The sequence below is a fragment of the Mustelus asterias genome, chromosome 11 (assembly GCF_964213995.1).
Source record: "Mustelus asterias chromosome 11, sMusAst1.hap1.1, whole genome shotgun sequence".
Classification (NCBI taxonomy): domain Eukaryota; kingdom Metazoa; phylum Chordata; class Chondrichthyes; order Carcharhiniformes; family Triakidae; genus Mustelus; species Mustelus asterias.
Genome location: NC_135811.1, coordinates 47,304,302 through 47,448,480, shown reverse-complemented (window position 1 = coordinate 47,448,480; position 144,179 = coordinate 47,304,302). Strand labels below are relative to the sequence as shown.

The 144,179-nt window shown below is 42.1% G+C and overlaps 1 protein-coding gene across 6 annotated transcripts; it reads left to right on the top strand.

Moving 5' to 3' along the window:
- The first annotated feature begins 30,334 nt into the window (after window positions 1–30,334).
- LOC144500511 (poly [ADP-ribose] polymerase tankyrase-2) lies at window positions 30,335–105,665 on the top strand. 6 transcript variants are annotated; one of them, XM_078223552.1, is made up of 27 exons: window positions 30,335–30,704; window positions 43,792–44,016; window positions 48,855–48,950; window positions 49,365–49,401; window positions 55,008–55,083; window positions 55,812–55,906; window positions 58,530–58,596; window positions 59,762–59,948; window positions 65,409–65,530; window positions 66,689–66,780; window positions 66,888–66,966; window positions 67,149–67,320; window positions 69,799–69,878; window positions 70,671–70,816; window positions 71,358–71,523; window positions 74,289–74,508; window positions 80,819–80,928; window positions 87,527–87,715; window positions 88,434–88,692; window positions 94,470–94,552; window positions 95,072–95,192; window positions 96,072–96,169; window positions 96,269–96,343; window positions 96,437–96,542; window positions 101,428–101,614; window positions 102,635–102,791; window positions 104,071–105,665. In XM_078223552.1, exons 1-27 carry the CDS (start codon window positions 30,470–30,472, stop codon window positions 104,128–104,130), a joined length of 3,540 nt encoding a protein of 1,179 aa, XP_078079678.1. In that variant the 5' UTR covers window positions 30,335–30,469; the 3' UTR covers window positions 104,131–105,665. The 6 variants fall into 6 exon arrangements, 4 of the variants coding, with proteins under 4 accessions (XP_078079678.1, XP_078079677.1, XP_078079680.1 ...); XM_078223551.1 differs by having other exon boundaries at window positions 102,635–102,783; window positions 104,071–105,276; XR_013498985.1 differs by lacking the exon at window positions 96,437–96,542 and having other exon boundaries at window positions 104,071–105,276.
- The last annotated feature ends 38,514 nt before the right edge of the window (window positions 105,666–144,179 follow it).

The window sequence follows — 144,179 nt, the reverse complement described above, 5'->3', positions numbered from 1 at the left end:
GTTAGAGGGGTAAATATGTGGGGTTTTGGGGTAAGCCTTGGTAAGAGTCAGTGCAGATTTGATGGGCCAAATGGCCTCCTTCTGCAATGTAGGGATTGCATGATTCTAAAGGTGGTTGGAATGGTTGGAAAGAGAAGGAACAGTGACATGAGGAAAAGCCTTTTTACTCAGTGAGTGATTAAGATCGGGAATGTACTGCCTGAGCATGTGGTGGAGGTACATTCAATCAAAACCTTCGAAAGAGAATTGAAGATTTGCAGGGCTACGGGGAAAAGGCAGGGGTGTGGGACTTGTAAAAGGTGCTCTTACGAAAAGCCGGCACTGGCATGATGGGCCAAAGGACCTCTTTCTGTGCTGTAACCATTATATGATTTGTGGGTTACTCATTTCGAGTTATCTCCACAAGAAAGATCAATCTGAAGACAAGGCAACCCACAATGCTCATTCCTAGAGCCAGTTGCAAAGTGACTGCAGTCTGGTTGTCTGCATGCTTGGGTGGGGTGAATGATGTAGGTTGCAAGGAGGTCAAAAGTAAAGGAGAATGTAAGTTGCAAGAATGAGGAATAATGTAAATACATGACGGATCAATTCAGCTTTAAAATCTAACAAAGTATTTCAGTGTTGCTGCGTTGATGGATCTGTGTTCATGTTTGCACATGCAATTATCAACACACGTCTGTTGTCACTTGAAATTTGAACTTTTGATGACAACCAAATGAGGTTTCATTTAATTGTGGAAGTAACAAATCCGTGTATAAATAGTCAAATGGACAGAGGATTAGACAAGGAATTGTTCAGCATAAATGCCTTGCCTTCTAGTATTAACAAATTAAAGGTGGAATAGGGTTTTGTATTTGTCTGGGATAGATTGAATAGTGGCTGGTTAATAATGTACCATTTTGAAACATGTTAATGTTTTACCTGTTGTGCCTCTTTGAACCACAATGCTTAAAGTGTCACGGAGGAAAATATTTATGTACTCATTTGTAAATATTAGTCTACATCATGTATTCAATATATGGAAAACAATTTGAAGAGTTAAAGTTCCAATAGTATATATTTTCTGAAAATATCCAGACCAGGCAGTCACAGGCAGTTATTTCAAGTAATTGCCTGTAATTCCGGTCCACCGTTGTGTGATTAAGTATTCCTGCTTCCTTGAACTGACAAAGCTTTCTTGAATTGGTGCCAAATAATTGGTCTCCTCACGTACTCCACTGCTTTCATTCCACCCTCTGGGCCTTGCCAGGGATTTCAAAGAGGCGCTGTCATCACGGAAATGAGTTTTGCCATTTTTCATCTATTTATCTATTTACAGAAGAGAAAAAAAACCAAGAAAGCCGCACTTTTGAAATGTGAACCTCAAGCATATATTTTGACGCCTTTTAAGGGAAAGTCTCTTGGAGCTTCGACCATGCATTCCGTGGCATGTAGCTCATTGTAGCAGCATACAATCCAACTTTATTACTTTTACTCTGCTTTCCAGCCATTGCCTTACATTTTCTTCTTAGATCTGTTCGGGAAACACATGAAAATATGCTGAGAATGCAAAATCGTGGATGAAAATGCCACTGTTGATAAAACAGATTTATTAGCATATTCAAATGCTATTTTGTTAAAATATTCTGATGAGGGTCAGATATTAAAGTGGCTTGAATACATAATAGGAGTAGCAGTGTATGCACAGTACTCAGCAGAACAGCATGCCAAAGTTATTCCAACGTATTGGTGCAATTTTCCACTTTTATGCACTCGTGTGCTTCTGCACGTTAGGCATGGGGATTGTTTTTCATTAATTAATGAGACGTGGACACCGATAGCAGGGCCAGTATTTATCACCTATCCCCTAATTACCCTAAATCTGAGGCCATTTCGGAGGGCAGTTGAGAGTCAACCACATTGTTGTGAGTTTGAAGTCACATGCAGGCCAGACCAGGTAAGGATGGCAGATTTCCTTCCCTAAAGGGCATCAGTGAAGCAGGTGGGTTTTTTACAATAATCCAGTGGTTTCATGGTCACCATTATCGATAATGGTGACCATGACACCACTGGATTATTGTAAAAACTCACCCGCTTTTTAATTCCAGATTTATTTAATTAATTTAAATTGCCCAACTGGGGCAGCATTTGAGCATGGCCAAAAGGATTGTCTCTCCTGGTGAGGGAATGTTGAACCCGGAGGCACCATCTCAGGACAGCGGAGAAAGGTGTTGCAGCTGCTCCTGGTGCAGTTGTCGATGTGGCTCCTGGGTGCTGCCGGTGTTGGTGTAGTTGCTCCCCTAGTTCCTCAAAAGGGTCCATGCTGCAGCTGCAGAAGCTGTTCCCATGCCACATAATGATTGAAAGCAGGGAAAGGCAGATCAAGGTGAGTTGGAAAGAACCTGTGAAACAGTGAAATGAGACTCTCTGAACCAGCGCTGTGAGCCTTTCACATAGACTCTCCAGTAGAGATGCAGTTTCACTCTTTAAAGGCTTTTAGTACTTTCAGATTCAATGAGCTCTCTGATGTTCTCTCATTTTGTTGAGCCTGATGAGTTCAACATGACTCAGGAACCTCGCACATTGACTGTCAAAGCCAGGTTGTTGGGCTAAACCTGCATTAATTGAGGATTTAAGTATTTTAATCACCTATATGACAGCTCCATGGGGGTTTCCCACTTGCCTGCAATTGATTACATTATGCAGCTAGACTTAAGGTAATTATGGCCTTGGAAGATTTCAGCATGCTCAAGGTTTAGCGTCATAGGACCCCTACAAATCAGAAGGAGCCTGCACCGACAACAATCCCACCCAGGCCCCTACCCCATACATTTGCTCTTGCTAATTCCCCTGACACGAAGGGGCAATTTAGCACGGGCCAATCAATCTAACCTGCACATCTTTGGACTGTGGGAGGAAACCGGAGCACCCGGAGGAAACCCACGCAGACACGGAGAGAATGTGCAAACTCCACACAGTCACCCAAGGCCAGAATTGAACGCAGGTCCTTGGTGCTGTGAGGCAGCAGTGTTAACCACTGTGCCACCCGTTTCTTGTACCTTTCATCTTTAAGTTATTGTACCTGGTTACTATCAGGATACTGCAGTTCTCTGGGGAGAATGCCCTGAAGAGACAAAGAGAATGACCATCCTCATGTAACCTCATGTCTATTTGGTCATTTAGAGGGTCAGGTACTGTACGCACTGTCGTTTGCTCATGGCAATGTTATGAACCCAGCTGACATTACTATTGGACAAGTCAGATCCCAGGGTGGAACCTGCCTTGATGGATCCTAATTTAATTATTTGTTTAGAGATGTGGTTGAACAGAGAATAAAACATTTATTAAACAAGAAAAGGTTAATTATGATAGGCTACTCTTTCGCCCTAGTTATGCCTTTACAGATTTATGCAGATTTGTAAGAATAACACAAAATCTATCTAATGTTCTAATATTTTCAGTAAGTACACAGTCCATGTAGACCAACAGGTGAAACGTGGTCAGACACAACACATTCTGAAACCAAGTGACAGATGCCACACAATACAACTCCAGTGGATTTCTAATCAAATCCCTTCAGGTGCTTGTTACACTGTGAGCCAACTGGTCTCACTGTAACTCCGGCTTCCACATGAATGTTTCCAAACTCCGCTCTCAAAGAAAATACATGGAATCTTCTCCCAAACAATGTTTTCTCTTGGATGCCTTCAACAAGCATCCACATCCAGTGTTTCAGCTCTCCTTTTGATATCTCTCTGCCCTGGATTGCCACATATCCAAGCTTCCACATAATCTCTTAGGTACCCAATCATGCCAACAGAACATCACTGATTCAGAGACTGTATTAAGGTGTCACTAACCTTAGGATCACCACGGATGACTAGCTTCTCACGAGCTGACTTTAAAACTGCTTTGTTCGGCTTTCTTTTTAATTCAGAGCCATTTCTCTGCTCTTTGCTTTAACTTCATTGAACAGGACCTTGTCTAGATTCCTATTCTTTGTTCCTTTGATTCAACTATCTGTCTGGTTTGTGAGACTTGCTCCTTCAGTTTCTGGAACTTGCTTTCTGTCCCTTTGTATTATCGTACCTTCATTGACAATGCCTGTGGAATGCTTCAGGCTTACCTGGATCCAAACTGAAATCTCTAGTGCTTCTACTTTTTAGTGTGAGCCTCTAGTTGCTAAGCAACAGTTTATTTTTTTTACGCTGTAATTGCTTTTACATCATAAAATCTTAATTACAATGCAGCAAAGTTTAAATGAAACCAAAACCTACAGACATGCAGGCAACTTTGTTTAACATGAAGCTAACTGAAGTTTCAACTCTTTCTTAGCACACACAAATGCAGAGACACAAATTAAATTTACTTAAACTATTACCTTATTACGAATTCCCAAAAACAAATATAAACTGTTTAAACAAGTTCAATTTCCTAACAATTTATTTTGACAAGGTCCCACGTGGCAGACGTGTTAGAAAAGTAAAATCCAGTGAGATGCAGGGAAATGTGTTAAGTTGGATCAAAAATTGCCTCAGCAGCAGGAATCAAAGGATAATGGTTGAGGGATGTTTGTGTGAATGGAAAGTGGTTTCCAGTAGTGTTCCACTGGGCTCAGTGTAGGGTCTCTTGCTCTTTGTGGTATATGTTAATTATTTGAACTTAAATGTAGGAACAATACAGGCAAAGTTTAAAGAGAACCTAAAACTCATAGGTGTGCAGACACCTTTGTTTAACATGGAGCTAATCTTAAGTTCTTAACCCTCTCTTACCATACAAATACAGAAACACAATTAAAACTTAAATTTATGCATTTCCTTATATATAAATATAAATTACTTAAACTATCTCTATTTCCGAACAGCATTTAGTTAATACCCAAATTAACACTCGAGGTGTCAACCTCGTGAAGCTACCAAACAGCATACACAGCAAGTGATAGACAAGCTAAGCGATCCCACAACCATTGGATCAGATCTAAGCTCTGCAGTCTTACCACATCCAGCCATGAATGGTGGTGGACAATTAAACATCTCACTGGAGGAGGAGGCTCCACAAATATTCTCATCCTCAATGATGGAGGAGCCCAGCACATCAGTGCAAAAGATAAAGCTGAAGCATTTGCAGCAATCTTCAACCAGAAGTGCCAAGTGGATGATTCATCTCGGCCTCCTCCAGTGGTCTGCAGCATCGCAAATGCCAGTCTTCAGTCAATTCGATTCACTCCACGTGATATCAAGAAATGGTTGGAGGCACTGGATATTGCAAAGGCAATGGTAACATTCCGGCAATAGTACTGATGACTTGTGCTCCAGAATTTGCTGCTTCCCTAGCCAAGCTCTTCCAGTACAGATACAACACTGGCACCTACCTGACAATATAGAAAATTGCGCAGGTATGTCCAGTACAAAAAAAGCAGGAAGAATCCAACCTGGCCAACAACCGCCCAATCAGCCTATTCAGTCTAATCAGTCTATTCTTGATCATCAATAAAGGGGACATCAACAGTGCTATCAAGCAGCACCTGCTCAGCAATAACATGCTCAGTGACGCCCAGTTTGGGTTTCACCAGGGTCACTCAGCTCCTGACATCATTTTGTTGCGCTGTGCTGCATAATGCTTTCTTGCTATGCTGATGAAATAGGCAGCTACATTGGATTTGACATTTAAAGCAAATATTAAAGGCATCATATTTACTATTAGCGTTTGAAACCCTCTTTATCAGACATAAAGAGACAACTACCTAATTAAGAAGTCTAGATTGTAAACGATAAAATTTATTTATCACTGTCACAAGTAGGCTTACATTAACACTGCAATGGAGTTACTGTGAAAATCCCCTAGTCGCCACACTCCAGCACCTGTTCGGGTACACCGAGGGAGCATTTAGCATGGCCAATGCACCTAACCAGCACATCTTTCGGACTGTGGGAGGAAACTGGAGCAACCGGAGGAAACCCGCGCAGACACGGGGAGAACATGCAGACTCCGCACAGACAAAGGCACAAGCCAGGAATCGAACCCAGGTCCCTGGCGCTGTGAGGCAGCAGTGCCAACCACTGTGCCACCGTGCCACCTTATAACATATATTTAATATATTTCACTGGGTTAAAGATAAGGTCAGCGCAACCCAAAAATCAATGTAATCTAAATTCTGTGTATTTCTCTAATAAAATCTGTTCTTTAAAAATTATGCTAATTCTTTGAGTATAATATGGTTGGAAGAAATGTTTATTAAAACTAAAAAACATGTAACGATTTGCATTAATGTAACACTTTGTTACATTTCTCTAAAACATGCCAAAAAAACTTCACACAGAGACAATGAATTATTTTGAAATGGAACAGCCATTGTTATGCAGGGCAACATGATGGTCAACCTGCATACAGCAAGATCCCATAGTCAGCAATTGGATGAATAGCCAGTTAATCAGTTTTTAACAGTATGAAAAAAAATTGGCGCAGAGAACAGCAGAACTCCCCATCTTCACATTGGGCCATGCAATCTCTAACATCCATGTGAACCATAGAAACCAGCAGGCAGCACCTCAGTTACCAATCATATTCAAACCATGGCACCTTCAACAATGTAGCACTGCTGCAGTCCTGCACTGGACACTATCAACTAACATATGATATCAGTAAAATTACGTAACAAAATTAATTAATTGCATTTGCCTGCTGCACATTTTGTGATGGTTGTCTCGGTGTTCTATCATGTGGTACTGCTTCTGATTGGGAGTCTTGCACACCAGAAGTGCATAATGAAAATTTTAGCATGTACAAAAAACAACATGCTAACTGTTCATTTTAGCCACTCGAAAATCAGGTGCAGCCACATCAAATTTGTGTGGCTTTCTTGAGTTTCTTAAGTTTCACAACTTAAAGTCAGTCAAGAACTCCTAAAGAGGTTGAACACAAAGAAATAAAGTTTAATCAGCTGAAGAAAGCTTCAACTCAAAGAATGTTTTCTGGAAATAAGAATTAATAATGCCACACAACATTTAAGCAAATCAAATTTGCTTAGTTATATACTGGCCGGAATTCTCTGATCTTGCACGCCCACCACTACTGCAGCAAGCAAGAATGGAAAATGTGGCGCTCAGCCAAATCTCCATTCACCGCAGCGGGACTGGAGAATCACAGCCACTGGCATGATCGGAGAATTCTGGCCACAATTTCTAATTTGAATAAAGCAAATATACAGTACATAACTGCACCCAAGTGGTCAACAAGAAGACTGCAAGTTTTTTTTCTGGTTGATAGTCTAAAGGCAGACAGTTGGAATTTTGACCCTATATTTAATCCCAGAGTAAGAAAATTCTTGTTGGGAATACCTTCATTGGCAAAAATGATAATCATTAATATACCTCATTGGCAAAAAAAGGACAATCATTAATTTTGAATGTAAACTAACAAGGTTTATTGAACAGCAAGGATTAATACATAACAGTCCACTAGTGGAGGCATGGCATGATACACATGTCACTCTGACTTCCTGTGGATCCTGGGACTTCTGGGGTCTTCCCTTCTTTTTGATTCCCTCACCTGGTCTCTTGGTTTATGACGTTCTTCGAGATTTTAATATAGTCAACTTAACTCTAACATACATGCAAAGTCCCTCTGAAGCTTTAAGACTTCACCTTTAATTTCCCAATCTATCTCAGCTGCTGCAGCTGCATGTTTCACACCTGTGGCTCTCTCTCTCTCAAGCTGAAAGTAGCATCCTAGCAAAAACTGTTCACCTTTCCTTCAAGCCAATTACTTTAACTCTAATCCCAGATTCTAACACTGATCTGAATTTCTTCCAGCAAACCCCAAACCTCGGTGATAATTAAATTGGTCACTTTTAGATTGTTATTGCCATCCTTAGGGGGTGATCTTACTGTTGCACCCCGCTGGCCAATGGGCAGGGTGAGCTGATAAGATCGCACGAGAGCCGAAAAATCAGGTTCTCACCCGATTTCTCGCCTATCACAATCTTACCGGCACTGGATATCTGGTGCGACCAGCCTCGTGCCCATTTCTGGCGCAAGGCTGAATAATTTATTTATATAATATGGAAATCTTATTTTGCGTGGATTTAATGAGCCCGCGCAATGTTATTGTCTGGGCTCACTTGCCTCTGTTGCCTTGCCAAGAGAGGTTCTCTCACGATAGGCCGCAGGCCCCCATGGTATCTGGGGGTGTGCTTTGTGGAGGCCATGGAGGCTGGCTGATAGCAGCAGTGGCTAAATGACAGGCCTCTGCTGCTGAAGACCTGCACATGCATAATGGTGCCCTCTGCTGCTTTCAGCCAGCGTTTGGGGTGATTTAAGCCCCTCCCCCTATAGGCGTAAATCTGTTTCTGAGGATTTTTTTCACTCAAGGTGCCTAAGATAGTAGATTTGCACTCACTCAAGTAAAAGGATTAGAAACTCTCTCATTTTCACAGCTATCCTGAACTTAGAATTTTTTCATAAGATTGCCCCACTTCTGCATCCTTACAACAATCTCTAGCCCATGACAATTACCTGTCGACTGGTAATGTATTATGTAAATACTGACTTCCTACAATGTGCCCTACTATTAATTTTTAACTTTCTCCCCGGTAAGAGCCCCTTTAGCAAATGTCCTGAGATGAATGTTATCCCCTGGCAAGTGCAAAGACCCTTGGTAAGGTCTTCAAGGAGTGGACAGGGCCTTAGATGGGAAGACTGCCCATGTAGCTTTAAGGCCCACTAGTGGCTACTTGATGGTTACTTCATGGCCTTTTCCCACCTTGCCTCATATTCAGGTTGGTAGTGTGGTGAACCACTGTAACACAGTCTGTGTGTGGGATGTGCCCGGGCACGCCCCTGCTGCCTTGGTCCGGGGCTCCGCCCTCCTCGGGGTATAAAAGTGGCTGCTCTCCGCCCCTTTGCCTCAGTTCGGGTTAGCCATCGGTTTGGGAGTGCTTCTGTTCTTGTTAATAAAAGCCTGTTGTTCCGCAACCTCTAGTCTTTGCGTGTATCGATGGTGCATCAATTTTATTAACAACATTTTTGAAATGGAGCAACTCCTGAAACCTGACAAATTGGATCTCGATCCGCAGGCAGTTGGCGCCTCTAATTCTTTTGATCACTGGCTGCACTGTTTTGAGACCTTCATCGCCTCCTCCTCCTCTGTTGTCGTAACAGACATAGACAAACTGCATGTGCTGGAACTTCCCCTCCCCACCACCCTCAAAGCGCTGAGGAGATGCCTAGGCTTCTTCTCATACTACGCCCAGTGGGTCCCCAATTATGCGGACAAATCCCACCGCTCATCAAATCCACATCTTTTCCCCTAGTGGCGGAGGCCCGGCTGGCCTTTGATCGCATCAAAGCGGATATCGCGAAGGCCACGATGCACGCCGTAGACGAATCCACCCCAATCCAGGTGGAGAGCGATGTGTCTGATTTTGCCCTAGCCGCCACTCTTAACCAGGCGAGCAGTCCTGTGGCCTTCTTCTCGCGCATCCTCCAGGGCCCTGAAATTCGACACTCCTCTGTCGAAAAAGAGGCACAAGCCATCGTGGGGGCAGTGCGGCACTGGCGCCACTACTTAGCTGGCAAATGGTTCACCCTGCTCACGGACCAACGGTCTGTTGCCTTTATGTTCAGCAACGCGCAGCAGGGCAAAATCAAGAACAATAAGATTTTGAGGTGGAGGATCGAGCTCTCCACCTACAATCACGACATTTTATACCGGCCTGGGAAGCTCAATAGGCCCCAAGACGCCCTGTCCCGGGGGACCTGTGCCAGCGCGAACCTAGACCGGTTACAGACTCTCCACGATGACCTCTGCCACCCGGGGGTTACCAGGTTCTTTCATTTCATCAAGGCCCGGAACCTGCCCTATTCCATTGAGGAAATCAGGTCTGTAACCAGGCACTGCCAAGTCTGCGCGGAGTGCAAGCCGCACTTCTACCGACCAGACAGAGCGCACCTCATCAAAGCCACCCGCCCTTTCGAACGCCTGAGCGTTGACTTCAAAGGCCCCCTCCCCTCCTCTAACTGCAATGTCTACTTCCTCAACATCGTTGATGAATATTCGCGGTTCCCCTTTGCTATCCCCTGCCCGGATATGACCTCGGCTACGGTCGTCAGGGTCCTGCACAGCCTCTTCACCCTGTTTGGTTTCCCCACCTATATTCATAGCGACCAGGGGTCCTCTTTTATGAGTGATGAGCTGCGCCAGTACCTACTCTCCAAAGGCATAGCCTCGAGTAGGACCACCAGCTACAAACCCAGGGGGAACGGCAGGTGGAGAGGGAGAATGCGACAGTCTGGAAGGCCGTTTTATTAGCTCTCCGGTCTAAAGGTCTTCCAGTCTCCCGCTGGCAAGAGGTCCTCCCTGATGCGCTACACTCAGTTAGGTCACTACTGTGCACGGCTACCAATGCCACCCATCATAAACGAATGTTTGTTTTCCCCAGGAAGTCCTCCTCGGGGACCTCACTACCGACGTGGCTGACGTCCCCTGGCCCTGTCCTGCTCTGGAAGCATGTGCGGACCCATAAATCGGACCCCCTGGTCAAAACGGTCCGGCTCCTCCACGCCAATCCCCAATACGCCTATGTGGCGTATCATGACGGGCAGGAGGACACGGTCTCCATTCGCGATCTGGCCCCTGCAGGTAATACGTTCCATGGCCCCTCACCCCAGCTCCAAACGTTGTCCATGGTGCACCAGAGTCGCAGCATGCTCATTTAGCCCCCGTGTACGGCACGCCTGAGCCCCAGGAGCAGCATCCACTCACCCGGCAGTCTGAAGGCGCTACGGACGGCACCACCGGTTATGGATTGGTGCCTGACTCATCGCCGCGGCCTCCTGAACCGGCGCCACGGCGGACACTGCGGCGGTCGCAGCGGCAGATCAAGCCCCCGGAGAGACTGAACTTGTAATTTGAATCAATGACTGGTGACTGTCGTTTCCACCACCTCACCCCCGCCGAACTCTTTTTAAACAGGGGGTGAATGTGGTGAACCACTGTAACACTGTCTGTGTGTGGGATGTGCCTGGGCACGCCCCTGCTGCCTTGGTCCGGGGCTCCGCCCTCCTCGGGGTATAAAGATGGCTGCTCTCCGCCCCTTTGCCTCAGTTCGAGTTGGCCGTCGGTTTGGGAGTGCTTCTGTTCTTGTTAATAAAAGCCTGTTGTTCCGCAACCTCTAGTCTTTGCATGTATCAATGGTGCATCAGGTAGGCGCTCAATAACTAAGGGTGGGAAACAGAAAAGGTTCTCACCCTTGATCTCAGGCAGGAAGAAAGGCCCATTCAGACTGGGGTTTGCATCCACCCCTCACAGACTGGAGACCTCTGGTTCTCCCTCCCCCTACACGGTTTATCCCTCGACAGTGGATTGCCCACCTTACGATCCCTCCTAGACATCCCCTACCTTCCCCTCCTGGGACCCCAACTTACCATCACTGCAGTTCCCAGGACTTAGGGCAGAATTCTCCATTTGGCGGCCAGTGGGAGAGGAGAATCTAACGGGAGGCAGGAAGTCAGAAACCTGCTGGCATAAAATCACATTGCAATTCTCCCAGTGGTGGGCTAATCGCGGGTCAATCTTCCCGCTGGTAAATGGTGTAAATGCCATTTGCATTCATTCGCATTTCCTGCCTGAGATCGAGGGTGAGATCCTTTTCTGTTTACCGCCCTCAGTTATTGAGTGCCTGCTAACCTGAATATGAGGCAGAGTGGGAAAAGGCCCTTAAGCAGCCACTTAAGGTTCTTAAAGCTGCATGGACGCTCCCTTTTAAGGCCCTGTCCACTCCTTCAAGACCCTACCAAGGATCTTTGCACCTGCCAGGGGATAACATTCATCTCAATTAAAACAGCTGGAATCCTGTCAGGCCTTTCAATCTTGTGCCATGCCAGAGTAAAATTACACTGGTCTGAAACCTGATTCATAAAAGCTGGTCTGCACAAGGCAGATCTCATTTTGCCAGAGACTTTGAGGTGAGTGCCACAAAGTCTATCTACCATAATGCCGCGCTGCTCTTAATGCGCTGTACACAACTCTGCACCAGCTCTTACCCTCTATCTCCTTGCCATGCTGGTCTTTATGGATAGCACCGTGCTGCTGGATCCATGCACCCTCCTGTGTAACTGATTCAGATTAGAGTCATAGAGGTTTCCAGCATGGAAACAGGCCCTTCGGCCCAACTTGTCCATGCCGCCCTTTTTTTTAAGCCCCTAAACTAATCCCAATTGCCCGCATTTGGCCCATATACCACTATATGCATCGTACCCATGTAACTATCTAAATGCCTTTTAAAAGACAAAATTGTACCCGCCTCTACTACCACCTCTGGCAGCTTGTTCCAGACACTCACCACCCTCTGTGTGAAAAAGTTGCCCCTCTGAACACTTTTGTATCTCTCCCCTCTCATCTTAAACCTATGCCATCTAGTTTTAGACTCCCCTACCTTTGGGAAAAGATATTGACTATCTAGCTGATCTGTGCCCCTCATTATTTTATAGACCTCTATAAGATCACCCCTCAGCCTCCTACGCTCCAGAGAAAAAAGTCCCAGTCTATTCAGCCTCTCCTTATAACTTAATCCATCAAGTCCCGGTAGCATCCGAGTAAATCTTTTCTGCACTCTTTCTAGTTTAATAATATCCTTTCTATAATAGGGTGACCAGAATTGCACACAGTATTCCAAGTGTGGCCTTATCAATGTCTTGTACAACTTCAACAAGACGTCCCAACTCCTGTATTCAATGTTCTGACCGATGAAACCAAGCATGCCAAATGCCTTCTTCACCACTCTGTCCACCTGTGACTCCACTTTCAAGGAGCTATGAATATGTACCCCTAGATTTCTTTGTTCTGTAACTCTCCCCATGCCCTATCATTAACTGAGTAAGTCCTGCCCTGGTTCAATCTACCAAAATGCATCACCTCGCATTTGTCGAAATTAAACTCCATCTGCCATTCGTCAGCCCACTGGCCCAATTGATCAAGATCCCGTTGCAATTGGAGATAATCTTCTTCACTGTCCACTATGCCACCAATCTTAGTGTCATCTGCAAACTTACTAACCATGCTCCCTATATTCTCATCCAAATCATTAATATAAATGACAAATAGCAGTGGACCCATCACTGATCCCTGAGGCACACCGCTGGTCACAGGCCTCCAGTTTGAAAAACAACTCTCTACAACCACCCTCTGGCTTCTGTCAAGAAGCCAATTATGTATCCATTAGTTTAGTTACAGATTAGTTCTGTAACTGGAGCTGGAGTGAGCCTGGGGCATCATGGTGGTTTCACAAAGACAAGAAGGGCATTGTCAAAGGATGGCTTTGCAAGGACCGTGGTGGGGGGATGGCAAATATCAGGGGGCACTGTGAAAGGAAGGCTGTGCAAAGAGGAGAATGGGGGAAAGGCAATCACTAGAGGGGCAAAGTGAAAGGAAGGCAGTGCAAGGATGGGGGGAAGGCCAAGGGTTCACAATAGCAGGTAGAGTGACAAGGAGGTGGACAAACAATGGAAGGCAGAGAGAAGACCGAAGGGAGGGAAGCTGGACCTCAACAAGGTATCATGAAATACAGACAATCAATGGCTTCTAATGGATTGCACATGTATTACTGGAAGTGGAGACTGCAGATTATGGGGAGGGTGCCTGTTAGTGCAGCACATTGAGAATGCATGATTTGCAAGAGCTCCAAGCAGGTCAGGCCTGCATACTTTTGTGAAGGATACTGTAGCCCTATTTGGAAACATGAACCATGTCAAGGCTCTCATTTAAGTTCAGGGGCTGGCAGACAGGAATCAGAGAGTACAGACATCGCTGCTGCAAAATGCAGAGGAGTCATGGCATGAATTATTAACCTGTGACTCCCTTTCACTGATGGGACAGCAGAGTTGATACAGCTGTGCTCCCTTCACTATAGCCTTCACTCTCTAAGGCTGCATTCCTGTCATCTACTTTGTAGCTTTTCAAAAATGGACTCGTGGCTATTGGTTTGTGCCGATCCCTTTATAAAGCACAAAATTAGAGATCTGGCTTGGTCTTGTTTTCTGAGTAATGGGATGGAGGTTCTGTGTATTTGACCTGGACCCTGTCCACTGTAGCAGCACCAGCAAGTGAGTATGCATTCCAAGAAGGAGCCCCAGAGCCCAGAAAAGATGACAGGCAGTCCAGAGACTGTGTGGATATCACAGTCTGAAGTCAGAGACAGGAGACGGTGCAGAGGAGCAGCAGCCATGCAGGCAGGAGCAATCATTGGAATCATGGTGTACCCCAGCTGCAGGGAGGGGCAAGGGTTGGGTGCTCCACAAGAAAAATGCACAGCTTGGTGCGCAGAGCTGCCTTATAGTTAAAGCCTCTGGGTGTGGCGGGCCAGCTCTGTACTGGGCTGCTGAGGGTAGTGATGGTCACGGGGAGGACGGCTGAGCTGGGCTCTGGTGCTCCTTTTTGGAAGGCTCCTTCTTGCTCTGAAATTGTTGAACTCAATTCATTTGCCTGTTCACTTTGCCAAAGGAAAATACGACAATACATATACTTATATATTATATATTAATTTTAAGTTGCAGTCTCTGCACTACAAGATGACTCCACCAACTTTTTGATTAGGGATTTTATGCATGAAGAAATGTTCATTATCTTAGTTCCTCTTGTTCTCTTCGGATTGGTTAGAAATCTGAACCGCAGCTGTGTCTCTGAGGGCCCGATTTTACCACGGGTGCGAAAACGTGGTAAAGTCGAGTGTGAGGCCATTAACGCGATCCACGCCCGCGTCCACGCAGATGGCCACTTTACCGAGGCCTGGGAAGGGCTGCGATCTGATTCGCGCCCGAAACGGGCGCAACGGCAGTTTAAATGCATTTGCATACATTTAAATTGAATTAATGAACTGCCCGCCCAACTTTATCAGCATTTCCCCCTTTACCACCACGTTCGCCAATCCAGAATCGGGCCGAAATGGACATGCTAAATAAAAGTCTGTTTCGGGTGCTCCAGCTGCTGAAGAGGTAACTTCAGAGCTTCCAACGGCTCTCTGACTCAGATCAGTGGTGGGGCATGAGGTGGGGGGAGGAGGGCCAGATCATTCTCTGGGTGGGCGGGGTGGGAGGGAGGAGGGAGCCCCGATCTTGTCTGGTGGGTTGGGGGGGGAGGCGGGTGAAGGAGTGGGGAGGGAGGAGGACACGGGTCAGATGTACCTCTGGGGGGGAGGTGGAGGGGAGGGAGGCCAGATCATTCTTGGGGGGGGCGGTGAGGCCAGATCATTCTCTGGTTTGGGGGGGGTGGAGGGGGGGAGAAGGGAGGCGGGTAAGAAGTATCTCTGGAGGGGGGGAGGGAAGGGAGGCCAGATCATTCTCTGGCGGGGGTGTGAGTGAGGCCAGATCGTTCTCTGGTTTGGGGGGTGAGGAGGGAGGTGGGTAAGATGTATCTCTGGGGGTGGGGGGCCAGATGGATCTCTAGTGGGGGGGCGGGGGGTCCACTGCCACTCTGCGGGCGATCGGTGGGGAGGAAAGGGGGCAGAGGGGTGCGATCGGTCTGGGTAACATTGGGGGGGGTGGGTGGATAAGGGGGAAAGTTATGTTGTTGGGATGGGAGTGATGTCTGTGGGGGCCATCGCTCCTGGGCTACTTTATCTGCTTTTTGCGGTCCGGGAGCGATCTGACAGGGGCGTGCTTTTTCAAATTTTTTCCTCACTACGCATGCGCAGTTCGGAGCTCCGATCGTTTCGGGCACACTAAGCCCCGCCCACAGCGTGATTCAGACCCGTGATTTTTTTTTCAGGCTAAGTGCTAACGGGGGCGCCTGAAAGCAGATTTCCAAGTCGGATCTGAATTGCACCCAGATTCAGCACTTAGAATGAAAATGATAAAATCGGGCCCTGAGTGTCAGGATAAATGTTCCTGTATTAAAGTGCGATTTACACAGTTTCCTTTGTTACACAAGCAATTAATAGGGGATTTTACTCATGGGAAAGGCATATTCTTCATAAAAATAAACCTGAATGTACACATGCTGATTTTACTCATTTTTCTTAACCACTCTAAAAATCCTAAAATAGCTCCCTTTTATTTATTTTATAATGCTATTTAAATCATTTATATTATATCAAATAAACCATAGATTTGGCGTATAAGTTGCACTTTTAAGTTATTTTTTATATAGTCTCTAATTATTGCATGTAATTATTTTTTAAATGAGATTGCGCGTTACATTTGGCAATATTCAAAAACTATCAGAAACTTACAGAGTAAAAGGAGGGCATTTGGCCCATTGTGCCTGTGCTGACCAATGAGTTCAACAATTCAGAGCATGAACTCACTCCTCCATCTCCACTCCATTTCCATTTATTTTATTTCATTTCTTCTTTTCATCTCATTAATCCATTTTTATTATTTTATATTCTTACTTTTATTTTTCTACTTCTGTAATCTCACTTTCCATCTTGTTTCACTGTCCCCCCCCCCTCCTCCCCACCCCATCAAGGCCATCAGTCACATTCCTACACTCTGCACCTTTGTTCTGCCATTCACTCATTCTGATCTTTTAATGGGCGCTCTTAGCACCATTCCGAGCCTTTATCATCACCATTTATATTCCCTTTGTCTTTTCATCTATGCTATCCCTATCAATTGCAGCTCCCCCCCCCCCCCCCCATCAGCCCCCCATCCCCACCCTCACAGTATAAATCTTGTCCTATTTTCCTTGTCTTCAGCTCTGACAAAGGATCATCCTGACTCGAAATGTTGTCTCTATTCTCTCTCCACAGATGTTGTCAAACCTGTTAAGATTTTCCAGCATTTTCTGTTTTTGGACCTTTTATCCATGTTGGATGTCTCTAATGAGCTAAAATTTCTTTTAGTTCTCAATTCGTTCCTTAAGGAATCATAAGGAGTCTGCACAGGGATACTAATAGGTTAAGTAAGTGTGCAAAAAATTTATCATATGAGGAAATGTTGAACAGGCTGGGCTTTTATCCATTGGAATTCAGAAGAATCATCTTATTGAAACATATGAGATCCTGTAAGCTGGCCTAGAATTTATATTTTATTTTAATAGGATTAGCATGCTTGGTTAACTCGGCCATTTTGACTAACATGTGTACAGGAAAAGAAGACATGTTGATATTGCTAACCTTTTACAACAAGCTAATTTAATATAGTACCCCATGAAGTATCAACTAGCAAGATACAATTTTATTAGATGGACCTCAATTACTCTGTACTTGAAGGATAAAGTCACCATAGTCCCAGATGACCATAGGTGGCAGACATTTTTGAGGGAACATAGGAACAGGACTAGGCCATTCAGTCCCTCAAGCCTGGTCCGCCATTCAATGAGATCATAGCTGATCTGTGGTCTAACTCCATATACGTGCCTTTGGCCCATATTCTTTAATACCTTTGCTTACCAAAATGTATCTATCTCAGATTTAAAATTAGCAACTGATCTAGCATCAACTGCTATTTGTACAGGAGAGCTCCAAACCTCTACCACCCTTTGTGTGGAGAAGTGCTTCCTAATACTCTCCTGAACAGACAGGACCTCAGCTTTAAACTATAAGGGGGGGGAGCTGACTGGTGGTGATTTAACCTGGGGATTAGCACACCTCAGGTGAGGGGCAAGGTTGAGAAGACCATAAGACCATAAGACATAGGAGCGGAAGTAAGGCCATTCGGCCCATCGAGTCCACTCCACCATTCAATCATGGTTGATTTCAACTCCATTTACCCGCTCTCTCCCCATAGCCCTTAATTCCTCGAGAAATCAAGAATTTATCAATTTCTGTCTTGAAGACGCTCAACGTCTCGGCCTCCACAGCCCTCTGTGGCAATGAATTCCACAGACCCACCACTCTCTGGCTGAAGAAATTTCTCCTCATCTCTGTTCTAAAGTGACTCCCTTTTATTCTAAGGCTGTGCCCCCGCGTCCTAGTCTCCCCTGTTAATGGAAACAACTTCCCTACGTCCATCCTATCTAAGCCGTTCATTATCTTGTAAGTTTCTATCAGATCTCCCCTCAACCTCCTAAACTCCAATGAATATAATCCCACGATCCTCAGACGTTCATCGTATGTCAGGCCTACCATTCCTGGGATCATCCGTGTGAATCTCCGCTGGACCCGCTCCAGTGCCAGTATGTCCTTCCTGAGGTGTGGGGCCCAAAATTGCTCACAGTACTCCAAATGGGGCCTAACCAGTGCTTTATAAAGCCTCAGAAGTACATCCCTGCTTTTGTATTCCAAGCCTCTTGAGATAAATGACAACATTACATTTGCTTTCTTAATTACGGACTCAACCTGCAAGTTTACCTTTAGAGAATCCTGGACTAGGACTCCCAAGTCCCTTTGCACTTTAGCATTATGAATTTTGTCACCGTTTAGAAAATAGTCCATGCCTCTATTCTTTTTTCCAAAGTGTACAACCTCGCACTTGCCCACGTTGAATTTCATCAGCCACTTCTTGGACCACTCTCCTAAACTGTCTAAATCTTTCTGCAGCCTCCCCACCTCCTCAATACTACCTGCCCCTCCACCTATCTTTGTATCATCGGCAAACTTGGCCAGAATGCTCCCAGTCCCGTCATCTAGATCGTTAATATATAAAGAGAACAGCTGTGGCCCCAACACTGAACCCTGCGGGACACCACTTGTCACCGGTTGCCATTCTGAGAAAGAACCTTTTATCCCAACTCTCTGCCTTCTGTCTGACAGCCAATCGTCAATCCATGTTAGTACCTTGCCTCGAATACCATGGGCCCTTATTTTACTCAGCAGTCTCCCGTGAGGCACCTTGTCAAAGGCCTTTTGGAAGTCAAGATAGATAACATCCATTGGCTCTCCTTGGTCTAACCTATTTGTTATCTCTTCAAAGAACTCTAACAGGTTTGTCAGGCACGACCTCCCCTTACTAAATCCATGCTGACTTGTCTTAATCCGACCCTGCACTTCCAAGAATTTAGAAATCTCATCCTTAACGATGGATTCTAGAATTTTGCCAACAACTGAGGTTAGGCTAATTGGCCTATAATTTTCCATCTTTTTTCTTGTTCCCTTCTTGAACAGTGGGGTTACAACAGCGATTTTCCAATCCTCTGGGACTTTCCCTGACTCCAGTGACTTTTGAAAGATCATAACTAACGCCTCCACTATTTCTTCAGCTATCTCCTTTAGAACTCTAGGATGTAGCCCATCTGGGCCCGGAGATTTATCAATTTTCAGACCTTTTAGTTTCTCTAGCACTTTCTCCTTTGTGATGGCAACCATATTCAACTCTGCCCCCTGACTTTCCTGAATTGTTGGGATATTACTCATGTCTTCTACGGGGCCTTCGTGAATAACCTCAGCCAGTGTGGGAATTGAATCCATACTGTTGGTGTCACTCTGCATCATGAAGCAGCTGTCCAGCCAACTGAGCTAAACTGACACCTGCAATTGAAGTAATTAATAATCAAATGAGTCTGATTTCCGTATTTCAGTATTTTTCCTGAATATCCTTATATATGGATTAAAAGTACAGTTACAGAAACTGGGAAAGGAAGAGTTTGTACTATCTCACATATCAAGAACACACTGGCCTTGAATTAACCATAGAATCATTCAGCACAGAAGAGGCCCTTCGGCCCATCGAGTCTGCACTGACACATTAGAAACACTTGAACTCCCACCTAATCCCATCTGCCAGAACAAAGAACAAAGACAATTACAGAATAGGAACAGGCCTTTCAGCCCTCCAAACCTGCACTGACCATGCTGCCCGACTGAACTAAAACCCCTTACCTTTCCGGTGACCATATCCCTCCATTCCCATCCTATTCATGTATTGTCAAGCCGCCCCTTAAAAGTCACTATCGTATCTGCTTCCACTACCTCCCCCGACAGTGGATTCCAGGCACCCACCACCCTCTGTGTAAAAAACTTGCCTCATACATCTTCTTTAAACCTTGCCCCTCGCACCTTAAACCTATGCCCCCTAGTAATTGACTCTTCCACCCTGGGAAAAAACTTCGGACTATCCACTCTGTTCATGCCTCTCATAATCTTGTAGCACATAGCCCTGAATGTTAAGATGTGCTAAGTGTTGATCCAGATACTTTTTAAAGAACGTGAGGCAACTTGCCTCTACCACCCTCCCAGGCAGTGCATTCCAGACTACCACCACCCTCTGGGTAAAAAGATTTTTCCTCACATCCCCCTAAACCTCCTGCCCCTCACCTTGAACCTATGTCTTCTTGTGACTGACCCTTCAACTAAGGGGGACAGCAGCTCCTTATCCACTCTGTCCATGTCTCTCATTATCTTATACACCTCAATTAGGTCGCCCCCTCAGTCTTCTCTACTCCAACGAAAACAACCCAAGCCTACCCAACCTCTCTTCATAACTTAAATTTTCCATCCCAGGCAGCATTCTGGTGAACCTCTTCTGTACCCCCTCCAGTGCAATCACATCTTTCCTATAATGTGACAACCAGAACTGCACACAGTAATCCAGCTGTGGCCTCACCAAAGTTCTTTACAACTCCAACATGACTTCCCTGTCTTTGTAATCTATGCTTCAATTGATAAAGGCAAGTGTCCCATATGCCTTTATCACCACCCTACTAACATGCCCTTCCGCCTTCAGCGATCTGTGGACAAACACACCAAGGTCCCTTTGTTCCACAGAACTTCTTAGTGTCCTACAATTCATTAAGTACTTATTTGTCAAATTACTCCTTCCAAAGTGTATCACCTCCTACTTTTCAGGGTTAAATTCCATCTGCCACTTATCTGCCCATTTGATTATTCCATCTGTCTCTTCTTATAACCCAAGACACTCCACCTCACTGTTAACCACCCAGCCAATCTTTGTGGCATCTGCAAACTTACTAATCCTACAACCCACATGGTCATCAATGTCATTTATATAAATGACGAATAATAGGGGGCCCAACACAGATCCCTGTGGTACGCCGTTGGACACTGGCTTCCAGTCACTAAAGCAGCCTTCCGTCATCACCCTCTGACTCCTACAACTGAGCCAATTTTGAATCTACTTCATCAAATTACCCTGTATCCCATGTGAATTTATCTTCTTTACAAGTCTCCCATGTGGGACCTTGTCAAAGGCTTTGCTGAAATCCATATAAACTACATTGACTGCACTACCCTCATCTACACACCTGGTCACCTCCTCAAACAATCAAATTTGTTAGGCATGACAAGGTAGGCTAGCCAGTAACATTAGGAATGATAGTAAAAGTTTCTTTAAATACATTAAAAACAAACGGGAGGCAAAAGTAGACATTGGGCCGCTCCAAAATGACGCTGGTAATCTAGTGATGGGAGACAAGGAAATAGCTGAGGAACTTAATGAGTACTTTGCGTCAGTCTTCACAGTAGAAGACATGAGTAATATCCCAACAATTCAGGAAAGTCAGGGGGCAGAGTTGGATATGGTTGCCATCACAAAGGAGAAAGCGCTAGAGAAACTAAAAGGTCTGAAAATTGATAAATCTCCGGGCCCAGATGGGCTACATCCTAGAGTTCTAAAGGAGATAGCTGAAGAAATAGTGGAGGTGTTAGTTATGATCTTTCAAAAGTCACTGGAGTCAGGGAAAGTCCCAGAGGATTGGAAAATCGCTGTTGTAACCCCACTGTTCAAGAAGGGAACAAGAAAAAAGATGGAAAATTATAGGCCAATTAGCCTAACCTCAGTTGTTGGCAAAATTCTAGAATCCATCGTTAAGGATGAGATTTCTAAATTCTTGGAAGTGCAGGGTCGGATTAGGACAAGTCAGCATGGATTTAGTAAGGGGAGGTCGTGCCTGACAAACCTGTTAGAGTTCTTTGAAGAGATAACAAATAGGTTAGACCAAGGAGAGCCAATGGATGTTATCTATCTTGACTTCCAAAAGGCCTTTGACAAGGTGCCTCACGGGAGACTGCTGAGTAAAATAAGGGCCCACGGTATTCGAGGCAAGGTACTAACATGGATTGACGATTGGCTGTCAGACAGAAGGCAGAGAGTTGGGATAAAAGGTTCTTTCTCAGAATGGCAACCGGTGACAAGTGGTGTCCCGCAGGGTTCAGTGTTGGGGCCAGCTGTTCTCTTTATATATTAACGATCTAGATGACGGGACTGGGGGCATTCTGGCCAAGTTTGCCGATGATACAAAGATAGGTGGAGGGGCAGGTAGTATTGAGGAGGTGGGGAGGCTGCAGAAAGATTTAGACAGTTTAGGAGAGTGGTCCAAGAAGTGGCTGATGAAATTCAACGTGGGCAAGTGCGAGGTCGTGCACTTTGGAAAAAAGAATAGAGGCATGGACTATTTTCTAAACGGTGACAAAATTCATAATGCTAAAGTGCAAAGGGACTTGGGAGTCCTAGTCCAGGATTCTCTAAAGGTAAACTTGCAGGTTGAGTCCGTAATTAAGAAAGCAAATGTAATGTTGTCATTTATCTCAAGAGGCTTGGAATACAAAAGCAGGGATGTACTTCTGAGGCTTTATAAAGCACTGGTTAGGCCCCATTTGGAGTACTGTGAGCAATTTTTGGCCCCACACCTCAGGAAGGACATACTGGCACTGGAACGGGTCCAGCGGAGATTCACACGGATGATCCCAGGAATGGTAGGCCTGACATACGATGAACGTCTGAGGATCGTGGGATTATATTCATTGGAGTTTAGGAGGTTGAGGGGAGATCTGACAGAAACTTACAAGATAATGAACGGCTTAGATAGGATGGACGTAGGGAAGTTGTTTCCATTAACAGGGGAGACTAGGACGCGGGGGCACAGCCTTAGAATAAAAGGGAGTCACTTTAGAACAGAGATGAGGAGGAATTTCTTCAGCCAGAGAGTGGTGGGTCTGTGGAGGCCGAGACGTTGCGCGTCTTCACGACAGAAATTGATAAATTCTTGATTTCTCGAGGAATTAAGGGCTATGGGGAGAGAGCGGGTAAATGGAGTTGAAATCAACCATGATTGAATGGTGGAGTGGACTCGATGGGCCGAATGGCCTTACTTCCGCTCCTATGTCTTATGGTCTTATGGACCTCCCTCTGACAAAGCCATGCTGACTATCCCTGATGAAGCTTTGCCTCTCCAAGTGGAGACAGATGCTCTCCTTCACAAGTTTCTCCAATAGTTTCCCTACCACTGATGTGAGACTCACTGGTCTGCAGTTCCCTGGTTTATCTCTACAACCCTTCTTAAATAGTGGAACCACATCAGTTGTTCTCCAGTCATCTGGCATCTCCCCCAGTGGCCAGAGAGGAATTGAAAATTGGGTCAGAGCCCCCATAATCTCCTCCCATGCCTCCCACAGCAGCCTAGGGTACAATTCATCTGGACCTGAAGATTTATCCACTTTTAAGGCTGCCAACACCTCCAATACCTTGTCTTTCCCTTTGTCAATTTGTTCAAGAACTTCACAGTCTCTCTCCCTGAATTCCATACCATCGTCCTCATTCTCTTGGGTGAAGACAGAGGTGAAGTATTCATTCAGCACTCTACCAATGTCCTCTAGCTCCACCCACAGATTGCCCTCTTGGTCCCGAATGGGCCCCACTCTTTCCCTGGTTATCCTTTTCCCATTGATATACTTACAGAATATCTTGGGATTTTCCCAGAGCCAGAGCTTTCTCATGTGGTCTATATGGACTTCAGCAAGGCGTTCGATAAGGTCCCCCATGCAAGACTTCTTGAGAAAGTGAGAGGGCATGGGATCCAAGGGGCTGTTGCCTTGTGGATCCAGAACTGGCTTGCCTGCAGAAGGCAGAGAGTGGCTGTGGAGGGGTCTTTCTCTGCATGGAGGTCAGTGACCAGTGGAGTGCCCCAGGGATCTGTTCTGGGACCCTTGCTGTTTGTCATTTTCATAAATGACCTGGATGAGGAAGTGGAGGGATGGGTTGGTAAGTTTGCTGACGACACCAAGGTAGGTGGCGTTGTGGATAGTTTGGAGGGATGTCAGAAGTTGCAGCGAGACATAGATAGAATGCAAGACTGGGCGGAGAAGTGGCAGATGGACTTCAACCCGGATAAGTGTGTGGTGATCCATTTTGGCAGATCCAATGGGATGAAGCAGTAGTATAATATGAAGGGTACCATTCTTAGCAGTGTAGAGGATCAGAAGGACCTTGGGGTCCGGGTCCATAGGACTCTTAAATCGGCCTCGCAGGTGGAGGATGCGGTCAAGAAGGCGTACGGCGTACTGGCCTTCATTAATCGAGGGATTGAGTTTAGGAGTCGGGAGATAATGCTGCAGCTTTATAGGACCCTGGTTAGACCCCACTTGGAGTACTGCGCGCAGTTCTGGTCACCTCATTACAGGAAAGATGTTGAAGCCATTGAAAGGGTGCAGAGGAGATTTACAAGGATGTTGCCTGGATTGGGGGGCATGCCTTATGAGGATAGGTTGAGGGAGCTTGGTCTCTTCTCCCTGGAGAGACGAAGGATGAGAGGTGACCTGATAGAGGTTTACAAAATGTTGAGAGGTCTGGATAGGGTAGACTCTCAGAGGCTATTTCCAAGGGCTGAAATGGTTGCTACGAGAGGACACAGGTTTAAGGTGCTGGGGGGTAGGTACAGAGGAGATGTCAGGGGTAAGTTTTTCACTCAGAGGGTGGTGGGTGAGTGGAATCGGCTGACGTTGGTGCTGGTGGAGGCAAACTCGTTGGGGTCTTTTAAGAGACTTCTGGATGAGTACATGGGATTTAATGGGATTGAGGGCTATAGATAGGCCTAGAGGTGGGGATGTGATCGGCACAACTTGTGGGCCGAAGGGCCTGTTTGTGCTGTGGCTTTCTATGTTCTATGTTTCTATATCCCCTCTTTGCTTTCCTAATTGCTTTCTTAAGCTCCACCCTGCACTTTCTATACCTCACTAATGCCTCCACTGATTTGCTGCCCTTGTACTTTTTAAAAGTCTTTCTTTCCTTCTTGTTGTATGCACCCTCCCCATTTCCTTTTGAATGCCCCCCACTGCTCGTCTGTAAATGGTGCCAATACTAGCTGTTCCCAGTCTACCTTGGCCAGATCCTGTCTTATTTTACTAAAATCCGCTCTCCCCCAATCCAAAACTTTTTTTGCAACTTGTCTATTTCCTTGTCAATAACAAGCTTAAATTGTGCCGTGTTGTGATCGCTGTCACTAAAATGCTCCCCCACCACCGTCTCAACCACTTGTTCGGCTTCATTCCCCAGAATTAGGTCCAGCACAGCTCCTTCCCTTGTTGGACCCTCCACATATTGATTAAAAGGTTCTCCTGTACACATTTCAAGAAATCTACTCCATCCAAGCCTTTAACACTATGTATATCCAGTTAATGTTGGGAAAGTTGAAATCACCTAATATAACCCTATTGTTATTGTTTTTACACAACTCCACAAACTGAGCACATATTTGCTCCTCAATATTTCTCTGGCTATCTAGGGGTCTATAATAAATACCTAACAATGTGGCTGCCCCTTTTTTATTCCTAAGCTCTACCCACAAAGCTTCATTTGATGCCCCCTCCAAGATATCATCTCTCCTTCCTGCAGTTACTGACCCTTAACTAATAATGCCATGCCTTCTCCTTTTACCTCCTCCCCTGTCTCGCCTGAAGATTCTATATCACAGAATGTTGAGTTGCCAATCGTGTCCTTTCTTCAACCATGTCTCTGTGATGGCTACTATGTCACACTTCCATGTGTCAATCATTTCCCGCAACTCATCCATTTTGCCTGCAATACTATTGGCATTAAAGTAGAGGCCATCCAGTCTGGCCTTACTCCCTTGAAACTTAATACAGCTGCACTCCCTCTGACTTGTTTGTGTTGTTGTATGATTTATTGTATGATACCATGCCCTTATTCTGATAATAGTCTGTGTCCCCCTCCCCCTGCCAAATTAGTTTAAACTCCTCCCAGCAGCACGAGCAAAACGGTCCTACTAATGGGAAAATCTACAGAATGGTTCAGTCTTAGTTTGATGAATGGGCATCCTGTAAGTCATTACGATAAGGGATACATCTTGAAATAGCCATTGTCTTAAGTTTAAGGTAATTTGCACAATTAGCTAGAACCAATTAAATTAACCCTCGCTACACTATAGAACAATTAGCCATTTCCAGTGACATGAGCTAAAATGGAATGACTGCACCTTTTGAGGTATAAAAGACCGTGAGAGAAAGTATTTTGTTGTGTACAGCAGGTAAAGCGAAGCCAGATTAGATCTTTGGAGACAGAGATGAGAATTCTTGTCAGCGTGGATTTTCTGATTGTAGTACTGGGCTGGAGCAGAGGAGAATTCTTGTCAGTGTGGATCCCAGGAAGATGCAGTGTTCTTCTGAGACAGATGTGAATACCTGTCAGCTTGAAGGGCTGAGGTTGTTGTCCACTTCTTCTGGATTGACCATCCATTTCATAGAAATCATCATAGAAACCCTACAGTACAGAAAGAGGCCATTCGGCCCATCGAGTCTGCACCGACCACAATCCCACCCAGGCCCTACCCCACATTTGAAAGTGTGAATTCTGTGGGGATTTGTTGATTATACTTTACCTTTAGTTTCTTTTATTCATTAGTTGATAGGTTTATTGAGTGGGTTTATTGATATGTCTTTTATTGACTAGTCTTTAGTTAATTGATAAAGTGTATTATTGCTTTATTTTGCTTCTAATCAATAAACTTTGGTACTATTTGCTGATTCAATGTCTGGGTATTTGCCTAATGGTTCTACCTCTGTCAAAATAAATCAGAATACAGGGGTTATTTGGGTTCTAGTAATTAAGCTGCAACTAAATTAAATGAAATCTAAATATATAAAATATACTTTTATTAGGTCTACAATTTCTGAGGGGACTTGACAGGGTGGATGCTGAAAGAATGTCTCCCTCTAAGGGCTCTCCCATTTAAGGCAGGGAAAAGGAGATTTATTTTCTCTCAGAAGGTCATTAATCTGTGGAACAGGATCATTGAATATTTTACGGCTGAGTTAGGCAGATTCTTGATACACAAGGGAGTCTAAGGGTACAGCGGTAGACAGGAAAGTAGAGTTGAGGCCACAATCAGATCATCCATGATCTTATCAAATGTAGGAGCAAGCTTGAGAGGCAGAGTGGCCTAATCCTGTTTGTGTTTGTGTGTATGTAATTACAGGTTCCAGTAATTTCCCCATAACATATGCTACACCATCAAGCCTATAATTTGCTGAGCTATATTGGAGCCTCAAATTAACTCACTTTTTTTTGTACTCTTGTGCTAAGTATATAAAAGTTTCATCGAGGGGTCCTAACTTGTCCTTTGCTCTGATGCTGACTTTCTCACATCATTAAATTTACTTTCAGAAAGCTTTTGACAAAGTCCCACACAAGACTAGGGCGGCACGGTAACACAGTGGTTAGCACTGCTGCTTCACAGCTCCAGGGACCTGGGTTCGATTCCCGGCTTGGGTCACTGTCTGTGTGGAGTTTGCACATTCTCCTCGTGTCTGCGTGGGTTTCCTCCGGGTGCTCCGGTTCCTCCCACAGTCCAAAGATGTGCGGGTTAGGTTGATTGGCCATGCTAAAATTGCCCCTTAGTGTCCTGGGATGCGTAGATTAGAGGGATTAGCGGGTAAAATATGTAGGGATATGGGGGTAGGGCCTGGGTGGGATTGTGGTCGGTGCATACTCGATGGGCCGAATGGCCTCTTTCTGTCCTGTAGGGTTTCTATGATTTCTATGATTCTATGAAAAGTGATTATCGTGCAAAATTAAAGCGCATGGGATTGGAGGATGGGCATTGAGATGGATAGAAAACTGGCTGGCAGAGAGGAAACAAAGATAGGAATTAATAGGTCCTTTTCAAATTGGCAAGCAGTAACTAATGGGGTGCCAGAGAGATCAGTGCTGAGACCCCAGCTATTCACAATATATATTAATGATTTGGATGAGGGAACAAAATGTAACATCTCAAAGTTTGCAGATGATACCAAGTTGGGTGGGAGAGTGAACTGTGACGAGGATGCAGAGATCCTTCAGAATGATCTGGACAGATTGGGTGAGTGGGCTAATCAATGGCAGATGCAGTATAATTTGGATGAGTGTGAGGTTATTCACTTTGGAAGCAAAAACAAGGAAGCAGATTACTACCTGAATGGTTGTAAATTGGGAGAGGGGAGTGTGCAGCGGGGCCTGGGTGTCCTTGTGCACCAGTCACTGAAGGTAGTGATGCAGGTGCAGCAGGCGGTGAAGATGGCAAATGGCATGTTGGCCTTCACTGCGAGAGGTTTTGAGTACAGGAGCAGGGATGTGTTGTTGCAACTATACAGGGCCTTGGTGAGGCCACACCTAGAGTATTGTGTGCAGTTTTGGTCTCCTTTTCTGAGGAAGGATATTCTTGCTCTCGAGGGAGTGCAGCGAAGGTTTACCAGGCTGATTCCGGGGATGGCGGGATTGATGCATGAGGCACATTTGACTAGGTTAGGATTGTTTTCGCTGGAGTTCAGACGAATGAGGGGTGATCTCATAGAGACTTATAAAATTCTAACAGGTCTAGACAGGATAGATGCAGGGAGGATGTTCCCAATGGTGGGGGAGTCCAGAACCAGCGGTCACAGTCTGAGGATTCATGGTAGGCCATTTAGGATGGAGGTGAGGAGACATTTCTTCACCCAAAGAGTGGTGAGCCTGTGGAATTCATTACCACAGGAAGTAGTTGATGTCAAAATATTGAATGCATTCAAGAGGTGGCTGCATGTAGCATTTGGGACAAATGGGATCAAAGGTTATGGAGAAAAAGCAGGATTAGGCTATTGAGTTGGATGATCAGCCATGATCTTAATGAATGGTGGAGCAGGCTCGAAGGGCCAAATGGCCTCCTCTCGCTTATATCTTCTATGTTTCTATGTTATGTTTCTAATGTGTTCCTTACCTGTCACTCTTGTTGGAACTACTTTAGTTATTTTAGTATTCCCTTCAACTGGAGTATCCATATCACTGTTTGTGCATTGAGATGGGTTGGTTAGCTTGGATGGCTGGTTTGTGATGCAAAGCAACATCAACAACGTGAGTTCAATTCTCATACCAGCAAAGGTTATCCATGAAGGCCCTGTCTTCTCAGCCTTGCCCTTTGCTTGAGGTGAGTGACCATCAGATTTAATCACCACCAGTCAGTGTTTTCTCTCTCAAAAAGGGGGAGAGCAGCTTATGGGATTTTGGCGACTTTTATTGTGCCCTGAATCACTTTTAATATTGTTTCTCACTGAGCCTTTCCTTCATTTACTGCTCTGAAGTTCTTCTTACCATCCTCGATATCCCTTGCTAGAACATTGATCCCATACAGTTTATTCCTGTTCCAGTGCAGGTGCCAGTATCCCATGAAATTGAAGTCCTCCTTACACCACCATTCTTTTAGACAGCAGTTTATCTTCCTGATTTGTTTATCCGTTTATCAATTGGCTTGGGTAATAATTGAGATTATCATCCTGAAGTTTTGTTTTTAATTTATTTACTGACTCCCAATACTCCCTCAGCAAAAGCTCCTCTCTTTGCCTATGTCATTAGTCCTGACAACTAGATTTTCCCCTGCTTTTCCAAATTACTTTTTTGAATTTTTTTTCCAAATATTTTTAGCAAGACTTGCCTATCATCCATCATAGAATCCCTATAGTGCAGTAAGAGGCCATTCGGCCCATCAAGCTATCACCTATTTTGAAATATATACATTGAACATAGCCAATTAATCTAACCTTTGGACTGAGAGGAAACCAGAGCACCCAGAGGTAACCCAAGCATGCAAACTCCACACAGTCACCCAAGGCCAGAATTGAACTTGGGTCCCTGGCAATGTGAAGCAGCAGTGCTAACCACTGTGCCACCATTCCATCCTTGGAAAGATTAAAGCAAAATACTGCAGTTGCTGGAATCTGAAACAAAATTTGTCAATGCCATCCCTGTCAATTACAGCCCACCCTCAACAGTATAAATCTTGATCTATTTTTCTTGTCTTCAGCTCTGAGGAAGGGTCATCCTGACTCAAAACATTGGCTCTATTCTTTCGCCACAGATGCTGTCAGACCTGCTGAGATTTTCCAGCATGCTCTGTTTCAAATTCAATAGGAAAGGCTACCTAGAGGACTGAGTTACAATTTCTACTTTTGAAGGGGGAACACCTGTCTGAAGTCAACGTCCAAACTTGCTCTCCGGGTCTTTGAGGGAGTGGTAACGATGCCGCGCATGCGCTTCTTCCCGCTGGTGGCTGCGGCTGGGTAGTGGGGCGCGCATGCGCCTCGCCCTGACAGAGGCAGTGGCCCGAGAGGTGGGGCGCGCATGCGCCTCTCCCTGTCGGCGGCAGTGGCCGGGAGATGGGGCGCGCATGCGCCTCCCTGTCGGCGGCAGTGGCCAGGAGATAGGGCGCGCATGCGTCTCTCCCTGCCGGCAAGCTGCGGACACGTACCGGCCGCGGCCAGGAGGTGGGGGCGGCGCTCGAGGGGCGTCTGTTGGCCGGGCCGCGGCTTCGAGTGGCGTAGAAGCAGGGGGGTGGGGGTGCGATTAGGTTAGGCACGGCAATGGCATCCCGTCGGTGCTCGGGCGGCGCCTCCACAGGCACCATCACCTCGTCCTCTGGCGGCTCGGGGGAGCAGTCGGCGAGCCCGGTGCTTGCTCATCAGGAGCCGGCCAGGGAGCTGTTCGAGGGCTGCAGGAACGGGGATGTGGCCCGGGTGAGGAGGCTGCTGAGGGCGGACAATGTGAACGCCAGGGACACGGCTGGACGCAAATCCACCCCTTTGCATTTTGCTGCAGGTAAAATAAAACCGGGCTTTCCTCTCTTCCTCCCCCCCCCCCCCCCCAGGGCAGAGCCACCCAGGTGGGGCTGCATTGCTCAGCTTTGCTGCTCGGATACATTTTCCACCCCAGATGTGAAATTGCCATTTTCCTTTGTTTATGTTTTAAACTGCCTTCTCGTTTTGGCGTCGAGCAGAAGCTGTCTGTTTCGAACCCTAACCCTCCCCCGACAGCGGGAGTTACTGTCTGCAGAAGTTTTGAAATATATACAAAAGTAGTGTTTGTGGATGCTGCAATTTCTAAGCTGCAGCTGTTCATTGTTTTGCCATTCACGCCTCCTCTAGACGCATCTTTTCTTTCTTTATTCTTGTGCCATTGCCACTTCCTTTAGCCCTGAGCCTCAAACACTTACTATTTGATCCCTGCTCTCTTCCAGACGATTGCCTTTTGTTGTTTGTTTTTCTCACCCATCCCCCTCTCCAGTTGCTTATAACTATTTTTAACTTTCCCAATTTTGCTTAAAAATCAGAGACCTGAAATGTTAACTATATTTTTCTCTCTCTGCCTGACCTGACTGGTTTTAGTTTAGAGTATATTGATTGGTTTGGTATGTACTGTTGGATTCCATATCATTTATTTAGAGATTTTGTTCCCTCAGTTGTTAATATTTTCAAGAAGGGGAAAAAGTCCCCATGATGCAAACTGTTTATTTTTGCAAATATCCTTACATTTTGGATACATGGACCACAGTGGTTCAGTAAGGCAATTGGGATGGGCAATGAATGTTGACCTCAGAATATTGAGGGTGGCGGTAACATAGTGGCATTGTCACTGGACTAGTAATCCAGAGACCCGCAGTAATGGAGGTTTGGGTTCAAATCCCACCAAAATCTGAAATTAAGTCTAAAGATGACCATTGTTTGTCGTAAAAACTCATCTGCTTCACTAATAATGTCCTTCGGGGAAGGAAATCTGCCAACCCTATCTAGTGTGGCCTACATGTGACTCCAGATCCAAAGCAACGTGGTTGACGCCAGCAGTTCAAGGGCAACAAATGCTGACCCAGCTAGTAATGCCCACATCGAATGTGTAGAATAGAAAAAAGCCAGTGAGAGAGACATCCCATGAAGAAAATTAAAAGATTTTCAAATAGCCCTGCATTTTGATCAGAGGACGTGTGAATGCTGTATACAAGACAAGAAAACTTTAATCTGGTGTTGTTAAAACTCTTACTACAAGAAATAGAAACAGGAGTGGTCAGCATGCCCTTCAAACATGTCCCTCCATTCGATACGATCATGGCTGATATGGCGGCATCAATTCCTTTTTTGTTACATTTCCCCACAGCCCTCTACTCCATCTATCAAATATTTATCTACCTCCACTTTAAACTCTTCTAATGATCCAGCATCCACACCGTTTAGGGCGGAGAATTCCAGAGATTCACCACCCTCTGCAAGGAGCAATTTCTACGCACCTCAATTTTAAATGATCAGCTCTTTATCTTGTAGCTATGTCCCCTTGTTCAAGACTCTCCCACTAATGAAAACATCTCAACATCTACCCTGTGAAGCCCCCTCAGGACCTTGTATATTCATTCTTCTAAACTCCAAGGAATACAGACCCAAACTATTTAGTCTCTCTTGATAAGACAACCCTCTCATCCCAGGAATTAACCTAGTGAATCTCCTTTGCACTGCCTCCAATGATACTATATCCTTTTTAAGGTAAGTATTCCAAGTGAGGCCTCACCAACCCCTACACAAATGCAACAAAATCTCCCTATTTTTAAAATCTGACCCCTTTGCAATAAAGGTTAAAATGCTGTTTGCCGCCTTAACTACAAGTTGGACCTGCTTGCTAACTTTTTGTGATTTGTGCAATAGAACACCCAAGTCCCTCTGTACTTCACTCACCTGCAGTCTCTCTCCATTTAGATAATCTGTCTTTTGAATCCTCCTGCCAATGTGCATGACCTCACTTCCCCGCATCTATCTATATCCCATTGCAGAATCACAATATCCTGATCACAACCTGCCGTTCCACCTATCTTCGTATCATCGGCAAATTTGGAAACCTTACATTCTGTTCCTTCCTTCAGGTCATTAATGTAAATGACCAGTTGTGGGCCAAGAACTGATCCCTGCGGTACTCCACTGGTTGCATCTTTCCAGTCTAAAAAGAACCCATTTATTCCAATTCTCGGTTTTCAATCTGACAGCCAGGTTTTCAATCCATGCTGTCTCTCATCCTCCAATTTCATGGGTTTTTACTTTATGCACCAGCCTCTTTTGTGGCACCTTGTCAAATGGCTTTTGGAAATCTAAATGCCCTACAACACAGGTTCCCCTCTATCCATTCTTTCTGTTAAATCCTCAAAGAATTTGTTCAAATTTGTCAAACATAATTTACCTTTCATAAAACCATATTGACCAGGTTTAATTATATTCAGCTTTCCTAAATGATTAGCTATTTCTTCTTTGATTATTCTCTCCAGCATCTTGCCAATAATAGATATTAAAGTGACTGGCTATAGTCCCCTGCCTTCTGCCTTTCTCCGTTTTTGAACAAGGGCATCACATTGGCTGTTTTCCAATCTTCTGGTATTTTCCCAGAATTTAGCGAGTTATGAAAAATTTCGATCAACGGGTCCACTATCTCTGCAGCCACTTCCATTGAAACCCTAGCATGTAGTTCATCGGGTCCTGGTAACTTGTCTGTCTTTAGCCCCTTGAGTTTCTCTCATACTCTATGGAGTGTTGACATAAGGGCTTTTTGACGGCAGTACTTCGGTTCTCTCAATGTAAATCTCTTTGGAGTTTGGTGGATGATTGGACAGTCTAGTGAGCTTACTATATTGCCTGGGGAAAATTGCAGGTGGGTGGGGATCCAACTAATGTAGCAGGTGGGCTATTTGAGAAATGATGGAGGGGGAAGAAAATGCAAAACAGGAGATGTGGAAAGTGCAGCACCTCACATCACAAGTACTTCGCTGACATTGCAAGAGATATGCGAAAATACGCATCAGACCATTGGCCGATCTGTATCTGGTTCCACAGTGACTTGAGGCTTCAGTCTATACTTGGCACAGCCTTAGAATTGTAATTGACCACAGCCCTCGGTTTTATGCATTTAGATCCTTCCAGATATCTACAGGATGTGGTGAAGGGGCCAGTGAGGGCCTTTATTCAGCAAGCAACTGATCACATTTTTCATGTGACTTGAGAAATGGACCAGATTTGAAATATGGAGGAAAGGAAGGACATTAATGATCCACCCTCCACACCCTTTGGGGAAGAGAATCCTGCTTCTACAGGATTTTTGGATTCCACCGAATTCGGGGGGGGGCCATCAGTGAAACAATTTCCTTAACCCACAAAACTACACAAACAGAAAGGGCTGCCACTCCCTCAATGTTCAGGTGGTCTGCAATGGCTGGCTGTCCATCCTGTGCATGAAATCATAGATTCCCTACAATGCGGAAGGAGGCCTTTGGCCCACTGAACCTGCACCGACAACAATCCTACCCAGGCCCTATCCCCTACCCCACGTATTTACCCTGATAATCCCCTGACACACCAAGGGTCAATTTAGCATGGCCAATCAACCTAACCTGCACGTCTTTGGACTGAGAGGGGAAATCGGAGCGTCCGGAGGAAACCCACGCAGACATGGGGAGAATGTGCAAACTCTACACAGGCAGTCACCTGAGGCCGGAATTGAACCCGGGTCCCTGGCACTGTGAGGCAGCAGTGCCAGCCATTGTGCAGCCCGAAACTGTGCGACTTTCCTTATCTCAGATCCAAGGAGATTGAAGCCCAGTGAAAGGATGGATAATTGATAATGGATACCAGAAAAGAGTCAGTTGGATGTGTCTACTAATGTGTTTAACAGGATCATCTGATGTCGAGTCATTTTCAAATACCTGGACCAGTCTGGGATGTTTTCCAGTGCTCCCTGGAGAGCATACTGAGGATAGTTGTCCAGAGTACAACACATGGAGACAATGCTGTGATAGGTAAAGTAGCACATGAAGTTATATCGTGACAGATGAAGTGACCAGCTAGAGCCAAGAGATGACTAATATATATGTGAGGTGTTGCATAAAGAGGGTGGGGTCAACATAGCTTGTCATGCAAGCATTTAACCAGTGCACCCTACTGCAAAGTTTGTAACAAGAAGAAAGTGTCTCAATACTCTCCAATTTGAATGATAGGTTCTGAACCTTTCTTTAAAATAAAGTGCATATTTTTAGAAATTTGAACAGGAATAGATCTTCATTGAATATTAATCAAAGCTTGCAACAGTTCCTGGCACAGTTCAGCTAATGTAAATTGTAGCAATTGTCTAATTTTAATACCATTTTTTAGCTGCTTTTACGTTTTCTTTGGCAACAAAAAAACTTCAGAATCAAAGTATTCATGTAACCATCCACTTTCCGCTTATTCAATCTTCCAGCCAGGCTACCTTCCCATTTTTCTAACAAAGAAGTTGGTAGAGATCAGAATTAGGTTCAGCCATTCAGCATTCTCACTTGCCACGAGTGCCTGGTTGAGCACCTATGCCAACTGCTCCTGCGCCATCTTCCAGTAAAAGCAGAGCTGGAAAGATGGCCAACCTGATGAGTCATAGACCAGTAATTGATCTGTGCTGCTGACAGCATTATATTACTGGATGTGGGGGGGGGGGGGAAGAAACGAGAGGGGGGGAATGCAGAATTGCCTCATACAGCCTGACCTATATAGGTGGCGCTGAGTGTGCTATTGGTGCTGTAGCCAAAGTGGTGGTGATAGCATACATTTGGCCATGTCAAGAAGAAAGCCATCAGATCCTGCAAAGTCTGAGACTGGAAATCAAGTTATTCTTTACATATGGTCACTTAGCCTTAAACAGAATTCACTAATGTGCTCTCATTAATTTCTGCTATGGCAACCTACTACATGTTTCAATGCAGCAGTGATCACTTGGATTAGTTTCCCCCAATTCTGATATTGATTTGAGAATTACAGAAGCATTGGAAGGCGTGCCCACAAAAAACTCTGTCATTGCTGATGGATCTTGAGTCTTTCTACCCCTCTAATGTTCCATAAAAAGTCATAATTATGAAGGACTACAGCTATTAACTCATGGTGGCTGCTTTCAAGCTCTTCTTCCAAAGATGGCTTCCTTTGCCTAGAGTCTCCCCATTCCCCTAATTTATGATGCTGAAGAGGTCACCTGGCATAGGGGCACTCTCTTACCTTAGTGCATTGTGCCTTCGATGGCAGATGTATCACAGAAAGAGTGAAAGTAAGTTGCTTTGATTTTCCATTGGTTCTTCATCTAGCAGCTTTATATGGATAAGTTGCAAGAGGACAGAGCTTGCATTCCTGAGTCCGTTGGTTGTTTTCTTTCTCCTTCCATTGCAGATTATAACGAAACACCTTTGCATAATGGGTGAAATAAGGCTTGGGCCCGATCCGGAGATAACAGATGTACAGATCTCACTGGCTGTAGGTTCTTTTCTCCTTAGCTCTTAGCATCCACTAGCAGTTCCACCCCTTCTTGTAGGAGATGTAAGCTGAGGTTTGGGAGATGTGCAACTCTTGCACCCATCCCCCTCACTGTGTTGCTTGCCCCTCTCCTGGACATTGTGCACCACATTACCATATAAACACAAAAATAGAGAAAAGGCTTGCAAATTGGTCTTGGGAAGTGGGCTAACTGAAAATACTCCTGGTCTACATCTTCGGGACAGTTGGCATTTGCTGTAAATTTACTGATTGGTTAGTTCTTAAGGTGGAAATTACAAACTATGGAGTCGAGACTAAATCCTATTAGTTGGCAGGGATCTGAGATAATTTAAGGATATGGTTACTTGAATGTAATCAGGAATGTTCTCAGGTGGTTAAGCAAACATGCTGATCATATGTAACCTAAAACACAACTAATCAGGATGACAACGGTCGAGGCGCTGCAGGCTGTAAGGGGGAAGAAAGAGTAGGGCTGGATGCCAGAGAAGGAGGAAGTTATACCTTGTAAGAAGCAAGTGGAGATTGAGAGTGGGGGTGTGGTTTCGTGTGAAGAAGACAATAGAAAAATGCTGACGCATAGAGGAATCACGTGTTGGTGTAAACAGTAAAAAGGGTACTATATTGTAAACCCAGTCAGTGCAAAGGTTGGAGGGGAGAGGTTCTTGATTGTGCTTTAGTGTCTCTTGTCCTGCAGGGTTTTTCATGATAATTAAATAATTGTGCTGTCCGGCTACTACAGAGCAGCTAAGTCTGCTGTGCGTTCATCTCTTTCCCCCTTCCAATTCATTAGATAAGTACAACATCAATGTTCTACAATAGGTTATCCCAGAACATCACTTCCTTTGAGAATATTGATTTTTCTATTAAAGTCTCCCACTTGTGCCTTTTCTCCTGACCTCTATGTCTTCGGCATACCTGACAGTGTGGGGAGCAGAAACTTATAAATCGTCCCCACCACTTGTTCCTGGATATTTCTTTACCTTTGTGCTCATCTCTCAGCAAATGATTGGCTATCCTGATCTTTATTCACTTTCTTTGTCCACCAGCATCTGATTCCCCACCCCTTATTCTGCTGTGCTCAGGAGATCATTTATGATCGTAATGTTTGTCTAGTTACTTGAGAGATTTGCAATCCAGATCAAATAACCATTTTCTTGAATCGTCTGTCTGTTTTCACATCTAATGCAAAAGCAAATTACTGCAGGTGTTAGAATCTAAAACCAAAATAGAAAATGCTGGAAAATCTCAGCAGTTCTGGCAGCATCTGTAAGGAGAGAAAAGAGCTGATGTTTTGAGTCCAGATGACCCTCTGTCAAAGCAAGCTTCGAGAACAGCAAGGCAAAGCTATGACAAAGGGTCATCTGGACTCGAAACATCAGCTCTTTTCTCTCACAGATGCTGCCAGAACTGCTGAGATTTTCCAGCATTTTCTCTTTTGGTTTCTGTTTTCACATCTGTTTCATAACATTGAGTACATTGCATTTTTGTGCTCTGATCAAAGCCTTCAGATGTTCTAATTCAGTAACTATTTTCCTATATGTACAGCCTGAAAATTTCCATTCTTTGTGTGTTCAATCATGTGTCAAAAGTTGCACATTTTATGCAATCATGGTTCATGTCTGTTAATGTGACATGAGAAAATTTTGAGTACTTTCTCCTTAGTAAAGTTACCAAATTGCTGGCTTGTATGCTTTTGCCCCACTTGATGACAAGCCAGCAGTTCAAAAGCCACATAAAGCAAGCAATTTGGTACATTAAACACCTTTTGCAGCAATCAAGTTTTATTTTGCAGCTACTGTACATAAAGGCACAGTACCACAACAGATCAATGTACAAGATCTTCTCATGACCAGCATCTGAGGTCCCTCTAAATCATTGGTCTTGGAAAAAGATGTATAAACAGAAGCGTCAGACTCCATTTGCCATGTAAGATTTAACATCGCCTGATCAGTACTGCATCTTCAGTAGTTGTTTACCTGGACCTCTGCCTCATCTTTCGCCTTTTATGCTTCGGCCTGCGCATACGCTTCATCTGCCACTTTGCTCTCATGTCGGCAAGGATCTCAAAAACCCCAGAGCCAAAAGAGCAGCAATCTAATTGATGCACCTTTGCACAAATGAGCAGACAGAACTGCAAATCTTCCTAAGGCTTCTTTACTCTCTCAGCTGTTGATAATGTCTATATCAGGGAAAAGACTGAAGTGCCAACTGCAAGCCACACTTGTTAACATTTTCCTATTTGTTGTTGGGATGTGTGTGGTGATAAGGCCAATATTCGTTACCCATCCTAAATTGCCCTTGAGAAGTTACTGAGTTGGCTTCTTGAACTGCTGCTGTCCAGCAGGTGCAGGTACACCTGCACTGCTATTGGGGAGGGGTTTCCAGGGATTTGATCCAGTGATGGTGAAGGAATGGTGATTTATAGTTTCAAGTCAAGATGGTGAGAGACTTGGAAGGGGAGCTTGCAGTTGATGTTTTCATACATCTCCTGTCCTTGTCCTTGGTTTTAGAGGTTGCAGGTTTGGAAGGTACTATGGAACCATGGCAAGTGCTGCAGTGCATCTTGTAGATGGTACATAGGAATTAGGAGCAGAAGTAGGCAAATTCAGCCCTTCGAGCCTGCTCCACCTTTCCCTGGTCTCAAATCCACCTCTCCACTTGTTCCCTATATCCCTCTTTCCTTTTTTTAAAGAAATATGTCTATCTCCCTCTTGAAATCCTTCAATGATTCAGACTTCACTGCGCTATATTCACCACCCTCCTGTGAGAAGTAGTTCCTCCACATTGCTGTTGTTGATTAATTGAATATTTAATTTGAATAGGGTGCTGATCATGTAGGTTACTTCATTCTGGATGGTGTCAAACATAGAAACCCTACAGTGCAGAAGGAGGCCATTCGGCCCATCGAGTCTGCACCGACCACAATCCCACCCAGGCCCTCCTCCCACATATTTTACCCGCTAATCCCTCTAACCTATGCATCCCAGGACTCTAAGGGACAATTTTTAACCTGGCCAATCAACCTAACCCGCACATCTTTGGACTGTGGGAGGAAACCGGAGCACCCGGAGGAAACCCACGCAGACACGAGGAGAATGTGCAAACTCCACACAGACAGTGACCCGAGCCGGGAATCGAACCCGGGACCCTGGAGCTGTGAAGCAGCAGTGCTAACCACTGTGCTACCGTGCCGCCAACGTTTTATGTTGTTGGGCTGCACTCATCCAGGCAATCATATTCCTAACTTCTGCATTGTAGATGTTGGACAGGCTTTGGAGTCAGCAGGTGAGCTATTCACTGCAGAATTCCAAGCCTTTGACCTGGCCTTGTAGCCCCAGTATTTATGTGGCTGATCCAATTAAATTTCTGGTCAATGGTAACCCCTAGGATGTTAATGGTGGAGGATTTTGTGATGGTAATGACTTTGAATGTCAAGAGGAAATGGTTAGGTTCTCTCTGGTTGGAGAAAGTCTTGCCTGGCACTTAAGTGGCAAGGAATATTTGCCACGTTTCGGTCTAAGCCTGAATGTTGACCCAGTCTTGCTGCCTGTGGACACAGGCTACTTCATTATCTGAGGAGGCAAATATCAGTAGTGAACATATTGGAAAATTAAAGTTACGATTTTGTTGATTCTCTTGGATAAATCTGAGAAACCTATGCTCCAGAACTGGTGCAAAGTGAAACCATGGCATGTTTTTGGTCAGACCTTTAGGAGATAGCAGCAGAGGCATGGTTTTTCCAGCTTTGTGAGGAATTGGCGACCATTTTCAGTTAATGCATTCTTGAGTGAAATTCAGGCTGCATGTGACCTCAAACAAAAATGCATTTTGTAAAAGAAAGGTTCTACGGGAGATGCTTTACATTGTTAGCACAATGTAATTTGCGAGAGAGGGACAATTGCTACTGGAATCACTTGAATACAATTCTGTATTTTTCAGTTAATTATTTTTTAAATTGTAAGATTCTTCCTCATTATTAAGCACCAGAGTGACATTGAAATAGAGTTAAAAGTAGGTATTTTATGCCACAGGTATTCACTAGAAAGATAGTCAAGACCATTGGGATATTGGAAAACTTTAGTCAGGTCGCAGGTAGAATTTAAGTACTTACAGATTTATTGCGGATTTTTTCAAAAAGGTATCTTTTTGTATGTAAAATGCAAAAATGATTATAAAACATCAGACCCATAGTGGTCTGCTACGTCTGATCTAACTAAGGCTAGATATACATTGAATGTACCTTTCCGACCTTCCTTATGCACGGCATCATTCATTATCTTCTGATGTGGCAATCCATGTTTTAGCTTTTGGTAACAAATGATCTTGATAATTATATTTTCTCTTTACATTATAGTTATCCCTTGTTTAGCATTATAGCGTGTTCCTGAAAAACAGTGTGCTAACAGAAATTGTTTTCCCGTAAGAAACCATATAAGGGTGGGGTTCTGTTCTTGACCTGTAGTTTTTGCAGTAAAAATGGCCTTGAACTTTAACTTGGCCCAAAAATCATCTTACCAACTTCTGATGACTTGCTCTTTCTGAGTGACTTCCTGCTCGCCGCAAACCCCTCATCCCCCTCACTTGTTGCCTCCCTCCAGCATGCTGTCTGCTTCCGTTGTAAGCCATCACGAGGAATGGGGCGCTTGGATGATGAGCAGTGAGAGGGTGGAAGGAAGCGAGAGTAGCTGGGAATGGGAGGATCAAGGAGGGAAGTTCGGTACAGGAAGGTTGGCAGCTGGGCTGCAGGAAAGACAAATGTGGGCCACAATGACCCCGCGACCATCTAGTGAATGTTGGTGTATGCTGTGGACATATTCTACTAAGGACTTTATGTCCAGAATGAGACTGATTTTTGCGAATGTACCAACCATTTCAATATAAAGATCCTAGAAATGAAGGTTGACATCAGAGTTGATGATAAAGCTAAGTTTGATTTTTAGAAAATGTACTAGAGTTAGCCTGAGCTACAGTTCGTTGAACATCACCCTACTTACAAATTGAGCTAAATGCAGACACTCATTAAGTTGAGGCAACAGTCATCAGCAACAAAAAATGCTGGAAAATCTCAGCAGGTCTGACAGCATCTGTGGAGAGAAAATAGCTAATGTTTTGAGTCTGGATGACTCTTAGCAATTTATTTTTCAGAGTCTGCAATGGATGCCTTTTGCATCCTTCACAAAACTGGAGTTTCTATTACTGATGGTGAATTTGCCAAAGTATGCCTGCACAGTGTTTTCAGCACCTCACATTTTGAGGGTGGTAGTAACACTGATCACATAAATGTGGGTATAGGAACGAAACAAATGCTTACAATGAGACAGAAGACTCTGCACGTTCTTTTGAAGAAATTTCTACTTGTGAATTTGTCCTTTGAGCTTAAGCCTATATTTAAGAACATAAAGATTTGAATACAAGCAATGGACATGTATCCATGTAGGTTCTCTGCAAGAGGAACTCAACTACTCGTATTCATTATAAAACTCTGCAAATGTTTTCTGTCTGGTGCTTATCCAGTTCCCCTTTGAAAGTTACAATTGAATCTGCTTCAATCACACCTTCCGACAGCGTACTCTAGATTCTAACTACTTGCCTTTGAAGAGAAAAGTTTTGCCTCGAATTGCTAAATCACCTTAAATTGGTGACCTCTGGTCCTCAACCCTTCCAACAATGGAACAGTTTCTATCTCTGCTCTATCAAATCCCAGCCTTCTCTGATGAGAACCCAACTTCTCCAATCTCTCCACATAGCTGAAGTCCATCATCCTGGGAACATTTCTCGAATTTTTTCTGTATCCTGTTTAAAGTCTTCACATCATTCTTAAAGTGATCCTAAATACCTTTTTAACCACTCTCCTCAACTTTCCTGTCAGCTTTAAGCATTTGTGCTCTCAAACCCCCAGGTCTGTGTGTTCTGCACCACCCTTAGAATTTAACCCTTTATATTGTTTCTACTGCTTTACCCTACCAGAGTGTGTGCCTATAAGAGACTTTTGTATTCCTTTTATGCGTAATGAGCGGCAGACATCTTTCCTCTTTCAATTTTTTTTTCAAAACATGCAAATATTTGAAAGCTGATAAAACCTTTAACGTGAGTGACAAATTAAGGAAACCAATGGACAATTAAAGCCTCATCAACTTCCCTTGAGAAAGGGTGTGGATGCTATGTTAAAGGCAGAGTGAGTGATGTGAAGAGAGGATGACATTTTCCACCAGTAGTTCAGAGATTGGGATAGTGATTTGAGTTGAGGAGTAATAGAAAAGATTTGAGGGACATTAGGGCAAGGGGCTATGGAAAAGTGCGTTTGTTAGGGAGGGATAACATTGGCATATTCCAGAAGCCTCCACCAAAACGTGCAGCTTGCACATTTAGAGAGAGGAAAAAGAGCAACGTGACAGCAGAGAAACTATATTTGCATTGCACAGCTTATCTACATGTTAATAAAATCATCTACTCTGTCATACCTTCCATTTTCCTATGTAAACTATAGCCTGCCAGAGCATTGTTTCAGCTTTTGTCAAATCGGTAATGATTTACATTTTGCCATTTGTTTACATTACCTACTTAAAGGGAGAGTTCAGAACAATCTATCACCTGCTCAAACAGCAATCTCCAGAATCTCCTTTCCTGCTAACCATCTGAGACTTCTCCATTCCCTACCTGACTGACCATTCTTTTCACCTTTCCCTGCTGCTTTCAGCTCCTCTCCTCCCTGTATCTTGGTGCATCTCTGGGAGCTATTTTTCACTAGTGTCAGCCATGTCTTAATCTCTTGCCAGTTAGTCGTTTCCTTCTCCACTGCAGCTAATGTCATCTTCACACAAATATCCTTTTGTCCCTCTCCCTGGTGCCTGCTCCTTTTTGTAAAATACTCGCGGCCCTCCTGCCACTGTTCCTGCACCATCAATGTCATTAATACCAGCCGTTTCCCTCGCTTGTTCTCAGCCACACTTCAAAAGTCCATACCTGGCCTTAACAGTGAATCGGTTTTTGAAGTACAGAACAAGCTTAAATAATAAATGGCTTACCTGCTGCTTTAGAAAAGGTCTTCCAAAAAGTCACTCCCAGGCCTTAACCCTAAAGAAAGGGTAAAGGATGTTTGGTAATCTTAATTTTGAATTTATCAAACCATAATGTTTAAATTAGAAATTACCATAGCTATCAATTTAAAATGCATTATTTCTGAAGGTGGTTTTTGTAAGTTTTCTTCATCCTACATAGGAACTTGCCTACAGTTTGGGTTTTTAATTTTGCTTTCATAAATCAACAATTTAAAATTAAATGAACTTTAAGAAAATAATGATTAGCTATTTAGGTTTAACTTTGACTTGTGCTACATTGTTGCATCAGTTCAAATTTGTTTTGCCAAATGTTTTAACTTCTGAAATTATTAGTCTAACAAAATATACTTGTGAAATTTGTTTTTCACTTGTAAAATATCTTTCTGATACATGCTTAATTGAGACTTGTTGTCCAACAAACGTTAAAAGAAAAATAATCAAAGGTTTAAACAAAGGGTACTGTTAGATGATTACTTCAGGGTACCTTAAATGTGATTACTGTGATAATTTATGATTATACATCAATCCCTCTAGGATTTGGACGGAAGAATGTAGTTGAATTTTTGCTTCAGAGTGGTGCCAATGTCCATGCAAGAGACGATGGAGGCCTTATTCCTCTGCATAATGCCTGTTCATTTGGTCATGCAGAAGTTGTAAATCTGTTGCTCTGTCATGGCGCTGATTCTAATGCTCGAGATAATTGGAACTACACCCCTCTCCATGAAGCTGCTATCAAAGGCAAAATTGACGTATGCATAGGTAGGCTTTACTGCAACTTTCTTCATTACGAGAGGAGTTTATTAGGTATGTTTTTCTTTTCTATGTTTCGACAGTCGTTTCATGAAAGTTATTCTTTTATAACTATATGCAGGTAACAGTAAGAAGTCTCACAACACCAGGTTCAAGACCAACAGGTTTATTTGGTAGCACAAGCTTTCGGAGCGCTGTTTCTTCAAGGAGCAGCGCTCCAAAAGCTCATGCTACCAAATAAACTTGTTGGACTTTAACCTGGTGTTGTGAGACTTCTTACTGTGCCCATCCCAGTCCAACGCCGGCATCTCCACATCATATATGCAGGTAAAGAAGAAGGTGGTTGTAATTGTGTCTTTGGATGTCAATAAAATCCAGGTCTTTAAATTCTTTGTTCTTGACACTTGCCATTAGCAACATTAATTTGTTTTAATAAAGCATGATTCAGTAATTCATATTCTCACCAAATAATTTTTTCAAAAGTTGTATTTCTAGCATTTAGCATTGAATATTTGTTTGTCCATTCTGCATATATTCATAATTCCAGATGCTGCAAAAAATTCATTGTCCAAATGCTGTGGAATGTTTTAAATTTACTGGTCAGGATTTGTGATAAACTAGTTAATGTTTTTGGGGTTTGAGGGCTTCCAACTCTGGATGCAACAGCAACCACCCTGGACTAGGCTCACTATGGTGGCCTGCTTAGGCAGCAGGCTTTCGTGACTCTGGGAAGTTTATTCTGCAGTTGTTGCTGGCTGTTGCTTACGAACCGAACAAAAATATGGGAAACATTTTCTAAGGAGGTAATGATAATGATAAAAGGAAAATGGTAGATATGCTATGCTGTTTTTAAAAAATCTGTATGTTTCCATTACCTATTGGCAGATAAATGCTAATTTTGCCTAGACGCAGTGGTTTAGAACTCCCTTCACTCCACGATGATTATTGTTTGATGTTGAGGTAGCATATACCTGGTATATACCTTTTAATGAAGTGGTCTGTAAAAGTAATTTTTTAAAGTGGATCTAACTATAAGATTGGTTAAAAGTGTACTGTTCATTTGAAAACTTTTTTGAAGCACTACGAAGGTAACTTGAATATGTAGCATAGTGGAATGTACACATTATTTAGAAGTCAGTAAGTTGTGTCCCATATATTATGTTGTTTAGCAGGCTAACAAAATCGGGGCAGCCCAGCTTTAAATAGGAATTTGGATCATTGTGAATGGGTGCATTTCTGTGAAACCAGTTTTACAAGGCAAAAAAACAATTTTCTGTTGTTGAATTCTAATACTATATTTCACAAGATGTTGCTACTTTTGGGAAGTCCAAGCTTTGTGATTTCAAATATTAGAGTGGCACCAATAAATCAAAAGAGGATTTACTCACTGGGAGGAGTGTAAAACTTGCTGCTGCATGGTTCAGTTGAGGTGAATAATATAGATGTATTTAAGGGGAGCATGAACAATGCCACCTAGGTCAGATGGCCTGATTCTGTGCTGTAATTACCATATCATTAGCATTTTTGTGGCAATGTACCTTTCTCCAGAGCCTGTTAATTTTTTCAAGGTGACAGATTTTTCCGCTTTGAATAATAATTTTCATGCAGGATAAAAAAAACTTTTAAAAACCTTGTTTTATTACTTTTGTTGGTTGCTCTATATGTAATTAGTAGCACAAAGTGCTTAGTTATTGCAAGCTGGCAGGTGAGTAGAAATGTTGACATTTCATTAATCCCTCATTGGCATAGTTAGTGGTTTGCAACTTTGCAGCAACAGATTCATTGAGTTTTGGGTTGAACCGTATGCAGGTGCACTGACTCTCATATACTTCCAATGGACTGTGGACAAACCAAATACCAATAAAGCTTGTGATTGCAAGCCGCAAAACCAAGACTGCAAAATGAGCCCAATATAGATGCAATAATATCAAGTTCTTTGTATTGAGATTCTTGACTGCAGCTTCTGCATGAATGCTTGCCCTGCTTTCATGTTGAAATATAGTTACTTTGACTTTTTCCATCACTATATCAGCTGCTATACTACTTAATTATGGTTAATGAGAATAGTGAATAAAACAGATTGTAATATCAATAAGAAACTTGGATTTGCATTGTTTAATTTTTAAGTCAAGTTGGTTGTTACACAAATATTTGGATGTGCATATCCAAACGAAAGGAGAATCCACAAAGATGTGATTTAAAAGCATTCTCAACAGTGAGACAGCTGTGCTGGGACAACTGTCTTGAAGGTGCTGACATACTTTTTAAAGCTTTCATGTACTGCTTGCACCAGGATAACTTATACCAGTAATTCTAAAAATTTTATGCTGTTATTTTAAGAAAAAAGGAAATGTTCATTCTTGACCACGACAGGTTTAGATGCTGGAAGGCAAATGCAAGCACTGAAGGCAAAAGACATCCTGGGGCTGTGGCCAGTTTTGTGGGTTGGGCCAGCTTCGAGAGCAGTGTTTTTTTTAAACAAGCGCAAAATACCTTAGAACCGCAGTTGTAATTTAACCGAGTGTAATTTAAAATTCTATGATCTTTTGAGCTAACTACACCAATTTCAGGTGAATTGTGCCAAAAAAAACTCTAGTACAATCAGCAGAAACTTCAGGGTTTATGTCACTTTTTCAATACCCACTAGCATCAGCTATTTCTCCTCCCTATCAGGTTCTGTTAGCTCAGACTGCCATCTAGGCTGTCCCGAAGAATACATTTTTGGTGGCAAGAGAGACAAACATTTTCATGAGCTATGAATATGAATGGGTACTATCTCCACAAAATTCCTTTGGTCTTATAGTGCAGTCCTTATACTTGTATTTAATCCTGCTGCTGTCAATTACAATTATGCATTGTAATTGACAGTAGCAGGATTTCAATGCTGCAATGTAAATGTAGTTTTTTCTATGTTTCTATCCTGGATGAGTACATGGGACTTAATAGGATGGAGGGTTATAGGTAGACCTAGACGGTAGGGATATGTTCGGCACAACTTGTGGGGCCGAAGGGCCTGTTTGTGCTGTAGTTTTTTCTATGTTTCTAAAACTTAAGATTTTAATTAGAATCCTCCAAATTCCATTATTTTGCAATAGTCTACTGTGAAAACAGGCCACTTAGTCAATGCCAGTATCCATGCTGCAAACAAGCCTCCCATTCCTTCATCTAACTCTTATCAGCCTATTCTTCCATTCATTTCTTCCATTCATTTCTCCCATGTTTGTCCAGCTTTCCCTTAAATGCATCTGTGCTATTTATAATATTTTATCATTTGAACTGAAGGATTTATTTATTGACTGAATTTTGCAATTGGTGGCAAAGCAATGGCGCTTGGCCCTGACCTTGAAGAAAAAGCTGCCCACGAAGTTATGTCTGGCTTTCCCCTTTCTGACAGCAGTTTAAATCTGGTGCGAGTCTTTCAGCCTGCAGCAGCAGTGATCTCCAGACACAGGGAAGTAACCAATCACACTGAAATATTCAGAGCAAACCAGAAAGTTAAGGGCACTTAATATCTTAGTACCCTTCCTTATCTGAAAATTTAAATGCTGATTAAAGGTAAAATATTCAAGAGGAACTGGAAATGGCTATTTAGCTGCTCAAGCTTGTTCCACCAACTGGTCTACAATTAGCTGATTTTCTTCTCTCGCCTTTCAATATAAACAAATTGTAAAAAGGTAAACATGTGGAATATTTAAATCATACTGGAGAAAAAAATGACCTTCCGTAAATGAGCTTTTCAAAACCAGTGAGTTTGAGTTTTAAAAACCCAGTTATGCCTCCCTCAACAAGGCGTAACATTTTTGCAAAGGTTTTTACACCAAGATTAACAGAGTAGAAATTCTCATCTGTTCATAAAATTTCCCAGACTGGGTCAATCACACAACTTCTGAATTTCTTTGTTATTCTGTGCATGCCCAGATTCCAGAAGTTATGTCTGATTCAGTGAAATAATGACAGGGAGCATTGCTGTTGTGGACCATTAAATTGCTGTTTGGTAGTGTGGTGATTATGCCATTGGACAAGTAACCCAGAGCCTAGGTTAATGAGCCCATATTCCTCTGGGACCGTTCGTCAACTTAAATTCGGTTTTAAAAATCTTCAAATTGAAAACTCAGATCAGCAATAGTGACCATGTAGCGTCAGATTGTTGGAATAGCCCAAACAGCTCACTGATAGTTCTTTGGGAAGGAAACCTGATGATGTCCTTGCCCGGTTTGGCCTATGTATGATGCTATTTATTGGAATTAATATTTGAATGTATGGATCGATATTAATTTTATTTGCATCTGTACTTTTGCTTTGAAGGATTGCTACTAAGTGAGTTCCTTTAATAGCAAATTTTATTGATCAATACATGGAAGTCACATTAATTATTGTTTGATGTTCTTAGACTAGTTAAAATGGGTAGCACACCGTCAGACCAAAATGATTCTAGGGAAGTTGGGGAACTACCTCTTGAGGTGAGTATCGGATATTCCGAAAATTGAAGGGGGCGAAGGACTCTGGGAAAAAAAAAAATTTTAAACTTTAGGTGCTATTTTATGTTGGTATTTTTATTTTCTGAACAGGCACTAATTTCTCCAGGTTTGCTCCTGAGATGAGTTATGATAGTTACAGATATTAGCAATATTTATCATTGAAAATCCCAAAAGAAGCATCTCCCACTGGCTTACTGAATAAATGCTGGCAATTATATTGGAATGGGAGTTTTAAATGCATTTTGTGACTCGTCTATAATTCTAAAATACAACATGTTACTATACCCTGTTCTATTTAATATATAAGCTCTATTTAATATATAAGCCCTATTTTCATTGGTGCCTTGATTTTCATTCTTTTCATTACAGTTTTGCTCCAACATGGAGCTGATCCTCATATTCGGAATACAGATGGAAGAACAGCATTAGACCTGGCAGACCCATCTGCAAAAACGGTATTGACAGGTGAGCTTTGCATTACTTCATTTTATATCTCTAATTAATGGAACATGTTAACTGAAGTAGAAAGAGTAGAGTGGGTCATATTGACATTCCATTATACTGAATGAAACTGAGCAGAAGCAAGGAATATCTTGCTGAGCTTCTCTTATATCTCAAAGTGACCATTTGAAGAGTGACTTTCAAAGAGGCCAAATGGGATTCCAGGTGGGAGAAGTGCATAATATAGTCCAGCTTGTATGACATGCAAGGTAATGGTATGGGAAAGAAATTAAAGAATTGCAAAAGCAGCAAGAAGGAAAATTTGTTTTATGTACACACAGCTATTTGGAACAGTAAATGTGAAGTGGAATGGTACCAGACTATGGGATATCTGGATATTTAGGAATGTTGAAACGTTTAACTGTTTACGTTTTACAGGTGAATACAAAAAAGATGAACTGCTGGAGACTGCAAGGTATGGATACATCTTTTGAAAGCTAGTTGAATATTTCTATTTCCTGATCAAGGGAGTTAGTCGATGTGTAATTTTTTTTGTTAATATTCACAGTTTGGGTTTGAAGCTCACAGCCTTCTGTCCCAATATTCATATGATATGCACTCTTAACAATAAGAATACATGATGAGAAAGTTGATGTTAAATTCACACGTAACTTTGGTTAGATCCCACTTGGAGTTCTGGTCTGTATTGCAAAGACTTTGAGGCACAGGAGATGGCGTTGAAAAGATTTACAGTGGCACAAAAATACATAATTTATTTGAACTGTGTTGCTTGTGAATTAAAATTCTTAGTGATCAGGAAAGGCCTGCGATATTCCAATTTTCTCCCCCAATTGTCACCAGTCCAATATTAAATAAAATTCAAATGATATTGCATTCTGTATTGCACTCTTAGATTTTGGTCGCCTTTTTATATAATATTGAAGAATGTAATATTCCTATTAACAATTTCTGTATCAAATTATTGAATACCTTTTGGAAATGTCGTACGAGGAACGGTTGAGGACTCTGGATCTGTACTCGTTGGAATTTAGAAGGATGAGGGGGGATCTTATTGAAATTTACAGGGTACTGCGAAGCCTGGACAGAGTGGACGTGGAGAGGATGTTTCCACTAGTAGGAAAAACTAGAACCAGAGGGCACAACTTCAGGCTAAAGGGACGATCCTTTAAAACAGAGATGAGGAGAAATTTCTTCAGCCAGAGAGTGGTGAATCTGTGAAACTCTTTGCTGCAGAAGGCTGTGGAGGTCAGGTCATTGAGACAGAGATAGGTTCTTGATTAATAAGGGGATCAGAGGTTATGGGGAAAAAGCAGGAGACTGGGGATGAGAAAAAAATTGGCCATGATTGAATGGCTGAGCAGACTCGATGGGCCGAGTGGCCTAATTCTGCTCCTATGTCTTATGGTCTTAAAGAATTCCCACTCACCTGAAGAAGGGGCTTGGGGCTCTGAAAGCTTGTGTGGCTTTTGTTACTAAATAAACCTGTTGGACTTTAACCTGTTGGACTTTAACCTGGTGTTGTTAAACTTCTTACTTATGGTCTTAAATACAGGTATATTACATTAATGGTTCTCAAATACCCTGCCAGTTATATTGTTTAAAAAAAAAATTGTCAAACACAATTTCCTTTTTGTAAAACCATGTTGACTTTGTTTGATCGTACCATGATTTTCTAAGTGCATTGTTAAGACTTCCTTCATAATAGATTCCAGCACTTTCCCCATGACTGGCAGGTTCTGTGTTCTCTCTCCCTCCTTTTTTGAAGTGTAGATACCAGCGTTGGACTGGGGAGGGGGCAGTTAAAAAGTCTCAACAGGTTTATTTGGAATCATGAGCTTCCTTTTTTGAAGAATGTTGCATTTGCTAACTTCAATCTGCTAGAATCGTTCCAGAATCAAGGGAATCTTGGAAAATCATAGCCACTCTCTCTGCGGCTATGTCTTTGGGATTTAGACCATTGGATCCTGGGGATTTGTTGGATTTTAGTCCCTTAAATTTTCTCTAGTACTTTTTCTCTACTGATATTAATTACCTTAATTTGTGCTTTCTTTATAGCACTCCTCAGTGGACATTGTTCTTAGTGCAAAATCAAGAATATATGACCAAAGGTGGTCATAAAGCTATATTGTGGATGGTTAAGCTGCTTTGTAATTTGTAAAAACAAAATCTTTAATAACCTAGGGGGTTGTTTGTCTATATTTCAGGGTTCTCTGACCAAGCTTACTTTCCATTAGGTTTATTTTATTGATAAAATGTTGCTTAGTGATTAAATAATGGGCATCCTTTGATCTACGAGAGATGATGGGAATGGTAACATGCGTGGCATGTTTGCCCAAAGAGGACTGCTTCATTGGTGAATTTGTCCTTCCATGTGATCCTGAGGATTTCAGAGATTGAAGTTATTCAGCTTCTTTTGGCTGGTGTTTGTTGTCCAGGCTTTGCTGCCATACAGCAATGTGTTGCAGACTCGGGCCATGTGTAAGGGCATGGGAGTCCCTTATGAGGTCTCACTTCGGTTTGGAGCTGTACTCTGGACTTAACACTTAATGAGTGACAATACCAAGTTCTGTGTTCAACAACAGTTTAATTGAATATTGAGTAGTGATAAATAAAATAGTAATACACCAATTCAAATTGATAATATAGAAAGAAGGTAGAAAGGTAACTATTGAAAGGAGGAAGCATTTTATATATCAAATGAGAGGACAAAGTACAACTCCACTTACATAGAATCCCTACAGTGCAGCTGGAGGCCATTCGACCCTTCGAGTCTGCACTGATTCTCTAACAGAGCATTTTACCCAGGCCCTATCTCCGTAACCCCACATTTACCCCGCTCATCCCCCTAACCTACACTCTTTAGAAACACAGCCAATCTGCCTAATCTGCACATCTTTGGACTGTGGGAGGAAACCGGAGCACCCAGTGGAAACCCATGTAGACACTGGTAGAACGTGCAACCTGCACACAGTCACCCAAGGCTGGAATCGAACCTGGGTCCATACTATGCATGCTACATTACAGGTATATACTATATTACCAATGGTAACCCTAGTTTGGTCTGTTCACAACGGTTTCCCAAAATGAATAACCCCAAATTAGTCCATTCCATGACATGAACCTAATTTGGTAAAGATTCCCCTTGGTTCTTAACGTCGCCAAGTTTCCGAATAACCTTACATAGGTGGGAACTTTGGTCAGTTAGTCTGTTCCAGGTTCTTCCTCCCGTAGTGTCCACTGGTTGACTATTCCACTCTGACTGCAGCAGCGAATCCTGAAAACAGTGCCCCTTTAAGCCAAAATTGGTTCCTTTCAAAGCTTTATTCAGAGACTTTTTCAAAATAGTCTGGAAAAAACATGAATTCTTATAAATTTTCCTCACAGGCTTTGCAGACTTGGCAATATTCAAGTTGTTTATGCATCTTTTGATGGCATCTCCCATCAGTCCGATTGTATGTATGTCCATTGATCAAACTCCATCTCCTGATTCCACATCATAGTTGATCATCCCGCTAAGGTCTATTCATGAGCTGGCTTGTAGTTCAAGGGTTATTGAATGCCATAAAAATAAAACAACTTTTATTAGTCTAGCTTAGAAAGGGAAAGTGGAGATACAGACCCAACACCAGGTGTGAATGGCCAATATGGAAAACAAAGTCTTGGGAAAACATCAGGATAGATTATTATTGATTAATTATTTGATTTCAGACAAGGTCTACAAAATAACTTCAAATATTCAATAATATAAAAGCGAATTACTGCAGATGCTGGCATCTGAAACAAAAACAAAATGCTGGAAGATCTTAGCAGGTCTGACAGCATTTGTGGAGAGAGAACGTTGCGAGTCAGGATGACCCTTTGTCAGCACTTTTTTTTGGTAAAAGGATTCATTGAACAGGGGGAGGACTCCTGCTCACAGATGTGAGCACAGAGATGACGGCGGTGGGAGAAAGGTTCAGCATCATGTTGAGCCCTAAATTCGTTGAGATGGGGGCATAAGGTTACAAAGTCAGCTCTGAAGGGTCACACGGGCTTGAAACATTAGCTCTATTCTCTCACCACAGATGCTGTCAGACCTGCTGAGATTTTCTAGCAGTTTCTGTTCAAATATTCAATGTAGGCTTAAAATCAAGAGCAAAGAAGAAATAAAATGCAAAAATCCAAAATTGCAGAAGTTAGTCGCTGCTGACCTATATTTGTAGAAGAGCATCGTGGTTCTGTTTGCTGTTTTTCTATGCTCATTTTATTAGTTGGCCAAGTTGGTGGCTTTTTTTTCCAATGTGTGCACTGAGCTGTTTGTCAAGATACAGGTTGTCTGTCACCGTAGGTCCAAGGTAGCAGAATTTGCTGACGCGTGTTAAATCAGAGTTTGATCACGGGTGGGTGCACAATACCCTGTCCCGTAACTTTCTTGACACTGATGGGAGGGAGAACATAACATAGCATAGGACAGGCGATCCACGCAGAATTGGAATCAGTTTTGTGTCTAGTGCAGTGTTAGTGTACAAAAGTTCTCTTAGGGTATGCTGACCTTTTTCTTGATTTGATAGGTTTTGGACCTTGCCCTGTCTGATCATGTGTAGAATTACACTCCTTCCATGTTAGGGAATGCATAGGTCTGAGAAAAAGATACAAAAGCATGTAGGAGTTGAGGCTCAACATAACTGTTCTTTATAATGGATTCTGAAACCTGTTTGTCTCTCATTCATTTCAACCCATGAGTGCTCTCTAAACTATCTCAAAATGTGAAACTGATGTTTATATCCCAGCAATCCTGTAATTAGAATGGTGACAAAGAACCTCATGGATCACTCTACAATGCTAAATTTAGAATACTCTGGGCTATCTTATTTGATTTAAAACAAAATATAGGTGGGGGGGCGATTCTCCCAGTCTGCTGTGTTCCTTGAGTGAATTGGAAATCGACGTGGAACTGATTACAATATGGAAATAGCAATATGCATCTGATTAGCGTGCCCGGGACTGAAGTATCTGCCACCCCTTTCTCCCCTGCCAGGAGTAGTTCCCTCCAATGGGAGTTACTCCTGTTCCCCACTAAGGGGAATAGGCGACCTGACCCCACTGGGTGGGTGGGGGGGGGGGGGGGGGGAGAGCCATTGAGACCCCTTCCCCTCCCCTCACCCCACTCTCCCAGTAGATTGGAAGTAAGGGGGGCCCCGTTGGGCAGTGCTAGTCTGGCACCATGGCACTGTCCAAGGGACACAGGCATCGGGCAGTGCTGAGGGGGCTGGGGCCAGAGGGAACCGGGACTATTGGGGCGGGGGGGGAGACATAAGGGCTGGCTTGGGGAGGTCTGGGAGGCCAGCGATTGGAGGTGAGGGGGGTTGTGGGGCTGGCCAGCAATCGGCCCAGCTGGCAACCTGGAGTCCAGCAATGCAGGGCCACTGCGCATGCGCTGATCTCTGTGCTGACAGATCGGTGCATGCTCAGTGCATGCTCAGCGCTATGCTGTTGGCCTCTCGGGCAGGAATAGGCCCCACCCACTGATTTCCAGAGTGAATCCCGTTAGGGCACTCTGTGATGCCCAGTGTGCCGGAGATTCATTTTGGAAAGCATGCTAAAAAAGCTGGCGGGATTTACTCCCAATTTCCCGCACTTAGAATTTTTTGGGGGAGAATACCAGTCGTTATTTTATTTTAGGTTAACTTAAAAGAGTTCTAATAGCATTTAATTACCAAATACCCTTGCATGAAAGTGGTGCTATGTTGCACTTCTCCACATGGTGTCATCAGATCACTACATTAACAGTGAGCTTCAGCATTTTCAGTACAGTGCATTTCTGTTTAGTGCAATGAAGGGCTTTAGTTTGTTTATACTTGAATACCTGTAAAGTACGGGATGCTGTAATGTAAAAGTTATTTGAAGAAAGATCTTTAAGCATTGATTATAAGTGATCAATATTTACACTAACATGTAAAATACCTGCAATTCTGCAAATTGAAGTTTGAAAAGTGATCCTATAACAATTTATGCAAAACTTTTGGATTGATCAGTTTAGTCGCATAGAAAGAGGTGTAATTTTAAAAGATTTATTTCTAGGAATGGAAACGAAGAAAAGTTGATATCCCTACTTACACCATTGAACGTAAACTGCCATGCGAGTGATGGTAGAAAGGTAAGAATTGCAGTTGTTACTGTTAGGCAGGTAATGTACACAAAGTCCTTGGTTGTGAAATTGTTGCCTTTTGCCCAGGAATGGAAGAGCTGCCCCACTGATAACAGAATAGAAGTCCTAGGTTTTTGCTTGAAGGATGGAGTACCCCAGTCAGAAATAAATGTATTAAAGAATTTGACTTGTAGTATGACCCAAAGTAGCCCTAGGGATTCTAAATACAGCACAGCATTGATTCCTCAGTCACCCAGTAAAATGAACGATGTTATTATAAATGTAATTGTCTAAGCCCACTACTGGGATCACAGAGATTTGTGCACTTTTCTATCTGTAATATCAAAAAATGAACTTAATTTATTTGATGTATTATTTTAAAAGTGAAGCCATATAAATTATTATAACAGAATGAAGCAAGTTGTACCTCATAAATTAGTGTGGTGCTTTTGGGAGGGTCCTATAGAAGATGAAAAGAAACACACTGATAATTACTTGGGAGAGTGGCGTGAAAGTGATTGGATGGGGATTGATTAGAAACATTGAAAACTGGCACTAAAAATAATGAATCAAGCATCATTGGTGGACTTAGTGTTTTGTGTCAATTTTGATCCATCAAATAATGTAATGTACTTGATTCTATTTATGTAAAGAACGATGTAGCATTTAACTATTCAAGTGTAATGTTTTATAAATTATAATTTCACGAATTAAATATTTTCTCTATCTCTCTACAGTCTACACCACTTCATCTAGCTGCAGGATATAACCGTGTTAAGATCGTACAGCTGTTACTTCAGCATGGTGCTGATGTTCACGCGAAGGATAAAGGGTAAGTGTCAGCTTTAGCGTATCTCCTAGGGAGGTTTAGATGTGACAGGAAGTACCAACAGCTATAGGTGTCAAGCCAACATCAGGCTAAACCTTACAGCAGATCCTCCCCTTGACTAAGTTGTCTGTTGTAATCCTTTGTATTGTGAACTTAAAAAAATAAGGTAGGAGATGATAAAATAAATGCACAACTTTGTATCCATTTTTCCATGAAAAAGACAATTTCATTCCTAAATTGCTAGAAAAACATTCCAGAATCAAATGCAACAAAATAGAAGTTTGACTTTTATTTGTCACGGTGAGTCGGTCACCGATTCAATCGATGCCCATTGATGTAGGACAGTTGGCAACCTGCCACATGCAATTTCTTGAGGTCCCATTTGCAGTTCACAACCTTTATTGGCTGGCTGTCATTTTCATGAAAAAAAAAACTAGAAATATTAAGTCATGTTGATTCAAAGAATTAGAAGCTAACATGATTGTCCTGTGGGTATCAAAGGTTAATTATATATTTCAAGGTAGGATTTTCAATTATGAAAATTGGCATCGTGCTTGAAATATCTATTTGGGTAATGTGTCTGCACATTGGTTATGTGCAAGTCCTTGTGTTTGAGGATCAGGTTTTTTGGTTGTGACATTAATGTTTCGAATGTAGCTGCAAACAAATTATTCTGAATGCTATTTTTGTATCATGAGAATCTATGGGCTGGAAAATTGTCTTTGTTCTGAGCATGTTAAACAAAAATCCTGACTTTGCTGACAAATTTAAACCAAAATGCATAATTTAGTTTTTTACAAAATTTATTATTAAAAACAAGTAAAATGTGTTATTTATTCTACATTCTACAGATACTTTGCTCATTTTAATCTTTTTTTGTGACTCCAGACAGTTTTTATTTTTGGCAAATTATTTTTTTTAAAAAGCTCTTTGGGTTTAAAAAGATGCCAACCCCTAATGTAGGGCATCATCTAACTCAAGGTGAGCAATAGCACAGGAAGAACCCTAGTAGTATAAATACTGTGCAATTTCTGTTCAACACACTGCAGATGTTAGATACTGTTTAATGCGAATGTTTGCCTATGTCACACTAAAAGATACCAAGATAGTCATTTCCAGTGTAAAGGAATAGAATATGCCATAGCCACATGTCTCCAGCTGCTTTGAAAACCTCCATTGTTTACTTAACATTAAAGGTACATGTATCGCACTTTAGGGACAGAATATTACATTATGTTGTACATGTTGGTCTTCATAAAAGAGCATGTCCTATGCTGTACCATAAGTAACAATTGTGCAGATTCGACATCTGAAATTCTGTAGAGGTGAGAACATCCAAAATACAGAAAATGGGGTGCAAGTGGAATCAATTGCTGAATTGTGAGCATGCATATTTTATAAATGTCATATTTTTTTTTTAAATGAAAAATCACTATCCAAACAGGGATGGAATTAGGAATGCATAATTTTGCATTCTGAAAAATGCAAAAATTCACAATTGACCAAGTACTGCAAATTATTACTTCCCTCACTTATCCTACAAATTATGTAGATAATAAAGAATTCTGAACACACACTAAATTTCATAGAATCCCTACATTGCAGAAGGAGGCCATTCAGCACATCAGGTCTGCATTGATTCTCTAACAGAGCATCTTATTATCCAGGCCCTATCCCCATAATCCCATGTATTAACCCCGCTCATCCCCCTAATCTACATATCTTGGGACACCAAGGGGGAAGATACCATGCCCAGTCAACCTAACCTGCATATCTTTGGACTGTGGGAGGAAACTGGAGCACCCAGAGGAAACCCACGCAGACATGGGGAGAACGTGCAAACTCCACACACACACAGTCACCCAAGTCTGGAATTGAACCCAGGTCCCTGGCACTGAGATAGCAATGCTAGCCACTGTGCCACCCAACGCAATGTTAGAAATCCCTGAAATAGGTTTCCCCCCTCAAACTTTCTCCACTTCCCCTCTCTGTAATGTAAAAAAACATCAAAAGTAATTGTTTTTAGTAATTTATGTTTCGTCAAATGAAATCTTTAAGATATTTAGGGTTTTGAAGATTACTTTGTTAATGAAGGGGATTGATGTTTGTGTTGGCACTGGAGGATATGCACACAAGGTGCTTCAAACTTTAAACGTGGTTTAAGGTGTTCCTCTTAGACTAGCTTCGTGACAATTGAAGGACTACAAATCCATCGTAAAAATAGAGAGAAGTGAGTGTATCTGAATTGTTAATGTAAACGAATGAGAAAAAGGAAGATATTGAATAGAGGAAAGAATAAATAAAATACTTGCACCGTAAGGAAATAATAACCCATCATGCAATACACAACTAAATTTTCCAGGAGGGTAATGCAAAGGTGCGTGCATTTTTTGTAAAGTAGATAAATTGTATTCCAATATGTTGAAGGCCAATTAGTATAATAAAGGTGTATGTAACTTTGTGTTACTTTGTGTAGCATTTACTTTATCGTGACAATGGAAAAACTGCTGCATTGGGTGAAGAGTTCGAAATAGACAGTGCCACAACGTTTAGTTTATTAAAGTTTAGTTTGAAACTATTCTGAATATTTCTCATAGGCTATTAAAAAAAATGTTTTGTATTTTAGAGACTTAGTACCTCTTCACAATGCCTGCTCCTATGGTCATTATGAAGTTACAGAGCTTCTAGTTAAGGTTAGTATTTAATCCTTGTCACTCCATATTTCGGAATTATATTAAACTGGTGAGGATGGTATGTAGGGAGTTAAATATATTGATGAAGAAATGCTCTGGAACTGGATGATGCAGTAGATTAGTTACTATCATTGTGTCTCTAGAACCTGTGTTCAGATTCAACCTGGGCTAATGGAATGAAAGTCTCTGGCTCCTGTACTGGATCTTAGAAATTTCAGTCCAGCGTGTAGTGCTTTTAGGCCCATCACACAAAACATCTTGAATTCAACACTGAATTCATACCCTTGCTTAGAGGGAATAGGATGGCTCGTGTTACATGGAAAATGTACCACTGATTGAGTTGGGGCAGAGTGGGGGGGCTCTACTTTGCATCTGACCATGCAATTGAAACATTAATTGTGTGTTTAAAAAAATACATCCCCAAATTAATATAATTTGCCTTAATGAGTGCAAACTTTATTTTTGATCTAGGCTGCGGTAAAACACAAGGTATTGATACTCAACTTGTAAGAGGAGACAGTGGCATAGTAGTATTGACACTGGACTCATAATCCAAAAACCCAAATCATGCTTTGGAGACCTGGGTTTGGATCCCACCATGGCAGCTGATGGATTTGAATTCAATAGAAAAATCTGGAATTAAAAGTCTAATGGTGATCATGAAATCATTGTCAATTGTCATAACCCATCTGGTTCACTGATGTTCCTTTAGGGAAGGAAATATGCCATCATATCTGGTCTGGCTTATATGTGACTCCAGAACCACAGCAGTGACCTCTGAAATGGCCTAGCAATCCACTCGAAGGCAGTTAAGGATAGACAATAACTGCTGGCCCAGCCAGCGACATCCACTTCTGATGGAAGAATTTTTAAAAATTATATACTCAGTCTGATGTACAATATTGCTCTCTCTTTTATGTCCTATTTAATTTTATATCCACTTTAACTATTTAATGTTATCTAATTTCACCTGTCTCAATTGACACATTCCATTTCTAGATGGTATAGACACCTTAAATTTGTTTCTTGATTAGCTCTGGCAATTTATTTGGTTGACAGCCGAACACTTAAAATGTACAAGCTCATAGTGTTACTGAAGACGTTTAATATCATATTTCCTTAAATTTAATTTCTTATTTTTGAATTTTATAACTTCTGTTTGCAGCATGGTGCCTGTGTGAATGCAATGGACCTCTGGCAGTTTACTCCTTTGCATGAGGCTGCTTCCAAGAACAGAGTAGAAGTATGTTCCCTATTGCTGAGCTATGGTGCTGATCCAACATTGCTCAACTGCCATTCTAAAAATGCTATTGATTTAGCCCCTACACCACAACTGAAAGAACGGTTAACATGTAAGTTTTCTGCAACCTTTTCTCATTTACAATGTTGCTTTAAATAAAACATGTAGTAAAACTATTGGGAATATTTGTCCATGATAATGTTTATAGCAAGTGTGGTTTCTCAAAGGTTCACAAACACATGCCTAAAGGGTCTTGAATGATGCTGATATCAAAAAGAGAAATGAATGAGGCATAAATGAGCCCACTTTATTTTTTTTACAATTTACTTAAGTTCTGTGGTATATGCCACCTGACCCAAGCACTTTTGTAAAAAGGTTATTTGTGTTTGGGGCAGCACGGTGGCACAGTGGTTAGTACTACTCCCTCACAGCGCCAGGGACTTGGGTTCAATTCTGGCCTCGTGTCACTGTCTGAGTGGCGTTTGCACATCCTCCCGTGTCTGCGTGGGTTTCCTTCGGGTGCTCCGGTTTCCCCCTACAGTCCAAGATGTGCAGGTTAGGTTGATTGGCCATGCTAAATTAACCTCATGTCAGGGGGATTAGCAGGGTAAATATGAGGGGTTATGGGAATAGGGCTTGGGTGGGATTGTGGTCGGTGCAGACGCGATGGGCTGAATCGTCTCCTTCTGCACTGTAGGGATTCTATGATTCTGTTTGTCAATGAGCAAAATAACTTCCATTTGTCTAGTACTTTTCAAATCCTGGAAAATTCCAAAGTGGTTCACAGCCAATTAATTTAAAAATATTGACACTGTTGTAATGTGGGGCATCTCAGCAGTCAGTTTGTGCATATCACAGAACTATAAATGACCGGATTATCTATTATAATCTATAACATTAGTTGGAGTATGTTGGCTAACATACTCAAGATTTTCCTTGCTCATTTTAGGTGTGTTTGTGATATCTAATCCATTCCTGAGAGAATGACTGGTCTCAATTTAACCAAGATGTGTACTCAACTCATGCCATTTCTGATACTTTTATTTTTCCCAAGCTTATCCAATAATCTTCGTGATCTTTGATATGCTACTTACCACAAACATGGCTTAAAAATGCTTGAATCTCTCTTGCTGTTCTTAGCAATCTGACTTTTTAGTGGCTTTATACTTATTCTAATACTCTTAAATATAGATATGCTGCTACTTTGTCACCATTTGTGAAGTGATTTTGCATGTTCATTCTTCTAAGCACACCAGTAAAACCAGCTCAAGTGGAGTGTCCCATACCACTTTTAGTTAGCACTGTATATTATAGTGAAGTCATGTCATTGAGCAGTTTAACTTTATGAATTTAGTTTTGGTTCTTGTTGGCTATGGGAAACTTGACAGTAGCATTCTCGTGGCACTAAAAATTACCCATCCTAAAAGTTGAATACTGCACGTGTTTATGAATGCTTACACAACATTTGATTGTTAAAAATCTATAGTGTAGTGGAATTTGTGATGTAGCCTGTGGCTGACCAGCTGAGCGTTGTTCTCTATAGAGGTTGGCATCTGCAGGGAAACTGTTGTGTTTTCTGATTTTAACTGACTTGCATGTGCCCCTCAACCTACTTGTGTTTTGCATATATTTCTATTTTATCTTTAAATAGATTTGATGTCTTTATTTACCCAATGAGGTAAAGATTTTGTGATGCAAATCAAAATCTAACATTCAAATCAATATAACTATTATTGGAAGTAACTATATGTAAAATGTAGTGCATTTGTGTTATACAGATGTTTCAGTGGAGTAATTGTTGAACAATCAGCATTTAAATGAGAAGCAGTGTTTTGCTGGAATGCTGTTCATAATAGTTGCCCATTTTATATTGGGAAGAAAGTAAGCTTTTTGGTTGATCCAAGTTTGGATTTGAGTAAAGGTGCATTATTGGCCCGGTTAAAGAGATCGGATTAAAGGATAAGAGATGGGCACTTCCTGACTACTGGGTGTCCTATTGAGGAGTAGTGTTGTGGCCTCAACTATTCATTGCATTTGCTAATGACTTAGATGGTGAATTAGAAGCCATATTTGCTGATGATACAAAATTGGCAGCATTGTAAGTGGCATAGTTGAAAGTGCACTATTGGAAAGGGATATTGATAAATTACATGAATGAGCAAAACTGTGGTGAAAGATTTTCATTGTATAAAAATGAGATCATCCATTTAGGCCCTAAAAAGAAAGAACATAGTTTTTCACCATTTAGAAACTACCAAGAGTGAAGGTCAAAAGAAATTGGAGGTTCAGGTAAAAAGATCATTATAATGTCATAGAAAATAATCAAAGGCCATGCTAGCCTGGTCATACTTATGCTATGTTCTGATTAGACCATATATGGAGCAGTACAAACACCTAGAAACATAGAAAATAGGAGCAGGAGTAGGCTATTTGGCCGTTCAAGTCTGTGCCACCATTCAAAATGATCATGGCTGATCCTCTATCTCAATGTCATAGTCCCACGCTCAGCCCATACTCCTTGACATCTTTAGAGTCCATAAATATATTTCCTCCTCAAATATATTGTGATAGAACCATAGAAAATTACAGCTCAGAAACAGGCCTTTTGGCCCTTCTTGTCTGTGCCGAACCATTTTTTGCCTAGTCCCACTGACCTGCACTTATAGAACCTGGGCTCCACAGCTTTCTGTGGTGGAGAATTCCACAGGTTCACCACTGAGTGAAGCAATTTGTCGTCGTCTTAGTCCTAAATGGCCTACCACATATCCTGAGACTGTGACCCATTGTTCTATACCCCTAGCCAGAAGAAACAACATCCCTGTGTCCAGTCCTGTCAGGATTTTATAAATTTCAATTAGATTCCCCTTCATTCTTCGAAATTTCAGTGAATACGGGCCCAGTCAACATACCATTTGCCCAGCTGCTTGCTGTACCTGCATGTTTTAGTGACCAGTATACTAAGACACTTGGGTCCTATTTTATGTCAACATTTCACATCACCATTTTAATAATGCTCTGTCATTCTGTTTCTCCATCTGAAGTAGCTAACTTCACATTTATCCACACTTATTGCAGCTACCATGCATTTGCCCACTTGCTCAACTTGCCCAAATCCCTTGAAGTCTCTTAACATCTTCCTAACCACTCACATTCCCACAAAGTTTTGTGTCATCAGCAAACTTGGAAATATTACATTTGATTCCCTCATCCAAATTCTTGATGTATATTGTGATTAGCTGGGGCCCAAGTACTGAGCCCTGCGAGACTCCACTAGTCACCACCTGCCACTTCAAAAAATACCTATTTATTCCTACTGTTTCCTGTCTGCTAATCATTATTCAATTCATGCCAATGTATTACCCCCAACGCCATGCACTTTAATTTTACACCCAAACCTTTTAATGGGACTTTATCAAAAACTTTCTGAAAATTCAAGTACAATGCGTCCAATGGCTCTCCCTTTTCTATTCTGCAATGTCCTCAGCAAACCTTCAGTAGGTTTGTCAAAAATGATTTCCCCGTCATAAATCCATACTGACTCATCCTGTTGATATATTTGAAGTGTCCCGTTATCAGATCCTTTATAATAGACTCTACCATTTTCCCTACAACTGATATTAGGCCCCCCCCCCCCATCCCAATCTGCCAAGACGAGTCCAGAATCTACAGAATTTTGGAAGATGACAACCAATGCATCCACTGCATCATGACTGCCACCTTTAAGTACTTGAGGATGAGATTATCAGACCCTGGGAATTTGACAGCTTTTAGTCCTATTAATTTCTCCCGCATTATTTTTAAGTAATTTCCTTCAACACCTTCTTCTTCCTCACCCTTGGCTCATTAGCATTAGAAAGTTATTTGTGACTTCTTCCGTGAAGACAGAACTGAAGTAGTTGTTTAGTTACTCTGCCATTTCCTTTTCCTCTATTGCAAGTTCTCCTGTTTCAAACTGTAAGGGACCTACATTTGTCTTCACTAATCTTAGGCACCACAACATAGCTGGCATTGAAAAGAATGCAGTGTAGATTTAGCAGAATTATACCTGGATTACAAGGGTTAAATTATGAATGGAGATTACAGGCTGGCATTGTATTCCTTGGAATTTAAGAGAACGGGTGATTTGATCACAGTTTTCTAGATACAGTTGGGTCAATAGAGAGAAATTATTTCTACAATTGGGTGGGGTGTCTAGGGCTAGTGAAACAGGCTTGAGGGGCTAAATGACCTACTTTTCAGTTCCTATATTCCTATGTTTACTTAAACAAGAACAATTTCCAAAGTTTATTGCGACTTTTCTAATTCTTTCAAAAGGGCACTACTTTAAAAAGTATTTTTCCTAGACTTTTTTTTCCCAACTTCATGAAGGCTGAGTTGCAGAAACTGAGCTGCACAGTAGAGGAATAACTTAAGTGATCATGTCTTCAGTTGCTTTATCAGTAACCTTCCTTCCATCATAAGGTCAGAAGTGTGGATGTTTGCTGATGACTACAATGTTCACAATCCATGACTACTCGGATACTGAAGCAGCTGTGTTTGTCCCTTTGCAGTAAGATCTGGACCATATTCAGGCGTGGGCTGATAGGTGGCAAATAACATTGTCTGGCACTTGTGTGACAGAAATGACCATTTCCAACAAGAGGGTATTGGGCCCTCTCTCTTGACATTCAATGGCATTACCATTGCTGAAACCCCACTATCAGCATCCTAGAGCTTACCATTGACCAGAAACTGAACTGGATTAACCTTACAAATGCTATGGCTGCAAGAGCAGGTCAGAGGCTGGAAAGTTTGTGGCGAGTAACCCACCTCCTGACTACCAAAGCCCATCTACAAGGCACAAGTCAAGATGGAATACTCTCCACTTGCCTGGATGAGTGCAGCTCCTACAACGCTCAACACCTATCCAAGACAAAGTAGCCCTCTTGATTGAAACCCCATTCAGCATGTTCAACATTCACTTCCTCCACACTGACATATAGTCTGTACTAGCTACAAGGTGCACTGCAACAACTGATCGAGGCTCCTTTGACAGTACCTTCCAAACCTGTGACCTTTACCATCTAGAAGGACATGGTCAGCAGATGCATGGGGAGTCCACCACCTGCAAGTTCCCCTTCAAGCCCCACACCATCCTGACTTGCAACTACATCGCCGATCCTTCACTTTCACTTAGTCAAAATCCTGGAACTCCCTGCCTAACAGCACTATGGTATTCCTACAGCACATGGCCTGCTGCAGTTCAAGAAGGTGTCTCGACATCAGCTTCTCGACAGTAATTAGGATGGACAATAAATGCTGGTCTAGCCTGCAAAGCCTGCATCCATAAGCAAATTTCAAAAAATGGATTGCAGAATTTTGTATTGTTTGTAAGTTTCCACAAATGTATTGAATTCTTTGTTAAAAAAGAACGGTAGGTGAGTTTTAAGCATACAGTATATCAATGTGAGTATAATCGCACAGATATGTTGAACATGGAGAATTAAAGCATTGCAGTAAAATGCTGATTTTTTCATGTTTAAATTTTATACAAAGTAAATTGTTAGTGCTTTGTTCTAAATTACCTTTCTAGATGAGTTCAAAGGACATTCGTTGCTACAAGCTGCAAAAGAAGCAGATATTATCTGTGTAAAAAAGCATCTATCTTTAGAGAATGCCAATTTTAAGCATCCTCAGACTCATAAGACTGCATTGGTAAGAATTGTATTTATTCTGCTGTAATGTTTATTTTCTTTCCTTCCTTTCCTTTCCTTTTTAAAATAAAAAAAAATCACTTTGTTTAATTAGTTTACTGTGAAAGTAAATTATAGGCTGATTTATTTATTTGAGCTTGATATATGATGTATATTCAAAGATAGTAAATGCACTGAACACACTGGCCAGTTATTCAATACACAACCCATTTTCTTACAGCTTCATATCTTTGAACTGGTGAACGATTGGTGACAAAGTTGTAGCTTGTTAGCAAAACTATGAACCGTGTGAAAGGAAGATTTTATCAAGTTGGTGAAACAAAACCTTAATTTTGAGCTAATTGAAGTTTTGCTTCTTGAGTTCAAGATTATTGCTTTGTAATACCCAACAGCATCAAACTTTTCATTGATGCAGCGTTTCAATTCAGTTAATTTATAATGCCTTTAATTTATTTAAAATATGTCATGTAAGATAAGGATAAAAGCACTTCTACCTTCAGCATTGTAATGATTCTCAGTACCATTCTGTGACATCAAAGCTTTTCATGCCAAGCTTAACATTTATAATATTAGAATGTTTTTCTTTTTAATGTTGTTAAATTGATATATATCCCAGATGAATAATAATCTTGACTCAAAAGGATTAATTGACTATTCCTGATAGTTTATTTGTAATCTGCCGCTGATTACTGGGCGGCACAGTGGTTAGCACTGCTGCTTCACAGCTCCAGGGACCCGGGTTCGATTCCTGGCTTGGGTCACTGTCTGTGCAGAGTCTGCGCGTTCTCCCTGTGTCTGCGTGGGTTTCCTCCAGGTGCTCCAGTTTCCTCCCACAGTCCAAAAGACGTGCTGCCCAGGTGCATTGGTCATGCTAAATTCTCCCTCAGTGTACCCAAACATGTACTGGGACGACTAGGAAATTTTCACTGTAACTTCACTGCAGTGTTGATGTAAGCCTACTTGTGACTAATAAATAAACTTTAACTTAAATTGTATGACAGTTAATTTTTTTATATCACAATGTTCACATGGCCCATTATTTGTACACCAGATATTTTTGCAATCTACAATTGTAACTTTTTGTTACTGAATATTTTAACTGACTTGTATAGTATATATGTGTATGGGAATGGAATGCATAATTCTTTTTATTTTATAGCATTGTGCCGCTGCTTCTCCACATCCAAAACGAAAACAAGTGGCTGAGTTATTATTAAGAAAAGGGGCTAATGTTGATGAAAAAACAAAAGAGTAAGATGATTTGGAAAGTTTTACTTTGGCTTTTTTTAATGTTTTCATATTGCATTATATTTATTTCGATGTTCCTCAACATCTATCTCTGATTCTCTTTCTCTTAGCCTCTTGACACCTCTCCATATGGCTTCAGAAAAGGCCCATAATGATATAATTGAAGTGCTTATTAAAAATGATACAAAGGTATGTAATTTTTTGAACAGAATAGTGCAGAATTTTATCATTGCAAGGCACCTGTTAAATGTTTATAGTACTGTTACTATTTCTATTGTACACTGACAAAGCAATGCACTGTAGTTGTGCTATTTTTGGAAAACTTTGCAACTTAATTCTTGAATCACCATATAATGTATAATGGTTAATAGGTAAATGCCTTGGACAGTCTTGGTCAAACACCATTACACAGAGCTGCACGAAGTGGTCATCATCACACATGTCGCTTGTTGCTGACTTCCGGATCTGACTCTTCAATAGTATCTGTACAGGGTTTGACTGCATCACAGATGGGTAATGAAAGTGTGCAGCAGATTTTACAAGGTAAAGAGATCTAGTTGATAAAATGGGTGCTATTACTGTCTGTGACTTTTCTGTTAAATGCCTTCAGTTTACTTTCAATCCTGCCCACCACAATGATGCCTCCTTAGTTAAACTCAACCAACGCCATCCTCTTTGGTTGCATGCTTGAGAAGACATCCCTCCTTGATCGTTCTCTGTTCTTCATCATCATGGGCAACTCTCTTCTCCACGCTCCATCTTTTGAGCTACATTGTGACATCCTCCTACCTATGTTCAATGTATCCTGCCGTACTCCGTCTGCATGGTCAGGTGACCAGGATTCCTATCCTGTTCTTTTTTACATACAACACATTAGCAACATTATCTTGAAATGTGCAGTTAGCTTCAGTATGAATGCTGATGACATTTCATTTCATTAGCCTTCACTCCTTGACTAAAATTCCCTCTGATATCAAATGATCCTGATGCTGCTCCCCTTCTCCCTCTCCCTTCCCCTGCTGCCACTTGGCTGCATGTTGGGGTCAAATTTTTTTTTGGTTTCAGCACATTTGGAAAATAATGGACTAGTTAGTTCAGGCAGCATGGTTTTGTACAGGAAAGGTCATATCTCTTGACTTGATTGAATTTTTCTGAAGAGGTGACAAAGATAATTGATAAGGGCTGTGGATATAGTTTAGATGGACTTTAGGCAGGCGTTTGACAAGGTTCCACATGGCAGATTGGTACAAAAACTAAAATCACATGGGGTTTGGGGTGGACTGGCTAGATGGATACAGAAGTGGCTCGGTTACAGGAGTCAGAGTAGCGGTGGAAGGGTAATGTTCAGAATGGAGATCTGTAGCTAGTGGTGTTCCGCAGGGATCAGTGCTGGGGCCTCTGTTTGTAGTATATATAAATGATCTGGAGGAAAATGTGCGGGGTTTGATTGGTAAGTTTGCAGATGACATGGAGATTGGTGGAGTTGCTAATAGTGCCGGGGATTGTCGGAGGGTATAACAGGACATAGAGTGGAAACTTGGGCACAGAAATGGCAGATGAAATTTAATCCGGACAAATGTGAAGTGATACATTTTGGAGGGTCAAATTTCGGTGTGAATTATACTGTAAATGGCAGAACACTTAGGAACATTAACATACAGAGGGATCTGGGCTTGCAGGTCCACAGATCCTGAAAAGTGGCAACACAGGTGGCCAAGGTGATTAAGGAAGCATATGGCATGCTTGACTTCATCAGCTGGGGCATTGAGCACAAGAATTGGGAAATCATGTCGCAGCTATATAAAACCTTGGTTAGGCCGCATTTGGCGTATTGCGTGCCGTTCTGGTCAACACACTACCAGAAGGAAACTTTGGAGGGAGTGCAAAGAAGGTTCACCAGGATGTTGCCTGGTCTCAAGGATGTTGGCTATGAAGAGAGGTTGAATAAATTAGGATTGTTGTCACTGGAAAGATGGAGGCTGAGGAGAAATCTGATAGAGCTCTACAAAATTGAGACACAAAGACAGAATGGATAGTCAGAGGCTTTTTCCAAGATGGAAGTGTCAATTACAAGGCACAAGTTCAAGGTGAGAGGGAGAAAGTTTAAGGAAAATTTTTCATGCAAATAGTGGTGGGTGCCTGGAACGCACTGCCAGAGGAGGTTGTGGAAGCAGGCACATTAACAACATTTAAGAGGCATTTGGATGGGTACATGAATAGGGAGGGAAGAGAGGGATCCAGACCAAGTAAGAGCAGAAAGATTTTTCGTTTAATGAGGGCATCATGATCGGCCAAAGGGACTGTTCCTGTGTTGTACTGTTCTTTGTTCTAGAACTGAACTTCATGTCCCACCAACTAGAAATTACTATACCAGTCTCCATTGTAAAACCTGGCTCTTGCACCACAAGATCACTCAAGTGCTCATCTCTGTCACTTCCAGATTTAAAATCTGTAAAGCTCCCATTCCCAGCCTCCCAAACTGCACCTTATTTTCACAAACCTGCTTGGATTGACTGTGGCTCACTGCATCGACTTCAAAGTCTTTCTGCCTCTGTACAAATTTCTCCATGGTCTTGAAGGGGGTAGTCCCCCTTTATAATCTCCATACCAACTAATGCCATGAGCTTGGGCCTGCTGTACATTCATTCCTTTCTCCCATTCCCTGCTCTGCCATTCGTGCCAGAATCTTCAATTAAAAAGTATTTGCCCATATCCTCAAGTCTTCCTTCACTCTACTTGGTACGGTTTTTTCCCCCTTCCAAGACGTATGTAAGAACATTTTACTTTGTATAAAATACAGAATTACTTGTGAAAATTATAAAGGAAAACAAGTTAAGTTTTGGTTAAATGCTTGTTGCATTTAAAAATTATTCATCATGGGTGAAGCAATTGGGCAGTGTTTAGTTTCACACTGAACATAATTGTTTTTAGAATTAGTTTACATCACATCTTGTCATTGGTGTTTAATTTAAAATTGTGTTGCCTTGTCTGTTCCTCTTTCCTCTGCCCAAATCCGTATAGAAGGAGTTATGGTTGGAAACCTTGACGCTGATCGGCAATTATTAGAAGCAGCAAAAGCTGGGGACTTGGATGTAGTTAAGGTAATGATTTCTCAGAGTAATGTATATAAATTTAAGCCCCTTTTTCACGGCTACAGTAGAAAATTTGGACCGTGGCAACTTGGGGAGCAAATGCATTTCAATCCGGATAAATAAAATTAGTCAAGCCATAAAGAACAAAATAAAGGTGAACATGCTCCACTTGATTTAATCATGCAGTTTGTTATTGGGAAAAGAGATTTTGAGGGTTGTTCTGGATAAATGAGCTCCGGGCTCCAGCAATAAAAACAACACTTAGCTGTATTAGAAGGTTACAGTAGAAATCGAATCGTATAGCAATATAAGAAAATGACCAAACTCTTCTCTGAGGCACATTGGTAATGCATGCAATTCTTATCTTGAGAGATGAGAGAACATAAAACCTGTTCCAGATAACCTAGTGGAAGTTTATAATGGGGGGGAAAAAATTTGTGAAACTAGGAGTAAGAAGAGGGGGCAGGAAATTATTTTTCTACGAAGGGCTGGTGAAGCTCAACTGGATGCCTTTGCAGACTAGGGAGATTGTTAAATTCATTGAAACGGGTGATGTGGTGGGATTGAGATCGCCCAGTGTGCCTTGTTGGGTCACATAGTGTGCATGTATTTGTTGAAATTGTTCTTGCTTATGGGCGTGTCCCCTCCACATTTTAGATTTTCTGGGATTCCCACCCCTGTTGCACTGGTGTGTAAAGATTGCAATGTATAGTTTTTGTTTCTCTGCACTCCGCCCTCCAAGAATCACCACGGTTCATGAGTATATGTAAAATGATTGTCTATTGGTGCTCTTTATTTTAGAAACTCTGTACACTTCAGAATGTAAATTGCAGAGACATAGAAGGTCGCCAGTCTACTCCACTCCACTTTGCAGCTGGCTACAACAGAGTATCTGTGGTGGAATATTTGTTGCGAAATGGTGCTGATGTTCATGCCAAGGACAAAGGGTAATATTTAGCTACTTTCTCGTACTTTCTGCTTTTTGGAAAGTTTTCTCAGCTCTTATTTGGTATTTAAACTTGATTACACTGTGATTAGGTTGTGAGAAGTTTTGACATCAATTACAAATGAAGTACTCTAGTGAGTGTAATAATTTGTATTATATAATAGAACTGTCACACTGCTGTTGTTTCCTTTCCTATGTGTGTGCACACATCCATTGGGGATTTTACCTGTTGGCTAATTGTACTGTTAAAGAGGAGAAAGGGAGCAATAATAAAAGGAAGCTTAACAACAACAAGAGATTACACACTGAAGAAACACTACTTAGGATAATTTCCAAATTCTGGTTCGCGGAGCATAGTGGGAGCCATTATTGTAGCTGTGTAGTGCATGTAGAAATTTCATAAAAGATTTGTGTTAATTTACTCTAGTTTATAGTCGATCAAGATATTGATGTGACACTTGTAAGAGTAATATTCCACTATGATTTTTCAGACTTTTAGTTCTCTCATCATTATTTTGCCATTCCTTTTATCTCTCTTTCAGAGGATTGGTTCCATTGCACAATGCCTGTTCCTATGGACATTATGAAGTAGCAGAGCTCCTTGTTAAACATGGTGCAGTGGTAAATGTAGCTGATTTGTGGAGGTTTACTCCTTTGCATGAGGCTGCAGCCAAGGGAAAATATGAAATTTGTAAACTTTTATTGCTGGTAAGTGAGCCTGAGATAGAACACAGTGGCCCAGATTTTCCTGTGGAAATAAGTGAGACTATCCGCACTCTTAATTTTTTTTAGAGTGAACCTGAAAGTAGCTTCCAGTGACTACAACTAGGCAGTTTAACCCAAAAATCAGGAAGTTACTGTTCCCCAGCTCCTCCACAAGTTGCATTTACTCATCTCACTGAGGGATGGGGCATTCGTATACATGAAGGGTGTGAAATTGCACTTGCCCACTGGATACCTACTAAGTGTACTGGAATGGGGTAGGCCTATCCTATTTAAGCATAGAATTGCTGCAATACAACATTTCTCATCCTGAAAATGAAGTGTGAAGTTTCATTTCTTAAAATTTTAATGTTGGATTTTTAAAAACTTGTATTTTTTTTACATTGTTTTGCCTCATCTCTCCCTTTAAGACAATCTTTCTTTTCCTCTCTCAGTTTTTGCTTTCTGTTATTGATTTGGCATTGAACTAACGATTATAACATTTCCTCATTCATTTTGTGTGTCTCGGTAATGATTATGCCCTCTGGTTAAGGAGATGCACAAGGATTGCCCGGTTTTGGATTTCTGGTAGCCAGAAGTTCCAGTGCAAAGGCCTATAGAAAGTTTGTGGGCAGGAGGAAGAGAAATGATGTGCAGGCCGTGAAAATTGCACGAAACTAAACATTAATGGCATCTTTTAGACGACCCAAAAACACAACCATCAATTAATTTTTGAGCTGCAGTCATTGCTGCAAAGGCAAATGCAGAATCAGTTTGTAAAGTGTAAGGCCCTGTTAACCAAATAAGTTAGTGTTGGTGGAGGAAGATATACTTGCCAGTACAGAGAGTGCTCTTTCAGTAGCAATCCTTAGGATCTTTTGTTTGTCAGCTGTGGCTGAGTTAGTAGCACTCTCCTCTGAATTAGAAGGTTCTATATTTGAATCCCACCCTAGAGATGAGTACAAGAGTTGAGGCTGACGTTCATGCGCAGTACTGAGGGCCTGCACTCCAATAAGCATTCAACGCCATGGTGAGGTGTGGGGGAGAAAGCTGCGTTGATGCCACAACACTGCAGGAAGGTATCCTTGCCAGTACGTCCTGCAGATAGTGTTATTTTGACACTCTCTTGCAAGCAGGTACACTAGCAAAGTCCTAATGCATCATTTTCCCCTGCAGTGAGGCAAGTTTTTAAATTCTTTCAGTTCTGTTTCTGGTCATTGGTACTCCCCCAGCATGTTGATAGTGGGGAATTCAGCAATGGTAAAACCATTGAATGTCAAGGGGGGATGATTGGATTCTTTCTAACCTGTTGGAGATGGTCATTGCCTGGCACTTGCATGGTACAAATGTTACTTGCCATTTCTCAGCCCAAGCCTGAATATGGTCCAGATCTTGCTGCATATGACCATGGACTGTTTCAGTATCTGAAGAGTTGCCAATAGCACTGAATATTGTGCAATACTGACCTTGTCATGGAGGGAAGATTATTGAAGCAGCTAAAGATGATTCACCCTTGGACACTACCCTGAGGAACTCCTGCAGTAATGTCCTGAGACTGAGATGATTGACCTCCAACACCCACAACATTTTTGTTTCTTGTAGATATGGCTCCAACCAGTGGCAATTTTCCCCCTGATTCCCATTGATTCCAGTTTTGCTAGGGTTCCTCGATGCCATACTCGGTCAAATACTATCTTGATATCAAAGACAGTTCGTCTCACTTCATCCCTTGTTCTAGTAGCCAAACCTCTAGCTGAGAGCCCAGATATCGATTAGCGTACTAAAAACCTGAACCCCTGAGAAAACATAGCTTCATTAACAGCTCTGGCTTTCTGATCTATGCTGTCAATTACACTGTTCATTTACACAAGTTTAAGCACCACTTGCATTTTCTGCTGTTAATACTTTAGAAAGTGTTTGACGCTTTTATTGGGCTGTGTTAAAGAGGAGTTTTTTTTCTTAAATTGTAAGTCATCAATGAATGAATGACTTAGCTTTTTTTACTCATCCTACTGTCACTGTAGAGTTAATTGCTTCAATGCGGTGGATAGTGGATGAATGAGCATGGAAGTGCTAGAGCTTTGCATGCGTTCCTTAATAAAATGAGTGGGAGCATACCTTGGTATGGTGGACAGGAGAGACCATCGGAGTTTGGGGAGCATGAGGTGACATAGATGGGGCATGGAGAAAGCAAAAGGGCTGATGGACCTTTCTGCTTTTATTTAAACTGGGCCATAGTCCACAGCACCAAGCTGGGCCTGTTAAGCAGCCAGTCTCAACACTCAGTCCCTATAACTGCCTCCAAACATTTTCTCAAGTCAGCTGAGATGAGCGAACCGAGCTGGGAATTTTCCCTACTGTTGCCTGCCTCAAGGCTGAAAATCCAGCCCATCGGCAGTAATAACACTCGGATTTAGGTGGCATGGTATTTTTTGTTGGGACTGTGTAACTTTGGCATTTTACAGTTGGATTACATAATCTGTTTCTATTAGCATTTATATTAGGTTTGTAGTTATAAAGTAGTGTATATGCGCGCTGGCTTTGTAGGTTCCAGTTTTGATGATGTCACAATCTTCGCACATGCATGCCGTTTGTCCAAGTGTGAAAAGGCTTTCAAGCAGTGTCAGAAGTTTCAGTGGGGGAGAAAATATTAAGAGAACACAGAATGGGAACAGTCGTGTTGTTGACTTTTTGAGTTAATGTATTGATTTTTATGGCTTTTGAACAATGTTCTCCCATGTGTTCAGTGCTAATTTTGATTAAATTACTAGCATGGTGCCGATCCAACCAAGAAGAACCGGGATGGAAATACTGCCCTTGATCTGATAAAGGATGGAGACACCGACATCCAGGACCTGCTGAGTGGAGATGCTGCTTTACTTGATGCTTCAAAGAAGGGATGTGTGACCAGAGTGAAAAAATTGTGTACAACGGACAATGTTAACTGTAGAGACACACAGGGCAGACATTCAACAGCTTTGCATTTAGCAGGTGTGTTTTCATCAATTCTGTATCGTGTTTTCTGTGCGTATGTGAAGTTTTGCAGAAATGCTGCTAATTGCAGGCTTGGGAGAAAATTTTAAATTTCACAAGTTTCCAATCAATAGGTCAGAATTGTTAATATCACTTCCAATGATATAAATGGGAAGAACGGTCCTGCAGGCAGATTTTATGGTCTGGAAAAGTGACTTGCAAGCAGGAATCCAAAGATAGTAATATCCAGTGAGTATAACAATCAGAGGATAGAGCAGATCAATGCATGGCTGAAGAGATGGTGTAGGAATGAGAGCATTAGATTCCTGGGGCATTTGGGACTTATTCTGGGGGAGGTGGAATGTAAACCAGCTGTACAGGTTGCACTTCAACTGAATTGGGACCAATGTCTTTGCAGGACAGTTTGCTCATCCTGTTGGGAAGGGGTTAAACTAACTCGGCAGAGGGATAGGAACCAAGGTATAGCTTTTGATAGAAGAAAAAACGTGAACAAGGATTGAGAGAGGCAGATGGTACTAGAATAGGAAATAGTAAGGTAATAGGCAGAATCAAACTAAGATCAAATGCAGTGAGGTCAAGGTTTGGTTTACTTGTACATAAGTGTAAATATGGTTCAAAAACAGAAAATGCTGGAAAGTTTCACCAGGCCTGACAGCATCTGTGGGGAGAGAATAGAGCCAACGTTTCAAATCTGGATGACCCTTTGTCAGCTTCCAATCCTTCTTGGATACAAGGTATAGTGGACTGAAGAACGCTTTTAGAAAAGGTACAAGAATAAACCCAGAAACTGCAGTCTGCAGAAACTGTTTGATCTTAATGTTGGAAAGCTTTTAGAAATAATTCTGTCCCTGATTATCAACAGGTGTGGATTAATAAAGGAAAGTGAGCACAGAAAGGCAAATTGTCATTAATTTGTTTGAGTCTTTTGATGAGGTAGCAGAGACAGTTGAGGGTAATGTGGTTGATGTGTTTATGGACTTCCAAAAGAAATTTGCCATCAGAGTTAATGTCATAGAATGAAAGGGGCAATTGCAGCATGGATATGAAGTTAACTGAGTGGCAGAAACAGTAGTGGCAAATGGTTGATTTTCCAGACTGAAGGAAGGCATACATTGGAGTTCATCAGGAATCGGTACGAGGACTACTAAAGTGATTCATTTTGATAGGAAGAACTATGTGAGGCAATATACAATAATAAAGGATGCAAGTCAAAAGAGAGGAGCAGGAATGGAGAGACTAGGTTAAATGTACAAATCATTGAAGGTTACAGGGCAATTTGAGGAAGTACTTATAAAGGCATAATTGATCCTGGGGCTTTATAAATATAGGTACAGTGTACAAAAACATGTAAGTTCTGATGGATAGAATATACTGGTTCACCCCCCTGTTGAAATATTGTGTCCAATTCTGGACACTGCACTTTTGAAAGATGTGACAGCCTTAAAGAGGCACAGAGAAGATTTACCAGATTGGTTCCAGGGTTGAGGGACTTCAATCATGTGGAGAAATTGGGGTTGGTCTTGTAAGAGAAGAGATGGTTGAAAGGAGATTGGATAGAGGTTTTCAAAATGAAAGTGTAGACATAATGGGGAGAAGTTGGCAGAAGCGTTGAGAAACAGAAGACACTTAAGTGATTAGCAAAAGAACTAACAGCAACCTGAAGAAAAACTGTTTTGTGCAGTGAGTGTTAGGAACTGTAATGCATTGCCTGTGAGTATAATAAAGGCAGATTCAATTGTCACTTCCAAAAGGGAATTGGATAAATATCTGAAGGGAGAGAATTTACAGGTCTGTGAGGGCAAGGAGCCAGTATGAATACTACAGGCCAATGGCCTCCTTAGGAACTGCAATCATTCTCTGATACAGTAAGTTTCCAGATGTTTCCGAAGTATAATTGTTAACCACAACACCTAAAGGCTACCTATCATCAATAAATTTGAAGTGTAATTATATCTCATATTTTCTTCAGGATTGCTTTAACCATTTTCCCATGTCTACATTTCTTCAGATTTTTCATGCACCTTGAGGTGCTGTATAGTCTGCTTTAGAACTGATAAAGCACTCCAGGTAAAGGAAGTTATCAACCATTACAATATCAGTTAATTTTTGAAAATGAGCATGGCAGGAGCTATTTTTGCAAGTCGATGGCCTGAATTTTCTGAAGGCAGGAAGAGCTCTGACAGCAAACTGTGTCAGTGTTTGTAGTCATTGCTTCTCTGAAACTGACCGCAACTTAAGGATTTAGTGCATGGGCAGATTACCATGGAAATTGCGGTCTGTTGCTCACTGTTCTTGTGCTGTGATGCCCCTTCCCCATCCCCCATAAGAGCCAGCAACCAGCGAAATTAGTTAATGTGATGAACTTTCCTTTGGCTCTCATGTTGCTTTTAGAAACTCCATTTAAAAGGTTGCACCTTGCTCATTCAGATGCAACTGGATTTTTAATGGCAATGTGACTAACAGCTATTGCCGATCAATAGATTGGATCTTAAAATTATAAATTTGTGGAGTATTGTTAAATGTCTCCATTATGATTAATTACTAGACTATTCATTAAATGTTTTTCTCTGTTTCAGATTCTATCTTCACCCAGTGTATATCCAAATCTTTATTTTTCTATGTACAATTTTAAGAGTAATTTGATTTCAGTGCTTTACATTTGCTGATTGGCTGGTTGAGAGAATTCTTTGTGATTGGCTGCTTGAGCAACTACATGTTAAGAATCCCAATTACAATCCACTACTACAAGAGAAGCAGAGGTCAATCGATCTCTTGTCAAGCTTTCTTTGAGGTTAATGTTATGTGCATCCTTCCTTCACCACTGACCACAAACACCAGGACATTGTGTCTTCAGCTAATAATGAATCTTTAATCAATTTGAAATAGGTTATATGCTAGAAACAGGTAATAGATTTGATGTGCCCATAAATATTCCATGAACAATGCTGGATTACTTTGAAATGGAGCAATGTGTTAAGTTTGCCAACTTAAAAAACTAAACGACTGGAGTACTTAGGGCAGTGGTTCCCAAACTTTTTTCACTGGGCCGCACTTTCGGAATAAAAATTTGCTCGCGCCACACCGAATTTTTTATTGATAATTCAAAAACAAAAAAAAAACAACTCCTAGCAGTGCTTGATTCATAACATAGAACACAACTACTTTATAATATGATCATGGGACATCGTCCTCAGCATCACTTGATGCTCTTACTCTCACTTTGGAAAAATATCTATCCATGTTTAAATGTTTCTTTGATTGTCCTTGAAGCTTCCCGCCACACTTGCCATCCTCTCTCGCCACACCCTTTGGGAACCACTGACTTAGGACCTGACAGAAGTCTTTAAATTTATGAAAGGGTTAGATAGAATAGATAAAGTGTTGGCTTCTACTTGTGGAGGAGTCCAAAATGATGGGCAATACATATGAGAGTAATAAATCCAATAAAGAATTTGGGAGAAATCTTTTCTCCATGAACTTGCTACCTTGTGAATTGCTTAAGTTGCATAGCTCATAGATTCATTTAAGGGGAAACTAGATCCATATGTAAGGGAGAAAGGAATAAAGCGATATGTTGATAGGGTGAGCTGAAGTAAATAGTATGGGAGGAGACTCATGGTGCATAAATATGAGCAGAGACTGGGCCAAATGGCTTTTTTCTGCGCTGTAAATTCTTACAAAATGTATGCAATGTAAATGGAAAATGGGAGTCTGTGCATCTTGGAAGCCAGCTTTCCACTGGTAATTTATGCTTACTAAAATTTCAAAAACCTGCTCGTGTTCAGTACAATTGTTATCCATTAAGTAGTTGACTTTAAACATAACACTCCTACCACAGAATTTTCTGTTAAATTTGAGGCATAGAATCAATTATTGTGCTGAAGGAAGCTAGTTGGCCCACCAGGACTATGCTGGCTCTCTGGAGTAATCCACTCAGTCCCATTCTCCTACTCCAAAACATTGCACTTAAAGTGTCCATCCAATTTCCTTCCAAAATCATTGATCGCCCCTTCATGGGCAGCAAATTCCAGGTTATTACCACGAGCTGTGTTATGTTTGAAAGTCCTTCCTTCCTCAAAACCACTGCATCTCTGCTCTAAATCAAATGTCTGTCGCCTCATCCTTGTGCCATTAGCTTATCCTTGTACCATCAGTTGATGAGAATAGCTTTTCCTTGACTACCTTATTTAAACCTGTTATTATCTTGGACACCTTTATCAAATGTCCCCTCAATCTCCTTTGCTGCAAAGATACCAACCCTAGTTTTTCCAACTTAACCTTGTAGCTGAAATGCCCCATCCTTGAAATCATTCTGGCAAATCTCCTCTGTTGTCTTTCAAGAACCTCCTTGCTAAAGTGTGGTGAACAGAATGGGATGCAGTGCTCCAGATGTGATCTAATCAGGGCCTTATAACCTTTCAGCATAATTTCCCTGCTTTTGTACTCAATGCCTCCATTTTTGAAGCCCAAGATTCCATATACTTTACTAACCACTCTTCAATATTTCCTATTAACATCAAAGATCTATGCAGATGCACCCCCTTCCCCTCCGGTCCTTTTGATCCTGCACATTCTGGAACTGTTATTAAGCCTGTATTGTGCTTCCTTCCTCCAAAATACATCTCACATTCTTTTGTCAAATGTTGTCTACCACTTGTCTGCCTATTCTGCTAGTCTATGGGCTATTGCAGTTGATTAGTATCATCCTCCCTGTTAACCGTTCCTCCAGGTTTCATATCATCGACATATTAAGCTATTTATATTTATCAAAGAAAGCAGTGGTCCTACCACTGAACCTTGGATTACCATCACTGTTTCTATCCTGCAGACAGAAAAATAACCATTTTTCACAGCTCACTTTTTCTGCCCTTGAGCCAATTCCTTTATGCAAGTTGACACCCTCCTATTTCATGAACCACAGTTTTATTAACAAGCTTTTTATGTGGTACTTTGCTTAATGTTTTCCTAAAATCCATATAGACAACACATGCTGCACTCCTTTCAACCTTGTCTGTTACTTCATCAAAAAACTCCATTAGTCAAGCATGATCTGCCTTCTACAAATCCGTGCTGGTTATTGTTAATTAACTCAAACCTTTCCAATTACTCCTCAATAAAATTTCCTCCCTGATGTCTTTTTAATTGATGTGAATATTATCATGCTTCAGTGATGGAGAACGCAATGACAATTTATGTAATCAGTAGGAGTCCAAACCGAGCAAAGCTTAGTAAGATGTGTAAAGTTCGCAATATTCGAAATATAAATTGTACTTGTTATTTCAGAGATGTAATCTGAACTTGATGCTCAGATAAGAGTTAGATAATATTCACCTTCCTACCTGAACCTTCCAAATTCAGATTATTGCTTTGTAGGAATCCACCTTTCTCTAACAGATACTTAATTGAATGCCATTGGGAACAGTATTTGTGCTAGAGGCAATTTTCTCTTGTGTATTGGCAGCTGGAACCTTGCCTACAATTTTTCATGCTTGAAATTAATAATTGTGAACTGTGTAGGTCATGTTAGCAAGTGTAGCACCTCACTTCAATATATTGTCCAAATATTTAGTTTAGATGACTGCGATATAAAATACAAGAGAAAGAAAAAATATCTATTGTGTTTAGACTTGCCTATTATAAATGTCATTTTCAAAGCAATTTGTTATATAAAGTAGATGTCTTGTCATCTACAATATTTTGTCCATCAGACTGGGAGTTAGAAGTTACTGGCAGGTACAATTCCAATGGTTGTACGTTTTAAAGTTTATTTGTGTCACAAGTAGACTTACATTAACGCTGCAATTAAGTTACTGTGAAAATCCCTTAGTTGCCACACTCTAGTTTTAATGAGTTAGCCTGGAATAAGTTTGAATTTTTAGTTGCAAATGCTAAAAGTTCTTGATTCATTAAAGTGATATTTCCTAATTTGGCTTCTACCTACTATTGAGATTCTAAAATGCAGTTTGCTTAACAGAAAAGTTGGTATAAATTGTCATTCTCATTTCCATATGATGCAAATCCGATGCTCCTGTTTGTAGCACCACAAGGCATGAATATCAAAACTTTAAATAGATCATCTAAATTTATGTAGCTAGAAATAGTAGTTGTGTATTTGTCGAGTTAAAATTGCTGCAATAAACCTGAAAACTACATTATTTTGCTTGAAAGTGCAATAAATATGAACATTTTGCAAATTAAATCTTATCTGTTTAACTAATGGATTGCCAAATGTTGACATTTTATTCCTCATATGGTACATTGTCATGAATAAAGTTTTGTTTGTGATTTACTATGGTATGTCTAACAGCTGGATACAACAATCTAGAAGTTGCAGAGTATCTGCTACAACATGGTGCTGATGTGAATGCTCAGGACAAAGGTGGACTGATTCCTTTACATAATGCTGCTTCATATGGGGTAAGGTGAAACATAACTAACTTCACTAGCTTTCTCGGTAATAAAAGATGTTCAAGTTGATTAAGTTACTGTTCCTGCGAATGGAGGAGCAGAGTATCTGCTTCAGTATGAATTTATTTACGATATCTACGTGCTTAAATATAAACAGTTTTCTCTTTGATTTTGGTTAAGCTATGCTACTTGGATCAAGTCTCCTTATAGCTAAGCAGTCAAGTTATGCTATGTTAGCTCTAGTTTCTGTTGCATATCACCTTGTAAGGTTGTGATGTATTAAAATTGTCCCATGTTTATATTTGTTGAAACTGCCCTGTTTTGATTGACAGATATTTAACATGCAAGGAAACTTTTTTGTAACCGGGCTACATTGGATTTACATTTGCTTGATAACATACTGGGGAGGAGGAGCACTTAGTTAAGCCTGAATTCTTACTGCTGGAGTAATGTACAAAGTTTTGGTATCCTTATTGAAGGATATACTTGCCCTCGAGGAGATACAACATAGGTACATTAGATTGATTTCTGGGATGAGCATGTTGTATTATGAGGAGGGGTTGATTAGAATAGCCTATATTGTCAAGTTTAGAAGAATGCAAGGTAGTCTCCCTGAAATGTGTAAGATTCTGAAAGAATAGTAGATGCTGAAAGACTCTTAGTCAGAGGCTCTTACTCTTGGGCATTGTCTTAGGATAAAAGGTTAGTCTTTTAGAACTGAGATGAGGTGAAATCTCTTCACTATGGGCCATGAAGTGTTGGAATTCTCTAGCCCCATAGATGCACAGTAATTGAGCATACTCAACTCGCTGATAGATTTTTGGACACCTAAGGAAAATCGGGGATATTGAGGTGGAGTGGGAAAGTGGAGCTGGGATAGAAAATCAGCCATGCTCTTACTGAAATGGCAGTGTGGGCTTGTGTGGCTTCTATGGTTTAGCCTGCTCCTATTTCTTGTGACAAGCAGCTACAAAGAAGCTGAACTCAGAAAGTACAATAACCAACTTAAACATTTCAAAATATGAGCTAATGCTTTCTGGTAACTGAATAATTCAACTCTTGAGATTCTAGCCCTTTAGATATCCCATTCTGCAATGTGAACTATTTTTTTTCTGTTTTTATAACAGATCTAATAGATCTTGTCTGTAACTTCAAAATAGGAGTACATGCAATGCGATCGTAACTTAAGCTGCTGGTATATATAGTGTTTTATCACTTGGAAATTTAGAAATTTCTGAAGCTAATTCTAGTGCTATAAGTGTAATATTCTTGACAGCTCTGGGGCATGCTGTCTAGGTAATTGAGATTTTTCAGGTATTTTGTGCATTTAAGAGATCACTACTGTATTTGAAGCTTTAAAAAATTATCCTGATAGGATACAGATATTTGTTACCAGTGACAGTTGATTTCTGTGCCAGGAAAATGACATGGGTGTGGAATTTGCTGTAAATTGTGATGCCTATCATTTGATGAGTAAATTGCAACTTCTGGCGACTGCCCATGGGCAGGTAAAAGCACAAGGTTGTTGGCCTAGTTGCCTTGCTCTTCCAGAAGCTATGCTTATTGCAGTATCTTGCTGAGCACCTTGGCATTCAAATATGAGGAAAGACATGAAAATGAACTAACTATCTGATAAATACACGCTAAAGATGACAAAAGGCTAGGGCTTATCCATTCAGTTGTAAGTTATGTGGATTTTTGAGACTGTGATAAGTCTTGATTGCTTCTAAACAGCCTGGCACTGAAAATTAGTTTTAACAACTGTGCAGTATCATTCATTTAGATTTTAATTATTGAAGACTTTGTAAAAGCTAAATACTTCACCTCTTTTATCTCTCTCACTTACTCTCACTTTGTTTCCTGCTCTTTATTTCATTTCCTGTACATGATCTGGCATGAATTAACTATTCTATTTGCAATTCCTGGTGTTCTCACTTACCGTAACAAATCTTCAGCCTTAATTAAGGAAATGCATTTTTCCTTGCCCTGTTCATAGGTGCCAGATCTCCCCTGTAAAATACATTGTGCTGTTCTGGATTTTTAATCCATGCAAGTTCCATTACATTCCTACAATGTTCTCTGGTGTGCATGATGGCAATTCAAGTGTTTTCTTTATCATTGGCCTGTTATAGTGCTGTGTATTCTACATAATCCATTCAGCCCAACCAGCCATTATGGTGTTTATGCTCTATTGAGCCTCCTCTTTCTCCCTGCTTTCCTCATCTAAATATGTCATAACCTTTGTTACCTTCTTTGTTTGCCTGTCTAGCTTCCCCTTAAGTGCACCTATATTATTTGCTTCAACCACTCCCTGTGTTAGCGAATTCCATGTTCTCGCCACATTTTGGGTAAAGATGTTTCCTCCCCATTCCCTGCTGGATCTTTTTGGCGACTATCTTATGTTGATGGCCTCTAGTTATAGTCTTCCCACAAGAGGAAACATTCTTTCTGTATCTACTTTCATAATTTTAATAATAACTCTTCTATTCGAGAGTGGAAAGTTCTGACCTATCCATCCTTTACTGATGTGTATACCCCCACATTTCTGGCATCATCTTTGTTTTTGTATCGAAAAAAATAACACAAGATTTTGTCTGTCGTATGAAGAGAGATTGAACAGTTTAGACCTATGCTCTCTGGAATTTAGAAGAATGAGGGGAGATCAAATTGAGGTATTCAAGATGATAAAAGGTATGGATAAAGTAGACGTGAAGCCGATGCTTCTGCTGGTGGGGCATTCTTGGACGAAAGGTCATGGTCTTATGATCAGGGGTAGCAAATTTAAAACAGAGTTGAGGAGAAACTACCTCTCCCAAAGGGTTGTGAATCTGTGGAATTCACTACCCCAAGGTGCGGTGGATGCTGGGACAGTGAGTAAATTTAAGAAGGAGTTGGACAGATTTTTAATTGGTAATGGGTTGAAAGGTTATGGAGGGAAGGCAGGAAAATGGGGATGAGGGGTATATCAGCCATGATTGAATGGCGAAGCAGACTCGAGCTGAATGGCCTAATTCTGCTCCTATATCTTATGAGCTTATGAAAAGAGAACAAAATATCAATTAGCAATACCACCCTGTACAGTATTGAAGGCATTGCCAAGTGTGATCCAACAAATTCAATTTTGCCTCGTTTCTCTTTCAAGAGAGAGGTTCAGTGAGTATCCTATCTACTCTTGTATGGAAACTAACAGGAAAGCCTTTAAATAGTGAAACTGGAAAGCTGCTTGCTTGGCTGCCTCTTTATGCTCACAGTACTTGTACAGAGAGCAAAATTTCATTGATTCACAAATAACCTGCAGCTTTTTGGAAATTGTTGCATCCACCATGGGCTTTCCTCACCTTCATCTAATCTTCCCTGCTGTCGTTCTTCACTGCAGTGTAGGAACAGCTTATGCAACTTCACCTTGAATCTCTGATAAATACAAAGAGCAGCAGTACAGGATAAAGGGGAGATGGGCGTGGATCCAGCTCAAAAGGAGACTCCACTCCCAACACAGTCTATACAGGATCAGCTTTCTCAACATGACTAAGCAACAGTTTCTCGTGACGTGCAAGCTTTTGCGCCAGGCCATTGCAGATATTTGCATCTTTCTAGAGCATGACCTTCACTGTGTACCTGGCGGGCATGCATTGCCAGTGGCTATCAGTTGAAAGCCACACTCAGTTCTCTGCCTCTCCCTGAGTTATGACCTTGCTTTTGCAAGGAAAGAAAGCAAAGTTAAGATTTTGAGAAAGCAGTGATGTGGAGAGGATAGAATGACTCCCAATCATAAAAGGTGACTGAGCAATGTTTATAAGATATCAATGGAATATGGATGAGACATTATTGGCTGATGAGGCGGGGTTGTGAAGATGTGTCTGCAGGGAGAGGGCTGAATGGAGATGAAAGATGTGTTTGAGGAATGATGTGCAGGAAGATGCTGATGATGTCAAGAATGTGGAAGTTGCCACCTAAAATAATTATGCCACTCACCTTTCCTGCCCTTGGATTGCTTGAATATGGAAGATCTAATTGGTGTTTCAAATGATTAATGGATTTTAACAGGTTAAGACAGAACAACAAAACGGATCCAGAACAACTCCATGACCTTAAAATTCTGAAGTAATGTCAGAAACCACTTCGTCAAACAACCCGTCATGGAAATATTTCCCAAAGAACTCTTGAGGATAGGACAATTGAAAATTTCTAAAGTTTGCTATATTTTTTCTAAGGGTACTGAAGGTTGCATAACCATGGTAGATAGATGGGGTTAAAATACAATTAAACCGTGGTCTAATTGAATGATGGAACAGGTTTGAAGAATTGTGTTCCTATGATTGTGCTGTGATGTATGCACATACGTTCCATGCAGTGCAAAAAAGATTCATACAGCATTGTGCAGTGATCCCCAGGAAAGAAGGCATGCTGCACAAACATTTCGAGTCTGGCGCTGATTTTAATCAGCAAGGGGTTGACAATTATGCATCAGGTGAAAAACTGAGACTATCAATACGATGTTGACACTTAGCGCGTGCTTTTGAAATTATGATATGGGGCGGCACAGTGGTTGGCACTGCTGCCTTACAGCGCCAGGGACCCAGGTTCAATTACCGGCTTGGTCACTGTCTGTGCGGAGTTTGCACATTCTCCCCGTATCTCCAGGGGTTTCCTCCCACAGTCCGAAAGACATGCTGGTTAGATGCATTGGCCAGGCTAAATTCTCCCGAAGTGTACCTGGACAGGTGCCGAAGTGTGGCGACTAGGGGACTTTCACAGTGGCTTCATGTAAGCCTACTTGTGACTAATAAATAAATGTATTTTCTTTATCAAGCAAACACATCCTGAGCTATTTTAGCTATTAAAGGTGGTGACATTTAAGAGGCAAAGGTAATAAAATTTCAGTTTGAGGTTCTGTCATCAATTGTATGCTTTCACTGTCTAATACTGACCTGAACAAAAACAGGTTGCATGCTGCCAATAAAAGGTTGATAGGGAGGCAGATCCCTTGATTAAACAACGCTCAATATGATTACTTAAAACTTTTGACATGAGAAGTGATTTAAGCTAGATGTGTGATAGTCATAATTTTTGTCACCTAGAATCTCCTATGTCTTATTCCAGCACCCTCAGAAATAGAATCCCTACAGTGCAGAAGGAGGCCATTCGACCCATTCAGTCTGTACCAACAGCAATCCCACCCAGGCCACATATGTAACTCCACATATTTACCCTGCTAATCACTCTAACCCAGGCATCCTGGGACACGAAGGGGCAATTTAGCTTGTGAATCAGCCTAACCAGCATATCTTTGGACTGTGGGAGGAAACTGGAGCACCTGGAGGAAACCCATGCTGTTTTGAGTTTGGTAATTTAATATTCTTAGGTGAATGTGTTCATAATATTCATTGGTTGAAAGTAAAATGAACTACTTTATAGCTCGTGGATTTTAAATAAGGACAAGTTTGATGATCAAGTGTATATGTTCTTGGAGACTGGCACCCTGAAAATTTTCCTTTGAACTATCCTGGGTGAAATTATTATTTAAGTTATGTGCCAATCTGAGTTTGAAGGTAGTGACAGCTATGCCATCAGTGAGTCACGGCATTTCTGTTCCCAAAGCAATGGAATTCTAATTGCAGCATGTTACCTAACAGTGCATGATCATATTTTTCTTCAATGCAAATACAGCTATGGCTTTTTAAAAATATATTTTTTATTGCAAGAAACATGATCATTAAATCCCTTTCATCACAATACCAAACCTTTATAGAGGAAGGAGCAATGTTTGGTTAGAAACCAATTAGGCCAAATTTGTTATAGTTTAATACTTTGCTTTGCACACTGAATTTTCACACTGTTTGCTTTAGACTATGTGAACACTCGCCAAATCAATGGGGGCAATTCTCCCCAAAAAAGTTCTAAATGTCGAATTCCTGTAAAAACTGGAATAAATCACTCAAAATGAATCTCCCCCATTCTGTGCACTGCAGAGTGCACTAGCGTAAATCAGTGGGCGGGGTCTATACCCACTGGAGAGGCTGGCAGCATAGCGCTGAGCAGGCTACTGCGCATGCGCCGATCTGTCAGCACCGAGATCGGTGCATGTACACTGGCCCCTATCTGCCAGCCTCCCGATTGCTGACCAGCTCGATCACTGGCCAGTCCTGTGACTCTCATGTCGCCGGCCGTGCGATCTTCTATCGCTGGCACCCCAAACATGACCAGCCAGCCTCAACCCCAGCCCGCCCCCACCCGATCGCTGGCCTCCCTCCCACTGTCACTCAGCCCAAGTGTGGGGTGGGGGGAGGAGATGAGAGGCTAGTAGGCCTAGAGATTTCAGTCCTAGGCCCACTAATGGCATTTAAATAGTTTCAAGTTCTAATTTTAACGAAATTATTCCACTCTGTGCCGATTTCTGGCATGGAACTGGTGGTGCCGGAAATCCGGCACTCTGAGAATTGCGGAGGCCGTAGCACCCAGTGGGGAGCCCGCAAAATGGTCTCCGCCCAAGCTTCCCAGCCTGCTGCACTGCAAAAGCAGCGTAACAGAATGGGAGAATCGCCCCCACGCATTCTATTGTTTAATTTTGAACAAAACTGTAATTAACATGTAATCTTCTTGATTCCAGCACGTGGATGTAGCAGCAATGTTAATAAAGTACAATGCTTGTGTGAATGCAACAGACAAATGGGCTTTTACACCTCTTCATGAAGCAGCCCAGAAAGGGCGGACACAACTATGTGCCTTATTACTAGCACATGGAGCTGACCCCACTATGAAAAATCAGGAAGGACAGACACCTTTAGACCTAGTCACAGTAGGTATTCTATTAACATACTTATTACAACACATTTTAGAATTCCTGTAAATTGTAATTCATATTAATATTGATTGAAAATGAAATTGCATATGCAGTTGTGTAATTGTATTCATTGTATATTTGGTAAAGCAGAGTAGACTTTTACATTTTGTTTTGCTTGACTAACTGGAACCACTTGGAAGTATCATTAATATGATTGGTATTCGTGTCAATACAATTCGTATTTTATCTTTTTATCGCTACTTGAAGATCATGTTTCAGTAAGTATCTGTAAGGATGATGCAATTTTTAAATAAATTATCTTTGTTTTTAAGCATCACGGTTTACTGTTACATTTAAACAATTTTATGATGCCCATTATTTGTTTTCTCTAGATAAAATATTTATTCTAAGTTTTTGCTACAAAGTTATACTGCAGAAATAAGTGTTTTAATGTTTAACTTTTCTTTGACGAGTTATGACCTGATTTCCAGTAACTGGTCGAAGAAAATAATTCCGAGAATAACCTCCTTGACGCAAAATGGTTTTCCCCATTGCTCGTGCGTTAAAAATAATTGTAATATTTTTCTGAAATGTCTGGTCAATAGATGGACTGTACCCTCCCATATATTAACTTCATCAAAGCTTGAGCTTTATGCTCAAGAGATAATTTGTCACTTTAATTGAATAATAGTTTGGAATGATGTATTTTTTAAAATTACCATCTTGTACACAGGCAGATGATGTTCGAGCCTTGCTGATTGCTGCAATGCCTCCTTCTGCATTGCCATCTTGTTACAAACCTCAAGCTGTTGTCATCAATGCATCCCAAACAACAGGATCTGCAGCCTCTTCATTGTCCCCTGTTCCATCAACTCCAGCAAATCTGTCTGCTGCAAGTAGCCTGGACAACCTTACAACTAGCTTTTCTGAACTGGCTTCTACCAGCAGGGTGTGTAGTGCAGAAGGAATTGCGAGTTTAGAGAAAAAAGAAGGTAAAGGAGTTTCATTTTAATAAACTTCATTTTAAATAATCAATAGAGCCTTACATCACATGTTCATATTCTCTGGAGCTAGGTCATATTTCAATATTAAGGGCTACTTGATTGTTCCATTATGGGCAGACAATATCCCAGATTGGTATTGAGTACTTTTACGATCCTGTTGGGAACCATTAAGCTTTAAAGAAGAGATTAACTGACAAAACCACACACAAGATTTGGTGCTTTTTAACCAAATCAAACTTTATTTTATATAGAAAGAAAAATTAAGGAAGCATTATTAACTTAACACTATAGCTTATTAAGATTTATGATATAAACTCTGTTCTGCCTTCTATTTCCCCTTGAAAGTCCCTTTTAAGAAGTTTTTAAGTTTCATTTACATTTCCCAGGAACAACTCAAAAGGTATGTCGCTGCTCTCTGGAATTTGCTCTGATTTCCCTTCAGTGTTTCAGCTATGCACCAAGCAACAAATTTTCATGGACATCCTTCCATTAGTCTTTGGTGTTAGAATGTAACCGGTGACAACTTTGTATTGGATGTAAAATGACAATGGAAACCAGATGTAAGGGTCAGCTGACCCAGTTAACCATGGAACCAATTACAGAGTGATGAAATAGTCAGCTGACCAGCTGATTCATTATAAATAAGGAACTATGTAGAATTGTAGGGAGCTTGGTGAGGCCCCAAGTTTGGAGTAATGATGTTTCTTTACTAAACCTTTACTTTGATTTATAAGTTGGAGTAAGTTTTGTTGTATTTTCATTAGCTGCATTTTGAAGAGTTCCTTCTGAAGAAACATTTGGCTGAGCACCTCGAAATTTTTTTTACCGACCTCATGACTCTGGATTTCACAGCTCACGCAGGAATGTCTCTGTGACTCCTGCATAGTGCCTTAAAACATCAGAAACACCCTTGGTTTCTGATAGCCTGCTGCTATGGTTTCAAATTGCAACAAAGCTGATTATTTCCAGAACTCCAACTGCAGCAAGTTTAACTGGCTCTTATTGAGAATTACTGTAGATTTCTTCCTGTAACGTCCAGCTAAAAAAATCTTCTAGTTAATTTTCTCCTTTCCAATTTTGTCTTTATACTGAATATCAACTCCCAAACTCAGGCAGCGACATAGACAGTAGATCCTAACATTTAGTCCACTCTGGTGTAGGTCTAGCTTTATTTCTATTGTTCCAAAGAGCTGCAAACCTAAAGTTGGCACAGACTGCTGGCTGCTTCTCCCAACCAGTCTTGCCTGCTGGCCAGGCCCAACAGAATTTGCAGAGCCAATTCAAAGCAAAGAAACTCACTAAATTCCACCCATCTCCATGACTGTGTGATAATCTCAGCCTGTTCCCAGGTGAAATGCAAATCAACTACCCTTTTAATTTCAAAACTTGCTTTAATTTTGGAAAGAACATGAATAACAATTGTTTACTATAACAACTGCAGATGTCATGTCTCCAGTTCATTAACTAAACATGCAAGCCACTCATGACTCACCCTTATGCACATTGGATGTAAATTACCTTATGATTTGTAATTGCCTTGTGTATGGTTTGCCAGCCTCTCTCTCTCAGTAATTTTTCCCACTGAACTTGTATTTAAAGTTAAATTTCTGAAACCAAAAAGTTATACCTTTAAACATATGAACTATGACAAACTTGCGTAACAATATCTGGACACTTAACTATTGTAGGAAAAAATTAGCTGTCCAGTTGCTTTCGGACTAAGTGATCAGGCGAAAGATTTCAGAGTTCGGCCTTTATTTTCTTTGAGCTATAGCAAGGGATCTGATACACCAGCTGGTGGCACACCAGAGAGTCGCAAATAGAGCATTACACAGATGGTTATACTTCCAGATTCGCTTACAAGTAATTAGCTTCACCAGACAGTGTTCTATAACCAGAGGGCTTCTCAATCCATCGAATGGACCGTACGGCGGCCTCAGGCAAGGTTAGGGGAGGTGGGGTTTGCTTCCTAATCAACATCTCGTGGTGCCTAGACATAGCAACACTGGCAACTTTCTGCTCCCCAGGCCTAGAATACCTGACACTAAAATGCCGCCCCTACTACCTTCCGTGGGAGTTCACCTCCGTTATCCTGATGGCAGTTTACATCCCACCCCATGCGAATGTGAAGATGGCGCTGGACGAAATATACACCACTACGAATAGCCTTGAGACAAAACATCCCGAGGCATTGTTCATCATGGCCGGAGACTTCAATCAGGCCAAGCTCAAGACCGTACCACCAACATGTCTCCTGCTCCACCAGAAGCCCAAACATCCCAGACCGCTACTACACAAATATCAAACATGCCTACCACTCTATTGCCCGTCCACACTTTGGCAAATTAGACCACAAGGCTGTGCTCCTGCTCCCAGTTTACAAGCAAAAACTGAAGTGGGAGAATCCATCAAAGAGAATCGTGCAATGTTGATCTGAGGAATCGAATGATCTCCTACAGGGCTGCTTGGAGTCAGTGGACTGGTCAGTATTTAAAAACTCTGCGACCAGCCTGAACAAGTATGCCACTACAATAACTGACTTCATTAGTAAGTGTGTGGAGGACTGTGTGCCAAAGAAGCCAATCCGTGTGTTCCCCAACCGGAAACCGTGGATGAACAGGGATAACCACTGCTTGCTGAAGTCCAGGTCTGAGGAGTTCAAGTCAGGCGACACTGACCTATACAAGAAAGCCAGATACGATCTAAGGAGATCCATCAAAGATGCCAAAAGACAGCACCGGACCATGCTAGAGGCCCAGGCTAGCCACACCGACCCCCGTCGACTATGGCAAGGTCTGCAAGACATAACAGGTTACAAGATGAAGGCATGTAAAATCACCAGCTCTAACGCACTTCTCCCTGATGAGCTCAATGCATTCTACGCCCGTTTTGAGCAAGAGGTCAGTGAGAGCATGCCCTCCACCCTGGAAGCCCTGGATAAACCTGTATCTGGGGTCACCATTGCCGATGTCAGAGCAGCTTTCTTGAAGGTCAACCCACGGAAAGCAAATGGCCCGGATGGGATACCCGGACGTGCACTCAGATCCTGCGCAGATCAGCAGGTGGAAGTATTCACAGACACCTTTAACCTCTCTTTACAACAATCTGAGGTCCCTATCTGTTTCAAGAAGACGACCATCATCCCGGTACTTAAAAAACTAAGCAATGTGCCTTAATGATTATCGGCCAGTGGCTCTGACATCCATCATTATGAAGTGCTTCGAAAGGTTAGTTATGGCATGATTCAATTCCAGCCTCCCAGACTACCTGGATCCACTTCAGTTTGCCTACTGCCGCAACAGGTCCACAATAGACGCCATTTCCCTGGCCCTGCACTCAACCCTGGAGCACTTAGATAACAAGGACACCTATGTCAGACTCCTATTTATTGACTACAGCTCAGCCTTTAACACTATTATTCCCACAAAACTCATCTCCAAACTCTGTGGCCTGGGCCTCGGCACCTCCCTCTGCGACTGGTTCTTGAACTTCCTAACTCTCTGACCACAAGCAGTAAGGATAGGCAACAACACCTCCACGATAATCCTCAACACCGGTGCCCCACAAGGCTGTGTTCTCAGCCCCCTACTGTACTCCTTATACACCTGATTGTGCAGCCAAATTCCCCTCCAATTCGATTTTCAAGTTTGCTGACGATACCACCGTAGTGGGTCGGATCTCAAACAATGATGAGACAAAGTACAGGAATGAGATGGAGAGTCTGGTGAACTGGTGCGGCAACAATAATCTCTCCCTCAATGTCAACAAAACGAAGGAGATTGTCATCGACTTCAGGAAGCGTAAAGGAGAACATGCCCCTGTCTACATCAATGAGGACGAAGTAGAAAGGGTCGAGATCTTCAAGTTTTTAGGTGTCCAGATCACCAACAACCTGTCCTAGTCCCCCCATGCTGACATTATAGTTAAGAAAGCCCACCAACGCCTCTACTTTCTCAGAAGACTAAGGAAATTTGGCATGTCAGCTACGACTCTCATCAACCTTTACAGATGCACCATAGAAAGCATTCTTTCTGATTGTATCACAGCTTGGTATGGCTCCTGCTCTGCCTAAGACCGCAAGTAACTGCAAAAGGTCGTGAATGTATCCCAATCCATCACGCAAACCAGCCTCCCATCCATTGACTGTGTCTACATTTTCCGATGCCAGCATAATTAAGGATCCCACGCATCCCGGACATTCTCTCTTCCACCTTTTTCCTTCGGGAAAAAGATACAAAAGTCTGAGGTCACATACCAACCGACTCAAGAACAGCTTCTTCCCTGCTGCTGTCAGACTTTTGAATGGACTTACCTTGCATTAAGTTGATCTTTCTCTACACCCTAGCTAGGACTGTAACACTACATTCTGCACTCTCTCCTTTCTTTCTCTATGAATGGTATGTTTTGTCTGTATAGCGCGCAAGAAACAATACTTTTCACGATGTTAATATGTGACAATAAATCAAATCAAGCATATATCAATCGGAGATTTACATTTGCCCAGAAGTTATCTATATCCGCTCGTAACTAACAGTTAGGATTACACAAGCTATAACATGAGGATTTAGTTGTCCGATTACAACTTATGCATGTCCACCTAATTGTAATATCACCAATGGCGTATTTCTTTCTATTTAGTTATTAACTTCCAGAAGCGATTGTGATATCTATATGTTTAACCAGTGGTACATTCATTGTCCAATGTGAAAACAGACAAGCTGCAGCTATGCATAATTCAGTGGAGGCCTTGTGACAGAGGCCTTCCTTGTAATTGGGAGTTTTATGGACCATGACTCTTATCAGGGTCTGCTTTAATTGAGGCCTGTAGTTTTCTCGTAGTTCTTCCCTGTGTGACTGAGTTTAGTAGCTTGCAGTTTGTGATTTTTAAAGTGGTGCTTATTAACCCATTCACTGCAGTGGATAACACAGTGGCACAGTGGTTAGCACTGCTGTCTCATAGCACCAGGGACCCGGGTTTGTACTAAGCTTTCACGTGTCTGCGTGGATTTCCTCCCAAAGATTTGTAAGTTAGGTGGATGAGGCATGGTTAATGTACGGGGATAGGGCGGAGGGAAGTGTCTGGGAGTAATGCTCTTTCGGAAAGTTGATGCAGACTTGATAGGCCAAATGACTTCTTTCTGCACTGTCGAGATTCTATGGTTCTATAATTTGCTTGTTAATTAAGTTGATTCTGAATGTTAGAGTATGGGAGCTTTATTGAAGGTAGTATTTAGTCTTTGCTTCGTTTGACTCGCATAGCAAAATTTCACCTGTTTTAAAGCGTGGAATCATGTGGCTTCATTCTTCAGTAAATAACTGGGATTTTGGATTTTTTTTACAACCAGTCTCTACTGCGAGCATACATACAACTTCACTTTTCTCTTTACCTACTTTAATTCTTGTATTTTAAAAGGACTCCATCCCGTCAAGAAACTCAATATTATTTTTTTAAATGTTTATTTTTATATTTCTTGGGAGGTATTATAAATGAGCATTGACAATGGGTGGATATTTTCCAATGTAAACAAGTCGGAAAAGTTAGTTTACTTTCTTGTTTATTTAAGTGCCTGGCCCCTTTAAATCTTTTTGCACTGTTGCACACGCACAGTAATTTAAAGGGAACCTGCACTGGCGCTTCTGTGTTGCTGTTTGGCCACATATCTCAGAGGGAACATGTTCGAATTACAAATGTCGAAGGTCTAATGGAAGTATTTGTTAATGTGTTGCTTCAGTAGTTGTTTTGACATTTTTTTTCTCTTTTACAGTTCCAGGAATAGAAATGACCATTAATCAGTTTTTGAGGAATTTGGGTGTCGAACATCTTTGTGACATATTTGAAAGAGAGCAGGTAGATTATAGCATTGTACATTTTCGCATTCACTTTGTATCAATTTTTTCCCCTTTGTGAATATTTTTGTTGAAGATTGAGGTGGTTTATTTACCCACTTCTTCACATAATAAGTGGGGTAGGTAGGGCATCAGCCCAGTCAAGTACAAATTCTGCCTGCAATAACTTGATCAATGAATCTCAACGTCACATCAACAGTATCGTGGTTTCCCTTTCTATATGTTTGTTGTATGGTACACGTGAGTCAGTTTGTTGATCCTCGGAGAACCTGTTTATGTACACCATGAAACTTATGCAGATAATTTAATTTTGATTTACCAGCTGTAGGTAATGTAACCTTCATCTCATTTGTATTGTCAGTGTTGGCAATGGGACTAACTTTTATACATTCCAACCAGTTTGGTACTTTTTGCAATTGGTTGATTTAGGATTGTTCTTTTGTAAGTTTGCTATAGATTGATAGCTCTAGCTTTTAACACCGCTCACTAATACATGTCTATCATTATCTATTCTTTGCAGATCACATTAGATGTATTGGTTGAAATGGGACATAAAGAGCTCAAAGAAATTGGAATAAATGCTTATGGTCATCGACATAAAATCATCAAAGGAGTTGAGCGACTAATAGCTGGTCAACAAGGTAAAATATTTGTTTATAAAGTATATTTCATGGTAGAACTAATGTTATTAGTACTTTGGCTATTAATGGGATGCAAGCAAGCTGAGATTCTCAAGTATATGTAAATTAGCATACACCTAAATGCCTGTAACACTCCAGAGAACATGATCTTTGACTGTTAATATTCATAAACTTGTAATTAAATATTTGATTTTTAATATACAGAGCTGGCAAATTGTTTAGTCAATTGTGAATTGAAGCATATACAAAAATAAATTGTGTGCAAACTCAAAACTGTCTTTACATCTGTTCCTACTGCTCAATTTTGAGTGTCTTGCTTCATTTTTGCATTTGATCTACATATGATTAAAAATATAACAAAGATGAAATGTGTACAGAGAATTCAAAACACTCAGTGCCATCTGATAACCTTTCTCTCCACCCTTGCATAATCGGGTTCACTGTCATCTTATAAGTAGTACATACATTGTTATAGATACATTGCAGTTTAGCTACCTGTATTCTATTACAGATACTGAAACAAAGTTTACCGTTGTCTAACCATGATGATCATCAATTTTTATAGAAAAAATTGAATTATCCAATAATTTAAGCATCTAGTGTGCTTATGATGCTTAATGTACAATCATCAAAGCAATAGAAACTGTTGACAGTGCTATCAAGTGGTGGGACATACTCAACAATAACCTGTTCACCAATGTTCAGTTCTGGTTCCACCTGGACCGATCAGCTCCAGACCTCGTTAATTTTAAGATAAATTGTATTACGTAGCATTGAATTAAGAGGGAGAGACCATAATGTTAGAAGAAATGTGGTTTGGAGGCAAAAGTCAAGTGCAAAAAATATCAAAAGTAATTGATTCCTTTTTTTATAAAACAGGCATCAACCCATACCTAACTTTAAACACTTCCAGCAGTGGTACCATTCTGATTGACTTGTTACCAGAGGATAAGGAATTCCAATCTGTTGAGGAAGAGGTGATCATGCATTTTTTTGTGATACTTAATATATGCAATGTATTTTAGTTACAATGCCTTCCCTGATTATATTTTTAATCATATATGAACCATTTACAGATGCAGAGTACAGTAAGAGAGCACCGGGATGGTGGCCACGCTGGAGGAGTCTTTAATAAATACAATTTTTTGAAGGTACAGCATTCATGTATGTACTTTTTTCTCTGCTTTTGGTTTTTAGCATAACTGTTAAATTGGAATTGGTAACTCACCAGAAAATGATTTCAGATTCAAAGGGTATGTAATAAAAGACTCTGGGAGAGATATACACACCGAAGGAAAGAAGTATCGGAAGAGAATCACAACCATTCAAATGAAAGAATGCTGTTTCACGGTAAGCAACAAGTACTGGAGCCCCATGACTTGGAGTGAGAATTATGATCGTCTTGCCCCCCTGTAGTCTTCCTTTGGAAAACAATTTCTGGTTCCCCAAGCAAAACATTTTCTCTTCCCCACAAGAAAGTAAAAATCATCATTTAAATGTGTAAATTTGTGGGACCTTATCTGTCTCATGCTGTCACGTGATCCTCATTCAAATCACTCTTCTAAAAGCAATTCTACTGCTGTTCTATAGAATTTAAATGAATATTTGATATCACAAAAGCAAATTATAGGTGCTAGAAATCTGAAATAGAATCCTCGAGTTGGTCAGGCAGAATATGTGGCGAGGGAAATCAAGTTGATGTTTCAGGCTGGTGACATGTTTTTTTCTCCATAGATGCTGCCTGACCTGCTGAGTATTTTCTGAAATATTTGGCATTACTGCTTTAAAATGCTTCAAATCGTGTCAGTAAGCATATCCAGTTTACATGTCCTTGTAATTTTAGTAAATGTAACTTTCTTTTTGCATCTCGAAAAATTGTATCTGTATTCAAACTTAAGAAAATTCTGTATTCCAAAGTCACATTTTCAGTATATGCCTGTATTGAATTAGTGTTGTTGCTTGCTGCAGCTCATAGTCTGGGTTCTTTGATACCCAGAACTACAGAAATGCACATGACCCTCAAAGCAACTTATGCTTTGATAGTTTTTCTGTCAGATGATTGCTGGCAGCAATTGGATTGTCCCAAGTGATTTGTAAACAACTTGTCATCGGTACTTAAATCTGAAATGTGACCTAGAAAAAAAGTTCGCACAAATCTTTTCACATTTGCACAAGTATTGCAGTCTCAACAAATGATTGAATATAAAAAATAATCACCATAGCTCTCACAGAATCACAGTCTGCATCACCTCCCATTCAGTAGAAGGCATAAGATTTTCTACAGCTGACAACAGCACCAACCTAATTTATGTAGTACTTTTAACATAATGAAACATTCAACGGTGCTTTACAGGAGCCTGTATGACATCAAGCCACAGGACATATAGGCTAAATGACCGAAAACATGGTCAAAGTTTAGTTTTAAGGAGCCTCCTAAAGGAGGAAAGCAATGTAAAATGGCAGGGAGGATATTCCAGAGCTTGGAGCTGATGCACCAATGGTGAAGCAGTGAAGATTGGGGATGCACAAGAACCAGAATTAGAGGAGCACAGGAACGTGCAGAGTTGTGTGAAAGGATTACAGAGATAGGGGTGAGACCATGGAAGCGTTTACAGATAAGGATGAAAATGTTAAAATCAAGATATTACTTGACTGGGAGCCATTGTAGGTCAGTAAGCACAGGAGTGATAGGGGAACAGGATTTTCAGCGAGTTAGGTCATGCACAGCAGAGTTTTGAGTGACCAAGTGTATGGAGGATAGAATGTGGGAGATCAGCATGGATTGCATTGTATGGGGTTGATGCCTGTAATAGACAAGCCTCGAGGCAATGAAGGCATGAATAATGAGGGTTTCAGCAGCAGATGAACTGAGACAAGAGTGACGTTGGGTGATGTTATGGAGGTGGAAATAGGTAATATGTGAATAGGTCAGAAGTTCATCTTGGCATAAAATGTGACATTGTGGTTGCAAACAGATTGGTTTAATTTCAGACTCTTGCCAGGTTGAGTCAGTAGTTGGGGAACAGAGTCTGGAGCAGGAACCAAAACAATGGTTTCAATCTTCCCAATATTTAATTGGATAAATTTTCACATCCAGTGCTAAATGTTGGATAAGCAGCTTGATAATTTAGCAATAGTGGAGGGATTTAAAGGTGCAATGGTGAGGCAGAGCTGACTGTCATTGGTTTATATCTGAAAATTGATGCTGCGTATTCAAATTATTTCATTGAGCAGAGCATGTAGTTAAGAAATGGGAGACCAAGGATCCTTGGGAGACACCAGTGTGGGAGCAGGAAGGGAAGCTATGGCAAGTGATTCTTTGGTGAGTGTTAGAATAGAACTACATTATGGTAGTCCCTCCCAGCTGAATTACAGTGGAGTGGTATTCAAGGAGATGCTCTGGTCAACTATATCAAAGACTGCAGACAGGTCTGGAAGGGTGAGGAGGAAGAGTTTGTCTTTATCCCAGTCTCACAGGCTACAATTTGTGACTTTTGTAGGAGCTGTTGCTGTATTTGGCAAGGGTAGAAACCTGATGAGGGATTCAAGCTTGTTCCAGGAGTAACATAACATGGATTGACAGTCCACCGTATAAAAATAGTCTAAGAAAATGCTGACCCTTAATTCTTACTCTTCCTCTGAATTTCTTTTTGGTTTTGCTTGGCTTAAATCTGAGGTCCCCTCTCTAAGGCACTCCAGATTGGATCTTGTGATAGTTTGCAGTAACGCAGTGTTGCTCCTTGACTTAGTGGTCAGAAGGTCATGGGTTCAAGCCCCAGAGACTTGACCACACCATTTGGCTGACACTTCATTGAGGTACTGAGGGATTGATAAACTGTTCGGATGCTGGCCAGGATTCTCCAAAAAAAAAATTCTGAGTCCCCAATGCGCATGAAAATGAGAGTAAATTTCGCTAATTATTTTAGCGTGATTTCCAGGGGGCTGGGCTGGCACTGCCCAGGGGCACCCCCCTCTTACCCCCGACCTCTTGGGGAGGCCTCAATGGCCTTTGTTCTCTCCAGCGGGGTCGGGCCGTTAGTGGGGAGCAGGAGTAAACCCCTCTGGAGTCAATCACTCCCGGGGGCAGGGCAAGCACGGTAGCGCACTGGTTAGCACAGTGGTTAGCACTGCTGCTTCACAGCTCCAGGGACTCGGGTTCAGTTCCCGGCTTGGGTCAATGTCCGTGTGGAGTTTGCACGTTCTCCTCGTGTCTGCGCGGGTTTCCTCCGGGTGCTCCGGTTTCCTCCCACAGTCCAAAGATGTGCGGGTTAGGTTGATTGGCCATGCTCAATTGCCCCTTAGTGTCACGCGATGCATAGCTTGGAGGAATTAGCAGGTAAATCTGTAGGGGTACGGGGATAGGGCCTGGGTGGGATTGTGGTCGGTGCAGACTCGATGGGCCGAATGGCCTCTTTCTGCACTGTAGGGTTTCTATGATTCTAAGGGAAGAGACTTCTCCGGGCCTGCTAATGAAATGGAAATCGCGATTTCTATACTGTAATCAGCTCCGTGCCGGTTACGCTGGAAATCTTAGCCGCGGAGGCCATGTCGCCCAGCGTGAAGCCTGTGAAACGCTGATGTCTCCCGGCCCACTGCGCTGCTCGAGCAATGCAGTGGGCTGGAAGAATCGCCCCCGCTGTCTTTTGGATGAGACATTAGGCTGAGGCCTTGTCTGCCCTTTCAAGTCGTCTTAAAATATCCCAGTGTACTATTCAAAGAAATGTAGGAGACTTCTTCCAATAACCTGGCCAAATCCCTCAATGCATAAAATGATAATTTGTTCACTTTTATGTCATTGCAGTTTGTGTGGCCTTGCTATGTATAAATTGGCTGCCTTGTTTCCAAACTACAGCAGTGACTACATGTCAAAACTACATTTAACAATTACGCACTTTGAAATGTTTCTTTTAAAGGGTCATGAACAGCTTTGTACAAATTATAAAAGTGTACTGTGTTTTGGTCATTGATGTCTAACCTATCACTTCTAGGAAATGTTGTGGTAGTTACTATCAAGTTCTCTAGACTGGCTTCTTGGATTTATTGACAGCCTTCTCGGATCATGGTAACCCAAGACCTCTTTGGGCCTTGCATACAAGTCAGCCGTATCAAAGGACTACAATGGTGGCTGGTGATACATGCCTTCTATGAATTCCTTCCTTGTTCTCTAAGCATTTCTGGGGGCTTCTTTGGGTGGGAGGGGGTGGAGTTGGGGGGGAAACCTGTCTCAGACTCCCTTGTATTCTTGACTGCAGCAACAGGTGAATAACCTTTTCTTTCCCCTTTTATTTGCTCAGTAAACATCTGTGTTTGCATTTTCCCTAGCAATTCATCTCTTTTACTGCCTCACTGATGATTTAAGAGGAGTAGTGCTTCTCACTTTTCATTGCTTTGCCCACAGTAAACTTAAAATAGCCTACAAGATGAAAGCAGCAAAATGATGTGCAATTCAGTGGGCTTCCACTCTTTGTTTACCCAGAGTTAGTACATGACCTGCAGTTCTGTGCACTAAATGTTATCTCTAGACTTGACTATAATGTGGTAAAATTTACACTATTTTTTGGTAAAGTTAACTTTTGGTACTTGTGTAACTGTGCATATGTAGTAGCTTAGTTACCACAGTTGCTGTTATATAATGTATTGTTTCCATTCTTTTCCTCTTAACTCTGATTATAGCAGTGGTTCCCAACCTTTTATATGTCATGGCACACCTCTGTACTGTAAAAAATTTTGAATCACACCTCCTATTTTGTCTGTCTGCTTCCCTTATTGAGAACTTTACTTTTAACCTCTCCCTGTCTCTTCTCCCAGAGTTTTTGTGCCCCTTTTGAATTTTTGCTTTTTGTGCGGGCACATGGGACCTTTGTCTTCAGCTCCAAGCCGTTGCGCATGGACCTGATCAACATAAAAAATCTAAGCCATGCACGTGCAGCTTTTTCCCAGCCGGCGTGTGCATGTGAGGCCCAAGATTGGTTATGTCATGGAGATCCTGAGTACACAGCTTAAGACAAAAGTTAGTTTTGGTTTAATTACGTGAATTTTGATCTTTTTCGCGGCATACTTTGGGGGTTTTCGCGGCACACTGGTTGGGAAGCACTGGATTACAGTACTACACCACAGATTGCACATGGTTTTGGAAGATAGCCATGAGAAGAAGATGCATGGTATAATTGTCTCACTGGGGAAGTTGTTAATAGTTTCGGGTCTGTATTTTAAATGTAACTTTTGTCCTCTGTAGGTTCCCCCTTTGTAAATGCTATAATTCACAAGGGCTTTGATGAAAGGCACGCTTACATTGGAGGAATGTTTGGAGCTGGCATATATTTTGCTGAAAATTCATCTAAAAGTAACCAGTATGTTTATGGAATAGGTGGTGGTACTGGCTGTCCAATACATAAAGATAGGTCCTGTTATGTTTGTCAGAGGTAAGATCCAATATCTCTGCTTGCCCTTTTCCCTTTAAATAGAAGGATCTTTGTCATTTTGTGTGAATTTATTAGTTTGTATTACACATCTTCAGTGTACTACTGAATGTTTTATCAGTTACTAGGGTGATTTAAATTTGAAAATGAACTTTATTGAGCAGTTTATAATACTGTTTAATTTTAGTATCCAGATTCCATTGATGATGTGAACATTTTTGCCATTTAATTACAGATCATATTAAGCAAGACTTGATTTGTAACTAGTATATTTTCAAGCCCCACTTGTAAATAAAGGTAAATGTTGACAAATGACAGTGACACAAAAGACACTGTACCGGTGTTGGAATGGGGGTTGCATTCGTATTCAACCGAGATTTTAAACAGTGGCCCTGTCTGACGATTTGGAATATAAAAGATCCCGAAGGCACTAATTCAAAGTAGAGCAGGGGAGTTATTCCTATTGCCCTTGTCGATATTTATTCGTCTATCAGCATCTTAACAAAAGATTATCATCTTGCTGTTTGTGAGAGCTTGCTGTGCACAAATTGGCTGCTGAGTTTCTTTCATTGCAACAATGCTTCAAAGGTACTTCATTTTAGGATGTCCTGTGGTTGTGAAAGATGCTACATAAAGGCAAGTCTTTTAACTTGATCATGGGGGCAAAGTGGTTTCACCAATTTCTCAACTGTGGAATGATAAATACATTGGCTTGGGATGCAAATACTTTTTCCCCAAAATCAAACTTTGCAGTGCAACATTTGAAATGTTATCCCATTAGGTGAATAACTCATATCCATTAAAAGTCATGAGTATGATGCATGACCTTCTTCTGGTCGTCCTCATTCCAGTTATCTACTTTTTATCTGGATTGCACAAGCATTCAATAATAGTAAAATAGACAGTTCCATTAAATTTATTTCTTTGTGCAGTAAATACACAATCAAATCTCCATGGAAATGATTTCCATCTATATAATGGCTACTTATAATTGATTTTGTTTTATTCTCCTTGTATTACCAGGCAGATGGTATTCTGCCGTGTGACACTAGGCAAATCATTTTTGCAGTTCAGTGCAATGAAAATGGCTCATGCTCCTCCTGGTCATCATTCTGTTACTGGCCGACCCAGCGTAAATGGATTAGCATTGGCGGAATATGTCATTTATAGAGGTGAACAGGTGTGTTTAAGAAATATGTTTGTATTTTTATGATGTGTATGTCTCTAGCCAATATCACAGAAATCAAGTTAGATTTATTTTACTTAGTTCATTTGGGAATGGGGCAAAGGAAACTTAGCTTGATTTGAACATGTGCATCATTATGAAGCAAGCGCAAATCATAGAAATCACAGAAGCCCTATAGTGCAGAAGGAGGCCATTTGGCCCTTTGAGTCTATGCCGACAACAATCCCACCCAGGCCCTTTCCCCATATATTTACTCTGCCACTCCCTCTAACCTAAGCATCCCCGGACACTAAGGGTTAATTTAGCATGGCCAATTAACCTAACCTGCACATCTTTGGACTGTGGGAGGAAACCGGAGCACCCGGAGGAAACCCACGCAGACACGGGGAAAATGCGCAAACTCCACACAGACAGTGAGCTGAGCCGGGAATTAAACCCAGGTCCTTGGTGCTGTGAGGCAGCAGTGCTAACCACTATGCCGCCCTTTATGTACATTGACAAATGAAATGCAACTGGAAAACAATTCTTAATGGAGGACATCACAACTCTAGCTCTAATCCTATGAGAGAGTCTTACTCCAATTTGTTTAATTCATAGAAACCCTACAGTGCAGAAGGAGGCCATTCAGCCCATCGAGTCTGCGCCGACCACAATCCCACCCAGGCCCTACCCCCACATATTTTACACACTAATCCCTCTAACCTACGCATCCCAGGACTCTAAGGGGCAATTTTTAACCTGGCCAATCAACCTAACCCGCACATCTTTGGACTGTGGGAGGAAACCGGAGCACCCGGAGGAAACCCACGCAGACACGAGGAGAATGTGCAAACTCCACACAGACAGTGGACACAGTCATCTGAGACTTTGTTTTTATTGTATGCATTTGTCTGTGAAGCCAAAACTGCTACACAACAGTGCACCCTAAAGAAAACTGAGCTTATATAAGTTTGTCCAATAAAATTAAACTTTGATTTTTTGTTCGGATTAATGCTATCTCTAATCTTACTGAATGTATATTGTATTAAAAAGTGCATCTTTATTTATGATAGTTTATGATTTCATTGTGAGATCCATATACTTGTTTCCCCACTCCTGGCAGCCTTTTGAGTTCTGGTTTGTGTGTATTTAGAATTGCTGGATTCAGTTCTTGCATGTGTTTGATCCGAGTACCTATTTCAAAAGGAAATAAGGATTTTAAGTTTATTTAATAATTCAGCTAAAGCTTTTTGCATATACCCTGATTTCAGCTTTGTTTTTTTTTCTCTACCAGGCTTACCCAGAATATTTGATAACTTATCAGATTGTGAAGCCAGAGAACTCGACGGATTGATACAGAAATGTGAGCATGACAAGATTTGGTTCTCATACAGGAAACCCAACAACAGATCCAAGACACTCCTCGCTTTCCATCTACATCTAACATGTTTTGTAGATGAAAATGTTACATCATTGTTCTTTTTTAAATTGTGTAATCCACATCGCTTAAATACAGTCCAAAATAATTAACTTCAGGAACTTGTCTTCCCATATTTCAGCACTTTAGTAGAAACCATTCCAGAAAAAAAAATCAGTATTTTCTGTTAGTAAACCGATCTGACTGAGGAGTTGAAATAATTGTATTGATGCAGCTGAATACTGATTTCGTTTTGTCAAGATATGTCATGGTAAAGTACAATCTCTGTAGAATCTTGCAAAGGTTAAGTGCTGCTTCACATAAACATAGTAAGAAGTTTAACAACACCAGGTTAAAGTCCAACAGGTTTATTTGGTAGCAAAAGCCACACAAGCTTTCGGAGCTCTAAGCCCCTTCTTCAGACCTGAAGAAGGGGCTTAGAGCTCCGAAAGCTTGTGTGGCTTTTGCTACCAAATAAACTTGTTGGACTTTAACCTGGTGTTGTTAAACTTCTTACTGTGTTTACCCCAGTCCAACGCCGGCATCTCCACATCATCACATAAACATACCATGACATGTTATCATTGTAAAACAGTTGTAAATATGAGTTTTGTACTGGCTCAGTAACTTATTTACACTTGCGCAAATGTATTGTTCTCAGAATGCAATGGCACTACAGTCTTGATCGACTGAAGGTATAACCATGCCAGAAAACAAAGTTTTATGTCTAGCCTTTCTAAAACAAAACCAAAACAAAACCAAAAAAAAACCTGCTGTGCAAGGGCTACTATGAAGTTGCCATATTAATGAGTCTTCATACCATTCAGAAGATACGTGAAGTTGGCTACTCATATTCAATGATGCATGGTGAAGTAAAGACCCATGATAAATTCTTGTATATACTGTATGTAGCTTTGACTTGCTGTTTTAATCGCATGAAAGAAGTCTTTTTCCATTGTGTATATTGACAAGTCTCCAGCACTTTGACAAGGACTTGTAACTTGCATTGTTTATTAAATATTTTAAATATTGTTTTACAGGAGTATAATAAGTGGAACCTATTCATTAAAATGTTTTTCACTTAAAAAGGTTACTGTGTTTATAAGGGGCAGATTTTGCATCCAGCAGCGAAGCAAGGGTGCTTGCTGCTGACCATGAAATCTTGCTGAGAAGATGTTTCAGCTCAAGTCCCTTGCAGTGATACTGTAACACATGGACACAGTTCTGCGCATGATTTTTTATAAAAAATATCCACAAAAATTTAAGAGGAAAAAAACCGTCAGCATTTAATGAGGAAATTATGCCAAGATTGGGTACCTTGATCCCCAGAAGCACCGCATTTCTAGCTGAGCTTCTGCTTTGTCATATTCCCTATTCTGTTTTCCTTAAACATTTTTTTTTAGATGTAAATGCTTGTTAGAAATAGCTCAAATTTCATTCCCTTTGTTTATGATATAATAAATTCACTTACCAAAAAAGATACTTTTTAAGTATCATTGGCTGTTTACCTGTGTCATGTCACATTACCACACCTGCTGAGTGCATGTTTTAAAGTAAAGGCTACTGGAGGGGAAGGAAAGTTTTGGATAGCACTTACTTTCAAACATACCATGCCACCTTTAATGGGAAGTATTTTCTTTAATCATATTTGGGCCACCTTAATGATGGAAGAAAATGCATTGAGAAAAATCTGGCCGTTGCAGAAGGAAAGCACTTGACAACGCAGAATTTCACTTCTTAAAGTAGCATTTTAGCCACAAGCTTTATAATAGAATCATAGAATCTACAGTGCAGAAGGAGGCCATTTGACCCATCGCGCCTGAATCGACAACAATCCCACCCAGCTCCCGTTCCCCTAATCTCAAGTTTATAGTAAGCAAACTGCAGATAGTGGTACATTGTAGCTACAAATTTCTCCACAAAATGCCCTCCAATGACCGGGGTTAATTCATGTTCACACTTCACTTTGCATTGCAAAACTTCAGCTCAACGTTCTGCTATTGTTCCACAGGAACAGGCTGAGGGTAAGGGAGCTTGTTTGTGCACTAATTTATTTAATTATTTTTCAGTTAAATTTGTGAAAAAAATTGGAGGTTTTTTTTTTCAAAACAGGAAATAGGCCCAGCAGCAGCCTGGGAAGGTTTTGGAGGGTTTAAAAGTAGGCCGCTCCTTTGAGCGGGCAGCGGAGTGAGCAGGGGACAGAGTGAGAGCTGAAGGGCTTTGGCTCACAGGGCTTCGGCGAAGGCGAGGAAGGTTGTTTGTTTTTCTTCTGTTACACCCCCTTTTTTGTTTTATCTCCCAAAAACTAAAAAGGACATGGCTGGTATGAGTGGGAGGCCAGTATACTGCATTCGGTGTGGGATGTGGGAGTTCCTGGAGACAACTTGCCTCCCGGAAGTCCATATCTGTGCCAGATGTGTGGAACTGCAACTCCTGAAGGATCGTGTAAGGGAGCTGGAGCTGAGGCTCGATGAACTCAGTTTAGTTAGGGAAAATGAGAGATTAATAGATAAAAGTTATAGTCAGGTAGTGACACCAGGGTCTCGGAAGGAAGACACGTGGGTCACAGTTAGGAGGGGTAATAGTCAGAAGGGTGATGTGCCAGAAAGTACCCCAGTGGCAGTCTCCCATAAAAGAAAGGGATGGGCAACAGATGGGAGAAGGGAAGGGAGTGAGCAGTCTGTGGAGGGATCCCCTGTAGTTGTCCCCCTCCAAAATAGGTATATTGTTTTGGATTCTGTGGGGGGGGGGGGGATGACCCTCCAGGGGTAAGCCACGAGGACCAGATCGCCTCCACGGAGACAGGCTCAGGGGTCCGGAAGGGAACGAAGGGGTTTAGGAGAGCGATAGTTGTGGGGGACGCAATGGTTAGAGGCACGGACAGGCAGTTCTGTGGGAGTGAACGAGAATCCAGGATGGTAGTCTGCCTCCCTGGTGCCGGGGTACTGGATGTCTCCGAGAGGGTAGGAAGCATATTTTAAAAGGAAGGTAGTCAAACGGATGTGATTGTACACATTGGTGAAAATGATGTAGGTAGGAAGAGCAGGGGGGTCATACGAGAGAAATTCAGGGAGTTGGGTGCTAGGCTAAAAAGTAAGACCTCCAGGGTAGCAATCTCTGGACTGCTCCCGGTGTCAAGTGCAAGTGAGGCTCGGAACAGGGAGATTCTACAGTTGAACGCGTGGCTAAAGGACTGGTGCAAGAGGGAGGGTTTTAAATTCATAGATAACTGGGAAATCTTCAAGTCAGGATGGCAACTGTACAGAAAGGATGGGTTACACCTCAACTGGAAGGGAGCAAATATCCTGGCTGGGAGTTTTGCTAGAGTGTTTCGGCAGGATTTAAACTAGTGTGGCGGGGGGGTGGGGAACAAAACAGGAGGTCAGTAAATACTGAGGCTGGGGTTGAGCTGGGGGCCAGGGCAAGGCTAGCTAAGAAGAGGAGCACTCTGGAGGAGGAGGACCTGACTGGGTCTGGAGTGCATCTGCTTCAATGCGAGGAGCGTAACGGGTAAAACAGACGAACTTAGGGCCTTAATGCTTATGCGGAATTTGGATGTGGTTGCGGTGACGGAAACTTGGTTAAAAGAAGGACAGGACTGGCAGCTGAATATTCCGGGGTATAAGTGTTTTAGGCGAGACAGAGGAGGGGCTAAAAAAGGTGGGGGAGTAGCGATATTAGTTAAGGAGCATATTACCGCGGTGCAGAGGGTAGACAACTTAGAGGGGTCATGTACTGAGTCGCTGTGGGTGGAACTCAGAAACAGGAAGGGTGCAGTCACTATGCTGGGGGTGTACTACAGACCACCCAACAGCCCACGGGAAGTGGAGGAAAGGATATGTCAGGAGATTCTGGATAGGTGCAGAAAAAATAGGGTTGTTGTAGTGGGGGACTTTAATTTCCCTGGCACAGACTGGAAAGTGCTTAGAGCTGGGGGTCCGGACGGGGAGGAATTTGTAAAATGCATACTGGAAGGTTCTTTGAAACAGTATGTAGATAACCCGACTAGAGAGGGGGCTATACTGGACCTAGTTCTGGGAAATGAGCCCGGTCAGGTCGTCAAAGTTTCGGTAGGGGAACATGTGGCAAATAGTGACCACAACTCTGTTAACTTTAGGATAGTAATGGACAAGGATGAGTGCTGTCCTACGGGCAGGGTGCTAAATTGGGGGAAGGCTGACTATAGCCGGATTAGGCAGGAATTGGTGGATGTTGATTGGGAGAGGATGTTAGAGGGTAAGTCCGCGTCTGGCATGTGGGAGTCTTTTAAGGAACTATTGATAAGGCTGCAGGATAGGCATGTGCGTGTAAAAAGGAAAGATAGGAAAGGTAGGATTCGAGATCCGTGGATAACCAGGGAAATTGAGGATCTGATTAAAATGAAAAGGGAGGCGTACGTTAAGTCCAGGCAACAGAAAACAGATGGAGCTCTGGAGGAATACAGAGAGAGTAGGAAAGAACTCAAACGGGGAGTTAGAAGGGCAAAAAGAGGTCACGAGATGTTCTTGGCAGGCAGGATTAAGGAGAATCCTAAGGCATTCTATTCATACGTTAGGAACAAAAGAGTTGTCAGGGAGAAAATCGGACCTCAGGGACAAAGGAGGGGAATTATGCTTAGAACCCAAGGGAATAGGGGAGATCCTAAATGAATACTTTGCATCGGTATTCACGAAGGAGAGGGGCGTGTTAACCGGGAGTGTCTCGGAGGGAGGTGTTGACCCGTTAGAGAAAATCTCCATTACAAGAGAGGAAGTGTTAGGTTTTTTAGGGAACATTAAAACTGACAAAGCCCCAGGGCCTGATGGCATCTATCCTCGACTGCTCAGGGAGACGAGAGATGAAATTGCTGGGCCTCTGATGGAAATCTTTGTCGCTTCTTTGGACACGGGTGAGGTCCCTGAGGATTGGAGGATAGCGAATGTGGTCCTGTTGTTGAAGAAGGGTAGCAGAGATAACCCAGGAAATTATAGGCCGGTGAGCTTGACGTCCGTGGTAGGGAAGTTGTTGGAGAGGATTCTTAGAGACAGGATGTATGTGCATTTAGAACGGAACAATCTCATTAGTGACAGACAGCATGGTTTTGTAAGAGGGAGGTCGTGCCTTACAAATTTGGTGGAGTTTTTTGAGGAAGTGACAAAAACGGTTGATGAAGGAAGGGCCGTGGATGTCGTCTATATGGATTTCAGTAAGGCATTTGACAAAGTCCCACATGGCAGGTTGGTTAAGAAGGTTAAGGCTCATGGGATACAAGGAGAAGTGGCTAGATGAGTGGAGAACTGGCTTGGCCATAGGAGACAGAGGGTAGTGGTCGAAGAGTCTTTTTCCGGCTGGAGGTCTGTGACCAGTGGTGTTCCGCAGGGCTCTGTACTGGGACCTCTGCTATTTGTGATATATATAAATGATTTGGAAGAAGGTGTAACTGGTGTAATCAGCAAGTTTGCGGATGACACGAAGATGGCTGGACTTGCGGATAGCGAAGAGCATTGTCGGGCAATACAGCAGGATATAAATAGGCTGGAAAATTGGGCAGAGAGGTGGCAGATGGAGTTTAATCCGGATAAATGCGAAGTGATGCATTTTGGAAGAAATAATGTAGGGAGGAGTTATACAATAAATGGCAGAGTCATCAGGAGTATAGAAACACAGAGGGACCTAGGTGTGCAAGTCCACAAATCCTTGAAGGTGGCAACACAGGTGGAGAAGGTGGTGAAGAAGGCATATGGTATGCTTGCCTTTATAGGACGGGGTATAGAGTATAAAAGCTGGAGTCTGATGATGCAGCTGTATAGAACGCTGGTTAGGCCACATTTGGAGTACTGCGTCCAGTTCTGGTCGCCGCACTACCAGAAGGACGTGGAGGCATTGGAGAGAGTGCAGAGAAGGTTTACCAGGATGTTGCCTGGTATGGAGGGTTTTAGCTATGAGGAGAGATTGGGTAGACTGGGGTTGTTCTCCTTGGAAAGACGGAGAATGAGGGGAGATCTAATAGAGGTGTACAAGATTATGAAGGGTATAGATAGGGTGAACAGTGGGAAGCTTTTTCCCAGGTCGGAGGTGACGATCACGAGGGGTCACGGGCTCAAGCTGAGAGGGGCGAAGTATAACTCAGATATCAGAGGGACGTTTTTTACACAGAGGGTGGTGGGGGCCTGGAATGCGCTGCCAAGTAGGGTGGTGGAGGCAGGCACGCTGACATCGTTTAAGACTTACCTGGATAGTCACATGAGCAGCCTGGGAATGGAGGGGTACAAACGATTGGTCTAGTTGGACCAAGGAGCGGCACAGGCTTGGAGGGCCGAAGGGCCTGTTTCCTGTGCTGTACTGTTCTTTGTTCTTTGTTTGTTCTTTATTGAAGGGTAGAATTCTTTAAACTCCTTCACCTCTCGTGAACCCCACATATTTACCCTGCTAATCCCCCTGTCACTAAGGGGCAATTTATCATGACCAATCAACCTAACCCACACATCTTTGGATTGTGGGAGGAAACCGGAGCACCTGGAGGAAACCCACACAGACACGGGGAGAATGTGCAAACTGCATACAGACAGTCACCCGAGGTCAGAATTGAACCCGGCTCCCTGGCATTGTGAGGCAGCAGTGCTTTTTTAGGAAAAAGGGATGTCGCATATACAACTGGTTCTGGGGGAGGTACAAGCTGGACCATTTGTGCCTCAGTAGGGCTGGAACAAATATCTTTGTGGCAAGCTTTGCTAGTGATATTGGGTAGTGTTTAAACGAGTTTGGCAGGGGGATGGAAACCTGAGGATGAATTCAGATGGGAGAGCAGAAAAGTTGTGAAAGACTGGAAGGCAGAGGAAACAAAAGTTAGATATTTTTAAGAAATAGTCTCAGTATTCAAGGGTATATCCTTTAATGAAAGGGAATGAGCTTGAGTGCACAGAGAAATGTGGCATTGCAATATTATAGCTATTACAGAAGCATAAAGAGGAACAGGAATGGCAGTTGAATGTTCCTGTTCAGATGCGATAAAAAGGAAGGGGATGGGAGTGATAATTCTTGCCGAAGAATGGACGAAAAGGATGATATGTTAGAAGGATAATAGAATGAAGGTATACAGGTTGAGCTAAGGAACAAAAAAGGTGCAGCATCGGTACAGTAAAGGTAGTTGCAGTGAAGGTGCGTGCTATTGGATGTGTACTGTAGATCCCCAAACAGCAGGAGTTGGATGTGGAAATGTGTAAACAAATCTCTGGGAAGTGCAAAAACAATAGGGCAGTAATTGTAGGGGATTTTAACTACCCCCAATATTAACTGGGATAGTCCTAGTATGAAAGGAGTGGAGGGAACAGACAGATTGAGGCACATGCAGATGAACTATTTTGCCAGAATGCTGCAAGTCCCAACAAAAGAGGGTATGGTTCTGGATTTAGTTTTAGGAAATGAAGCTGTGCAAGTAGGCGTGGCAGTGGGAGAGCATTTTGGTGGTAATCAGAATTCAATTAATTTTAACAATTATCAAAAAGGACAAAGCTAAATGAGTTAGCATTCTAAATTGGGGCAAGGCCAATTTTACTAAACTTGAGTCACTTAGCAAAAGTGGACTGAAAACAGCTACTTGAAGGTAAATTATTGTTAGAGCAGTGGAAGGCATTCAAAGGGAAGATCAAAGGGTTCAGAGTAAATGGGTTCCTATAAAGGAAAAAGGTGGGACTGCCAAATCCAGAACCCCCAGGATGTTAAAGAGCATACAGGGCAAGATATGGAAAGCTTACGTCAGACACCAAGAACTCAATACTACAGAAAGCTGAGAGGAGCATAGAAAGTACAGATGTGAAATCAAAAGGGAAATTACACAAGCAAAAAGAGGGCATGAAAGAATATTGGCAAGCAAAATGAGGGAGAGCCAAAGATGTTTTACCAATACACTGTCAACATATAATTGAGGAAAGAGTAGGACCATAGAAAGGTAATGTACATGTAGAGGCAGAAGATGTGGCTATGGTTCTGAATGAATACTTAATGTGTACACAAAAGAGGGTGATACAGACACTGCAGTTAAGGAAGAGTAGTGTGAAGTATTAGATGCGATGAACATGAGGAGAGAGAGGAAATAAAAAGGGGATTAGCACTGTTGAAAGTGGAGAAATCACCAGGGCCGGAGGAAATGTGCACCAGCTGTTAAAACTAGGATGGGAATTGCAAAGGGTCTGACAACGAATTTTCCTATCTTCGCTGGATGCAGGTGTGGTACCATTGAATTGGGGGACTTTATTGATTCTTCATGGAATGTGGGTATTGTTGACTGGGCCTATCCTTAAATGAAGATTATATCTTTGTCTAAAAATGGAGCTTTTCACAATCTCAGGAAGGATAAATTGCTTCTTGTACAGTATAGGAATGTCTTTGAAAGTGCAGGCACTATTCTATCACAGTAAATACACTAGGGCAATTGTACTGGAGGAAGATCTCAAACTTTTCACTAATCAGTGAAAATAGGGCATCGCCCCTTGGTTCAGGAATCAATCCCCCATTTATAACATTGTTCCTATGGCAAAACCAGTTCCAACTTGTGATGTTTCGATTTACAACACAGTTTGCAGGAAACATTTCTGTCGTAAGTCTAAGGACCACCTTAATTATGGGTGTTCTTCCCCAAAGGCTCATTTATAACAAGATCATTTTGTTCAATTAGCCATTTCTCAGTGCACAATACTGTATCCAAAATAAGTCTCACGGCATCAAGTTAAAGTCCAACAGGTTTATTTGGAAACACGAGCTTTCGGAACGCTGTTCCTTCATCAGGTGAGTGGAGAGGTGGGTTCACAAACACGGCACATATAGACAGTCACAATTGCAAGATAAAGGGGATTAGCATCGTTGAAAGTGGAGAAATCACCAGAGCCGGAGGAAATGTACACCAGCTGTTAAAAGAAACTAGAGTGGGAATTGCAAAGGGTCTGACCACCATTTTCCTGGATGCAGGTGTGGCACCATTGAATTGGGGGACTTTATTGATTCTTCATGGGATGTGGGTATCATTGACTGGGCAATTGTGTCTCTGTCTATATATGCCGTGTTTGTGACCTGGTGTTGTGAGACTTCTTACTGTGCCCACTCCAGTCCAACGCCAGCATCTCTGCATAATATCCAAAATAGTTGGCTTCTCAACATACTGCTCGAGACACCATCTTTCATACATTCAAGGAATTTGTCATCCTCTGTATTAGGGATAATACCTAATATATAGGTTGAAGTCTGCTGTATTACCCTTAGGTTTATACTGTGTCCTACATTACCGCTACTATTTGGTGACCTATAAACAATTGCCAAAATTTGTTACCCCTTGCTGTTTCTTAACTCCATCTAAACTGATTCTATATCTTCATCTTCCAATCTGAGATTCCCTCTCACTAGTGCACTGGTTCCATTTCTAATTAACAGTGCAATCTCATCTCCTTTTCCTTTTTGCCTGTCCTTCCTAAATGCTGAATACTCTTGAACTTTCAGTTCCCAGCCGTGGTCAATTCATCTATCTTGTTGCGAATGCTGCGTATGCATTATAGTAGAGTGCCTTTAATTTAATTAGGACTTATTTTCACAATCACTAGCCTTAACTGCTGGTGCATTCTTGTTCATCTGTTCTGCCCCATACTGACACTTTCATAACCATTTCTCTTATTACTATCCCGCTATCTTCTCGCTCTAGTTTATCACATTTTCTTTTTGACTCCTGCAGTTAAAAGTCCTCTCTACTGCTGTAGTTATACAACTTGCCAGCCCACTGGTCCCAGCACAGTTGAGGTGAAGATTGTCCCAGTGATACTGCTCCCACTTTCCCACTGTATTTATCTCATAAATCATATTTACCCAATGCCAATTTGCTCGTGGTTCTGAATTCTGAAACGGAATTTGAGAGTGTAGTTCAGCAAGGTGCTGGAGTGTTGCATCAGGTGAAAATTGAGCATAGTTTCCTATCTAAAATGTGCACAACAAAGGAAATGGGCAAGATTCCAGTATTTCTCCCTGAATTCCTTGGAAGTCCCAAGATAAGAGATGCACCAAAGACAGTTCCACTTGGGAGCTAAAAGCCAATCAAAACTGTTAAAACAGGTACAAGCTGCATGGGCGGATGTGGTAGAGTTCAAGCAAATAATCTCCCAGATCACCTGAAAACTAAAGTTATTTGCTGATATTGGAAATGCCAACATTGTACAAACCTTTGTACACAGGCTTAGTGTTCTTGTGGAGAACTTCACACGATTGTTACTTTGTGGAAGGAGGCCATTTGACTTGTGTCTGCACCAGCTCTAAACCAGCATCATGACTTTGTGCCACTGCCCGTACCCCTGCACATTGCCTCGATCCAAGTAATCATTTATTGCCCTCTTGAATGCTTCAATTGAACCAGCCTCCACCACACTTCCAGAAAGTGCATTCCAGACCCGAACATTCGCATGAAAATGTTTCATATCACATTTACTACTTTTGCAAATTACTTTAAATCTATAGCCTTTCATTCTTGATCCTTTTACAAGTGGGAAAAGTTTCTTTCTATCTACCCTGTCTAGCCCCCTCTGGATTTTGAACTTCTCTATCAAATCTCCTCATAGCCGCCTTTTCTCCAATAAGAATAGTCCCAACCTCACCAATCTATTCTCATTATAGAAGTTTCTCACCTCTGCAACCTTTCTTGTAAACCTCTTCTGCACCCTCTCCAATGTGTTCACATCCTTCCTATAGTGTGGCGCCCTGAACTGTAAACAGTAATCCAGCTGAGGTCTAACTAGTGACTTGTATAAATTCAGCATAACCTCCTTGCTTTTACACTCTTATTAATAAAGCTCAGAATACCATACCATAGCCATACCAAGCTGTGATACAACCAGAAAGAATGCTTTCTATGGTGCATCTGTAAACGTTGGTGAGAGTTGGTGATGCAGATTTCTTTCTCAACTCATTATTCCTGAGTTGGAAAATTGAGCACACAGTAAATAGGGCCATGAGAGTCAGTGACCAATTTTGTAGTCTGCACCATGAAGCTCTATGCCACAAATGAGTGTCAAAAATACATCCTTTATATGGTGCTTGTTTAGTTTATTAGTGTCACAATAAACTATACATTAACACTGCAATGAAGTTACTGTGAAAATCCTCTGTGTTGCCACACTCCGGAGCCTGTTTGGGTACACTGAGGGAGAATTTAGCATGACCAATGCACCTAACCAGTGCATCTTTTGGACTGTGGGAGGAAACTGGAGCACCCGGAGGAAACCCACGCAGAGATGGGGAGAACATGCCGATTCCACACAGATAGTGACCCAAGCCGGGAATTAAACCAAGGTCCCTGGTGCTGTTAGGCAGCTGTGCTCCTTGTGGAGACTTCCAGCATATTTAAATTGGAGTCTATAAAGCAATCCACGCAGTCTGCTGTTTCCATTTATTAACTCAAATTTTACTTCAATTTCAATCCTTTAGATTGTCATCAAAACATGCGCTTACATGTCTGTCTTCTATTTAACAATATTCTCACGTGTTCAGACCTTGTGATACAATGTGAAGGGTAACAGAGTTTTTCTCTATTTTATGTTCACCCTTTCAGTGGTGTATGGGTGGTATGACATCATGGCCCCTCTGTGAATGTGCTGTTCAATTTGTCTGAATGACTGTTAAAGATTGTTAAACATTCCCAGCAAAAAACTTGTTCACACTATGTGGTCCTGAGCAAAACTGCAGGCAAGCTGTTGTAATGTGTAAAAAAGATTTTCTTTTACAATGGTGCTATATCTTGGGGCTGGAAGCTACAGGGGTGATGAATTATAAGTGACCATTTCATGCCAAAGTACTAGACTAGTTGTATATGGGTACGTGTTGGAAACTCCAGCAGACACTCGCCTTGAATAAGAGAGCTTTAGGAACATGCTTGCTGCCAAGAGTAAAAGTATGCATGCCAATCTCTTATTCATTGTCTATGCACATTAACAAAAGGTTAACTCACAATTCTTACATCTTGTCTGCATTAGTGTGCAGCGATACTGTGTTTTGTGGCCTGTTTAGCATGCCATATATGGCTTGTGGATGATTAAAGTTGTAGTAAAATGGATTCCCAAATGAAGAAATGACACAAAAAAAAGGGATTTTCTTAAAAGCACTAAACCCAAGTAAAGACCATGGCTGAAAGTTTGTTCAGTAATGACAGAATGGTAATTTCTTTCTATATAGACTCAAATAGGCCAATTATTAATAAAGCATTGTTTTAAACATGGTATCCTATTTTTTCTTTAATACAGTTGACATTCTAATAGATCCTGGAAAGGATGCTGAAAGTTTCCTGCTGCTTTGTAGTAATCTGCGGTAATATAATCACTGATACAACCTGGACACTGGCAGCCAGTGAGTGACATGTCTTCTGTTCCCAACAATAAAAAATCAACCAAACAATCCTCCCACCACAATTCACCTAACAAGTGTTGGCAATATATGTCAATTTGCACATGATAAAGTTCCCAGAAGGACTGAATTTAAATATATATGTAGAAAGTGAACCCTGATGCAGATTAGCATTTTCAGCATAGTTAGAAGGGAGGGTACCCCCCACCCCCTGCAATTCCCCCACCCCCGACTCTATGCCAAAACTGCTGAAGGCCCATTTTTAGAGGCTCCTCCTGTGGTCTCTGAAACTCTGGCGGGATCAATAGCAGGAAGGGATACTGCAGCTGGCACAATTCCAGCAGGACGCACAATTGCACCTCCCTGAGGTTCCTAGCCCATACCAATCAGCAAACCTTTTGTCCATTACGCTATGCTTAATCGGGGCTCCAATCCAATGAAAAATAAATGTAAGCAGGACGTAAAACAGGCTGCCAATTCACTGTCACCTGTTTTGAGCAACAGCATACAACTAATTTCACCCTAATAACTCACACTAAACCAGTTTTGCACATGTCCGTTATTGTAAATTTGCATCTCATTGTCTATTGTTGGTGGCATAGTGGTTAGCACCGCTGCCTCGCAGTGCCAGGGAGCTGGGTTCAATTCCCACTTGGGTCACAGTCTGTGCTGAGTTTGCACGTTCTCCCCTTGTCTGTGTGGATTTCCTCCGGGTGCTCCGGTTTACTCCCACAGTCCAAAGATGTGCAGGTTAGGTGAATTGGCCACGGTAAATTCTCCCTCAGTGTATTCGAACAGGCGCCGGAGTGAAGCGACTAGGGATTTTCACAGTAACTTCATTACAGTGTTAATGTAAGCCTACTCGTGACACTAATAAATACATTTTAAACTTTAAGTTGGTACCTACTTCCATTATTTTTGTTACTGTATTCATGTTTATCTGTTTACTATAATTCATTCTTTAATCTAGCTCATTTGGGATCCATTTTGTCCTTTGCCTTATTTTCCTTCTCCACCCTTTCTTTATCCTCAGTTACTTGTTTTTACAGGTGCCCCACCTATTTCTATCCTTCCTTTGATTTACCAAAAATACAAGCAATGTTTCTTCAATCATTGATTGCCATGTGGACTCCCACTCCTAGCTCCTTGCTCCCTTTGGCAGGTCTTCTCTTGTCAATGTGTGTCACTCTCACTCCCAAGTAAAATGACCATCCCATAGGCAACGTCCTTAGAACAGTTTGTAACTATTCTCTTTTTGTGCAATAAATCCCCAATAACTTCAATATTCCAATGCCTTGATGCATAAGGATAGGATTTACGTGCATTTGGAAAAGCATAGCCTAATTAGGGAAAGTCAGCTTAGCTTTCAGTGGGGCAGGTCATGTCTTACTAACTTGATTGATTCTTTTCGAGGAGGTGATGAAGGTGATCGATGAAGGTAGAGCAGTGGATGTTGCCTGCATGGATTTTAGTAAGACTTTCCCTCATGGTAGGCTCATCCAGGAAATTAAGTTGTTTGGGATTGGCCCTTGGATTCAGAATTGGCTTGTCCATAGAAGTCAGAGAGTGCTGGTGGAAGGGTGTTTTTATGGCTGGAGGTCCGGGACTAGTGATGTTCCATAGGGATCCGTACTGGGACCTCTGCTGCTTGTGATATATATAAATAACTTGGATAAAAATGTAGATGGATGGGTTAGTAAGTTTTCAGACAACACCAAGATAGGTGGAGTTGTGGATGGTGTAGACGGTTGTCAAAGGATTCAGCAGGGTATAGATCAGCTGCAGATATAGGCAGAGAAATGGCAGATGGAGTTTAATCTGGGCAAGTGTGAGCTGCTGCACTTTGGGAGATCAAATGTTAAAGGTAAGTAAAAAGTTAATGGCATGACCCTGAACAGCATTGATGTACTGAGGGATCTTGGGGTTCAAGTCCATAGCTCCCTGAAAATGGCCACACAGGTAGATAGGGTGATAAAGAAGGTATATGTCATGTTTGCCTTTATTTGTCGGGGCATTGAGTACAAGAGTCAGGGTGTCATGTTGCAGCTTTATAAAACTTTGGTTAGGCCACGCTTAGAGTATTACATTCAATTCTGGTCACTGCAGGAACATTACAGGAATGATGTGGAGACTTTGGAGAGGGTGCAGAAGAGGTCTATCAGGCTGCTGCCTGGATTAGAGGCTATGAGCTATAAGGAGAGGCTGGACAAACTAGGGTTGTTTTCTCTGGCGTGGCGGAGGCTGAGTGTAGGCCTGATAGAAGTCTGTAAAATAACAAGAGGCATATATAGGGTTGACAGTTGGAATCTTTTTCCCAGAGTTGAAATGTCTAATGCTAGCGAGAGATGAGAGAGGGAAAGTTCAAAGGAGGTCTGAGGGGCAAGTTTTTTACACAGAGGGTGATAGGTATCTGGAACATGCTGCCAAGGGTAGTGGTACAGGCAATTATGATAGGGGCATTTAAGGGGCTTTTAGCTAAGCACATGAATATGCAAGGAATAGAAGGATATGGACCAAGGGCAGGCATAAGGGATTAGTTTAATTTGGCATCAAGTTCAGCACAACAGGCCGAAGGGCCTGTTCCTGTGCTATACTGTTCTATGTTCTATGTTCCATATCTTTGGTTTTCTCATGTATAAACATTGCGCAGAAAAACACATCATGATCCCCTTTTCGTACAGATTTGGCCCACAGACAGTTTTAAAATTGTAGTGAGATTGATAAGGACTCAGTTTTATCTAGATAACCTGCTTAGATATTAACTGCACATATGTTTTTAATAATACTGTATTTATATTCATTTTAAGTACATTTCGACCATATATCTTTTCGTCCTTTAAAGTTTAAGGTTTATTTATTATTGTCACAAGTAGGCTTACGTTAACACTACAATGAAGTTACTGTGAAAGGCCCCTAGTCGCCACACTCCGGTGCCTGTTCGGGTACGCTGAGGGAGAATTTAGCATGGCCAATGCACCTAACCAGCACGTCTTTCCGACTGTGGGAGGAAACCGGAGCACCCGGAGGAAACCCACACGGACATGGGGTGAACATGCAGACTCCGCACAGATAATGAGACAAGCTGGAAATCGAACCTGGGTCCCTGGCACTGTGAGGTAGCAATGCTAATCACTGTGCCCTACAAACACCACCAGTAACACTAGATTGTCTCATTGCATTCACTGGTCCATTTTGTTAGGTCATATCAATTTAAACTTTAGGCAAATAAGATAACCTATCATTTAAGGGGAAGCTGGATAGGGAGAAGGGAAGAGGGGTTATGAGTAAAAGAGTCAATACAACACAGAAGGAAACTATTCATTCCATGCCAGAGAGAGAACAGCTCCAATTGTACTGAACTCCACTGATACTGCACTGAAGTGCCAGCCTAGATTCTGGTGCTCAATTCGATGGAGTAGGACTTGAGCCCAGAAGTTTCTGGCTTAGAGGCAGGATTGTTACTGCAGAACAATGACTGGCATCTCTTTCTTACAGACAGGAGGCAGACTGCCATCTGTCAGCAAGCAGTGATTTTTTTTTGTTTTAAAAATAGATATATCCCAAAAAACCTTTGTGTAATCCATTTTTGAGAGTGACTCGCAGCAAACTTTTTAGGATTAAATCGGAAGTTTAGTTTCTTCAAACTCAGGGTTGATCACAAGAACACGCGTGGACACCCACGTGCATGTACACACATGTGTAAACAGTAAGGGGATAGGAAAGAGCGGTTTTGCAACTATGAAAACCTCACATTAAAAACAACCACAGAAATGGATATCAATTCATGTGACTGCCAGAGCCCAGAATGTCCAAATCCCGAGGGTGTTCCCTCACGGAGAAGTTTCAGGTCAGGCAGGGTTCCTGGCTGAAGGCAGAAACCAGCTGACTCTAGAACAGCTTCTTCCTTGCTGTCATCAGACTTTTGAATGGACCTACCATAAATTAAGCTGATCTTTTTCTTCACCCTATTGGTAACTGTAACACTGTAGAAACATAGAAGATAGGAGCAGGAGGAGGCTATTTGGTCCTCCGAGCCTGCTCTGCCATTCATTACGATCATGGCTGATCGTCCAACTCAAGAGCTTAATCCTGCTTTTTCCCCATAATCTTTAATCCCATTCACGCCAAGTGCTATATCTAGCCATCTAGCTATATCTATATTCTGCACCCTCTCCTTTCCTTCTCCTCTATCTACTCTATGAACGGTATGTTTTGTCTGTATAGCGCACAAGAAGCAATACTTCTCACTACATCCCGATACATGTGACAATAATAAATCAAATCAAAAACACAGAATTCCTTTAAAGATGATGGCAACGCAGAGAAATCAGGTTGATATTCAGAGGCTTGGCCAGAGTGGCAGGTGGTGGCTTCCAGATAAATAGCCTTCAAGGAGGGCGTGTTGCAGGCTGCTTGGTCAGCCTGGAGTCTCGCTGTCAGATGTTTGCAGGTCGTAGATAAATCAGCAGACTGGCCTGCTTCTGAGATAGCAACTATAGAGATTGCAAAATGGTCACTTAATTGTGTGACCACCTTCCTCTATAATGATTTCATTAAGGTGTCTGGATCTGGCTTTTGTGGCTTGTGGCCCAGGCATTAACCTTTGAAAGAATCATTATCCTTGTCGATGACTGTGTTCTGGGTAGCTATTGTCTTGGTAGACACTCAAACTCTGCTAGAGGGGTAAGCTCATAAAAATGCCCATAGCCTTTCTGAAATTTCCCAGATGTGAGATCCCATGAGCAACACATCAGGGCATGCTTCCAATGCAATCCATCTTATACCTTAGTGGTCTGGTCACCTTGCAATTCCCGACATCAGGTGACTGATGGTGGTCATCCTTTGATTCAGCAAAGTTCATTTTTAAATAAGCAAAAAAGAATAAAGTTTGATTTACACAGTGTGATAACTCCCATAATCTGCGTGGGGGAACCACTAGTTGGCCTCATTGAATAGGAGCTCCCTGGGGATTGGTAATTAGCCAACCAGGTGGAGATCGTATACCGAGCAATGTATAAAGCAAGACCCTGAGTGGGGCCATTATCCTTTTAGTCCCGGTTGGGACCTGTTGTGTTCACCGCAGGCTTGTGGTTATGGTTAATTTCATTTTGTGCAATAAAAGCACCGTTCCTTCACAGATGACTCCTGGAGTTAATATGCACAGATTATTATTTCTTTCATGTCTTGGAAACATGTCATCTTATATTGATAGAGTTAGATGAAGAATGATGGGAGTAGGGCTGTGTGGGACATAAATGTCAACATGGACTAATTGAGGCGAGCTTCCATTCATTATTGTTATAAAATATTGCAAGGAGGAAAATCAATATGCAGCTACGGACAGGCCTGTAAGTCATGGCTAGATTTTTAAAAATTGCAAATATGAAAACATGGCTTAAAGCAGAATTGTGCCTTAGGTACAATAGGGACTGTAACAGGCAATTTGAAGACAGAAAAGGAATTAAGTAGATCAACATGTTGACATATAAAGCAACCAACAGAATAGTAGAGTCCATAACTTTAGCAAAAGGAAAGAGATAATCTCACTCATGCCATTAAAATGAGCAAATAATGAGCAGTTTTATTTGTCACTTGTGGAGATGGGAATAACTTCCCATGCAGTCAAGACGGTGATTAATCCACATTTAGTTCTTAACTATAATCCCCAAAGTTTTTTGTCACACGCATGTTGCAAAGAACAAAGAAGTTGTTCAATACTTTTTAAGGAAAATGTGCTCCGTGCATTTTAAACTCTCTGTGTGTGAACAAAAAATTACAATTACATTGTGAAATCGTGAAACTGATAGCTGGCAAAAAATATAACTGGTTTATAAATGGGAGCTCTAACTCAGAAATAATGCATAGTTTGTTAACCCTGGCACATAGGAAACAGCCAATCTAATTCAATTTGTGTAATGACAGCAGCCTTGGACGGGATTCTCCTGATTAACAGAGAATGCAGACTGTGTGCCAAACCCTGGCTTGACGTGATTGGAGTGCTCATGGCCAGACTGCAGCAGGGAGGAGGGAGAAGGGAGGATCTGAATGGGTAAAATCACACCACGACCATCAGGCGATCTCCTCTATTCAGGAGATCTGTTGTGGGTGGTACCAGGTTCCAGCCTTCATTCCATGAGTGCACATCTCATTATAAACTCCTCAAAACAGCATTTTGGTTTCACAGGACTTGGTGGAATTCCTTCATTTGCAACTTGCTTAAATAATAAATTCAGTCTTTTTAGTGGTCAGCAATATGTTTATACAGTTGGTGACACTTCATAAAACATTTAAAATGAACCAGAAACCATCGACATTCGAAAGACAAGAAATCAAAAATGTAATTGATTCTTTTTGAGTGCTGAAATCAGGATCAGTATCCAATCTTATACGTCCAATATTCAAGTCATTTTGCAACCTTCTTGTTGTTGAGAAAAAATTCTGCTCAAATGCCTGTACCCAGGATAGCAAGTCTTTTAACTTAATCATGTAGAAAACTTGAAGTGTCAACATATCAGAGGTTTTTGGCACTACAATTGAAATGGTTATGCTGCTACACTGCACATTGGAAACCAGAAGTTATAATTTAGTGTGAAATCAGATACAATATCAAAAGTAGCACAATTCGTTACTAAGCAACATTATGCTTCATTAAGTATAAGAATTTTAACAGTAATTTTAGTGCCCAATGAATAATGCTCAAAGTCTATTTTTTTTCTCATGCTGAGACATACAGGAAATAATTGTTTTATGAAGCACATTGTGTAAAATTGCTGCATTATACAGTAAAAGCTTCACTTAGAACCAAACCTCCTACATACCGACTAAATATATTTGCTTAAAATAACAAAACTAAAACCATTCGGCACACTGACCAACTATTTTCAGACTGTGACACCAGCCTAATTGATTGCTTGAAATTCCAGTTTCCTTTTTGAATAGAGGCACATATGTGACAGAAACCTAACAATGGGAGCAACCCTCGAGAAGCTTTCTGCACTGTTAAACAGACAAAACAATCTTAACTGCATCCTGCAATTCTCTTGTTTCTGACTGAATAAATTGAATCTGAAATGTAGTCACTGCAAGCCCCAGAGAGGAATAATAGCCTTTGTGATTATTGTAATCGAGAACAAAACAGCATATTGATCAAAGATGGGCTGTTCTATAGGCCGGTTGGCGTCATGTGACAGCCAATCTCAATATTTGCAACTGTCACAGTATCAAATTACAAGCCACTCAAACGCACAGGAAGAAAGGTGCATGGTCACCCAGCAACATTTCAGAGACATTTTAAATCTGTAACATTACTTTTAGTTTCCCGGAAAATAGTGCGTTCAAAGCCTGTTATTATTTCTCCTGGACCTGACAATACAATATTAGAATTAATCAAAAATAACAGTGTAACAGAATGTCTTGCTTACAATGCAGCAATCAGTCCATCCAGCCCATCTCGAGCTATGTAACACAATTTGACATGGTATTGAAAGAGTAGTTAAGTAATTTTCAGTTAAACGCATGGTAAATTGACAAATAGAAAATGAATCAGATAAATAAAGGTTTTGTTTGCCCTCTCGGGTGAATGTAAAAGATCCCCCAATATTCTTCAAAGAAGAGAAGCGGAGTTTCTCCAGTCTGCTGGTAACACTTTGCCCACAAGTAGCACCTAATATAGATTATCGAATCCTACATTGCAGAAGGAGGCCATTCAACCCATCGAATCTGCACCGACCATAATCCCACCCAGCCCTTATTTCCGTAGCCCCACATATTTACCCTGCTAGTCTGCCTGAAACAAAGGGGTAATTTATCATGACCACTCCACTTAACCCGTACATCTTTGCACTGTGGGAGGAAACCAGAGCACGTGGAGGAAACCCACGCAGACACAGGGAGAATGTGCAAACTCCACACAGACAGTGAGCCAAGGCCAGAATTGAACCTGGGACCCTGGCGCTCTGAGGCAGTAGTGCTAACCACTGTGCCACCATGCCACCCCAGTCTGCTTTTTCTCCTGTCTGCTGATAATACTTAGCCCACAAGCAGCACCTAATATAGACGTTCTGCTCATTTATTGAACTGCTGTTTGTGGAAGCTTATTGTGCCAGGTTTCGCACATTAGAACACTGACTACATTTTAAAAGTACTTCAGTGGTTGCAAAGCGCATTGGGATGTCTTGAGGTCATGAAAGATGTTACCTCGATGTCAGTTTTTCATTTTTAACTTACTGAATACTGCATGTTCAGGATTTTATACAAGGAAATTTTAGGTGCCTCTCAGGTTTCTGGCCCCTATCCTATAAATGAATTAGAAAAATAATAGGCTTATGAGTAAACAATCTTGGAGCAATTTGAATTTTCTTTGGGATCAGAAGAAACCTTAATCTGTATTGAGGCAAATGAAAAAGAGAAATTATTGACATGAAGAGCAGTCAATCATGACAAAACAAAGGAGTTATAGAAAGGAATTTAAGATCCAGATAATTCCTCCAAATTGTCAAAGAAGTAAGCTTCTGTGTGAAAATATTTTCCAGGAATTTTAAATGCCAAAGTGGTATTTTATACTGTTGCGACACAGTGGTTAGCACTGCTGCCTCACAGCGCCAGGGGCCTGGGTTCGAATCTAGCCTTGGGTGAATGTCTGTGTGGAGTTTATACATTCTCCTTGTGTTTGCGTGGCTTTGCTCCGGTTTCCTCCCACACTCCAAAGATGTGTAGGTTAGGTGTATTGGCCATGGTAAACTGCCCCTTAGTGTTGAAAGGTGTGTAGGCTTTGTGGATTAACCATGGCAAATGCGTGGGTTTACAGGGATAGGGCAGTAGGAAGCGCCTGGGTAAGCTATTCTTTTGGAGAGTCAATGGCCTCTTTCTGCACTGTAGAGCTGCTATCGTTCTATGATAAAATAAAGAATTTGAAAAATGTTGTACAAAATTTTACTTTTGATGGGTTTCTAATGTTTTAAATGATACTTTCAGCAAATTTTAACATTGGCACAATGCAAAATGGCAGCTCAGTAAACATCACAAATTGAAGCACTTTGATTGGTTCAGCTCCCTTTGTGAATAATTCAGGGGACGGATAATGGTTATTGGCTGGTGCTTGACAATAAAGGGGTGAAAGGGCAATGTGGAGAATTAACAGTGGCAATATAAGTAGTTAGACCTTAGGAACATCATGACAGATGGGGTATTCGCATTGGAGGTAAAGTGGACTTTGGAGTAGTGCAGGCTGGGCAGTGGGCACTGGACAGTGTGTGGAGCATTTTAAATCTTGTATTATCCAGAGACGTTGCTTGGAAAACAACAATTAATTTGAATGAGGACATTGTTACCTAGCTTTGAACCATACATAAGGAAAATCAAAACATTTTGTCCACCCAAAAGCCTTGCAAAGTAAAATCTGACTTTCAGCATACAGTTGACAGTGGACATGTCAAAATGTACCTGTTACATTAGATAGAAGAATTCTTTTTGACTGACTGTATGCAAAATGTGAGTAAAAGGGAAACTTCTTGATGGAAGGGCACCCTCTGGTAGAAATCTATTGTACATAATCTCGTCATGGCACCAATGGCACCATTGAGCCATGACAATTACACTTGGAGTTGTCTTCAGTAGGATCTCGGTCAACATCAAAGTTGATGGAGGAAAGATGTCACCAGGTGGGAACAGTTCAGTCTCTTAATGGTAAGTGGACATGGTCTGATCATAACCCTCTACTGTGCACCATTCATCTTGGGTGCTGGGCATTAAAAGTGGCCTCCCACTCTCTCTGTCCCTGTCTCTCTGTGGAATGAGAGAAAGAAACTCCAATTCTCCTTCCCTTACTCCCTGTAATCAATGTGTTTTCGAAAAGGAGTATGCGGACAATTTGAATACACAGCAGCAAGCTTTCATGGGTTTAAATAAAGAGGATTATTTATCCCTGAAAGTCCAATGGTACATCATTTACTTGGTACACACGCACACACACATGCGCGCGTGTACACACACATGCATGCACATATGCACGCACATGCACACACACGCGCGTGCGTACACACACACATGCACGTACACACACACTCACGCACACACATGCACACATATGTACACACACATGCATACACACACACTCAAGAAAACATATAGTTAAAGAGAATAGTGAACTTTTATAAGTCATAAAAAAAGATTTTTAATTTACATGTTTTTCTGCATTTCAAGCCAGGAAAAAGAAAGGGGTTTTCACTCCAAAATGGTGGTCTAGGTGGATTCAATTGCCAGAGTCATATTTCAGGATTCTTGCAGGATTCTCTTGAAGACATGGATTTTCAATGGTTCACAAAGCTATTTGCTTGTGCTATTCGTAACAGGAGGTCAAATTTCTATACTGATGGACTTGAAAAGGATTAGGTTGGGACCCTATGATGTTGCAGTCTTAGAGTTTAAGGCATAAATGTTGCTGCTCTTGTTGTTGCTGTTTTGTGTTGTGCCTTTTGCAGACTGACTCGTTTCTCTCTGGTTCTTAGGATAGTAGGATTCATTATCTGTAGCCAGTTTCTGTCATGTAATCACTTGATCACTACCAGAATGATTTGAATTTTGGAACCATTGCTATGCAATGGGTGACGGATGGTGCCATTCACACCTACTGATGATTAACTGGTTCTGGCAGCTTTCTTTGTGAAATATCGAATTCAGAGACAATGGGCAGGATTTTCCGGCAGCGCTCACTCCAAAACCGGGAAAAAAAGTGCATACGTAAATTTTCCTTATGATGGCAGCAATACCAGTAAAGTCAATCTGGAGGTGAGTCCAAGGACCCTCCAGTGCTGCCGGACTTATAAGGAAAGCTCTATGACTGCACAGTGAAGAGTTCATCTGTAAACACAGCGAACATCTAGCAACATAGAGGTTTACATCTACCTTATCTTAGGCCACCACACTGTAGCTACAACTTTTTCTAAGATGGTCTGAACAGAGATGACCACCTGTTGGATGTGAATGAAATAATAACAAGTTTGTCTCCTAGCTCAGGGGGAGGACACAGTACTGGACTCTGATCTGGCTTTTGGCTACCTTAACCTTCAGAGGAAAGATCCGCTTTGTGAGTCTAGGAAGTAGGTGCAGGTAAACACTGCTCATGCCAATAAATAGATCCCTGATATGGGTCACACTAAAGAGACTCCAAATCTATTGCAGGTCCAACTACTGAAACAGGACTTGCTGCACCTTTGAATGACTGTGAGTTACAATACTCTAACCCAAATCTCCGGATATCGCTGCTTTCTTAGCTGCTACATCAGTTGCATTATTACCCTGTGTATGCTTACATCCATCCTGCCTGTGTGCTGAAACTTTACCTATGTGTCATGGTGTCTTTCTCTCTTTAAAACCCTGCCAAAGAAAGTGAAGGTATGGTCCATCGACCAAAGATTTACCAGCTTAGAAACAATAAGAATTTTTATTATGACATGGAAGAGTCAGCATGGCATTCAGAACATAGGCACTATCAAACCATACCGTCATGGGATAGCCAGAAGTTTCTTTAACTGTAACAAGGAAAGCTATTAACTCTGAAAACTGACAATGATGAAGATACTTCAACTTGAGGGTGTGTTAAGGCAATATTACCGCAATCCTGTGCGAGCAACTTCCTTGACATGGTACAATGAACCATCAATATAAACATCAGGGGTTTCTTCAATAGGAATTCAAAGAATTGAATGCTGTTCAAAATCCACCAATAATAAAGGACACTTTTGAGGATGGTCTTCATGTATCATCATTATTCAAAGAAGGGTAATACCATGTGGGGTCACACCTAAATCTCTGTGAAGTGATTCTAGTGTCCACCTACTCAGACGATACTAAAGTGTCCCCTGGTTTCATCAATAGAAACCATAGAATTCTACAGTGCAGAAGGAGGCCATTTGGCCCATCGAGTCTGCACTGACAACAATCCCACCCAGGCCCTATTCCCGTAACCGCACACATTTACCCTGCTAATCCCCCTGACACTAAGGGGCAATTTGTCATGGCCAATCCACCTAACCCACACATCTTTGAATTTGAATCCCGCAAATTCAAAGGAATATGATGTGAATGGATGGTGATTTTCTTCAGGCCTGTGATAAATGGAAAGAAAAATGCTGCCTAGAAGATAGCTAACAAATGCCGTTCACAAATTGACTTCTCTTTCCCTCATAGGATATGAGAGGTGTTAGCCTGTGGCCAGCATTGCCCTGACTCAGTACTGCCATTATACCCTCCTGTGTGAATGCGTTTGTTTTTAGTATGTGCAGTAATCACTAATAAGAAGTCTCACAACATCAAGTTAAAGTCCAACAGGTTTATTTGGTAGCAAAAGCCACTAGCTTTCGGAGCGCTGCTCCTTCGTCAGATGGAGTGGAAATCATTAAGCCAGACAAGAACTTCAGTCGCCAAACGGAGCTCTCTGAATCCTCTGCTGAATTTTGTTGGGAGGCAGTCTTCAAGGATGTGAGTCATTGGTTGGAGGAGGCACCACAGCTGCAGTCCGGGCTGCCTGCAAGGCCCCACTTGTGCTGATTTGCTGCACAAAGTCCTTGGCCAGTGCAGAAACTGTTGAGGAATGTCCAATGTTGGCATAAAGTCCAACAGGTTTATTTGGTAGCAAAAGCCACTAGCTTTCGGAGCGCTGCTCCTTCGTCAGGCAAGTGGGAGTTCTGTTCACAAACAGGGCATATAAAGGCACAAACTCAATTTACAAAATAATGGTTGGAATGCGAGTCTTTACAGGTAATCAAATCTTAAAAGTACAGACAATGTGAGTGGAGAGAGCGTTAAGCACAGGTTAAAGAGGTGTGTATTGTTTCCAGACAGGACAGTTAGTGAGATTTTGCAAGCCCAGGCAAGTCGTGGGGGTTACAGATAGTGTGACATGAATCCAAGATCCCGGTTGAGGCCGTCCTCATGTGTGCGGAACTTGGCTATCAGTGTCTGCTCAGCGACTCTGTGTTGTCGTGTATTGTGAAGGCCGCCTTGGAGAACGCTTACCCGAAGATCAGAGGCCAAATGCCCGTGACCGCTGAAGTGTTCCCCAACAGGAAGAGAACACTCTTGCCTGGTGATTGTCGAGCGGTGTTCATTCATCCGTTGTCGTAGCGTCTGCATGGTCTCCCCAATGTACCATGACAACGTTGGCGTGACAGGTTGTAGCTGGGTGGGCAGGCAGTGGGACCTGCAAGTGATTTTTAATGCTGGCACGTTGGTTCTATTCCTGCCGCCATAGAGACTCTGCTGTTATTCCTTGGCACGGTGATCTTAGCCATAAAGGCTGGCGTGATAGGAGATAAACAGAAGGTGGATTGGGAAGATCCTTGTGGAGTGGCAGGCTTGGGTTGATGTAAACCTTCTCCAGGAGCTTTCTTGTTGCAATCTCTCTCCTCATGTGAGGGGGTGGGATGTTGCTCAGGACTGGGAGACAGGGGAGTTGAGTTGATTGGAGGGTACCTGAGATGATACACATTGTTATTTTGAACTGGGTATCTACAAGGCTGGTATAGGATGAATCGTTCCATACTGGTGCACGGTACTCTGCAGTCAAGCAGACACTGGTAAGGGATGAAGTGGAATTATTTATTCTATACACTGCAGAAAGCTGGACTGGAGGGAGAATTTGTTAAGTGGATACAAATGCTTTCTTAATGCTACTTGCAGCAGTTCTCATGAACAATTATAGATCTAATAATTTTAGTCCTGAGTGGGGGACCAGGCAGGGCTGCCCACTATCCCGGTTGTTGTTTGCAATAGCTTTCGAGCCCTTGGCTGAGTCAATTAGACATAACCCTTCGATATTTGGCTTGGCTACTGGCGGAAAGCAGCTTACAATTATGGTCTATGTTGATGATGTGTTACTATTTCTGTCCAAGCCGGAAATCTCTGTTCCTGCTTTATTGACATTGTGGGTCAGTTTGGTTCTTTCTCAGGTTATAAAATACATATTGCTGATGTTCATTCAGCCAAAGAAATATCAGAGTTTTTAAAAAGTATTCAAACTGGCCAGCGTCAATAACAAGCCAAATAGAAATGGGGTCCCCTCTTATCCATTCTCATATATTCTAAGATGAGAGACCAGCTGATACAATGTAATATTCGGCACACCAAGGTCCCCTTTTGAACTTGGAAGTTGTAATTTGGCCAATTTTAAGCGAGGTATCTTTTTGTTCCACATGAAGGAGCTAAACCCCCCATTAATTTCCTTCAGGACCTCAGCAGACAGTAAAATTGGTAACACCTGAGGCCATGCCATTGGGAAGACTTATGGGAAGATCTCCTCCTCTTTCTCCCCTCCCCTTCCATGTTTACCTATTTAGGTATTTCTATTACCCCCTTCATTCTGCCAGTTGTATAAGGCAAACTTTACCCTCTACATCACTGATCCTCTCTGCCTATATCATGTTGTAAGAGTTTTAACAACACCAGGTTAAAGTCCAACAGGTTTATTTGGTAGCAAATGCCATTAGCTTTTGGAGCAGCGCTACCAAATAAACCTGTTGGACTTTAACCTGGTGTTGTTAAAACTCTTACTGTATTTACCCCAGTCCAACGCCGGCATCTCCACATCATGTATATCATGTTGGGCAGAATAGCACTGATTAAGATGAATGTGTTACCTAGGTTGCTATACCCTCTACAGATGTTACCAACTTTACTTTCTGCTGAGGTCCTGAAGGAAATTAATGGGGGGTTTAGCTCCTTCATATGGAATGAAAAGATACCTCGCTTAAAATTGGCCAAATTACAACTTCCAAGTTCAAAAGGAAGCCTTGGTGTGCCAAATATTACATTGTATCAGCGAGCCTCTCATCTTAGAGTATATGAGAATGGATAAGAGGGGACCCCATTTCTATTTGGCTTGTCATTGATGCTGGTCAGTCCGAATACTCTTTAAAAACTTCGCTATTTCTTAGGCTGAATGAACATCAGCAATCTCAACCAGTTCACTAGCTCCTGTACCTATCCAAATGCTGCCTTGGTTATAATCAACAAATGCTTGATATCACGTTAACACGTTGTTGCTCCGTCTCCCGTTTCTATTAACAGTCTTCGTAAACACTGGTGATTCACCAGTTAGTGAGATCCCTTGTACTTTAACGATCAAGGCATTTCCTTTATAAACACTCACTTCTTCCCTATTAATTCCAATTAATTTAATCTGATTATCGTAAACATTCAGACCCTTGCCAATTCCTGCTAAACGATCGAGGCATGAGCTGGTACCGACAAGTATGATTTAAATTTGATGCCCTGGTCATTTATCCGCAATCTCCGGTCACCCGCTCCCACTGCATTGGAACCTCATTTCTAAACAAGCGAGGTTTTCCCCTAACCCTGTGGCCTGCTGCTTTGATTCAGTGTGGTGACTGCACACACTGGAGAGCCTTTGCATTTTGGTGTCTGGGTCTGTGTGGCGATGCGAGCTACCAGTCTAGAAACATATAGGGTGGAATTTTATGAGAAAAATTCTAAGTGACCAGCTAGTGTGAAAATGGGAGAGTTGTAGATCTGTTTTTGGGTGAGTTTTTACACCCAATCTTGTGCATACAAGCATGAAAAAATGGGCTAGACTGTTTCAAGCTACTACAGGCAGTGAGCGGGGCTTAGTTCGCCAGCCAGCAGCAAAGGGAGCTATTGGGCATGTGCAGACCTCTGTGTTTGCACATACGCAACTCTAACAGCAGAGGTGTGACAGGGAGAGAGCTGCCAGGCCTCTGCTGCTGCAGCCAGTCTGAACCAACAACCCCCCCACGCAATTGTGAGGGCCCACGGCCAATCGCGAGTCCCACGCTGTCTGGAAATGCAGCCCCTGCCGCCCCACCCCCCCCGCAGCCCAGACCATTCACGCCCCCTCCCTCCCCCTGAAAACGGATCGCCTGCAGAGCGGCAGCAGGCCCCTCCTCCCCCCAAATACCGATTGCAATGCAAAGTGCGCAGCGGCCTTCCTTACTCCCCGATCAGGATGCCCCAGCCTGGCCTGCCCTCTCCATGCTCCGCTCCCATATCCTCATCCGTCCAGACCATGCCCCCTCCAGGCACCCCCTCTTAAGGCCCTGCCCCCATACCCCCTTCAGGCCCCACCCCCATACCCTCCCATAGGCACCGTCATCCACACCCCCCCCATGGGCACCACTCCGAAGCACCCGGAGGAAACCCACGCAGACACAGGGAGAATGTGCAGACTCCACACAGACCCAAGGCTGGTATTGAACCCGGGTCCCTGGTGCTGTGAGGCAGCAGTGCTAATCACTGTGCCACCATGCTGCCCCCTCCACACAGACAGTGACCCAAGGCTGGTATTGAACCCGGGTCCCTGGTGCTGTGAGGCAGCAGTGCTAATCACTTTGCTGCTGTGCTGTTTTATCTCAGAAAAGAATCCCAATGTGAATCTACATCAATTTCAGGGGATTATACTTTTTTAAAAAATCCCTCAATGCTTTTTCCATTGTAGGGAGCTGAGACTTGCATGCAGGGGTTCGAGGAAGCGCACTTCTTCTCTGAAATGAAAATGAAACACTTAATTTAAAACACCAATGAGATGACAGAATTACATTTATTCTCCAGTTGCCTTCCAAATAACTCAAGCAAAAATTCATCGTGAATGGTTGGTAAGGATTGAGACTTTTAGCAAGAAGCAGAATCAGCAATAGATGAGTGAATACATTATGTTGCTGTTCGTCTTCATAAATAATGGTGAGCTGACCAAGTGCGATCAGTGAACAGTCAGTGTCCATGGAACTGTTCCATAAACAGAGGAGGGAGAGGAAGAAAATTGGCAAGATTAAAACAAAAAGAGATGCTGTACAGCTTTTGAACACATTTTAAAGTTTATATCTAAAAACAAAAGATGTGAATTTAAGTTCATAAATGAAATTCCAAACCTCCTGTAATCATTGAACAAGAAATTACTCCGAACTCATTTGAATAGGAGTTATGCTTGTTTGCTGATCTAACTCTCTGATTCAGAGGTAAAGGATGTGTGCTTGTGGATGTTGGAATAATGTTGGAAAAGGGCCAGCACTGTAAGGCCCCTGGATGATGATGCCCAGGCCCTCCTCAAACAGCTTGCAATATAAGGCAGAAGGAAAATCCCAATGGGTTTAGCGGCTGGATGGCACAGTTAATGTGAATAGCTCCTGAGGTTAAGGCAAGTTCAAAGCAGCCACGGCCAAACATATGGCCAGCTGGAGCTGCATCCACGCATTGCCTAGAAATGAATATTTATTAAGTTGTTTTGCACACTGTACAAAGTACTTGTTTGTATCCACCCAGCCCGCATGGTTTCCTTAGCTACCCAGACAAGGTGATCCTTGCTTTTCACCATTTTGGGTGTGGCAGGAAGGGACACAGAAATAGCAGCTGTAGTCAGGGGTGCCAGAGTGGGAAGAGTGGCAGTGGTTCAGTGTCTTGAGCCCCAGTGAAAAGACTTGGGTGTATGTTTTACATTCTTTGAAAGTTCTGTCGCAGGTTTTAACTCAAAATATGTGCTCTCCACAGATTTAGAGAAGTAGGTTTACATCTTTAAAATTCACAGGCAGCCTCAATTTGCTCACAAATGAGACACTCGGCAGCAGCGCAAAGGAGCTTCATGCTCATTCTTTGATCACTTGGGCAGATGAGAAAACAAGGCAGCTAATCAATGGTGTTGTGGCACAAAATAAACTTAAGATGGAAATGAATCACATTGGGTGAAATTCCCCCACTTTCGGGCTAAGTGCTCGCGCCGGTGTGAGAACAGACATGGATCGCGCTGGGCGTGTCTGTCACATGGGATTTACCCACCTGATGGATGCAATTTCATGCATCCCGTGAACCGCGCCTGGCAGCTCAGCCTTTCAGAGATCAAGGCACCGTTTTTGAAGGGTGCCTCAATCTCCACGTTCACGGACAGGTCCCCTTGCGCTCCCCCCACCCCCCCCCCCCCCCCCCGCAAACTGAAATGCTGACCCCCACTCCCCCCGCCAACCAGTGAAGCACCACCAACCCCTCAGCAAAGAGCGGCATCCTCCCCCTCCCCACCATTCAAATAACGGGCCATCACCACCCCACACCACGCAGGCATGAGGGTGACATGACCCGACCGTCCCCCCCGTCCCAGCCCCTGCTCGGCCCCCCTCCCCCTTTTGAACCCCACAGCCCCTTCCCCTTTCAGTCTTCTCCTCAGACCCCCACTGCCTCCCTCATCCCTCAGACTGCACTCAAACACCCACTAATGTCCATTGCCCCCTCAGACTCCCACAGGCCCCCACCCCCTTCAGGCCACATGCCTTGGCAGTGCCAGTGATACACTGCCCCCTGGCACTGGCCCCCTGACCTGGGCCACAAGGGTCAAGGAGGTTGGTCCGGTGACCATTTGCTCCTCTGCTGCTACGCTGCAGAAGGAGGGTCCTCACAGATGTCAGGCAGGAATGAAGATGTTAATCGCAGAAGTGCCTGAAATCACCATGCCAGGGGTGATCTTCAGGTCTGCCAGGGCTAGAAGGGGCAGTCCTGCCATGGGATCCTGATCCCAAAAACAGTGCCAAGATCAACCCTTTGCCCCCAGCCTGACCCTTAGGGGGACTATCTCTCTGCAGCCTGGCAGCGGCCACTGGAGCTAACCCCTGGACCCCCCTCAGGGTCCAGCATGTCAGGTCCACCCTGGCCATTACCCACCAGTGCAGTTCCTGCTGGGAGACGAGTGAATGGTGGAAGGGCATTGAATCGGGCTTCAAGCTCACTAATGAGACTGGGGTTTTGAATAATAATTGCATTGCTGCCTTTTCTGGATGGGAACCCGATCAAGGCTGATGAGGCGGGACGGGTGAATTCCGAATGGCTTCACGCCCGGCGGAAACCCTGATTTTTGGCCAACGCCCCATTCAGCAGTGCATCGAGATTCCCGCCAGCAGCAAATGGGGCCAGTGAATTCCCCCCCCCCCACCTTTTCTTTCTCATCATGAATACCTTTTCAATTTGTTCATGGGATGTGGGCATCCCTGGAAAGATCAACATTTGTTGACCATCCCTAATTGCCTTTGGGAAGGTGAAGTGAGTAGTTTTCTTGAACAGTTGCGGTCCATGTGGTGCAAGGAGCAGTGATATAGTTCCAAGTGTGTTACTTGGAGGGGAACTGCAGATGGTGGCATCCATAGGTACCTGCAGCCCTTGTGCTTCTAGGTTGTGGGTTTGGAAGATGCTGTCTTAGAAGACATGTGACAGTGCAACCTGAAGGTGATACACACTGCAGGTACGGTCTGCCCCTGGTGGAGTGAGTGAATGTTAAGATGTTGGATGGGGGTCCCAATCAATTTGGCTGCTTTACTTTAGAAAGTGTTGAGTTTTATGACCATTGTTGGAGCTGCACTTTATCTATGAATGGTATGCTTTGTCTGTATAGCGCGCAAGAAACAATAATTTTCACTGCATATTAATACGTGACAATAATAAATCAAATCAAATCAAAATCAAATCAAACATTGTTAGAATAGGATATATTCAGATTGTTTCCTGCTTTGGGAGCAAGATAACTTTACAGGTAAGCATGATCTCTGACATTTATTTACTTACAGAAGTAAAGATCCTCCCTCATTTCAGACTTTACTTCCAATGTGCCACCTTTACTAATCTTCATTTTAAATCATTCTCCCATGCAGTGCTGCAAAATGACAATTTTCTGGAGTGTTTGTTAGTGAAGATGCACTGGGAAAATAATCTCTTTCATTGGGTCATTTATAGGGCTCTAGACTTCATGGTCTGAAATTCCCTCCCTTGACGCGACCGTCCCCACTTCCCTTTCCTCCTTTGACGAAGCCACCACTTCGACTAAGCTTTGGGTCATCACTCCACATGTCTCCTCCTTTGGTTCAAGGTTACTTTAGTTCCTGATTTCCACTTGTCATAGAAACACAGTCAGTACAACCCAGAAGGAGGCCATTCAGCCTATCGAGTTCAAATTGGCTCTCTTGTATTTGGGCTCGATAGGCTGAATGGCCCCCTTCTGTGTTACACTGACTGTGTTTCTATGACAAGTGGAAATCAGGAAATAAAGTAACCCTGAACCAAAGGAGGAGACATTTGGATTGATGATGCAAAGCTTAGTCCACTCAGTCCCGATCCCCCTCTCTCTCTCCTCATAGCCCTCTCAAGCAGCTATTCAATTTCCTTTAGATATTATTGATTGTCTCCGCTTCCATCACCCTCATAGGTAGCAAATTCCAGGTCATTAACACTCACTGTGTAAAACAAAAGTTCTTCTTCACATCCACCCAAAATCTTACCCAAAATCTTAGAACTGTGTGCCTTAGTCCTTGTACCATTGACTAATGGGAAATGTTTTTCTTTGTCTACCTTATTTAAACCACAATGACATCTTGCCTCAATGTCCTTTGCTCCAAAGAGAACAATCCTAGCTTTCAACCTAACCTTGTTGCTAAAATCCCTAATCCCTGAAACTATTCTGGTAAACTTCCTCTGCACCCTCTCAAGGGCATCACAATGCTCCTAAAGTGTGGTGACCAGAACTAAATGCAGTTCTCTGGTTGTGGTATATCTAACCATTAGCTAGTTGTGGCCTCACCAGAGCTTTAGAAAGGTTCAGCATAACATCCCTGCTTTTGTACTTTATTTATGAAACCCAAGATTGTGAATACTCTGTTAAATTCTCTCCCAATATCTCTTAATTGCCCCTTCAAAGATCTACCCTTTGTAAACACCCAGGTCCGTCTGTCCCTGCACACACTTTAAGATGTGCCATCATATCGATATCGCCTCTCCCTATCCCTTTGATAATCAATCACCTCACACTTTTCAGCACTAAACTCTATCTTCCACTTGTCTGCTCATTCTACTAGCCTATCTTTGATCTGCTGCAGTTGATTGGCATCATCCTCACTGTTTGCTACACCTCCAGGTTTGGTATCAATGGCAACTATTGAAATTCTAATCTGTATTTCAATATCCAAATCATTTATGTATATATATATATAATTTAAAAATCAGAGATTAAGTATTGAACATGGGGGAACCACTGTCCACCATCCTCCAGTCTGAAAAATAATCATTTACCATGACTCACAGTTTTTTATCCACACTGTACCATGAGCCTCAGTTTGTTAAACAACCCTTTTTTGGTACTTTGCCCAAGCCTTTCTTAAGATCCGTGGAGGCAACATCCATTTGCTTTCCCTTCAATGACTGTCTAAGTTACTTCATCAAAGGAGTTGATTAAATTAGTCAAGCACAATCAGCCTTTGACAAATTCTTCTTAGCTTTCCATGATTAACCTCAAACCTCTCTCAATGCCTGTTAATTCTTCTTCACTGATAATTGTTTCAAAAACCTTTCCCACCACCGAAGTTAAACTGACCGTCCTGTAGCTTCTCGGAATGTCCTTGCATCTTTTTTGAATGAAATATTTTGAATGGAAGATTTTGATTGACTCTTCCATTATCTTCAATCCTAATTCCTTTACAACCTGGGATGCAAGCCATCCGGAGCAGACAACCTATCCACTCTCAGTGTAACCAGCTTTCCAGTATATCTGCCTTTCAATTTTTACCTCATCCATTACCTCCACCATCTCATTTCTACTGATGTCGAGTCAGGACCCTGTTGCTTAGTAAAAAATAAGCAGATATTGGCAGGCGGCACGGTGGCACAGTGGTTAGCACTGCTGTTGCACAGCATCAGGGACCTGGATTCAATTCTGGCCTCGGGTCACTGTCTGTGTGGAGTTTGCACATTCTCCCTGTGTCTGCGTGGGTTTTCTCCGGGTGCTCCGGTTTCCTTCCACAGTTGAAAGATATGCGGGTTAGGTTGATTGGCCATGTTAAATTGACCTAGTGTCAGGGGGATCAGCAGGGAAAATTTGTGGGGTTGTGGGAATAGGGCCTGGCTGGGATTGTGGTTCGTGCAGATTCAATGGGCTGAATGGCCTCCTTCTGCACTGTAGGGATTCTATGATTCTCATCATTTTCCCCTAATAGGATGTCAGGTGACCATCCACCTCTTCCTACCCACTTTATTTACATGCTGGTCCCTTTTATAGTAACCACCATTTTATTTTCATATTCTTTCTTATTTTCTTTTTCACTTCCCCTCCCAACTTATTGTATTTGGCCTTGTCCTTGCTTGAAGAAATGACCTGAGATATATCATGCATCCTCTCTTTTTTCTCATTTCACAATATCCTCTATTTTACTTGTCATCCAAGGAGCCCAGGCTTTGATTCACCTACCTTTCACCCTTGTTGTAATGTACCAATCCGGCACCTTAAACATCTCCTCCTGTTCTGTTCCAGTTTCTCCTGTCAAACTTTGGTTCCATTTTACCCTGGCTAGATCTCCTGAAGTTAACTCTTCTCCAATTCAGAAGTTCTACTTTAGATTTTTCCTTGCTCTTCTCCATAATTAATGTAACCTTAGCTTGTAATGATCCAATATTTACCTAAGTCTTCTCGCACTGACACTTGGTCCACTTTATCTACCTTATTCCTCAGTGCCAGGTCCAGCAATGTCTCCTTCCTAGTTGGGTTGAGAACATACTGACCAAGAAAGTTCTCCTGAACAAACTTCTGAAATTCCTCCTCCCTCCTTAGCCTTTACTCCAACATTATCCCAGTCAATATTTGAATGAAATATCCCAGTATCACTACTTGAAAATTCTTGCACATCTCTGTGATTTTCCTGCAGTTTGGCTCCTCTATCGCTCTCTGTCTCCTGTAGGACACTCACCAGTAGATAAATCATTTCCTTCTTGCTCCCCAACTCTAACCAAATAGATTCTGTCCTTGCCCCCTCAAAGGAATCCCTTCTTTCCAACTCTACAATATCTGCCTAATCCATGCCACCTTTCTTTAGTCCTTTCCTATCTTTTGTGAACACTCTATACCCTTGAATATTAAGCACCCAGTCCTCTTAACATCTTAAGCCATGTTTCTGTTATTCCACCACATCATATTCACACCAGGTCGTTTGTCTTTTTAGGTCACTAACTTTATTCACCATACTTGCTGCTTTTACATGCATGCATTCTAAATCTTTCTTTGTATTCCTCCTGGAACTTTTTTGTCCGCTCCTATCTAAAATGACACTAGTTCTTTCTCCAGTATTATTGAATACTCTCACTTTATGCACCTTATCCTCTTACTTGCCAGTGGCCGAACGTTGCCAATTTAGTTTAAACCTTCCCAAATAAATGAGTGAACTTTCCTGTGAGAACATTTGTTCAAGGTACAATCTGTCCCTTTGGCTTAGGTGACATCTTCACCAGATCTTTCTCAATCCCTAATACCCAAAGAATCTAAAGCTTTCCTTTCTGTACCGTGCCTCAAGCTACACATTGATTCTCCTTATCTTTCTATTTCTATTTGTAATGACTTTAATCAGGCAATTGAGGTGGGCCTGTTAGAATATGAACTCTCTGATTAAAGGTCAAATTGATGGGCCAATCAGGGAGCCTCTTGCTTTGTATTTAACCAGGAGTGTCTGTTCCTCTGGAACTCCTAGTGTAGGCTGCTAACTGAAAGCACTCTGTATGCTGTTGTCAGACTTGTAAATAAAGGGATTTTGGTGAAGGGATTTCTGCCTCTGAGGACTTATTACATTATTCTCGTTAACGTATGGCACTGGAGAAATCCAGAAATTATAGGCGGCACAGTGGCACAGTGGTTAGCTCTGCTGCCTCACAGCTCCAGGGATCCTGGTTCAATTCTGGCCTTGGGTGACTATGTGGAGTTTGCACATGCTTCCCATGTCTGCATGGCTTTCCTCCCACATTCCAAGGTTTTGCAGGTTAGGTCGATTGGCCATGTTAAATTATCCCTTCATGTCCAAAGATGTGTAGGTTAGATAAATTAGACGTGGTAAATGTGTGGGGTTGCGAGGATAGGGCAGGGGAGAGGGCCTGGGTGAGCTGCTCTGTCAGAGAGTCAGTGCAGACTCGATGGGCCGAATGGCCTCTTTGGCATTATGGGAATTCTATGATTCTATGATATAGGCACAAATTGGTTCTAAGTGTTACTGCCAGTGGGAAAACCGGAGTGTTTTCCACTGGCATTAGCATTGCCTATCAGGTGACATTCACCCACCCATACCACTTAAATGTATGCCCATCGCAAAACATGCTGGCCAGCCTGGCTTTATAGAGATCTCAGCATTCAGAGACAGGCCACAATAGACATGGTCACCCCCGCTGACATGGGAGCACCCCCAACCCCTAAGCACAGAGGGACATCTTTCCCCCACTGAGAGAATTGGTCACCACCCCCCCCCACCCCACCACCGCCACATCATGCAGACATGAAGGTAATCTGCCCCAGTCAGGGGCCTCATTCCCCCCCACCCCCTCCCCGCACCCCCTTCCACAAGAGAGACACTCTGAAATAGAGTCTCCTCAGGCCTTTGTTCCTAACCAGAATATTTATAAACATTCTGGGTGGAATGTTCCCGTCCCACCCGCCATGGGAATTGTAGCAGGCAGGACACGGACCATGCAAAAGTTCCTTGACCTCGGGCTGGATTTTCCAATCTTCGGGCAAGCAGCTGGAAAATCCAGCCCTCTGCTTTTGATTGACAGGTTGGATCAATTACCCAGTAGCCATGACATCTTACTTTTCCTACCGCAATGCATAGAAAGTACTTGAGATGCATTCAATCGTGAAAGGAAAGACAAATAAAGCTCCTGGCAAGTGTGCAATTGATTCAACCTGTCAATCAAAGGCTAGTTAAAGGTAATGGAGCCTGACATTGAATGAGCACAAAACTTCTGAGGCTTTTTGAACTTTCCAAGAAGGCTGAGAGTCCTGAAGAAAATGCAGTGTCGAAAGAATGGGGCTGAGTAAGCAAGTTTAGTGGAATGAAAAGATTCATGAGGCTTCCTGCATTGTGTCTACAATGAAATGTCTGATCTGCTGTGCAGCTGTCAGTCAGAATGATCAAAGTGGCCAGGCTGCACCTGCTGCTCATTCAGGCTACAAAAGGGAATCCCCCACTGAAACTAAGATCTCCTGTCAATATGAGGACTTCAAAGGGATCTTCTCACACCTGGGGCTTCTGAGAGAGAGAAACGGAATCTGTTGTTTAAAATAGAGTGCTGCCGTGATTTTGAAGGTTTCCAAGTGTTCAGGGGGAATGGATATCAAAGTGACCAGGCCACTTCAAAGGTTTCACAATACCCAGACAAGAAGGAAGATTTTGAACTGAAAGCTGCTTGAGATCACCATGCGAGGAGTGACCTCTACTTTTCCCAGAACTAGAAGGGGTAGTCCAGCCTCGAGACCCCACTCCCGGGAGAATGTCATGAGGTCAACCACTGCCACCCAGCACAAGCCCACCCAACCCCCAGGGGGACCCTCCCTCTGCTACTGTCCGGCTGCAGAGTGGCACAAAGGCACACTAGTTACCTCCTTGCCCCCTCAGAATCCAAGGCACCAGGCCCACGTTTGTCAAGACCTGCACCAAATCCCGCCCGGTGGACTTCCCCCTGGGAAAGTGGGGGATGAGGGAAGGAGGTGGTGGCAGGGAGAGGGCTGCATATGGAAGACTGGAGCATCTAGTCTGAAACCCAGTCATGGCAGTTAAATGTCTATTTATTAATATTAATTAGGCGCTGGAACCTGATCGGGGCTGACAAGGTGGGCCAGTAGAATTGCAATGGGTCTGATGCCTGGCACCATTCCTGAATTAGCCCTGATGCCCAATTTGCCTGGCTGTCGGGATTCTGACCAGAGATTGGCGGGCCGGGTGAATAGCTAAACTCCTGAAACATCTGTCTGCCCTCTGCATGTGATTGGGATTGTTTTACACCACGACTTCTGGCTCACTCCTTTCTCCCAGTGGAATAATCTATATCCTCCTCATAATGTCCTTTACCCTGGCACCAGGAAGCTAATACACCATGCGGAACTCAGGATGACGGTTACAGAAATGCTGCTCTGTTCCCTTAACTATGGAATCTCCTATAATGACTGAACGTCTATTCATTACTGTTCCCTGCTGTGGAATCAGTCCCTTATTCATTGGTGCCACGGTTTGGACTGCACTCCTTCCAGGTATTGTCACTGCCAGCACACTCCAATGCGAAACACTATGGAACTTTTTTTCTATTTAAACTCACGGTATAAATGCAAATTGTTTATCCTCTGGGGAGGCGATGGCTTATTGGTATTATTGCTAGACTATTAATCCAGAAACTCAGCTAATGTTCTGGGGTCTGGGTTCAAATCCTGCCATGGTGGAAATGAATTCAATTTTTAAAAAATCTTGAATTAAGAATCTACTGATGACCATGAAACCATTGTCGATTGTTGGAAAAACCCATCTGATTCACTAATGTCCTTTGGGGAAGGAAATCTGATGTTCTTACCTGGTCTGGCCTACAAGTGACTCCAGAGTCACAGCAATGTGGTTGACTCTCAACTGCCCTCGGGCAACTAGGGATGGACAATAAATGCTGGCCAGCCAGCAACGCCCATGTCCCGCAAATGAATAATATATAAATAAACGCTTGTAATTGGATCAATGTAAAATTTACAATTTGGCCCAGTTATGTCAGAGATCCCATTCTAGGACTTGATCATAATCTAAATTGACACTTCAGGGCAGTATTGAGAGAAAGCTGCATAGTTAGAGGTGTTGGTTTTCAGATGAGACATTAAACAAAGACCCTGCTTATTTGTTCAAAAGATGTCTCGACATTTCAAAATGGATTCATTATTATTGGCTGCAAAGTGCGTTGGGATATTGTGAGGATGTGATAATCACTATAATCAATCCAAATTCTTCCTTTAAAACAATTGTTTTCAAAACCCTTTTTCAGAAACAGCAGCTGAGCTATTGAAAACTTACATTGATTGCCATTATTTTCCCAATCAAATGGAGACTCCCCGCCTCAATCTGCCCATAATACAAATACTGAGTGCACTTTGCAGGCTAAAGCTATAAGCGGCTGATTCAATTCTTCCTGGATTAACTACATGTGTTTCAATGCCTGTAAATGAAACAATATCAAGATCACCTTTCTATCTCTCAGGCTTTCCTTCCATTCTGAATACTTTGTTCAGTATTGGTGTAGGTTTATCCTTTAACAGGAGTCTGTTTATCTCCTAGTGCAGTCTAAAGCCTCTGCCTCAAACTCATTAGACAATAGTCACAGTTTTATTGCCCATCAATGCCATTCACTGTTGCAGAATGTCATTAACAAGCAAGCTGTTGTCTCACACATAATAGCTCTTTAACCAATTGCTAATAGTGTTTCAGTCTTGCGTATATAATAAATATTACACTGTTGAACAGAAATACTGCACCTTTATACTGGGCAGCAAAACAAAGGTTTCTCTCAGCCTGGGAATTTTATAAAGCCAAAAGTTTTCCCCTAGTCTGCTGCTGTCTTATATATTGTTTCTCAATTTCTCTCTTGAATTCTAGTGCTGTGGTATTGTCATTAAATCTAAACAGCCCATCAACTTTCTCTGCAATCCTCTGAGACAACATATTAATGCTGATGAATGAACTCATAGCTTCTTACTTACGAAACAAAATGGGTTCATAATAATCGACTGGAATTTTCATGGTATAAGTTAAAATGTACTTTGGTTCATGTAAGTAAGTTTTATTGTGCAACAATACTTTCATTCCCTGACT

Excerpts from the sequence above, each read along its gene's own strand:
- LOC144500511 (XM_078223551.1), top strand. The coding sequence starts at position 30,470 with ATGGCATCCCGTCGGTGCTCGGGCGGCGCCTCCACAGGCACCATCACC. Across the intron at positions 30,705-43,791 it reads CCCTTTGCATTTTGCTGCAG|GATTTGGACGGAAGAATGTA; the intron begins GTAAAATAAAAC and ends CAATCCCTCTAG. Across the intron at positions 65,531-66,688 it reads AGACTCATAAGACTGCATTG|CATTGTGCCGCTGCTTCTCC; the intron begins GTAAGAATTGTA and ends TTTATTTTATAG.